Source organism: Carassius gibelio, chromosome B15 (genome assembly GCF_023724105.1).
Source record: "Carassius gibelio isolate Cgi1373 ecotype wild population from Czech Republic chromosome B15, carGib1.2-hapl.c, whole genome shotgun sequence".
Taxonomy (NCBI): Eukaryota; Metazoa; Chordata; class Actinopteri; order Cypriniformes; family Cyprinidae; genus Carassius; species Carassius gibelio.
The window spans coordinates 11,535,661-11,679,839 of NC_068410.1; the positions used below are offsets into that span (position 1 = coordinate 11,535,661).

The 144,179-nt window shown below is 37.3% G+C and overlaps 6 protein-coding genes across 33 annotated transcripts in view; 4 read left to right on the forward strand and 2 right to left on the reverse strand.

Moving 5' to 3' along the window:
• Positions 1-5,076, forward strand: part of kiaa0753 (KIAA0753 ortholog) — a 20,365-nt gene extending 15,289 nt beyond the window's left edge. For both annotated transcript variants that reach the window (XM_052576395.1, XM_052576394.1), the window contains exons 16-17: positions 737-958; positions 3,681-5,076. In XM_052576395.1, coding sequence (XP_052432355.1) covers positions 737-958; positions 3,681-3,819 — 361 coding nt within the window. In that variant the 3' untranslated portion in view covers positions 3,820-5,076. The remainder of the gene's footprint in view (positions 1-736; positions 959-3,680) is intronic.
• Positions 5,077-9,211: 4,135 nt separating this feature from the next.
• pitpnm3 (PITPNM family member 3) lies at positions 9,212-82,100 on the forward strand. The gene is made up of 20 exons (XM_052576392.1): positions 9,212-9,550; positions 20,743-20,838; positions 29,377-29,481; positions 47,366-47,436; positions 47,526-47,746; positions 57,723-57,912; positions 59,745-59,852; positions 60,855-61,033; positions 63,643-63,797; positions 63,930-64,100; positions 69,552-69,752; positions 70,365-70,513; positions 72,369-72,485; positions 75,710-75,826; positions 76,047-76,195; positions 76,425-76,574; positions 76,931-77,114; positions 78,229-78,357; positions 78,464-78,849; positions 79,708-82,100. Exons 1-19 carry the CDS (start codon positions 9,526-9,528, stop codon positions 78,779-78,781), a joined length of 2,835 nt encoding a protein of 944 aa, XP_052432352.1. The 5' UTR covers positions 9,212-9,525; the 3' UTR covers positions 78,782-78,849; positions 79,708-82,100.
• A 4,396-nt stretch (positions 82,101-86,496) lies between these two features.
• Positions 86,497-117,371, forward strand: LOC127972693 (multidrug and toxin extrusion protein 1). Of its 3 annotated transcripts, none has more exons than XM_052576397.1 (19): positions 86,497-86,555; positions 90,101-90,314; positions 90,539-90,640; positions 90,851-90,916; positions 91,151-91,299; positions 92,586-92,628; positions 92,757-92,801; positions 93,040-93,137; positions 95,635-95,732; positions 95,848-95,961; positions 96,274-96,341; positions 96,953-97,061; positions 97,160-97,235; positions 97,313-97,382; positions 98,007-98,139; positions 98,437-98,531; positions 98,839-98,913; positions 98,993-99,313; positions 117,228-117,371. In XM_052576397.1, the coding sequence occupies exons 1-18, from the start codon at positions 86,533-86,535 to the stop codon at positions 99,263-99,265; spliced, it is 1,851 nt and encodes a 616-aa protein (XP_052432357.1). In that variant the 5' UTR covers positions 86,497-86,532; the 3' UTR covers positions 99,266-99,313; positions 117,228-117,371. The 3 variants fall into 3 exon arrangements, with proteins under 3 accessions (XP_052432357.1, XP_052432358.1, XP_052432356.1); XM_052576398.1 differs by lacking the exon at positions 117,228-117,371 and adding an exon at positions 102,918-103,047; XM_052576396.1 differs by lacking the exon at positions 117,228-117,371 and having other exon boundaries at positions 98,993-99,863.
• On the forward strand, positions 102,923-124,581 carry LOC127972695 (multidrug and toxin extrusion protein 1). 19 transcript variants are annotated; one of them, XR_008157137.1, is made up of 18 exons: positions 102,924-103,188; positions 103,743-103,844; positions 103,960-104,028; positions 104,526-104,674; positions 104,789-104,831; positions 104,950-104,994; positions 105,085-105,182; positions 105,256-105,353; positions 105,906-106,019; positions 106,227-106,294; positions 106,370-106,478; positions 106,582-106,657; positions 106,846-106,915; positions 111,553-111,685; positions 111,775-111,869; positions 111,972-112,052; positions 112,447-113,708; positions 124,312-124,581. XR_008157137.1 is itself a non-coding variant. In XM_052576414.1 (17 exons), exons 1-17 carry the CDS (start codon positions 103,048-103,050, stop codon positions 123,295-123,297), a joined length of 1,782 nt encoding a protein of 593 aa, XP_052432374.1. In that variant the 5' UTR covers positions 102,923-103,047; the 3' UTR covers positions 123,298-124,581. The 19 variants fall into 19 exon arrangements, 16 of the variants coding, with proteins under 16 accessions (XP_052432374.1, XP_052432376.1, XP_052432375.1 ...); XR_008157138.1 differs by having other exon boundaries at positions 124,327-124,581; XR_008157136.1 differs by having other exon boundaries at positions 112,447-112,974; positions 123,535-124,581.
• On the reverse strand, positions 114,557-133,638 carry slc47a3 (solute carrier family 47 member 3). Of its 7 annotated transcripts, none has more exons than XM_052576421.1 (17): positions 133,195-133,633; positions 132,686-132,787; positions 132,435-132,503; positions 132,199-132,347; positions 131,979-132,021; positions 131,710-131,754; positions 131,538-131,635; positions 131,357-131,454; positions 131,147-131,260; positions 129,827-129,894; positions 129,647-129,755; positions 129,415-129,490; positions 128,995-129,064; positions 128,417-128,549; positions 115,364-115,458; positions 115,216-115,258; positions 114,557-115,132 (listed from the first exon to the last, which is right to left on the reverse strand). In XM_052576421.1, exons 1-17 carry the CDS (start codon positions 133,306-133,308, stop codon positions 114,918-114,920), a joined length of 1,641 nt encoding a protein of 546 aa, XP_052432381.1. In that variant the 5' UTR covers positions 133,309-133,633; the 3' UTR covers positions 114,557-114,917. The 7 variants fall into 7 exon arrangements, 4 of the variants coding, with proteins under 4 accessions (XP_052432381.1, XP_052432380.1, XP_052432379.1 ...); XM_052576420.1 differs by lacking the exon at positions 115,364-115,458 and adding an exon at positions 125,978-126,072 and having other exon boundaries at positions 133,195-133,632; XM_052576419.1 differs by lacking the exons at positions 115,216-115,258; positions 115,364-115,458 and adding exons at positions 125,830-125,872; positions 125,978-126,072 and having other exon boundaries at positions 133,195-133,632.
• A 3,907-nt stretch (positions 133,639-137,545) lies between these two features.
• The window catches only part of slc13a5b (solute carrier family 13 member 5b), an 8,028-nt gene continuing 1,394 nt past the window's right edge, over positions 137,546-144,179 (reverse strand). Inside the window, exons 2-12 of the mRNA XM_052576417.1 lie at positions 143,776-143,904; positions 143,539-143,675; positions 143,226-143,437; positions 142,509-142,680; positions 142,312-142,434; positions 142,020-142,232; positions 141,710-141,816; positions 141,480-141,601; positions 140,049-140,210; positions 139,526-139,663; positions 137,546-139,196 (exon numbers count right to left, since the gene is read on the reverse strand). Coding sequence (XP_052432377.1) covers positions 139,071-139,196; positions 139,526-139,663; positions 140,049-140,210; positions 141,480-141,601; positions 141,710-141,816; positions 142,020-142,232; positions 142,312-142,434; positions 142,509-142,680; positions 143,226-143,437; positions 143,539-143,675; positions 143,776-143,904 — 1,641 coding nt within the window. The 3' untranslated portion in view covers positions 137,546-139,070. The remainder of the gene's footprint in view (positions 139,197-139,525; positions 139,664-140,048; positions 140,211-141,479; positions 141,602-141,709; positions 141,817-142,019; positions 142,233-142,311; positions 142,435-142,508; positions 142,681-143,225; positions 143,438-143,538; positions 143,676-143,775; positions 143,905-144,179) is intronic.

Consider the following 144,179-nt stretch of genomic DNA (forward strand, 5'->3'; position numbering starts at 1 on the left):
GCCAGAGCGGTATTCTATTAGCCGCACAAAGAGGGTGCCTTGCGGGAATGGTAAAGGGGAAGTGATTGCACAATAGCAGCGCCGGCCCCTATAATGTTCCATTAGAGAATAAATGGCCCTTGTGCGCTGTTGGCGACCTTGCGCTTTAAGCGTCTAGACTGAACTTGTGTCTAATATTGTGTATTAAAGTCAACACCGGAATGTCATTGTGAGATGTTTCTTACTTCTGCTGCTACTGTATATATAAATGAAGAGTGTTTGTGATTTTGTGGGCCTGATTAATTCCAAACGTGGCCCAGTTGAGGTCACATGGAAATGATCTGAGGGTTTGAGATGTTTACACGAGTGTTTTGATTCCAGATTTAGCACCACTTGAAACTAATAGAAAAATTCATTTAGAATATTCATTTGTTGCGCTTGTGTTTGGACCAGCATTTAATTCCCTGAATAGTTGGTGGTCTGTAGTGTGAATAAACGTTACTAATGTTACTGCTTTAACCATGAGAATTATATATTCTGTAGACTATTGTAATTGTCTTGTTATACTAAAGACTAAATGGAACAAACTATGCTGTCTTTTCTGTAGGCATTAGCTATGCTACCTAAAAAACACATGAAAGACAAATGAAAGACCTGAAAGTAGTTTGTTTCCTTAGAGGCACAAAATTTGAAATTGTGACCTTTATAAAAGGGAGGGTAAAAACCATGAAAATTATAATGATTTTTCTGTTCACAGGGCTGCATCAGACACATCTGTTCTAGATGAGGAGTCTTCAACTCTAAATGACCCCAGTCATCCAGTCCCAGCTGGAGGGGGAAGCACACAAGGGGTTAAGCTGACTGTACCGCCCAGCATGCAGAGGAGTATCCAGAAATACAGGGAGAATCATGATGCCTTTCTGCGCCTGGTTTCACACGAGGCTCTGGGGAGCTTCAATCCTTGGGCAATAGCAGACAGGTTTGAATCTAATGATTGCTTTATTAATAAAACATCTCAATCACCATTAAAGTGTGGGTTGAATTATACCTCAAAGAGGTATGATTTGTTAACTCATTATTTGTTATTATTGAGGGTCCTCCATTAGATCATAGAAAATCCTTCTAACATATATTTATTACTAATAAGACATTGACGTATATAATTGTTACAGAAGCTGAAATGATCAAATTAAATGTTACCCTTTCTATTTGTTTCAGTTAACAAGCTAACAGCTTAGCCTAGATTAACCTTTTTAATTACATATCACACAACAAAATATATTTCAGAAACTTCAGAAAAGTTTTCTTTGTTTTATTTAGCCTTCAAATGAAACTTCACTCTCTTTTTTTCAGTTAGCTTCTGTTAACTAGCATTGCATAGTTCTTTTGATTAGCTTGAACAAAATATTAAGATAACACTTTTTTTGATCAGGTACACCGGTTCATTGGGGGAAAAAATGGCCTCTATGTACATTTGAAATGAACGCTAGTGGGAGTAAAACATTTTTAAAAACTTTACTCCTTTTCACACAAATTATGATTACAGTGGCAGATTAAAGATTATTAAATAAATGGTGTGGTTACAAGCACAATACTGTCATGACCTCATTTCTAAATTAATACATTTTTAAATTTTAAACACACAAGCAACTCCATATGCATAGTTTTTCTGATGAAGTAAACTTGCTCAGTAGCGCACCTAGTATAACATTGCTCTTTTGAGAAAGAGCATTACCCTTTTAGCACCACTCATCAGACATTTTAATTTCCAAACTGTCACGATATGTACAACAATCAACATCATAAAATGATTCATGTTCATCTATTTTAGATAAAACTGAATGCACTTTAAGTGCCACACACTGGACATTTTACTTTAAAGGTGTTGCGAAATATGCAAGAAACACTGTAATATTTTGCACAAATGAAACTGGATTGGAAAATGATATTGCATGTCTTCTTGTTCATTTCACAGCCAAAAATTGTAAATGAATCATGACACTTACCCATTCATTATCCACATCTTAAAGCAGTGACTTCAGTAAACAACTGAACTATGTGTGAACTGAAGCTGCAGTGTGCCTGGGGCCCATAGACATCTAACCTAAATTAGCTCTTACTCATTCGTCACCGATAACTACAGTTTCCTGACATATTTTCATTGTTTTGTTTATGCTCAAGACATGTTCCTGGATATATAAACCCTAAAAACTCTTCTATTTGCACCCAGAGCAACAGCAGATTAGTCATTAGCCCCAGTGCATTTCCCACAGTGACACAGCTAGTAGGAGTTGAGATTGTTTACAGCCTCGTGGCTATAATGATCCTTGCACACAATGCCATTTTAAATGTAAATATTAGCTGTTTTTTGATGGGTGCTAATGTAGAGCATGCTCTTTTGCAAATGAGCGTCTTTATTGTTCCGCTAGCGCTGCTGCACGCCCACCCTGCCATTAGCATACTTAACAGAATTTTTAAGTTGGTGCAGTGCGGTGGATATTTATCAAGTCCTGCTAGTCCACAGAGAACAGACTTTTAACAACGGAGGGAAGAGGAACACAAAAACCAGAATCTGATTCTAGAGCTGAGGTCTCATTTGTCAGACTTGATCCTTGCGCCATGGGCTGTGTGGGTGGTGAGAAGAATGGTTGCAGAAATCATTTACGGAAAGGAGAAAGTGAGGAATCAAAAGTAAAAATATATTTCTGTGTGCTGAAGCACGAAAAAAAAAAGTATGAGTTATTGCATGAATATAAAAAGAAATTGAGGATCTATTTATATATTTTTTGAGAGGTCAGTGTACCACCGCAGAAACTCTGAACGGTTATTATTCCAGAGAAATAGAGAAGATGGGAAATGTCACGGCAATTAGTGCTGCTGCTGGGAACGGGTGCAGGCACTTGTCAGTCAGCGGTGCATTGTGGGTAATAAGAGCCTTGAAGGCAGTCCAGGCCTTGAGTGAGTACAGACTGACTGGACTCTCTGGGGAGCTCTGCTCTTTACACAGAGGAACTTTAATACTTGCCTAAAAGAAAGGATTTAGATGATCTCATCACTGTCCTAAAGATATAGAAGTGATTTTTATTATTTAATGCTGAACACAACACAAGAGAACACAAAACGCTGTTATTATAGTAAATTTTTTTGTTTAAGTTTTGGAAGTTTTATGTGCTTTTGTCTGTTTTTGTATATTTCTATATACAAAAAAAAACTGAAACAGAAGTAGCACTGACATTTTGATTATACATTACGAGGTCAAAACATAAAAACAACGTTCTATATTCTCTGTTGAACTGTTTACAATAAAATCGGTAACATGCATTAGAATAGAAATAGAAAATAGGGTTTTTTCATGCTGCCTTAAGTTGAATTACTAAACCTGAAAAAAAAAAAAATTATTTCAGTTAGCTAATTATAGATTTAATTAGTTTTTCATTTATAATTCATTTTATTGAAGCTTTATTTTATTTTTCAGCATTTTCAAATATAAAAAATGATCTATGATTTTGAATAGCTTTAGTAATGATCAATTACACAAAAATATACCCAATATGTTTTTTTTGTTTGTTTCTCCTCTCCTGAATGAGGCATTTATAATAACTAAGGAATATTTCCATCGTTTTGGTGAACTATCCCTTTAATGTATGAGTATGAGCAATAAGTGCTGTGTAACTATCTCTCTTTCCTCTTGTTTCCTGCAGTCTGGCTGATGAGCTAATGGCTGAGGCTCTGGCTGATGTGGCAGCAGAGTTCCAGGATGTTTGCGAAGAGTATGCGGAAGCTGTTTTCACTTCAGAGTTCCTCCAGCCAGTCCAGTCTCCCACAACATCAATGTCATAGAGACTCCTCATAAACAACTTACAAGCAATGACACTTTGATATATGTATGGAACTGAACATTGTCAGATATTCAGGTTTATATTTTTGTATGTTTTTCCATGAATTATATTTAGATATTGGACATTACAATCACTGAATAGAACCTCCTGGTTAGAGCTCAGTTTTTACCCAGACAGGCATTTCTATTGTAATGTGAAACCTCAGTGGGCAGTCTGACTTTTAAATGCAAACAGATGCTTTTTAGCACACGGCTAACAAATGTCACATCAATGTGTCATGATCCACACAACCTTCTTTGTGCATTAGTCAATGCATTAATAGATTTTTGTGTTTGTTATTTTAGCATAAACAAAACCCTTAAAAGAACCTTTAATTTATTAATGCATTACAAATTATAAGATCTACACTGTTTTCTGTTAATATCTCACACTAGAGGTTCACACACTTGCTTCCTCCTGAAAAAGAATTAATGGTTGCATTAATTCTGTCAGCATCAGAATGCAAACTTGTTACTTTGTGGACTGATTTAATTTGCTCAATGTTTTTTTTTTCTCTATGCTAATTGTCTTTAAGTTCACTGAGCTTCCATATGTCGCCCTGTGTTACTGGACCGATGAGGTATACTTAGATTGTATAGTTTATGTGTTTGAGCCTGAGGGGGAAAAGTGGCCTCCAGATGGGTCCAGATGTTATGCTGGTATGTGCTCGGACAGGATGAACATTACAAGCATTCTTTCCATCGAAATGTACACGCATACAGCTCCCATATAACAAAGTAGGGCTACAATAATAAGAGAATATGCTGTTTAGGCCTATTTAGGAATATAAAATAAGGGTCTATGTCTTTTGAGGGCTTTTTACGGCTTTAAAAGTATCGGTTGTCCCCTTATTGCTTAATTCTAATGCAGTGAGCAGATTTTATGGTACGTTTCTTAACCTGTCAAGTTGTAGTTTAAACCCCCAGATGTGAGTCACAGGTTTCTTCCCAGAGTTCAGCAACCTACTTATTTGTGAAAAGTGCCAAAAGCAAACTAATGCACAAGTAACTGCATTTGCCAGCAAATTCTAGGCTTTGTGCCATGAACTATTACGAATACTGTGACGCTACAGGAATGTAGTCACCAATTTGGCATGAACTTGTTCTTGGTTGTGTTTTTATTGCTGGTGAAAGATATACCTGTTGAATTTGTATTGAATTTATAATCATGATTTAATTTATAAGGGAAATTAAATGTTTTAAAATGGCTCTTTCAAGCATCTCCCTGGCCTTGGCACATTTTACTCAGTGCTCTGCTTTTTTTTTTATTTTCTTTTTTTTCTTTTTTTTTAAATACAAGAAAAAGTTAAATTAATTGAATTACACATTTTTCCCTGTGTGCAGCCAGTGTAATCAGTGTTATCTATCTTTTTTTCTCCTTGTCTGAGCTGCAGGCTGTTTTTCTGCTGCTGCTTTTACCAGAAACACAATGCCATGTTTGGAGTCAGAAGTGTTTTGTCATTGGGTTTCCTGACTGCTACAAATAGGCCAAGTCCCAAAGGGAATGGAGTAATGCAACACGGGCAGTTCCCTGGAATTGTAGAACCCCAGACTTTACCTCTATCAATAGTCATTTAGAGCTACTCTAGAACAGTTATTTGGGACGCCTGATTTACAGAAATTACTAGTTTGGGTTGAGATCTGGATATAACTTGGTGCGGTTTCATTTTCTTTTTTAATACATAGCAACACAGAACACTTATACAGACAATGAGCTGTTAAACAAGTTGATTGAAAGTCACTTTTTCCTCCAATTAATGTTTGACAGCTACCACGAGACTCATATTTTATAGTCATTACAACCCAGCATTAATCAGCTGAACTGCAGTTGGATGCAATGTGATGGAGCTGGTTATTTAAAAGCCTGAGGAGGAATGACGATGTAGTGATTTATGAAAAAGCCAACATTTTGCACAGTCATCCTACTATAAGGTTACAGAGATACACTCCTACTGGCCGGGTGAAGATAATTATACTTCTGTTTTCAACTGCACAATGTATTTTGCACTTCTTCTTCCACAATGTAGATATTCAGTTTGGTGGCAGGCATGGACAGCACCTGTGGTCCCTCAGCTATTCAACTGTTTGTATCACAAAGACGATAAAAAATTATACTGTAGGCCAAATTTTGAAGCACTTTAGGGATTTTTAAGGTAACTGTCTTTCAGTGTTGTTGATTGGTTTCTTGTGGCTTCTATTTGCAACAGTTTCAACCATGATTTTATTGTGGCGACAGGATTATGTCACTCACTTTTAGATAGTAAAAATAAAAGAAGAAGAAAAAAAATACACTAACACAATTCCCGTAAGAAACCATACATATTTCAACATTATTTAACAGTAGAATGAAAAATATATTTTTATTGATAAAAATAATTAATTGAGATTTCCTAGTTTAAAAAAACTATATAAATATGTCATATATATTTGATATAGCCTATATATAAATAAACAATAATGTGCCGATCTCGCGTTTCCCGCCATAGCCTCGTTTTCATTCCAAAGTGGCGCATTGCGTGAAATAATTTTAGTTTTAGTTTTGTTGTATAAGTTGGCTTACCTAACTTTAATATTACACCTTTTTAGATAAAATTATAGAAATTAATATGATATTATTATCATATGAGCCAAGGATGGCTAAAATTTCAAAACTTAGTGTTGATTCTTCCATGTACGTGTAGCATGTCTGGACCGGTCACCCTCACACACACAGAGACCACACGACCACTCTTCGGTGAGATTTAGCACTTTCCTTTACTGTAGTGAGAAGAAATAATCAGTGGATCAAAAGGCGACCGCTTCTCCCTCTCTGGCACACAGAGTCAATTACAGGGAGAGCTCAATAATACATGTGCTCCTTAGCCTCGCACACAGGTGGACTGAGGCTATCGCACATCGCACGCGGGGAAAACCCCGGATGTGTTCCACTGATATAATTCCCTCCCCAGACAGAATCCAAAGAAAAAGTTCCCCAAATCTAATATTATGTAATTTTAACCTGCAAACAATAATAAATTAACAAAATTTTGTGGAGTTCACTAACCCATTCTTATTATGAAACTTATAGAATTTATAAAAAAAAAAATAGTCCAATATAGGAATTAAAAGAAAGCAAATTAAATTGAGTCAATTATACACACCAGTTACATTCTCCGCCCTGAACTTCACAAATTTTGACTATTACAGGGTCTAGTATAAACTGAGGTCATTAAACCACCTTTTTTTTCCAGAACATCTTGCAACAAAATGTTTCCCACTCTCAGGGAAGGTGAGTGCGGCAGGTTGATCAGGCCTACCGCAGCCACCTGCAAAAGGTGCCTTAAACACCATTCATATCAGATGAAACTTCATCACTGATCTGGAACAACAACATACTGAAATACACTGACTCAGATGTGCTGTATTTTAAAACTCAAAATGACAAAAATTCTCATCTCAAAAATGATCTTACAACCCCACTAACTGGGTTCAGAGTTTTGATAGATTGAGTCATGTTCTCGATCAGTCTGTTGACTGGTTTCACAATCCTACCTACTCTGGTCCGAACTCTCATATCCCCTGAACCAGGAGGTGGCTCAACAGCTCCAAGAGGTGAACCGCTATGGTCACTATGGCCAATTGCCTCAGAAACAGAACTGCAAGAATCGCGGCTCTGTCCTTCATCTGGACTGCTTACAGTATTTTCCACCTTGGTACAATCATTCTTTGCAGCTAATTGCTCATGTCCGGTTGACTCCGAGACTTCGTTCAATGATTCAAGGCTTTCAGATCTGCAGGACAACCTCTGCTGAGGGTCATCAGAAACTGCGGTCCTTTCAACCCAACTGGCGACTCGTTCCGACAAAGGACACAAATCAGATGCAGAACCAACAACATCCATTGATAAACTTCTACTGCTAAGGGCAGATTCACCACTGTCCTCAAATGATTCAGATTCCCCAAACTCAAGTGGAAGGAAGTTTGCTTGCAACAGCAAATTGCGGTGAACAGTTTTCTCCTGACCTGTCTTGGTGTTACGTATACGGTAAATGTGACACTGTGGGTTTAGCGCAACTACCCTATAGGGCGTGGACTCCCACCTGTCTGCCAGTTTTCTTTTCCCACGCTCACCCTTGTTGGCCAGCAGAACTTGATCACCCAGCTCAATGTTAAGACCTTTTGCCCTTTGATTATACAACTCAGCCTGATGTTGCTGACTGGCATCAATGTTTTTCTGAGCAACTGTAAGTGCTTCTTTTAGATCATCTTTTAACCTCTTTACATACTTGTCGTAACCAACAATTTCACAGTCTCTTACAACGTTGCCAAACATCACATCCACGGGCAGCTTCGGGATTCTACCAAACATCAGGTAAAATGGAGCATAACCTGTGGATTCGTGTGCGGTACAGTTGTACGCAAAGGTCAGTGTCTGGAGCAACTGGGACCACTTTTCCTTAGACCTCGCCGGGAGCGCTCTGATCATGCTGCCTAGGGTTCTATTAAACCTCTCAACAAGGCCATTTCCCATCGGGTGGTAAGCAGTTGTTCGGGACTTTTTCACACCAGCAACCCGCAGCAACCCCGGTTCGAATCCGGGTCACGGCACCAAATTTATGTAGCATGTCTGGACCGGTCACCCTCACACACACAGAGACCACACGACCACTCTTCGGTGAGATTTAGCACTTTCCTTTACTGTAGTGAGAAGAAATAATCAGTGGATCAAAAGGCGACCGCTTCTCCCTCTCTGGCACACAGAGTCAATTACAGGGAGAGCTCAATAATACATGTGCTCCTTAGCCTCGCACACAGGTGGACTGAGGCTATCGCACATCGCACGCGGGGAAAACCCCGGATGTGTTCCACTGATATAATTCCCTCCCCAGACAGAATCCAAAGAAAAAGTTCCCCAAATCTAATATTATGTAATTTTAACCTGCAAACAATAATAAATTAACAAAATTTTGTGGAGTTCACTAACCCATTCTTATTATGAAACTTATAGAATTTATAAAAAAAAAAATAGTCCAATATAGGAATTAAAAGAAAGCAAATTAAATTGAGTCAATTATACACACCAGTTACATACGCAGTCAAACAATTTTAATGTAACATTACTGGGAGTCCTTTTAATTTCTGTATTATACTGTTTTAGTTTTATATAAATACATACATTTGAAGTATAAATGTGTTTAAAAAAATTTGCCGAGCTCATTCATATTATAAATATCATTCATATTCATACATTTATCAGCATTTGTTTATAGTCGTGCATATAATGTGCTCAACATCCTTAAGGAGGCGCTGTGTGATATTATTATTTAAAGTGCATAAATGAATAAATAACTAATATATGACGACGGGTGGTCTGAAGCCTATATTAATGCGCTTGGCGTTTTCCAAGTCACTGCAGCTCGCGCAGAGCCACTGGAGGCAGTCGAACATCACACCTCGAGCTCAACAGGAGGAGAGGACAACAGCAAAGTCTGTCTGCACACATACAAACAGCCCCAAGTCCGCGCTTACTTCAACACCAGGATCTGTCTCAGCGTTCATGGATACTCCCACCTTCGCATGTTCAAACACGAAACGCGCATACAGCCTACTTGAAATCGCTTCTCCCGCGCGCAGACAAGGACGGAGAGAAGAGACGTGCGAACTGTCCAAAGTAACTGCAAAGACGCAGGATGGCTAAAGAAATCAGAGGGAAAGGTAAGAGATGTCACATCACATTCAGACAACGCACAGACATCTTCTGTCACAGCAGAAAGAGTAGACACAGTTTGCTCTCTTCACTTTCCTCGTCAATCTGTTGGAATGCGTGATGATCAAGGGCTGCGTCTCCAAACCTAGAGAGCTGCCTACCTAGACAACGTTTTTGGGGCGTCATGGGCGCATTCCAATGCTTTCGACGGTTTTAAACGCTGCCCGGTTGACTTGGTTTTGAGAGACAGCCAAAACGCTGTCTTTTTCTCCATCTTAACATGTTCTCTTTACAAACTGGTCGTAATCCTAAATGTAGAATGTTTTATGCATGCAACGTTAGGAGTTGTCAACCATATCTGACCCACACAGACTCGCAGGAAATCCAGGAATCCCTGATACTAAAATATTACGATTCATTAGTAACGGTGTATATCAACTTATGGAGTCCGACCGATTTTGTATTTTGCATATCGCTGATATGGTCCAGATTATTTTGTTTAAATGGCCAATAACTGATATCAATATTAAATTGTAATTAAAGTTTTTTTTATGACACACACACACACAGACACACACATATTTGTGTATATATGTATATAGGTGTTTCATATTCTGTTTAAGCAAAAAATTGACATAAGTAAAGTTATTTCAGCTCTGAATATACTGAATTAATCTCCAGTGGTGTTATGTTGGTGCTATTAACTGATTTATAGGTAGACCTGATATTAAAGAAGCAATTAAGTAGAAAAATCTGACTATGTCAACCAAAAAATGTCTATTCCATAAACGTCTAATTCCATAAAAAAATTCCGGTCCATAAAACCCCCCTGAAGTATCATTGTGGACCCCCCCTCCCCCAATTAGATATTTGTGTTTTTTTAATAGTGTCAGAAATTGCTGTACAAGAAATAAGCTTATAAGGAATTTTGTACATATTCTATGGTGTGATTTAATAATTCTAGCTGTAAAGCACATCTGAATGTTTGTTTCTTCAGATGGTCATAGATTATGACAGTACATTTGATTCATCTTTGAAATAATTTAATTAGATCCCAGCTAGAGTGATGTTCCATTGGTCAGCTTGTTTTCTCCACCAATATGGTTTAATTTAAGTAAACGATATAAACTGTGAACTTCAAACACTTAAAATGAGACAAAATGTGGTCTTCAAAAACCTATAAGCAAGTCATAATGCATGTTCTGCATGATAAGTCAGTGTGCATCCTTTATTATTCTGTTTCTACTTAAAGGTGAATTGGGTAGTGACGTGTGTATTGTATCAGAAATGTAGAAAGAGGCTGATGTGAGAGAGGGAGAGCTGATGGTCTCTCTTTGAGATATATATTCTGTATAGGACACTCTGATATGATTGAGCCTATGGCTGAGTGCTGAGACTGTCTGCACTGAACATCTCAGCATACATAGATATAGTTTAATCTGTTTATGGCAGCACATCCAATCCAGCATGTCCGAGCAATTATTGATCTAGAATAAAGCTTACCCTTTGCATTTCAGGATTCTGAATTATGGTTGTGAGTTAATGTGGTACTTATATTTCTATAAGTGTATTGACTATGCAATTCACATAGGCTTCTAAAATGCCATGAAGGCAGAGAGTTGTTTTGAGGACCCTAATGATTGTTTTAATGTTTTCAAATTAATTTTCCAAATAAGCTTAACGTGATTGATCTCTAAAGAAAGGAAAAAATCATATACAATTTTCTTTCTCCTGTAAAATGCAAAAGAACATATTTTGAATGTTTTTGGTTTGTTAAAGGTATGCCATAGAAACATTGAATCTATCAATGGTGTGCGTTTGGTATGCCATTGTGACGCTGTTGGTCCAAAAAAGAACAAACCCACACTTCAGCTTTAAATGTAAATCACAATTTAATTTTAAATAAGATAATGTAGATCATTGCTCAGTCTCTAGGGGTCAGGAAACCAGTGAAGAGAGCTTCAGATGTTAGCCCCCAAGTCTGTCAGTATGTTTGTAGCTTATGGTTTATGATGACGAGAAGCTCACAGCATGTGTCTTCTGGGTTTTGAATGTGTGCTCTTTGGGTAATTATGGTGTGACAGCATGCCATTTGTGGCGTATTTCATGTAAGTATAACGGTTTCCATACGTTGGACAGCAGTAACTACTACAGACTGTTAATAAGCTTCCACAGGCATTTGATTTCTTCTCAGGCATGTTTCCGAATCACCAAGAAGTTCTCCTCTCTCAGTCATGTAGGAAGTCAGCATTTGATTTTGTAGGTGGAAATGTGTAATCCTACAGACTCCTTTGGTTTGGTTACTTAATTTACCTCAAGGTTTATTAGATTCCTAGTTAGTGATTCAGTGTTGTTGAGGATGGGATGGTGGGACAATTGAGTATTATATCAGAATTACATAAACCCGCTCACTGTATTGAACAAGCAGAACATAGCCTACATCATCACTGGAGCAGAATTTGTCTTTTTACATGATCAGAACTGGCAGCCCATCAGCAAAACACAGACTAGGTTGGCTTCATTTATATGTTAAATAGCAAGGATTCCTCATGGATACCTGTTCGGTCCCCGATTATTTTAGGATTTTCATGTATTTCTCAAGATTTTTGTATTTATATTTGTTCCAATGTCAAATCAATCAGTTGATCTGCTATGTTACTGTAGATCAGAGATCACCATTAGCGCAAATTAGTCACCAGTTACCATCCAAATAATTTATTATTTTCATAGGTAGACCTAAAATATATAAATATCACACACAAAAAAGGATTTGTTATGTATATACAGGAATCATAATTTAAGAAGCAGTGAATGAAGTAGATGCCTTTAGTGTCATCTATTTCAGTTTCTCTAATCAATCAGGATCACTTATAAATGCATCAGCTAGACATAGTCATTGTTAACACTGACATGGAAAAAAAACAACTTTCTTTTTGTGTATTCACCTCACAGACTATTATTTGCATAATAGTTTCCAGAATTGCATGTTGCTTTTTGTTCATTTCCTAGCCAAAATATTGACTCCTGAATAAGCTATACTTTAACCTGCCACTTTTGATAGTTCAAACCTTTGGAGGTTGGACCTATTTCCAACAGTAATTGTATATTCTGCTATATATTTAGTAGTTTGATGCTCAATCTCTATAGACTAGGATATAGACCACTCGATAAATATAAATCCCAGATGCAGTAGCCACAGTTAATTTCTTTCACAGTCTATATTCCCTCAGCAGAAGAGCCCCAGGGTGCATCACTCCACACCAACCTGAATTCAGAGCAGTTTCAGTGAGTCAAACCATCGTGTTGTGTTGTCTGTAAGTCCAGCTCTGCATGATCTCAAAGCTTCAAAGGAGTGCAATTTCCCATTGCACGAAATGTATTCCATTTCGTGCTCAATTCATCTGCATTGCCTTTCTTAGAAAAAAGAAGGTGCTCTGAAAAAACAAGCGTGTGCAAGTGTGAACTTCTCAGTAATGTGAATAGGAATTCATATATTGGCATGCTTAGGCTGGTGCATGGTCAAGGTCTCTGTTGAATTGGTTCGAAATACACTTTTCACGTGTAACGCGGTAGATGTTTCTTCACATTATGCCTCCAGTATAGCTCTAGTAATGCAGTTACATGTTTCACATGTACATATAGAGGTCATAGTCAGTGCTGCAGTGATATATTTAATCTTAGCCATTCAGGAAGTGACCTTTTAGTGGCAGATAAGAAAGTAGTATTCTGTGTCAATTCTCAGAAACTAATTTTTACTTGGCTTTGGTTGAGAATAAAAACAGGGAATACTGATTGTGTTGTTCACCGTAGCAAAATTGAATTGCAAAGTTGGATTGTCTTTGCCAAACCAATTAACGTGCACCTCAGTCAAGGATTTTCCTGCGGATTCCTTGTGATATACATTGAAATGAGAAATCATCTCTTTTGTGTTTTCCATTTTGTGTCCAGCTTTTTTTTTTTTATGGGTTTTGATGGAAGGTGTTGCGACACTACATCTGTGTGATGGCATTTTAGACAGAAGCGCACTCTGTATCTGTGGCTGTCAGACCAAGAGACTCAGATGATCTAGTATTAGCTCTCAGCAAACAACATTGCATTTACTTCGGGTTTCACGTTTGTTTTGTTTCTTGCTTGGTTTTTGTCACTGAGAAAATGAAATTCTATTTTTATCCTCAAACCAATAATTCAGCATTTGCTGCGCCCACGCAGTAGAGTGAGAAATGACTGTTATTCCTGTTAAAAGCATCAAGGACGTTTCTGCTTGATGAAAACTCATGAATTTATGTAACTAAGCCAAGCATAGAGATCAAGCATCTTCTAGATCAGTGGCTCTCAAACTGTGAGACCACCTGGAGTGGTGTGTGACATGAAAATTTGCAATAGAATTTTATTTACATTTATCTTGAAACTCTTTATTTTATTTACTTATTTTTAGATGTTGCTCTTGTAGTTTAATTCAGATCTGCAAGGAACAGTTGAAGGTCTTATAGCACCATGCTTTATCTTAAATACAGATAAATTGTATGTTGAGTTGTTCTGCTATACTTTTCTGCACTATATTCTATAGTATTATACTACATGTATATACACAGCCCAAAAGTTTTTTTTTAAGAAGTAAAAAAAAAAAAAAACATTAATAAAATTGATTAAAAATGACACTAAAGACATTTTATAATGATACAAAATATTTTGATTGTTTTAAATTTTCTACTCACTAAATAATCCTGAAATTAGTTTTATCATGGTATCCACATTAATATTAACCAGCACAGCTCTTTTCAACATTGATGATTATAAGAAATGTCTTGAGCACCAAATCAGCATCAGTAATGGCTGTTGAGAATTCAGCTTTGCCATCACAGGAATAAATGACACTAAAATGTTAAAATAAAACAGTTAATTAAAATTATAATACTATTTCACAATCAGTTTTTACTATATTTTTGCTCAAATAAATGCAGACATGGTGATCATAAAAGACTTTTGAATGAGAATGATTATGATGGCACTATTAAAGAAATGATGACGTATAAATTAACATGGTAAAATAAGACATTAAAATGTGAAAATGTAAACAATATGCACATTTACGGTTTAATTAAGGCAGTTTATGAAGAAAATATACTTGCCTTTGTTGTGCAAAACAATGGCTCGGTCTGTATGTTTTTTTTTTTTGTTTTTTTTTAAGACTCTATAAGTTTGATACTGTAATGCACGCTGATATTCATGAGCCTCTGTAGGAGCGATAAGGTCACTGGTAAAGCAGAAAGGTGGTTTGTGTAATTGGTTTTGGGGTTATGAAATAGTTTGCATGTTCCCTTCATTAGAAGTTGTGAAACTATGGCAAGTAATGGCAGGTTCATTTGTGTGAGCCAGTCAGGATATATTTGAAGCATTCTAGAATCTGTCTTCTCAACAGGTAGACACCTTAAACCTTCCTGTTTTGTGGGAAAATCAGTTTTTTTTTTCTCTTCTGAAATGAGAAGTCCCAGTTTTCTCATGGTGTTTAACAGTGAATAAAATGATTAAAAGCTACCTGACACCTCATTACAAAAGGAACAATTCAGGGCAGATTTCAGGTTCCCTCCATAATGATTTTGTTCTAGCGAACTTGCACAATGATTTGGGTAGAGCACGGTGCTAAAAATAGCCTGCACGAGAAGCAGTGACAGACTCACTGCTACCCTGTGGTCCTGTGAGAGAAAGAGAGAATGACAGTCTTTCATGACCGTCTGTAGTACTGCAGTCTGGCTTTTGTGTCTGTTTACAGGCAGTTCAGGTCTTGATTTTTATTTATTTTTTATTTTTAATGTTATTTTGATGCATTGATTCTGTGAGATGGGAGACTGACTTATTGGCTCCCTTAACCAAGGGATGTAAATTGATTTTTTAACTACAAAATGTAAAACGTTCAACTACAGCATATAAACATTTTAACCTGATACATTTTGTTGTAATAGACAGATGGCTCTTTAAAAAACATCTGCTTTAAATAAATCTCTTCATTTAATTCATTCTCGAACAGTGTTGCTTTTGCTGGCAAATTATAATAGCATCTGTTTTTGAAGATAGGAGGCTTTAATGGATGAATATAAAAATAATATATAGGTTGTCTGACAAAGGCATGAATAGACAGACGGATAGAATATACCTTTTTATAATTATTTTATTACAGATTTTTCTAACATAGAAGGCATATACTGTAAATATAAGCATATTGTATAAAAACTAAGCAAAAAAATAATGTCTCTTTTATTATTAATAGTTAAGTAGTTTTTTTGTTTCAAAAAAGGGTGTAACCAAAGGCAATGTTGGTATTCAGGATGCTTTCATATTATATAACTTATAATAAATAATGATGGTGATGACTGCACTTCCTAATTGGATCTTTAATCCTGCCATTTCAGATGGAACCTTTACACGTGATGCAGTGCTATACAAACAGTTCTTTTCAGAGCTTTGTGTCGATGTGCTTGGTTGAACAGCTTCACCTCAGTAGAGATGAGATGGCAAAAACTGATCATAACTCGGAAGCGATACGACAGCGCTGTCTCGTTAACAGAACATCTTGATTTTTGTGTTTGCATTTCTTTGGTTATGTAAAGGCACAATTAACGTTCACCCGAGCGAGCTCTTTGTGCTCAAGCCTCATGCATTTGTAGCTTCGCTTCCTTCAGTCCTTGACAGAAGGAGGAGGTGGCTCTTGAGTAACCCAGTCAAGTGGTTCTGTTCCCTGCAGTTTACTTTCAATGCCCTCTTGATGTTGTGATCTTGCATGAGGTTTGCCCACTGTATTCTCCCCTGCTGCAATGATTTCACACTTAACTTTGCATGCCGTCTGTTGCAGTATAAGCAGTTGTACCCTCTCTGCTCCACTTGGTCTGAAAGTCTTGACCCTTTTCTAAAGCTAAGAGCACACTTAATGATTTTGGCCACGATTTTGCCATCTAAGAACAAATTTTCAGAAAGATCATGTAGTCAGCATTGTCAGTCACATCCAGTGTCCTAAGATCATTGATGTTGCACAGTCTCCTTTGGCTTTTACCCAAGATTTGACCGCAGCAATTATAAAGGACAGAAAAGATTGCACAGTATGGTTTTAGCCTGCACTGCCTGGAAATACAGCCTTTGTCAGTATTTGCTTTGTCTTGAAGCATCCGCTTTTGTTTTTGTGCTCTTTTTAGACTTTGAGTATCACAGTTCTGCTTCGTAATACTAAGTTATTTATCACACCAGAATTTTTTTTTGTGCAACTGTGGCATATGTGTTGTTTCACAGCATGTGCGGCATTGCTTTGAGCTGCCAAACGGAGGTGTTTACAAGCCGCACGTCGCATATGCTGCAAGCGCACACTTTGGTGATGCAGGGATAAGATTGAGAGTATTCCTCTGAGTGATTTAATGAAATAACTGATTGAGAACTGTTTGCTCCAACTCCAACATAAATGACCCTGTTTATTTTCTTTAAAATATATTTCAATTGAATAATTTAAAATTAAAATAATTTTTAAATTGGATTTGAACCATGATAAATATGAGTGCATGTATATAAATAATATCAAAAGTATTATTTTTCAAAAATGTCATGTATATAATTTATAGTAAAATATTTTCTAAATACATTGAAACATATATTTTGGTTATTAATTAATTATTATAACTAATTATTGATTTAAATTTGAAATCATTTGTTTTAGGTTTATGCATTCATGTATTCCATGAGAATTGAACCTGTGGCTGCAGGAACACAATGTTTATCCAGATTCATTTTGGAAATGCTTCTCATTACAGCAATAAATCACTTTTTGAATTTAATAGGGAACTTCCGTTCCGTTTTTTTTTTTTTAAATCTGTTATGCTTACTAAAGCTGCATTCAAAAATACAGTGCAATATTATATTGTTAAATGCTATTACAGTCACACACACAGCCTTAAAACCAGTGCAGTGAACCAATGGGAGCCTTCTGATGTCATAATGGCCTTTACCTCTGCAGTTTTCTCTAGAGGGGCTTTAACATTAGGCTGATGAACAAATGAGTAGAAATGGTGACGGAGCTTCTTAAGTGCATGGAGTGAGGCTGAAGAGGAAGGAATTGAAGGTTGGGAGAGAAAGTGCAAAAGGGAGGGTGAGATATATAGAGATTAAAGAAAGAGAGAAAAGCAAGATTGCTGGAGGAAAGCAGCTCCTATCTAGCAAAGATTATGTTTTTGATTAAGAGCAAGTCTCTCAGTGAGTCGTGTCATGAGTGCTCTGGAGAAAATGCCATTTTTGTACTGTGCATGCTCCTCGGAGAGGGGACCTATCAAAGCTCGATATCGACCCTATCACACTCCATGACCCAGCATTCATAACTCACAACTCTATCAAAGATTAGAGATCTATTTAGATGGGTTATGGAGAATAACAAATCTAGGTTTGAATGGTTTTTATACAGCAGTTTGATAAATAAAAATTTAATATTGAGTAAATAACATAAAAAAATTCAGTGCATAGTGAAAGATATAGTGGCTTAACCATTGTTGATTATGTCCTGTATGGGGACGAATCTTAAACAGCACCAGTTTAATAAAGATTAGAACCTCATTGTATAAGAAATATTGGGATACAGATATTGATGTTTATGGCTTGCTACCTGAATAATAGCATGTCCAATTTAATGACACAGAACATACATCTGAAGCTGAAGTAAAAATTGTCCTAAGACAATAGAGAACACAAAGTCATCTTTCCTTAAGATGTTTCAGCTGAAATTTAGTTTTTAGTCAAACCTCAATTTTGAGCATTTATAAAGGAAGACTTCCTTTCACAGCATGCATTCAATTTCATTTAATCCCCATGTAGTTGATGACGCAATTAAACCGAAAAGTTTCATAAATGTATCATTCATGAGGACCATACCAATTTCATGGCTGAAGAACATCCTCTACTCTACGCTGTTTTAGTGCAAAAGCATCACCTGCATGACTTGCCAGACAGAAGCCAGCCAAACAATGAAACTCGTAATGAAATCCATCTCGGTTTAGCTATGCACTGGCTTATAATATAACTTTGATTATATGACCACCTCTTTTACTGGTTGAAACCATTCATGGTTTTCTAATACATTCTTTCTTAGCCAAAAAATGTCAGCCTTTCCCTTTTCTCAGCCTTCATTCCAGGATTAATTATGGATGATGTGATTAGAATTTTTTGTGATTAGAGATGCTTTAGTGCAGGAACTGATGTCATATTCACCCTCCCGTCTCTGAAGACAGGCCTCACTGGTCTCCCTCATTCAAACTAATCTGCACCTCTTTATCTCCTCCTGTAAAACCATTTACCAAGCCTTAAAAGCCATTTCTCAATGTTTAGACTGCATTAATGAAACATTGCCCCCTGCCCTCCTGCATCCCTGAGGAAAAAGGATTTCATCTCCATCAAAGTATTTAAAACAAAATACTGTGTGTTTATTTGACCACTCTAAATTTGATTATGTTCACTTATGTGAAGCAATAATTGAGCTGGTAAACCTCTCTTCACTATTTATCCTGTTATGAGCACAAAGTGGAACTTTTTCTCCGTTATCTCTTTCACCTTATGCTTTTATGAGATATTACAAATCTTACATATGCAGTGGCCCCAAAAATGTGGCCACATAATCCATTTTTTTTTTATCATACCAAGTTTTTTTTTTTATTTAAAGTATAGATTATGGAGACTTTTTTTTAAACAAAACATCAAAAAAAAAACTTCACATCCTGTCTGCTCTACATTGTCCTATAGTAATAAAAGCCAGAATGCCAAGAATAAATTCTTTAAAAAAGTAGTAGTTAAGACTGTAAAGAGCAGATTTCTGTTGATGCCACTGTCAAATGCATTGTGATTATAATAGAAAACATAGTAGGCTGAGATACTCATCTCCATTGGGTGCATTAATAGTGCCAGCATTTGACCTGCTTGCTTTTTTTTGTGGAAGAGATGAAAAGCTTATTAAATCCTGCATGGTGATGTGGGGGTTTAGCAGTCAAAGGGACAGAGTGAAAACTGTGGAGCCGCACAGAACCCCAGTTATGGAAGGTTAGTGTCCTTATTGTTTCAACAAAGTGAGCAGGATCATGAGGAGTCCATGTAAAAGACCGCAGGAGAACGAGATATGACAGCTTAGGTGACACCTCTCGAGTAATGCCAACCAAATGGGCAAAATCATTTACTGTGGCACTGCTGATATTGGTTATTCATGCTTAATCTCCCGTGCTTGTGCTTTTCTTCATTTGTAAGCCACATCTGCTAAATGAATCAATATAAATGAAATTCCTTACAGTTGGATTTCTTTGTTGTGCTTGTTTCAGTGCGATTTAAGCCTTATGAAAGCAACAGTGAGCTCACTAAGCCTGGATGTGTGAATTACTGGATTTACATTAAATGATTTAATGCTTTGAGTAAAGAAGCAATTTGCTGAGCTATAAAGCGTCAAAAATCCCCATCGCTATATGTTCACTCACAATGACTCCAATCTATAATTATTAAATCATGGCCCACTTAATATGATTGGGAGAGGATAACTTTCGTTTGACTTACGCTGATTTGTAATTTGCATTATTGCCGCTATCTTTCATTAGATTAGAAAGTTATTAACTTTAGATTTAAACAGCCCAGGGCTCACAGTCACACCACCTGCCTCACTAACGCAACACACAGTCGACAAGTACTTTGTCTTCAGCAGCTGAAGTTTGTTCTACAAGGAGATTTTGTTTAAAGCTCTTGAAGATAACGGTGCTTCTCAACACTATAACAACTGCACAACCAATGAAACATCAGCACCTGACTTATATATATGTGTGTGGATGCATGTGTGTAGAATTATTATAGATTAAGTGTGTTTGTGTGTGTACATATGTTTGTCTAATTTCAAGAATTTAAGCAGCAGCTTTTAGATCAAAACCTTTGACAAGTCATCTTAAGTATGATCTTAAGTATGATCATTGTGAATTCCTGAATCTCAAATTTTACACTTTGATTTCCACATTAGCCAGTCTTAATTAAAAAAACACGCTTTCAATTCATTCCTAGCCGTTCCATTCCTTTGGACACCTTCGCGTGGTAATATTAAATAACATTGTCATCAAGCATGTCTAATCAATTAGTCACACAATGTTCAGTAATTGCATGCAGCACTAGTGACCTTTGGTTTGATCGTATCTTTTTCATGTTCTTCCCTTAGCGACCCTACGCAAGCACAGCGCTTCTCACTGGCGCATGCAGAACATCGCCCAGGAATCTGTTGACAGCTCGGATGATGAGTTTTTTGATGCCCGAGGTAAGTGTCACTTATTTCCCACCCTTTGCAATAGCTTGATGGCTTCAGCTCTTCAGCATCTGTGACCTTCTCTCTCTCTCTATTTTTATGTCCATCATATTCTGTCCATTACAGGTGCCTCTTATCATTATGGATGTATTCCTCTGAAGTAGGCTAGGCACTAAAAAAAAACTGTAAACCTGTATGAAAAATATTTTTAGGCCTCTTTCATAATGAACGCAGATGCTAAACTGTGGCTTTCTGTTATTTTGATATGGATTGTTTGTTATAATGTGACCTGACTGAACAGTGTAGTCTGTCGTCTATCATGTACCAAGCCTTGATTTAACATTCTTTTACTTTTGTATGTAATATGGTCCAAATAACAAGCATTTACAATCAACATGGTGAAAACTGGCAGCCATATGTGCTTGTCAGCTTACAAGTGTCCCTGCACCAGCGAGCCACTCGAGTCCCATACAATAAATAGCTCAAGATTTGCGTCTTCAGCAAAATCCTCTATCTGAATTGACTGGGCTTCACTTTGCCTTGCTCAGCATAGCAACTATCCATTATCTCTTTCTATAGGAAGCATTTACATTTAGCTGACGCTATTTCCCAAAGCAATTTACCATGCAACTTGAGAATAAGTTTTGTGGCCAAGCAACCCATTTTGTTTTCACTAATGTGTAGGAAAAAAAAAAAAACATCTTATGACAGCATGTTTGCATTTGAAATAATATGCATGGTTGAATCATACATTGGGAAATGTGTATTAGGAAGATAAGGTGCTGGTTTTTTGCACCAGACTATGTGCTGTTCAAACCTGTGGCAGTCGAGTCCCAAAGCAACAAGCTAACATTTGGTCAGTGAAGGTGTGGAGGTGTGACTAAAACGGGATTTACCATTAGAGGTGGAGATCACATAGTCTCCTGAGTCGCATCTGCAAATTAGTTTCTTTGATTTGCTGTTCAAAATGAAATTATTCAGCTTTATAATTTATTCACATGAGCTCTTGTCTGTCTGCCCCACATTTGTAAAAATGTAAGAGTGGGTTAAATGTAATCAGTATCCTGCATGTTTCCGCATCTAACTTTCATGAGACACAGTTCTCATTCATTCTTAATGAGCGCTACGCTTTACCACACAACACAGAAGCTCAATTAAAGTCCAGATGTTACAGCGGGATGGAATGGGGAACATGCCAGATAGTTCGCTAATGTGTTTTTGGCTGTTTTTTTTATTACATTCCATCATTAGGCTTTGCTTATATGAACTTGTCTTTTTGTTATAGGCACTACCATTCAAAATGTTGCACTTAGTTTGTTAAATTCATCAAAACTGACAGTAGCTGGGTTTTTAGTAGTTGTGAATTTAACTTATGCGCAAAATTGTAATATCGCATAAAGCATTGTTGAACAAGCACTGTCTCCATCCAACAAATCAAAGAGAATAAAATCATCTCTTCCTGATAAACTGGCACTGTAAATCACTAAGAAACATAAGAGAAGCCACTGAATATAATAATTTTCATATATAATTAAATTACTTGCGCCTTAGAGCGAGCAGACGAACCAAAGTAAATGCGGTCATTGCTTTTGGAGGTGGATGCCTGCTGTTTGGGAACGCAGTCATGTAAGACAGTCCTGGGAGGCAATTATACATAAATACTTTGATCACAGACTTTTTCCTGGCATTTGCAGAATGACCATAACAACATTTCAGATGCTGTGGAATGAGATAGTCAGGTTTTGCCATCCCATAGCGCAAAGTCGCATGAGTTTTTTGATCCGCAAGGAGGGATTTATTCAGCAAATACGTTTCCATCTCCATTATTCGCATTAACCCTTTTTCGCACAAGTCAAATTCCACCTAAATCTGTCTATAGAGGGTCAGAGAGCTCTTAGATTCTGTCAAAAAATATCTTAATTTTTTCTGAATTAGAATGAAGGTCTCACAGGTTTGGAACAACATGAGGGCGATTTCTGGGAGAACTATCTTTTTAATTTTTAAACAATCATTTAGAATAATGGAATAAAAAATGTAATAATGGCCGCTGAAAGTACAGTTTTGGCCTCAGGAATAAGATGCATAATAAAATAGAAAATGGATGGTTGTTTTGTTTGTTTGTTTGTTTGTTTGTTTGATTTAAAAGCATAAAAAAATTCTTATCAACCACCAAAATTAGAATGGCATTATAAATATGAGCTTGACTGATGTAAAGGGTTTTCACACTATAGTTAATATTTTTTTTTTTTCAGCTTAGAGAAGATTAAGCATGAAAGAAGAGACCATTTGTTGAAAAATGATTGAGAAAAGTGAGAAATCATGACGCTTAATATAGCAGCTGTCAATATAAATGTTTTGTACTAGCATTATTCTTGAATGATGACGGGAGGGTTTGTTTACTCTAGAACAGTATGGTGACACTAGTGCCCACATAGAAAATAACTGCCCAAGTACATTACCAAGAAGACCACTGAAATGACTTGCCTTAAAGGGACTTTGAAGAAATGTATTATACTGTCACAGTGCATTATAGGGAATATGCTGAGAGGATGACCAAGGCTGCAGGCACAGATGGACCAGCACTAAGTTGTTTATGACTGACTATGACAGTGACTGCCAAACTCTTCAGAGCATTCAGTGTGTTGGTGCATTTCTAAATTGATTTAAAATCCTCATTTTGTGTATCAGAAAATAAATAAATATAGTTAAACAAAAGGTGATTATTTTTGCTTTCTTCTTCTGTGTCAGTTTGAATTGAAGTTTTGAAATATTCTACCATTTAAAAGTTAGGGTCAGTTTATTTTATTTATTTATTTTAAGAAACCATTTATTTTATTCTGTAAGGACACGTTAAATTGATCTAAATTAAGTGGAAGTAAATGCATTTAAATGTTACAAAAGATTTTAATTGCAAATAAAGCTTTTCTTATATTATAAAGTCAGTAAAAAGAAAATCTTTTAGCAACTGATTTCAACTTTGTTAATAAGAAATATTTCATGAGCACCAAATCAGCATATTATTATTATTATTATTATTATTATATATATATATATATATATATATATATATATATATATTATTATTATTTTTATTTATTTATTTATTTAGTTTAATCAAATAAATGCATATCAGCGCTAATTTATTTATTTATTGTATTTAATTTTTTTTGATCAAATAAATGCAGCCCTGGTGAGAACGAGACACTCCTCTCAAAACATCTTACTGAACCCAAACATTTGAAAGGTAGTGTAGTCATATGATATAGGAAATATTGTAACAAATAAATAAATAAAAAGGTTGTATAGTCCGTCTGAAATTGAGATTATTTCTACTCCTAGTAAATGTAGTTTTCTAAAGAATTAAATTTGTCATAATTCAAAGCATTGTAGATAATTGTCTCCCTTGAGTATCATTTGTAGACTTGTTGTGACCTGTGAGAACTCTTTCAGAAATGACAAAAGAAATGCTGTACACACTTAAATGTTGTTTTCTAGTGTTTGAGGGTTTGTTTAGCAATCACTTTTGTCAGGAGAGGCACAGTCAAGTGTTTTGGCTCAGGCTTGGAGTGCAAACTTAATGGCTTTTTGTGTGAGCGACACTGTGTGTTTGTGAAATCACAGAGGTTGTGTGTGTGGATATATGTCTCTGTGGGTCTGTGTGGATACAGTCTGCTCTTCACTGACCTGTGAGATTGACCCCTGTCAGTCAGTATGCGCTACAGATGATCAGAGCGCCGAGCGGCAGGGAAATTGAGGCTCATCACGGTTCCAGCTTTGTCAGCCTGCCTTCACCTCCGTGACACATGAGCCTCTTTCACGTGTGTCAGACTCTCACTTGCCCTGTTCATGCCTCTCATATCCGCTGGGTTGGTCCCCTTCAAGTGGCATCACAGAGTCTGTCTCGTGACCAGGGCCTAAGCGCCAAATACAGGTGAAACTTGAAAATGCAAATGGATTCAGAAATGTTTTTTTCATTAATAGCCTTCAGTTTCCACTGTCCGGCCAAAAGCGGACGTGCTAGTGCGTTCCAAGGCCAGTCAAGTTTCCACAGTCACTTCCAGGGCGTTATAGTGCCTCATCTGTGCTTCCTTGGGGCCAACGGCACAGGTTTTTTGGCCTGACAAAAAGCAGGCTATCTGGGGCTAGAGGAGTGGTTATGAACAAAGCTGGAGTTTCTCCAGATCTGGAAAGCATCAGCGCCAAGGATCATTTCATAAAGCTAACAGCTATAACACAAGCATTAAAAACTTTTTTAAATAAGTTGAGCTCAAAACTCACTTTCAGTCAGCAGCGTTTTTGAAATAACTTGATTCGATTTGGATTGTAATCACCATAAAAGGTAGAAATATTTATAAGTGATGCAGAAGACTTTGCACACTGACGTTACCATAGTAGACATGGTAAATGCGACTACTTGAAGAAATCAAACGTCAGCTTCTTATTCTCTATCACAATCGTGTATTTATTTGTACATATTTTATCTGTTCAATTCAATTCAAGTTTATTTGTGTAGTGCTTTTTACAATACAAATCGTTACAAAGCAACTTTACAGAAAATTACGTCTCTACAATATTTAGTAGTAGCTAATAAGTGGTGACTGTCAGTTTGTGCACGTATGACAGGATTTTTCAGAAAAATTAATACAAGACATAGTCAGCCTGTCATTAGTCTCGTCTCGAGAGCTTAGCTCCGCGTAGCCTATGTTTTTTGTTCAGGGGCTTTTATAAAAATATAGAAATTATAATTCTTTCTAAATTAGTTTTATATAGTTTACTGTGACTACAAATAAACAGAAACAGACTCGACTGAATAGCAGGCTATGTTCGTAACGTTTTATTTCTGTGTGACTAATTTTCAATCGAGATAAATTATTTAATTATGATCAGTGTATCACTTATTATAGTAAAACATTGATGTTTTTGGATTTAAATATTTCAAAGCATGCGAACAAACGGCTGCTTTTATCATGTTTGTTTTGTGATCGCAGTAGATGCAGTGACCTATTTCTTATTAGTTTTATGATAACTTCTCTTTGTTGGTGAAATTATGGGCATGTGTGATGTTGTTCCTGAGAGGCGTGTTAAGGGCGGGTTTTAGTGAAGCGGGCCGACAGTGGAAACGCAGTGCTATTTTGGCCTAGGTGCTACAGGTCCGAGGCTATTAGCCCTACCCAGCCCGTTTAAAATACTGCCTCGCACTGGCCCGACAGTGGAAAAGCAGCTAATTTGTCCAAACCAACTTTTAGTAGGAAATTCTTCAACACTGTGCTGGAAAAGCGTTGTCATGGGGTGTTTAAGGACAAAGCTGTTTTGATTATGAATGAGTGCATTCTCAATCGTTTTTAACTGACATGTTGGCAAATGTCTAAGGAGGTTAATTCAGGTCTGTTATTGGAGCGTGTGCATTTGAGTAATGAGATTTGTCAGAGTGTGCTTAAACAGAGTCCATTTGTATAGCCTGGAATACGGTCGGACCCTCATTTAAAACTGTGTAAATTTCAGCTGGAGACAGATTGCTGTATGCATTCGCAGTCATTCATTGTGACTCTTAATGCTAATTGATTAACATTACCTACACAGGCTTTGCATTTTGAGCTGAAGCGTTTTCTGTTGCATTGATTTGCTCTCTGTAGTCGGGTAGCCCTGGGCCCTTTGTACACATGATTCATCTGCGCTGACAAATCAGCTAAGAAATTGGCTATTTATAACCTCTGTCAGATTACAAAGCACATCTTAAAATCATGTTACCTTACATTTTAATATAAAGACCCTGTTATTTGAAAATAGTATCTTAGCATCAGTATTGATTTTATGAATATCATTAGCCATTTGAGAGATGACAGCTTGTGAATTTGAATTCACATGCAACTTTCCAAGTTATAAAACTGTCACAGCCAATCGCATAAGAAAAATACGTTTCTTCTTAGTATTTGAGTTGGTGTTTGAAACCCCAGTGTTGGGAAGGTCAAGACGTTTGATTTTCATAACCAAATATAGACCTTCATTTGGAGGATTCTCCAGGAAAAGCCTGTTTTCCTGAAACTGTGTCAGAAAGACAATTCTGTCTTATGTTCTTTGCCTCTAGACAGCCACAGGCATCTATGGTCATATTCTGGTCATGGAAAAAAATATTAGTTGGACAAAATATGTGAAAAAATGAAGTCGGTGTATTTAAAAAATACTCCTTGTTTTACTACTCTTAACTTTTAATAAAGCTGACTGTAGGTTTGCATTTTGTTCAGTACAGTAAATGCGAATGGTGACATTTTCTGTTGTGTTCCACTTAAAAAGAGTCATATTGTTTGAAATAACATGATCTTGCTTTGAAAGTACACATAAATGTAATTTACAAGGAAAATATAGACTCACGACAGGCTTGTGTTGCAAATGTGGTTCATATACTGTTCGTAGGAGAGAATTGGAAATAGGATCAGCTGAAATCCACCAGTATTTGCCCATCTTTCAGCCCACACAGACTTGTCCTTTGACTCCTATCTTTTGTCTGTATTTAAGAATAAAAGAAGAGTTGAAGAATGTTAATGGATTAGCTCTGGGCCTCCATGAACTCATTACCTCATCAGGTCTTTCTAGAATTTGTGAAATTTAGTTTCAGATTCCTTTTAAAGTCTCTTATTAACCTCCAATCAAAAGGTTTCCCCACCTTAATGCACTTTGCTTGTCTTTCTTCTTTTTCTCCTTTCAATCACTGTTTCATGCACTTTTGCAAACATTTTGAGCCACTCAGGTATGTTATATACACCTTTGTAAGGCATAGGTCAGGATGTTTGTCTAGTGAGACCGACTAATTAAAGAAGTAAAACTTTTGTTTTAGTATAGGGGTAAATCAAGAGACAATTTCTTAGAAAGTGATTTATCTTGCTGGCAGTGTTTTGCACTTACTGTTAGACTGTCAGCAGAATAAATTCTAGGAGAAGTTTTTCATTCCCTAAATTCTTTCTCTTGAAAGCACTGCTGCTACAAGCATCAAGCGTGGCTTGTTTAACAAACACTCCGCCTTCAACAATACATTTCAGGGCAATTATGGTCAGACTTTCGGATCTCCAGCTGTGAGCAGTGTTCCAGTTGTTACGCAATTCAGCTCTGTTCTTTGAGGTCTTTGAGAGTTTTGTATAATAAAAGAATTTATTTGCTGAATATCTCTGTCTGTTAGTCTATTGAAGTGTTGCACACTGTTCTGTGATCATTTTTAAATTGTTGATCTGTGTACAAATTCAGATTTGGCTGTTGTTTTTCACCATGGTTCGCATCATAAATTGCATAGCGTTTTTAAGATGATGTTTCAAGTTAATACTGTGTGATTTATATTCTTACTTTCTGAAGCTAAAGCAAGTAATTATTATATTTTATTATAAATATAAACTTTTTATTATTTTAACTGTTTATCTTGATCCTTTTCTGCCTTGTTTTAATGTTTATATATATATATATATATATATATATATATATATATATATATATATAATATCTGAAGATAGATTAAAAAAAAAAGTCTAAGATGGTTTTCTAAATAAATAAATATGAATATATATTTTTTTATATATATATATAATACTTTGACAACCCTAAAAATACATTGTTACGTCTTTTCCAAAAAAATTCCATAGTAACTAGTATCCATTAATTCAATGTACATTACATGAACTTTTTTCATACTTGTGCAGATTACACTGAATACTTTAAAATAAATTCTTCTGCAATGCTCATCCACTTTCTTTCTGAAAACATGTCCCAACATTTTTTACATTGTTCTTTTTCTCCTTTTAACTCCCACTTTTTGCTGTCATTCTTTCTCAGTGAGCCTTGTGCGTTAGCGGTTTGTGTTTCATTTACTGAAATAGGTGGTTGTTTCTCCTTCAGGAACCGGCTGCTGTCGTTGCTCTTCTTTGTGCTAAGCACATTTCACACTTCAGAAGATCTATGTTCTCCCTGCTCTCTCTAAGCGCCGTTCCATTCGACACGACTCAGTAACTGCCAGTATTTGGATTATGATTTAAAACCCTTCGTCTCTCAACTCCGAGCTTCCCTCGCATTGTTTTTGTAAGCGTGCATGTGTATGTTTGTATACTCTTGTTTGAGCCAACTCAAAAACCAATTCAATTGACAGTCTAGCAAATAGCATGTAACAAACAGGGCTGATCGGCTCGAGCGGGTGGTGCAGATGAGCCCTGTCACAACCTCTTTTCCACACTGGAATATCGGCCGAACAAGATCCGACATGGCATTGGGCTTGCAGTTTGCTGTCACACGCTGCAATCCACACAGCCGAGTCCTCCATCAAGAATTCAGGGGTCTGTCTCACAAGTACTGGCGGAGTGGTTGATCGCTCGCTCTGTGCTCATTAGACGGACATCACTTTATGGCTCTAGCTGTATTTAAAGATAATTCGATGAATCTTAATAGTCTTTGATGTACTGCTGTATTCCAGCTGAAATGAGCATAGCATTATGCCGATGAGCTCAATGATTGATTATCTCATCCTCCTCATATGCTGCTCTCATTGAATGTGTGTTTGTGTGTGATTTCTTTCAGAGGTGCTGGAAGGGAAGACAGCCATGCTTCTGGGCATGAGTCAGTGGAACTCTAATGATCTCGTTGAACAGATAGAAACCCTGGGCCACATCGACCAGACGCAGGGTAAGAGCTCATAAATGGAAATGTTATGGTTCCTGTCATTAATCGTTCTTCGTATATTACAATTCATAACATCTGAGTGTACCTGAGACTGATGGTGTGAGACTAATGGGATAGTTTATATGTCATTCTAAACCTGTATGACATTTGAAAAAGAAGAGATTTTTTGGTCACTAAAACTTTTACCAACATTCTTCAAAAAAATCATCTTTGGATGTTGGTTGGAACTAGGGATGTCAAATTTCGATTATTTCCATGATCGATCGTCGTTTAAATTAACGATCAATTAATCGATTAATCGTTAACCATAATACTGCAAAATGCGTCTATTGCAGGCACGCAGTCAGCGGTATGACAGGATGTGCAAAAGCCACACAGACACACAAAACGCTTTCTCACTTGAATTAAAGAGGTTTTAGTCTGAATAAAATGCTAGTAGCAGGATTATAAAATGAATAGATGCGATTATGATCATTTGATAAAATGAAGAGAGCGCGCCATACTTTTGAGGTCATTTTACTTTGTTGACAGTTTCCAATCCCGCACGGAGAACGCTGAACGCGCATCGTTAAATGGTTTTGTGGTGCTCGTTGTTGTATTTTAAAGCACAATTGCAATGTTTTCAACTGACATTATTGTATAAAATTATCCGAAATGTGGAGCGCGTGTGACTGCGCTGCACATTAAGTGAACTACATCGGCGCTGCTGCACCAAAACACAGTTGCTCACATTAATTTGATCCTGCTGGATTCTGTCCTAGAAAATGTCAGATTTTTAAAAATCCGGCATACAGCGCATTAGATCGTGACAGTGCATGCGTGCAGACGAGGATGAGCGAGCGCGGCTTTGGCTAGATTTATTTGGAGGTTATTGCTCATGTCTCATTCGGCACAAATCGAAATGTTTCCATATTCGCAATGTATTTGAATGTTAAACTATTATTTATAATGTAAACTAGGCTTGTACTTAACACGCATTCGCATATAGACGGAAAAGATGATCCTCTTCATATGAGCAAAAACGTCCTTGGCATAACAGCAGAGTGGACCGGTATACTACGGTCTATTTAAACTGAATGCTCCAGGAATGTGTCGGTCACAGCGCCTATTAATCGCTGTTTTGAATCCAGCAATTATTTATTTAGAAATGATAAGATCTGATTATGACAAGTGTGGTATAAAAGCTTTGTTTATTAGAGGAATAATAGGTTAACTGGAAAATGTTAGATCGCGACCATGCTTTTGGACCCCATAGTCTTCATTTACGCGGCTTTGTTCTGGTTTGCCGGTTGGTCACGAATTTCCACAAATTCAGTATATTTAGGCATTGTTTCTTTTCCTAAATCTTCATAGTCTAACCCTCTAATTTCCCAGGTTTATTTTATTATCTTTCGCTTTTAATAACTGTTTTCGCATCTCTTACTGTGGTAAACATGGGAAGGGAAATTAAAGATTTCATGAATTAAGAATTCGTTCGATTTATTAATTTGTTCCCTTATTTCACTTAAATCATGGGTTATTTAGGGAACAAAATTAATGAAACATTAGGGGTGTGACGGTTAGTATATAACCGTGAGACCGGCGGTTATAGTTGAACACCGTCATTAGAACTTTATAACCGCCAAAACCGTGTCACTAAAATATTTTTTACAAACATTTTTTATCAAAAATTATTTTCATTTTTTAGATGGGATCATCAGATGCGCAATATATCGGGAGACATGGTTTTTACCACTTAATGAAGTTTTGTAAATCGTCAGACATGATATTTACCACTTCATTAAATTTTGCTTTGTAGAAAACCTTTCTTAAAAACGAATTTCGTTTTGAACAAATTTTATCTTAATTTTAATAGATGTTTCATCAACCAATTGCATGTATTTTAATAAATAAAAAGCAAATATAGCAGACAATGATAACCGTGACATGGAAGCACCAGCGCGACGCGTTCACTTGCAGTGCACTGTGAACTAGAGCGCATCTCATTGTAAATGAAACTCAGCGTAGGCATATGCCTCATACTCTAGCATTAAATATTTTTGCTGCATCCTTTCTAGAACAGACAATGGCTTTTTTTTTTTTTTTTTGCGGCTCGCATCAGCAAAGCATAGACCGCAAAACAATCAGCGGATGGCGGGCGGGTGCGGCTTTGATATTTGCTCAAAAAACTTTGGCGCGGATGATGAGTTTTGTGACAGATCTCCTTACTAAACGGAGGTCTGAAATATCTTCCCCTTTACCGATCAGAGCGTGCCCTGACACGGAGTTAACCCGCTATCTCCAAGATCAACCAATTGACTCTACGGCAGATCCACTAGCATGGTGGCGAGACAATATGAAACAAAATGAAACACGCTATCCAAACCCCCCCTCCCCCCCCCCCCCCCCCCGGACGGTTATGTTATGAACCGTCACATTTGACTCACGTCATAACCGTCATCACCAATTCTGAAACCGGCACACCCCTATGAAACATGGACAATTGCCACATTAATAATTCGTAGGAATGAATTAACAAGTTGTAGGAATGAATAGACTACCTGTCCTGTCACTGTGTCCCGCAGCCCTGCATAGCGCACGATATAAAACAGTTATCTGATGAAATGATTAGTAACTACATTTCTATTGCATTTAATGTTGAAGAACTTTTATGTTGTTTCTATTTTAATGTACTTTAAAGTTTAAATCACATTAAAAGCTTAATTTGTACATTGTGAATGAATGATGATGCTTTTATATATCGTCACCGTCACTCACAGCCGCTCGCACGTGTTGAGTGCGCATGAGCCGCACGCAGCCCAACATTGAATCGGTTAACCGACCATCGATAGCCTTAATCGATTGCATCTCTTATCGACAATTAATAGAACATCGATTAATCGTTGACATCCCTAGTTGGAACAACGTGAGAATGAGAAAATGTTTTTCATTTTTGGGTGAACTTGTATTTATGGGGCATTTAGGTTGTACTTTGTGGTTGGGAAAGATATTGTACACAGACACAGAGACCACAACAGTGCTCAAATGTGTTAAAAAATGAATATATGGAATAATGTAAATGCAGTTTTTAAAAGTATTTTAAACTTGACACACTTAAAAGTACATAATTTTTTGTAATGAGAGACATAAAAGGATTAGTTCACTTCCAGAATAAAGATTTCCTGATAATTTAGGTACCCACATCCATGTCATCCATGCAAGATGTCCATGTCTTTCTTTCTTCAGTCTAAAAGAAATGAAGGTTTTTGAGGAAAACATTCCAGGTTTTTTTCTCCATATAGTGGACTTCAACAGTGACCAACGGTGATGTAGGCAGAAGTAGTTTTGAAGTTCATCTGATTTTCTTCTCCAACTTCAAAATCATCCGACAACGTTGTTTTGACATGACTTGCCTAGGACTTTGGTAGAAGTCCACTACATGGAGAAAAATTCTGAAACGTTTTCCTTAAAAACTTGAATTTCTTTTCAACTGAGGAAAGAAATTAACATCTTGAATGATATTGGAATGAGTAAATAACCAGACATTTCTTATTATGGAAGTGAACTAGTCCTTGAAGCATTGGCCAGAGACATCCGTCTTGATACATATGAAGATAGACCAGCTAACCATCAACCTCACCCGGCCGACTCGAGCAGTCAGAATGACCCAAATGCACATCTCTCATATCCTCGAGGACAAAGGAGGCTGTAATCTGAAATGGCATTTTATAATGCATCTCATTATGTTTTACATTAACCACCCATGTCACAGAAATTGTTCAACCAGCTGCTTGCCAAACAAATCTGTAATTTTTCATTTTAGCCATGAAAACGGAGGAAACAGACGTCAGGCTTCATTAAGCAGCATCATGTCTCAGCTGTCTCCATTGATTTTTCTTACTCTTTGTTCTTATCTATTCTGTTCTTGTAATGGTAAGGGTTAGCTAGCATGAGTCATTAGTGAAGTAAACATCAGGATTCTTCACTTACTTGCTGCTTGGAACTTTTTGAAGTTGTTTTCAAGCTAAGTTTTTTTTGTACATAATGTACTTTGTGTAAACGTCCATACATTTGTGAAATTTAAAGAGGCTTTTAGCTTCAGCTAATGCTGCTGAGATCTATTCTGCTCAGTGCTTCTTTCGTTTTTGGAAGCTCTGCTACAATTTGTTCAGTGGAAGGAGGATGGTGTACATTTCTGCAAGGTTTGCTCGTGTAGTAGCTGATACATTGCAGTCAAATTTATGTAAAAAAATTTTACTCTCTCCTGTGATTTTCTGCCTGTGGCATATGCAATTAGGTATCGATTTACTTTTCCATATTGAGTGTTACTGGTGATGTAAATCCATCTGCCTAACACACAACCAGATGACAATTTCCATAACAACATGACATTCCCATATATTATTGAGCTGTTTGTTGTCCTGGGTTCCACATACTTTTGGCATTATGGCATTTTAGCTCAGACTGTGCATGCTAGTATTGCTCAAGATATTTCACCCTTCGCCTCATTTATTCAGGTGGCCTTTTCTCACATTTTTGTTTTCCTCCTGTGTGCAATATGATTGGTCTATTGGATGGCACTCAGGGGGATGGATGCTTAAGCTGATGCGACAGCGTTAAATGAGCTAAGTGAGAGGCAGGCGTTGACCCCACCAAGCCCCTATCAGCTTCGTTTTGAGTGTCTTGTGCCACAATGCTTTTTCCTGCAAGATGAAAGCGATGTTAGCTTTAGGCGGTCCCTTGATCATCATGCATAAATGCTTCTTTCAAGACCAATGCTGTGATTAATACTATGACTCATTAAACCGAAAAATTGAATATTAATTCTACATGCAATTTCTACAATCCTATAGATTCTACAATAAAACTATAGCTGGGTAAATTTTGAATATTCACTATATTTTTCACAGTTTTGTTAATAGTAATAGACTAGTTTTGGATCTTCCTTGTTTTGCACCTTGAAAACCCATACTAGGGCTGGATGATTAATCGAACAGTTATCAAAACTAAAATTCAGAACCTCTGACTGACATAATTTTCCCACGTCAGTTATTTATTTTTTTTTAAATCCTGTTTAAACTTTCCCCAGGGTTGCCAGATCCTTGAAACAAAACAACCCTTATAGCTAATCAAAACTAGATAAAAACTAGCCCAATCATGTTTTGTCCTCTGTCGGGTGTCCCCTCCACCAAAATCGTGTCAAGGGCGATCGTTTTAATTAAAAATCTGACCAAAAAACAACCCCGTGGCAGCAACCCTGACTTTCCTCTTAAAAACATAATACAGTGTGTGTAGTCACATGACTCCGTCCACTCAGCAGTATGGAAGCAACATAGAACTCGAACACCGAGGCATCTAAGCAACCAAGCGAGCCCCGGCCGCATGCTCACCGTCTTCAAACAACACGAGCGTTGTCTTGCTCTCTTTGCCTCACGCATATTAATCAGTTGACACGATGGTGTCGATGTTTAAATAATTTAATATGAGAATGTAAATGTGCTCACTCCATTTTTGTTTGTAAGAATTTTTTTTTATTAGATTTCATATCGCAATATATATCGCAGAAAAATAAAATATCGCAATGTAATTTTTTCCCAATATCGTGCAGGCCTAATGTGGGGCACTTCTTATATTGGGGGTGGCAACTTGTTTCATAACTGTGGAGCAGCCACTGAAAAGGCACGATCTCCTTTTGATTTTAAGCGTGTCTTTGGTACAGTCAACTGAAGACTACTAGTTGATCGAGGTTCCCTACAGGCATTACATTGGAACAGAAGGAGATCAGAGATCTAAGATGGAGCCAGTCCAATGATTAGGATGTATATTAGTTATATTATATTGGTAAGCATTAGTATGCTTTGATTTCAACTGTTTTAAATATTCAATAAATAATTATAATTAGTTTGTTTCCTTCAATTATTTTATAATCAAAATATGAAAAATGCATTCTTTCATTAGAAAAAAATCCCACTTATAAATATGCAAAAAGAAATGCAGAAAAAATAGCAAAATTATATTTAGCTATTACATATTTTTGTCTTTGCTACAATGACTGATTGAAATGGTTAATCTGAGTCACTTTTTTTTTTCTCTCTCTCATCAAATAAACTATTTATTTAAAAAAAAAATATAATAGTATAGTATTTTTGATGTTTTGAAAGTCTCTTATATGCACAAAGACTATTTATTTGATAGAAAATACGGTAAAAACAATAATAGTGTGTAACATTATATTTATATAATATTATGTTTCATGATCCTTTTGAAATCATTACAATATGCTGATTTTGTTCTCCAGAAACATTTATTCTTCTTCTTCTTCTTATTATTATTATTATTATTGTTGAAAATGGTTGTGCTGTTTAATATTTTGTTAAAACCATAATATATTTTTACCAGGAATCTTTGATTAATAGAAATTTCAAAAGAACAGCATTTATTTGAAATAGAAACATTTAAACAAAGGCATCAAAAGAATAAAAGATTTTGACTATCTATAACTATATCGCTAAGCCCTAATATCTTCTAAATCTTTTCTTCAAGTTGAAATTCTCTGTTTTTAAATTTAGCATTAATTATATTGAATCCTAATCTTATTTCCCCATAGGTCATTACAGTTGAGACATTTTATTGACAGGATTAAGTGATGGAGGTACACTGAAGTCTGTGGGCACTCCAGGTTTCCAGATTAATTAGCCTGTTTTAAATAGGGGGCTTTCTACCTGGTGCGCTAAAGACTGATGTTAATTAGAAAACAGTGCCGAAGCTGCTTTCACGTGCAGCTAGCGGGGGGTCCTTTTGTCCAGATTCCAGCCAGCTTGAGTTCAGCAGAGCTGTCTGGATGCTGTCTGATCCTGTCGTGATGTAAAATTCTTGATTGATTTCTGTGCAGTACGGGAACACTTGAGTGACAACTGTAGGTTCCTGCCTAAAATTTACATCCTCCAGCATCCATCCTTTAAATATTACAATTAGCTGTCAGAACATTTGGCTTATCCTTCTATGCAGGCAACATCTTGAGTCATCATAAACACACTGGCATTATGAAAACGGTCACATTCTTAGGTGTGGTCATTATGGTGAAATTTCAGTGACATTTCACATGCAAAAAGGCATTTGTACATTGTCGGTAGCAGTGAGATGTGTAAAGAACAACTCACACAGATATCAGTTTAAAAAACAAACTGTTTTTTTTTCTTAGTTAACCTTGTTTTTGGTAAAGTTGGTTATAAGTTGGTATTTATTTTAATTTCTTATTCTTTGTTTTATTTCATTTATTTTTTATGGATAAATATTTTTGCTTTGCATTTTTAACATGCTTTGCAACGCTCTAATGTCACATCTTCCATGTGTAGCACCGTTTGTTTGGCATGCAAAGTTATTGGCAGAGTAGACTGTTTAATATGTTTGGTTAGAATGATGGACATTTCTTTGAAATATACTTTCTCTGCATTAAATATAAACTAGAATTTTTTTTTGATGGTCCTTTTATATAAAGTCCATTGATGTCAAATCTTGTAAAATCAGCAGTACAGCTACTTAGATAAGCCAGAGACGTGATGATAAAAAAAAAATAATTCTCTGAAGTACCTGTAGCTTTCATTCTTTGTTTCTGAATACTGTCTGGCTTTTTATCAGTCAAACAAGCTCTTTGTGACCTGCTGTACTTGACTGACTTCTAAACTGTTTTTCTGTGTTTTTTTTTTTTTTTTTTTTTTTGAGGGATTGCTTTTATTCCAACTGTTCCTCTTGAGGTGAAAACAGTAGGTGCTTCTCAAAAATGTGACTTATTATTCATGCTACCATTTTTACCTTTCATAGCAAGATGATAATGATTCTATAAATCAATTTAATGGGAACTCATTAGGACCTTTAAAGCAGACACTCCAGTTAATTGCAGTTCCTCGCAGGTAGAAATCTCATCAATCTATGATCTAAAGGATCTGAAATGCCTTCCCTGAGGACTACCTGATTGACGAGCTAAATGACGGACTGATTGTTTAAGGAATCATATGCGTAACTGACAGCTGGAGCCACACCAGACAGATTAGGGATTTGGAGACTTTTATGAGACTCTGTGTAAATCTATAAACTTACACCTTGGGAGCCAGTTACATCCCCATGCAGCAGCTCTGGGCTGAGGTTTTGTTTTTGCTCATTTGCTATTTCTAGTAATTACTTTTCAATCATTGGCATTGCCTAATCATCTTGATTGCATGTGTATTAGCGGGTTGAGGGCAGTGATTGTTTATGTGAGCAGATGGAAGTTGGAGTCGAGGAGTAAGGGGGCCTGTTGGCAGAGGTTGGGTTTGAAGACCGAAACAGCCTGATGAATCCTCAGAGAAAAAACACCAGACAGAAGCCAGCAACCTCCTCTATCTGGGTTGCCCTCTATACCTTCCTTTTCTGTCCACTGATTGAATTCAATCAGTGTGAGTATGTTGGACTCCAGTAGGTTAGTACTTGAGATTTAAAGCTGGAGCTCTGTTTTGAAGTGATTTCTTAATTTATGCATTTTCCCATGCTTTTGAATCTCTAAGTACATACAGTGCATCTGTGCTGCCTCTGAATCAGCAACTTAGATGTGCTTACTACAGTGGTTCTTAAGCAGGGGGTTACTTCCACTTTTTTAAAAATATTTAAAATATGATAAAACAGCATTAAATTAAGTGAAATCACCTTAAAATCAAGACATTGCTTATACACCACTTTAACTTCTTGAAAAACAAACAAACAAAAAAAGCTAGTTTCACTTTAAAAGTGGAAAAGCTAATAATATTTTTTGGGTAGAATCAAAGAAGATATGTCCTTTTTTTTTTTTGTATCATTAGGCGCATTTCCGTTACAGATTTGCACAAACATTTGGCAATATTTTAAAAATGTTGATAAAAAAGTATTGCGAAATGACAGCACTTCAGTTAACCAATGTTATGCGACTAAAACAAATCTTTTGCCTCTCACGATAAGTCATGGCAATGGATTTTGGTGGGATTTATTTTTTTTTTGACGGATTTTGGAGAGCCGCTTCAAAAACGTGCGTGGCATTGGCTGGCATAAACACAAGCATTGACTAGAGTGGCCGTAATCAGCTTCAGTGGCCCAATCAGAGCCACACTGTGCCGCAGACGTGTGCAGTGTAAAGCATTAATGGTAGGGAATGCCCCTTATACTGGAGAGCGGCCACATATGAAGTGTTTCTTGGAGGTTATAGTACATTGAAGAATGATCATATGACTTTTTACATATTTTACATACAAATACGAAAAAAAATGTTTCAATTGCAGTTTTGTGAATTATTATTTCTTTTTCGCATTGCCTGAAAATGGAAATGGAAACGCGCCTATTGTAGTAGTAAAATTAGAACGTTTTCATTGGTATTCTAAATCATTTTTTTTTTGTTCAGTTTTTAGTATTTGTATTTAGTATTTAGCTGTGGCCAGTTGTGCAGCTCTTCAACATCAACCGCAATAATATAAAACAGTCATGAACCCACTTGGCCACAGATAAAACAATGTAATAAAATCTTGCTCTTGTGCTAAATATTGATCTGAACTTTGCTGACTTTTGATTCTGCCAGCATCTCAGTGTCCAGAGTGTTTGCCTAGCAGAAATATATTGAATATTTCAGTTCCTCTCACCATAACATTTTACTCAAGTTTTCAAATGTTAATGACCTAGTCAATTACGTTGTGACAAAAACAAACTCTCTGCAGTCCAGTTTCTGATAAGACCTCAAGCTTTAGCTGAATAAATTAGAACAAATGACTAATTAATGCAGAAAATAAGAGCCCTAGTCTCTGTTGACTGATTGAATCACACACGTTATCTTCTCCGCTTATCTGAGGGACCACGGCTGACAGGCTCACGTCGCTTCTAGTTCCTCACAGACATGGCTTTTCCGTGCCTCGCCAAAGCCAGACACTCGAACACACCTCATCTGTATTCTCCCCCACGCAAGCTCCTGCCAAGTCGTATTTTTAACATATGCCTCTTGTAGGCACAATCTCCCTCACACGCTAATTCCCATTTAATTACTTTTCTTTCCTTTTCTTTCTCCATTTAACCACAGAATGCCACAAGCAGGGAAAACTGAAGACACACAAAGCTAGGAACAATATGATGACTCCACAGAGAGAACGATAGATAGAAAAGGAAGGAAAAGGACCATAATTAGGTGTTGATGCAGCGTATTCGCACAGGAGGAGGTCTGAGCTCATGATTGCTGTATTAACTTGTATATATCTGCCAGGACACTGATACCAGTCTGTGACAGAGTCTGCTGTTCTGAGAACCATGTGTTTGGGGTCCAATATTAACAGTTGCCAAGCGCTAAAGCAAAGTAAAATTGGCTTTCGCAAGTATATAAAACATTATACTCGCCAGTTGGCCAACAACATTGCATGGTTTAAGATGAATAGTAAGAATTATGACCTGGCCCTTCATGATGTTGGTTATTTATGCTATTCAAATCTACCAAGAAATAAAAAAAATATATAATAATAATAATTTAGTTTTCATTAGATAATTTCCCATCTTAAGTTTATGTCTCGCATTTCCTCTTTACCCAGAACTCACATTTTCACATACTTAATATTTAATAATACTTAAAAAAATATATCAAGGTGCCTTTAATTTTATTGTATTGTATTTAATTTAATTTGTTTTATTAATAAAACCTACAGTAATTCTATTTTAGGTTAAAAACCTTCAGTAACACCATCCTTACACTGGACGATAGGTGGTAAAACTAATTCACTCCTATTATAATCAACAAAATTGTCTCCACATTAATGTGCTCAATAGATAACAGAATAGACTATAGATTTGACAGATTTTTAAATCACACTATGACTGTACCTCAGTATGAATGTTACATCAGAATCTCTAGTGGCTGACACATTTCTGTCCTGCAATGGCAGATGAATGCTGTTGATGCATCTAGCCAGAATAAATGAGCTTGTTCAGTGTTAACACTACACAACTGTTGTGATGTGCCTTCAATTTGTGGTGATATATGTGTGTGTGTGTGTGTGTGTGTGTGTGTGTGTGTTTGAGAGAGCGAGAGAGATAGAGACAGAGTTTGTGTTTTGCCTTTACTGTATATTCTCTTATTTGAGAGGGTGAGTGCTTGGGTCAGATTGCTGAATGTATTTCCACTGAACATATTGCCTCCTTGTCAAATTTGATGAGAAGCTGGAATCTGTTATTTTTAACTTTCTGCACCTGGGATTTGGTACAGCCTGGTGTGTTCCCTGGCAAGCAGATGGTCAAAAATGTCTGCTCTGCTCTTCCTGAAATCGCCCACTTTTCCCATGTGGCAGTGACACCAAACTCATTGTGATGTGTCTCACAGTAATGCATTGCAAGTGACAGCCTGTAACTGTTCCACAAATGTTCTGAAGCAATCCATTCAAATACCGCTTGGAACACCGTACATCTCTGATTTGGGGTCTGTTTGTATGTTTATGTCCAAGTCCAACATAATATACATAATATTTTTATTTATATTTTTTTAAATAAAAAATGAATAAATAAATAAAATAATGATAAATTAACATTGATATTGTAGTTTTTTTTTTTTTTAATAACATAATATAAAATCAAAACCTTAGTATTTTCAGTATTTCTAATATATCTGCTAGAATTATGGGTTCTTGTTTCCAGGCTTGTTCCAGATTTAACAGAAACTGGGAGTATTGGTCTATTCATCCTTATTATTTTCACTAAAAACAATATAGTTCAAAACCAAAAAGTAGAAAAATATTATTACACTTTTCATGGTTTGGTTTTGTAGCATTTAAGTTAGTTATATTATTTTCATATATTATAATAATCTATTTAGTTAATTCTTTTTAAAGGGGTGGTTGATTGATAACATTAGTTAGTGTGTTCAATGTAAGCAGAGATTTCATCTTTTAAAATTCTGGCAGTTTAACGCCTACAAAAATGGTTTGTATGGGACTACAACGAGTTACTTCCTGTGTTCGTTACATCACAAACCCAGATTAACCCCACCCCTGGGAACACACAACAAAGGGGGCAAGGCCATGTTCTGCTGCTTTAGAGAAGAGGAACCGAAAACTAGGAGTGCATGTAAAAATCTATTCATATATGAATTGCGATTCTGTCTTCAAGTGATTCTTATTGATACACAAGTTTCAAAATCATATGTTCTTAAGCAGCGGTTTTTAATTCTGTTCCTCGTGTCGCCCTGCTTTGCACACGCTGTGCACCCCCCCCCCCCCTCTCTCTCTCTCTGTCAGATCATCAGCTCATAGCATACACTCATTTTCTCATAGCTATAAGATGTTATATAAATATATGCGTGTGCTGTTGTCTTAATGTATTACAGTTTTAATCAGGATAAAACCGTATATTAAAACCTAACCAAAGCAGTAACATTTACAAATAACAGCGTATCTAAAAGTATGAGACAAAAACAAACAAAAAACATACCATTAAGAGCCGTGCTTGCACAGGTTCTGCGCAATAATCTTCACTAATATCCTCTGCGTCTCAATCGGGCTCAAATTGATAAGCAATTTAGATGATGCCAATGTTTACAACCATAGCACATGCTGCTGAGGTGAGGGGCGGGACATTCAGACAAGCACTGCCGGTTTAGCCAATCACAGCACACTGGACCAGCAAACCAATTGCGTATTTCTGAGGGAGTGGTTTAAAAAAAACAGGAACTCATTGAATAATTCAAATGTGGAATAAAGGAATACATTTTTTTTTTTTAAATCAAGCATTAACAGGTTAGACTGCACCCCATAAACACAATCAAGCCTAGGAGAAAATAAAACAGTCAACCAAGTCATCTTGTTGCCCCTTTGAAAGTTTGCTGAGGCCCCCTAGTGGGCCCCAGCCCCCGGTAGAGAACCACCAGTATAGTGTGAATTTAATATACTTTTGTTAACCAGATACCATAAAAAATCAAGCAAATTGCTAAAATCTGCAAAAAGAAGAAAACAATAAGTATTATATAGCTTTATGATTTAAGCACTAAATCATTATGGCCTTGAATTTTTTTTTTTTTTTTTTTTTGCATCTCATCTGCAGAAGTCAGCTTTTCTTGGAATTTACAGTTGCTGCTTACTCAACTCATTGGTCAAACTAGTTACATTCCGTGTCCATTTTTGCATTTTTGGTTCTCTATATGATCCTTGCAACAATTCATCTATATGATTCCTAGCTCTCTTCAGTTGAGTTGTACTCTTCACTTCTCTGTCCAATCTCTTCATGAGCTCATCCAATCGCCTGTGGCTGCTGTCAACCCAGGTGTATTTTTGGCAACACTTTCATGTTTACTTCCACTTTATGCATATCTGCATTCTGAACAGCCTCCTCTCTCTATCGCTTTCAATCTCAATCTATTTCACTCTTTTTTTTCTCTCTCTGTTTGTCACTCTGTTCTCTTGTTGCTCTCTCATTCTCTCTCTTTCCTTGATCTCTTTCTCCTTATTTCTCTCTCTCAGTCTTGTAATGCTGGTTCAAATACCATTTTTTGATCTTCGAAGCTTCGATAGTAATCAACACCGAATATTCAAAGCTTCAGAGGGAGGGGGCTGAACATTCTTAACATTCTGAACCTTCGCATTTTGGTGCAATAAGGATACGCGACACTTTCAGATTTAATCAACTTTTAATAAACTACAGAACCGCGCGAGGCAGAAGCGGCACGCCTCACGCTTGCAGGGCGTATATGATCGGAGAACGGACACTGCACTAGTGATACAAAACACACAGCCAGGCTTGTTAAGAGCAATACTTTTAATATAAACAAATTATTATTAGGCTGTGCTACTGTACGTTTTTTTTTTTTTTTTATGGCTGCCGTATTCACAATTATTTTCCAAGCAAGTTAAGTTCACGTTTTTATCACGTGTAAAATTGTGAATAAAATCAGCTAATTTTTTACACCAGCAATATACTACAGGCGTAATACTTGCAGAACTCTCAGTTTTCAAACTGGATGTGCTGTTGTGGTAGGCCAGTTTCAAATCTCACATCTGACACTGCCTTTGTCTTGTCCTCACGCAATTTAAAGTGCTCCCAGCTGAGATAATTTTTGTCTTGAATCATGACGTTCTCTCATGGGCGATACATAAGCTACTTTTCCACTATCGAGCCAAATATTTTTCTTTGTAAGCTGTGCATTTTATTGAATTTCATGTGACATTAAATATATGACAGAGTTTCACTGAAAAGTGACAGTGCTAATGCAGCAAACATATCTGCAGTGTGGAAGCATTTAAAACTGTCTGAGAATGATGCAAAAATCATTGCAAGCAACAACAGCGAGAGACTGCTTAGCACTGCATCTGCATCTCATATCTCTGATGAGAAGTGGAAGGGGTGGTTGTTGCTGGTTACTGTATGATGATATGATGGCCTTAAACAATTAGTAAATAAACTGTGGAATCAATGTTTTGTTTTATAAAACAAGCACAAATTGTGCAAGCTTGATAGCCTGGGTTCAAAATCCAAAGCAAGACAAAAAATCTGCGCTGAAACAATGTTACTCTGTATTCAGGCTTCGGACCAGTGTTTCATTTCATTTGTCTTTGGCTTCGGCCAAGAATTTTCAGTTTTGGTGCATTTGTGTTTGGAAAGTTTGCGGATTTAATTGAAAAATGTTGTAGATGTTTTTGTTGGTGAACACAAGGTAGCACTGCTGTATATTTTTGTAAAATACTTTTGTAAATATCATTTATTTAATTGATCATTTATGGGGCAAGTCATGGCCTAGTGGTTAGAGAGTATAACTTCTAACCCTAAGGTTGTGGGTTCAAATCTTGGGCTGGCAATACCACGACTGAGGTGCCCTTTAGCAAGGCACCGAACCCCCAACTGCTCTCCGGGCGCCGCAGCATAAATGGCTGCCCACTGCTACGGGTGTGTGTTAGTGCTGGGCGATATGGTCATTTTTCAAATCGTCATATCGTCAGCCCATGAGATCGACGATACATGATATTATCGTGCATGGGTGGAGCAAGAGAGAGACTCTTTGTTCTTGTCATAGCATAACTATTTAATGTTTTAAACCACGCAGGTGTGCGCCCCATGTTGAGCTAAACGCACCGCCACAGAAACAAGAATGAGATGCATTCTAACACAACTGTGGCATTAAACTCGGCTCGTTTAGAATATTGCACATATATAGGCTGTTCAGATTACTTTTTAAAATGCAATGAAATACCTTATATCTGCAGATGATTTACATCTGTTTGTGGATGGAATCTTATTCAACCGGGCTCAATCCTCTTTTGCCCACGTGCTCGCGTGTGTGTGTGTGAAATGCGTTGCTGAAGTGAAATAGCTGGTCAGGTTAATAGCCGAATTATAATAGGCCGCCTTATAAAAATATACATTAAGAGTAGAATGAGCCTAATATCGTCTTGACTATCGCAGATATCTCTGACTATCGTCGATACACGATTCTTACAAATGTTTACAAATGTGGGCATACAGCTTACAGATTTGTTCAGGTTTGCCTGGGAAAAATCCATCTTTTGTTAAACTGCATGATTTTGTCCTCAAAAGAGGAACAGGCTCAGTCACTGAAGGAGCAGTTCTACTCATTGGTTGATTTGTATTTTTATTTTTACTTAGTTTTGCTCCTCTGAAAGAAGAGAGTTGTTGGTTAGATGTTACGTATTGCTTGGAGTGGTCAAATCTTTGTCCATCTCCTTTCTTTCTCTGTCACATTCTTCACTGCCCTCTGTGGTTGTCTCTCTTTCTCTCTCTCTCTCTCTAATTGCTCTATCTTTCTTCCTGTCCCTTGAATCTGTATTTCTCTACAGGATGCTATAAATCTGCAGGGGTAGTGCTGGATGACTGGGCTGCTGTGGGAAATAGAGGACACGAGCTAAAGCAAGAGAGGCAGGCAACTTCAGAGCAGAGTGAATAAGAACAAACTGTCCCCATTGCATTAATAGAGAAGTGACATTCTGGACCAGAGGGTGTGAGGAATGGGAGGGGAATCAATAATCTTGTCTATAATTTTGCTCGGGACCCACCTGGTCTCAAAACAATGTAATGGTTTTGTTGTTATTGCTTTGCTTTGCCATCGCTTTCTTACCTTTTGAGACCAATTGAGGCTAAACTGTGGGCGTTCTCAGCATTCCCTGTTCTGCCACTCTAGAAAAGCATTAAACTCCTGTTTTGGAATTTCATTAACACGTAAAGTTCACCATCTATCCATCATTCTGTCAGTCTGTCTGTTAATCCATCTATGATTCTGTTGTTTCTTCTATCATTCTATTTGTCTGCCTTTGTTTGATTGTCTATCTTTTTTTTGTGTCTGTCTATCTATCTATCTATCTATCTATCTATCTATCTATCTATCTATCTTCAATTCAATTCAATTCAATTCAATTCAATTCAATTCGCTTTATCGGCATGACCAAAGAGAACGTACAACAGTGTAAGTTGGAAGAATATAGCAATTGAAATAACATTTGAACAATTAATTTTATTGTAATTGTATTACATTTTATTACTTTAATTATCCATATATGTGGCTCATTATGTAAGCTGAATTGGTTTGTGGCTTGCAGCATCTGGAGAGGCAGTCAGACAGGTGGTAGTAGTAAGAAAGTGGCAGTGAGCCTGATAATGCTTTGGCTGATTGGCAGTGTGTATACAGTGTTCAGCACAGGACAGAGCAGAGCTCAGTGCCCCGGCTGTTTTCCTCGTGGTGCGGCTGTGAATGAAAGCCTGCAGCTGGAATGAGCACAGACTCTCACTACTGGGTGTTTTTTTTTTTTTTTTTTTCAGTCAGTACAGCTTTTCAATGAACGCAATTGCTCCTTGGAGACCCAGTGATTTAGAAGTGAATGAATATGCCATTAAGAGAACTAGTCTGGTCTATCATCAGCTTAGTCTGTTTGAAGTCATTGTAGCTTGGGGTTGTTATGACATCATTCCGGTGGTTCACATATGTGCCGGTTCCCACGCTTGTCTCCGAAAGGATTGATTATGAATCAATGCTGAGTTTGTTTGTACAAACTCTTAACATGCTCTGTTTATGAATGGCGTTTTGTCATTACAGAATGATGGGATTGAAAAAACACCTGGAATTTGACAATATGTTGAATTAATAATGTGGAAAAGAAAACAAGAAAATCAACCATTGTTATTCATAAGTTTGCAGTTGTCAAATAGAAGAGATGCAGTTTATACAGTATGTGTCATATTACCATGAACAACCACTTCAGAGATAAAAATTTAATAAAAATGTTCACCTTGTGGATTGTGAGTTTCCAGCATTTACCTCCTAAAAGCAGATAGACTGATAAAAGGTATTGAGAAGGCATGGACATGAGCTCCATGCTGACTGAATGACTGGAGGCCAGCCAGAACAGGAGCGCTAGATCATGAGTGTGAGAATGAGCTGGCAGAACAGAGCGGGAAGCTACAAATAGAAAAAAAATAGAGCGCGGAATGGTGAAGGTGAGGTATAATGACATTGGCTGAAGGCCAGCGGTCTTATTTGGAGATTCAGAGACACCAAATGGCTTTTTGTTGGTTCTGTTCAATTCCTCTTGTGTGCAATTTGTTACTTGGTTTTGTTATTTTTGTATGACACCAGCCGACATCAAAATGAAGGGCTTTGTCTGATACAAATCCCAAGCTCTGTCTGTTTCTTATTGACGTGTTTTGAAATATGATGGTACCAGTATGTGGCTTTGATAATAACATTACATTTTCTGTGTCATCTCATGAAGAAAATAAATGGAAGGTAAAATCATTAATGAAAGGGGGATGAGTGGGCTTTGCAGGATCAATAATCATTTGCGGTTCTGTTTGCGGTGCATCTGTGCAAAGTGGCTATAATCACCTTCTCTCTCTCTTTTTATATAAATCCCATCTATCCATCTCATTTTCTGATGGGGCTCAGAGAATCTCTACCGTGTAAGGAGGTCAAAATGTGTCCCACAGACTAGCATTGACGGTCTAGAGGAAGCTGAGGTAAGATGATCTTTTTGAATATTCAGTGTGCTACTGCTTCCGTTTCTATGCTATTGTGCCGTGACCTTTCCATGTTCCTTGTTCCCTAGAACAAATGTCAAACGCATGTGCTGGTGTTGGTGGTTCACGGGGGAAACATACTGGACCTAGCGGGCGGAGAGCCAGGCGCGAAGAATGCAGATGTAAACACGCTGTCCTCAGTGCTGGAAAAAGTGTCTCAAGCTCATTTCCAAGCTGCAGCTCAGCATTTCGTCATCAAGCTGGTGCCATGCCCTGCCGTATGCGCTGAGGCCTTCTGCCTTGTGTCAAAGTAAGTAGCTATTACTGAAAGCCTTTTTAATGACCATGTTTTTTTGGAAATGGGCCATGGTATTCTTTGAAGTTAATACCATGCATGCTAGCACCTGATATCATTACTGTTTCCTTCCAGCAGTACTATGGCTGAATATCCTAGAATGGAATATGTTGCGCCATTGTGCATATACACTTTGAAAGAGATGCCACATAATTAGAGGCTTTGCTCTGATGTCATTGGAAAACCCTCAGGTGAAACTGGCTGAAAGCATGAAACTCGTTTTTATGGGGAAATGCTGACAGATTCAGTCACTGGGCAGTCTTGGGAGTTGGTTTTATGAGCTAGCTGAGCAACTCCATTACAACTAAAGAACATTTGAAAAACATTTTACAAATTTATGTCCTCAAATAAGAGCCCATTGGGCCCCTGGTGCACCGCTGTTCAAAAGTTTTGGGTCAGAAGATAAAATAATGTTTTCGAAAGAAGTCTCTTATGCTCACCAGGACTGTATTTTTATGATCAGAAATACAGTATGCAGTGTGTGAAATATTGTTTAATGATGGTATTTATTATTTGAATATATTTTAAAATGTAATTTATTCCTGTGATGGCAAAGTTGAATTTTCAGCAGCCGTAACTCCAGTCTGATTTGCTTTTAAAGAAACATGTCTGATTATCAGTGTTGACAACAGTTGTGCTGCTTAGAACATTTGTGAACACTGTTTTTCAGGATTCTTTGATTAATAGAAAGTTAAAAAGTACAGCTTTTTTGGAAATATAAATCTTTTTTAACATTGTACATGTTGACACATAAAATACACGTTGTACATGCACACTTTGACATTTGATCAATTTTTTTAATCCTTGTTGAATAAATGTTTGTTTTGTGCAAGAAATTAATACTAACAAAATAAAAGCTCTTTACAGACCCTACTCTTTTTAATCGTGCATTTTCACATGGAAAAGTCCAGAAGGGATCATTTTTTTTATGTTGCAGCCCTCATTTTTACAATAGAACTTCTGTATTAAAGTTGTGAGAATCCAGTGACTATAACAATTTAGAATTATTTACAGAACAAAAAGCAAAAAAGTTGAATGTAACAACATTTACAAATTTGTGTTCCCAATAAACCCACATTTGCCTTCTACTACAGAAGGCAATGAGCAGTCTATTAATTGCATTGCCTTTCACACAGCATCTCTTCATCTCATGCAGGTAGAAAAGAGTGCAGATAAGATTCAAAGCCTAAGCTTAGCGTGATGAGAGAGACATTAATGAATTTAGTCATCCCTCTATGCTGCTTTTCGTTTATAAGGGATGAAATGAATAAGCAGTAAGACGACAGCCCCAAGTAAGCATGTAACTCTAATGCTTTCTGTGAGAATCAGCCTTTATAATGAACAGACTCCCTTTAAGCTGTGAAACCGGATCCATTGCTTCGAGAGCTCAGTGGCTCTGGGTTCTTCCGAGGGATTTTTTTTCTATAGATCTTTTTTTGTGTCTTTTGTCATCACCTGGGTGAAGCAATGAAGATTGAGGAGCTCCATAGTGTCAGAAAGGGTCTTTGATCACATGATCACAATCTCTGCCCACTCCCATGGCGCACACAGTAAAAAAAAATGTCAGTCATTGGGGTACCACAGAGATTAACTTGGTAAACCCTGTTCATGAGTGACATACAAACTGCATTTCCTCTTTTGCTGTGGTTTTATGGTTCAGTGGATGTAGCTGCAGTGAGTATTATACTGACCTGAGCAAAGGACAAAGATGCAGAAACCATGAGTCGTTTTATGTCTATCTGTCTGCGTTTATCCAGTACTGAGAGAGGGGGATATAATAAAAGTGATATAATAAAGAACAACAGCCTACTGGGAGAGACCGAGTATTTGTTGCAGGTCATAATCGTGCTCCCTGGATACCGAATACACACAAACACACACCCTTACAATCACACAATGGGGTTTTCTTTCATCAACACGACTTCCTTTTGCTTCCCACAGGATTAATGAAGGCATAGGCGGTCAGTTTACTTGTTACTTAGACCAGGATCAGCAAGAGAGACTTTGATCTTCTGCTGAGATCTAGCAACGTTTTAAACCGGACTAAACAATTGGGTGTATCTACAAAACCTGTCCAAGTCACATTTCACTCCAAAATCAAAACATCAAATTAAAAGGATGTTTTCTTGAAGTAAATATTGAAGTAATATATTTAAGCAATTATATTAATTTTTAATTTTTCATCCTTCCTACAGCCTGCTTTGTGACTGCTCACGTTTTTCTTTTATCATAGCCTTTTTTAGTCATTTTAATTTCAGTTGCTGCTGCCTTAATTATGATTTTATTTAAATGAAAAGTGTTTTACTGTCTCAGTTTTCTTTATTCATTGATGTTGAGGTGAAATGTGACCTGGACATGTTTTTGTGAGAATCACCCAGTTAATGTTCACTGCTCTCTCCCTCTTGACAGACATTTCAGATGTAGACAGCTCACTGCTGTGTTTAGAGACCCTTTTATAGTGCACACATCATCTTTCAGTATAGCTGCCATGCATGTATGTTCTCATTTTATCAGTTTAAGAGCTTTGGGAATTGTCTTTGAGACCTGTGTGCCGTCCTGTCAAGCCATCACTGCTGATAATGAGTTTCCTCTTTTAATGAGATGTGCTTACAGAAGTGGCTTTACAGTGTGTGTATGAAGCAGCGACTCACACACACACACATGACACTCGCACATGCATTAGTGTATGTGGAGAGGAAGCACACAAGAGAAAACGAGGGGCGGAATGTTATGGAGCTTTGTGTTTGCCACCTCCAAACAGCATTTCCAATTAGCGAATCTGGCAAAAAAGCTTCCACATTGATTTTCTCTCACCAAAGCACGGTGTGCAAGTCAATTCAGTACGTGATTCCTGTAGTAAAACAATTTGGGGCTCTGTCACAGCTTAGAAGGGAAGAAGGTGCACACTGATTTGTCTCTCGAGGACAGTACCACCTGTGAGCTTTGGTGGTGTAAGTTTGCTGACTCTTGTGCTTTGGACCTAGACAACCTGTAACTCCTCATTAGTCTTTGGCCTGAATCTTTGACATTTGACCATTTATGCTACTTTAGTTTGCTTACTTGTGTCCTACTTCAGTATCATATATATATATATATATATATATATATATATATATATATATATATATATATATATATATATATATATATATATATATATATATATATATATTGCATATAGAGTTAAGCAACAGTTAGTTTTGGTTTTCCCGTTTCATTTTACTTGCACAAACTGTCAGTTTGAAATTTGTTCAAAGATACGGATACATATTTATTCAGGCAAAAGTAAGTCATTGTATCATTCCCTTAACTGACTGATTGGTCATGAATAAGTTCATAAACCATTCCCTCAATGGTAACACTAGAGTATAAGGACCAATTTTCATTATTAACATATTGGCTGTTTATTAGTCCTTTTGAAGCACAAATTCTGCATGACCATATTCTACTTCCCTAATCCTACCCAATGCCTAAATTTAAAAACTACCTTACTAACTATTAAAAAGAAGCAAATTAGGACTTTGAGGCAAAAGTCGTAGTTAATGGTTTGTTTATAGCGAGGATAGGACCTCAAAGTAAAGTGTGTCCCCCTTAACCAATTTTCGTCAAAAACACCGATTCATTCATGAACCAGTGAGTCATTGAATTATTTACTCAACTGATTTGTTTGAAAAAAATCTGATTAATTCATGATTTAAATGAATCATTAAAATCATTACTTAACTGATTTGTTACATGATTATGATTAATTTAGGAACCAGTCAACAACAAGTGAATGTCGCATTTTGTTTTGAGCTATTTTCATTGGTAGTGCAAAAACAGAAGAAGCATATTGTGTCACATATTTATAGTTATGGACTTTTGTTTATAGGATAAACAACTGGTTTATGAGATAATATATAAACATTGAAGAAATTTACGCCTGTTAACTTTATTACAAATTTAGAGCTGCTGTTATAAATTAATGGGATTGTTTGTGGCAGATGTTAGCTCCCTGACATCATGGAAAGGATGAGGAAATGTGTACTATTTACCAATCTTAGGTTGATTGAGTGATAGAAAGGCAAAGCTTTCAGATAAATATCTTTTATCTGAGCCCCGTTGGCCCTAATGGTCGGAAGAGAGATCTCATTAATGAGTGCTAATGTGTCAGAAACAGAAATGAGATTGATAATGAGACGCTCCTGCAAATTAGATCTTCAAACGGATGACTTCCATACGTGCAGCAGTGTTTGTGAATGTTTGGTTAATTTCAGCGTGTGTTTTTCAAGAGGTTTTTTGGCAGTCTAAAGGTGTGTTATTGATCGAAACTCCTTCCTCTTGGCCTCCTCAGCTGGAGCTAGGTTATTTTGAGACCCAACAGTCATTGCCTGAGGAGCAGGCTAGCAGGGAGTACAGGGATCTTCATTTGTTCTGAGTAGGCTTGGAAGGTTTTGTCTTTGAACTGGGGTCACTTCTGCTAGTGTGAGTCATACTAACATCATTAATGAGGGTGGTAGAATCAATATGTTAGGATTAGTATGACATTAGATTGATGGATAAGTTCTTGTGTTATTTATTTGCACTTGATATTCATAAGAGAGAATTAAGACTGTGGTGTTACATGCACTACTTTCCAAAAGCAATATTACATATTAAATATTACAGCTTGTAATGTTTTCTATTTAAATTTATTTACATGTATACCTGTGATGAGTTTTCACCAGCCATTACTTCAGTCTTCAGTATTACATGAACTTTCGGAAATCATTCTAAGATTCTGGTTTATTGCTTAAAGGGGGGGTGAAATGCTATTTCATGCATACTGAGTTTTTTACACTGTTAAAGAGTTGGATTCCCATGCTAAACATGGACAAAGTTTAAAAAATTAAGTTGTACGTTTGAAGGAGTATTTCTGTTCCAAAAATACTCCTTCCGGTTTGTCACAAGTTTCGGAAAGTTTTTTTCGAGTATGGTTCTGTGTGACGTTAGATGGAGCGGAATTTCCTTATATGGGTCCTGAGGACACTTCTCCCGGAAGAGCGCGCGCTCCCGTATAGCAGAGCACTGAGAGCACAACAGACGTTCACTGATCAGAGTGAGAGCGTCGCGAAATGTCACAAAAGGAGGAGTGTTTTTGGTTGCCAGGGCGAGACAACCCTGCACAGATTACCAAAAGAGAAACAGCATTAAGTGACCAGTGGACGGAGTTTATTTTTACAGAGCATCAACGGAGTTGTGCAAGTGTTTTTGTTTGTTCCCTGCGTTTCTAAGATGCTTGTTTTACAAACAAGGCCCAGTTTGACGCCGGATTTGTGTATCGTTTATTTCTTAAGGATGATGCAATCCCAACGAAAAAGGGTCACGATCGTGTGTTGAGAGCCCCGCTCGGAGCGAGTCGTTGTTGCTGCTGCTCTCATTCAGTTTCAGCCTTGTGATCTGATTCTGGATCATAAATAAACGGCTGAATCTGATTGTTAGCCATGGTTTATTTTGGATGATGGTTTTTTCCTCAAGTCAATGTCAGAGCCGTTAAATATGTCACAGCTTCCAAAAAAAAAAAAAATCGGTACAGACTATCTTTCTCTTATGAATATAATAAAACTAAAGACTTTTTGGAGTTATGAAGGATGCAGTACTACTCTATAGGTACTCAAGATTAACAGGATATGGGCTAGTTGCATATCTCCGCCATCTTGTATTTCCGGTCTTGCGAGTGTGTGCGTAGATATTTCCGGTTGTGCTTAAAGTCAGTGCAGAGAACCGGAGAAGTCCAAATATTACCTTCTATATGTTTACAGGATTTATAATATCACTTGATATGCAAATAAGATATACACTGCTATTATCACTATACTACAAATGTTAACTGAGCCAGTGGATTTGTTACTTGTGTATGTTTGGGTCTGGTGAATTAATTAAATACACTAATGTTCACTACTGTTCACGAAATGAAAGTTGAACTCATGGTGTGTATACACAGCTATATAATGTATTTTATCTTACCAAATATGTAAATGTACAAATTACTTATTTCTCGAAAATGTTTGCATTATTATTAATATTTAATATTATTATTATTTATATTAAATATTTACCTCGTGAGATGTGGGCTGCGATTTATCTTCAGAAGTATCCATTTCTCAATTGTACACATACATCAGTCTGTTTCATCGTTATTTTCACAACATATTTTATTATTTTACACAGTAAAAAATACATGACTAATTTTAATATCTGTTTAATCTGATAATTAATGCAAAACAATAACAATATACATGGCTACTCATAGACAGATAATGATTTATGCTGCAGATCTTTCACAAAACAAATAATCAGATAAAACCACACATGAATGCCAACAGCGATCTTTTTATTTAAGGCAAACCTACCATAATTATATTACGTTTAATTGTACAGTTAGTTATAAATTATGTTATCAAATAAAGTTAATAAAACATGCTTTATTAGAAATCTCTGTGCGTCGTTTGACAGTCAGAAACATTTATCTTACATAACAGAACAAAACGAGCTCTTCGAAAATGAAAAGTATTGCATATTTGAGAGGTTTGTGTTTGAAAGAAGAAATCCCTGTGGACCTGACCTGACGCTGATCCGCATAATCAACAGAAGAATAACGCAATCTCCGCGTTGTATCTTGATGAATTTCCACACAGAGGTAAGCAAAATATAGGGAGGATGTTTCCCCATGTTTTTGATATACCACTATCGGCTGTTAAATTTGAAAATCATTAATTATATACATCTAGCCAAGTTTCGTTGTAAGTTTCCCTTACAGTCAATGCGAGCGTCGCAAGACCGGAAATAAGTATGCACACACTCGCGTCGCTGAAGCTCACCGGCGCCATCTTGTGCACCTAGCCCATTGAGTGAAAACGAGCATTTCACCCCCCCTTTAAGAAACATTTATTATTATCAGTGTTGAAAGTTTAATATTTTTATGGAAATGTTGATACTTTTTTCAGGTATATTGATTAATGAATAGAAAAATTCAAAAAGAATTCAAAAAGTACAAAAAGAAAAACATTTATTTGAAGTAGAAGTATTATGTAACATTTTAAAATGTCTTTACTGTCACCTTTGTTAGTGTTTGCTAGTACTAACCTAACATTTTCTTGTACAAGAGCTTAGTATTCACAGCTTAAGGGAGGGAAACTAGATGAACATCTGATCAAATTTTTATGGCAAACAAGAAAGTTCAGTGTTCATTCTCTTTCTACTTGTCTCCGAATTTCCTTGCAGCTTCCTCACTAGCTTTTTTTCTGGTGAGATTTCTTCTCTACTCCCCTCAGGTAAAGAGTGCAGGCAGGTCAAAGATAAAGACATTTTTTGACAGACAACGGTTCTTAAGATGCCGTTTCTACTAAGGACATGAATAACACATCAAATCATGCTGCTTGTTGAGAAGAGGTGTGCTATTACTATTCTGTGACTTTGAATTTTCACCTAGTGAAGAAAGGCACAGACTTACCTTCTAACTGAAGTAACCACGTGGCAACCACACAGAACGCTAAATCAGTGCTAGCATCCACCTAGAACAGCCTAGCAACAATGTTGGCATGTTAAAACTGTTCAGAAAATTGCATAGCAACCACCCAACACAGAAAAAAAAAAAAAAAAAAAAAAAATACTGCTTTTGATGTTAGCCTTGTCTAGACCTAATGGTTTCTTTCTGGCAAACGTTTTATAGATTACGTCTCTTTTTGTAACTTAATTACTGATTATCATTGTTATTTTTCTTACTATAGCCATTTGATTTCACAAAAGGACAGCCATTTCTAACAGTCAGCGATGCTACACTTAAGAGATATGAGAACTAAAAAGTCTCAGAAGAGACTGTCATTACTCAAAAAAAAAAAGACAGGTTGTTAGACTTCGTATTCAGCCTGCCATATTCATATTAGTTAGGTAAAACAGCACCCCAGCAACAATGCCAGCTGCTAGCATGGGCCAAACATTAATTATAGACGGTGTAAATAAATAATGAATCCGGTGAGGGGCCATACTGTGAGGTTTGGAGGTGCTCTTTGAACCCTCTCCTGCTGTGGAGCATGTTTAATAGGGCTGGCTCCTGGTCTGCGGGCTTGTTACTGTAATGGCTATGTCCTTCTCCAGCCAGGAAAGTTCATGTAAACATGACAGGAACTATTGTTCACACTGGGTCATAGCACATTAGCCTAGCCTTGTGAGGAGTCAGGGTAAAGATTAGCGGCCAGAATGCAGTTTGGAGGAAATGTATTCATGTTTTAGAGAAGAAAAATAGCAGTAGACTATTAACAAGAAGGAAAAAACTGGTTTTTGCCTTCCCGTGAGTAAGATGTTAATGGGACCTGCTTTTGTGTTGCACAGGCAATGTCAGTGAAGACTGATTACAATGAGGTTGTGGGTTGTCATTATAATTAGAGAAGTGACTTCTCTTTGACTTCCTTCACAGGCTTCCTAGAGCTACATAGTTCCCCCAGTCAAAAGGATGATAAAAGGAGCTTGACTACATTTTCAGATCTCTAGGAGACAGATCCATTTGTTACTTGCTCACTTCCACTTGGAGGCTTCTCCTTCAACAGTCATTTATCACCAGTAGCCTGTGCCACACTTCGCCAAGCAGAAGCCTATCACACCTACACTCCTGGAGATTTCATATCTGTGGCGCCATTCAGTTTGAAATGAGAATGCCTGTTAAAGTCCAAATCAAAGTTGAATTTACATTGGTTTTGTATTGAGGCAGCAAATGGGATGTGGAATCGCAGTTGAAATTTGAATGTAAAGAAGCTGAGTTCAAATCATTTGAAATTCTAACTTCTAATGGTAACTGATGCCTTGTTTAAAAGTTCAGAAAAAATATTAACACATTGAGATTTGAATGTTTATAGTCCTCGCTGATGGATAGATGGATGGATGTTACCGACCGACAGATGGATAGACAAACTATTCATTCCCCAGAATGCCTTACCTGTGTTGTGTTTGAATGCTTTTTCCTGTCATATAAGTTTAAATTCCGGTGGGATGAGTCCATTTTGGTTCAAATTCCAGCCTATTATCAAATATTGAATTTTGCACAATTAGACCACTGAGTGATGTGTTCTCCTCAAACAGGTAAAGCTCTTGCCCCAGTCCTGGCCTGGGCTGTAAAAAGCCTGTACCCCTCCATCATCAGTACTCCCACCCCGAGCACAGCTGTCTCGCTGTCAGAGCCTTCAGGGCGCTAATCACTGTGCTTGATCGATGGCTCTGAGGTTAGCACAGCTGTTCAAGGTGACAGTGTTGGGGCAGGGCAATCTTTCAGCTTTCTCTTTATTTTATTCTGTGGACTCATGCAGTGTAGCATGATAAAGCACCTCATGCTTCTCCGCAATTCTTCTTCTCACATTGCGTCATCGTCATCTCTCTGACCTGAGCCATGCATTTAAATGATCTCTGCTGAGAACCTTTTTGCTGTGAATTGGAAAATGGTAATCGGTTTCTAGGTGGTCATTAGCTACTTCAAGCTGGTCGTAAGTTTGTCCATCAATTCTAGCTGGTCAAAGTTGGTTGTTAGCTGGTTCAAGCTGGTTATTAGTCGGTCAGAACTGGTCATCTGCTGGCCTGAGCTGGTCTTTAAATGATATGAGTTTGTCTAGCTCTTCTTGTTGGCCGAAGATGGACATTAGCTGGTTCAAGCTGGACATTAATTAGTAAAAACAGGTAATCAGCACTTCAGCAGCATTAAATGTTTTAAGCAAATCATTGGGTAAAATGAGCTAACCAGCTACCCGTTGGTTGTTCTAACTTAATGTTAAGTGTTTGGGCTAGTTTTGGAACATTGTAGCTGGTCATCCATTTAATTCATTTAATCTCTTAAAGTTCAGAAGGTAGCAAAACTAAAATGTCTTGTGTCTGTTGCTTTGGCAAAGGGTCACCAGTTTGGATACTAACATGCTCTTCACTTCCACAGTCTGAACCCTTATAGCTATGACGAGAGTTGCGTGTCCAGCAGCGTAGACCATCTACCTCTGGCTGCTTTACCACTACTCGCCATAGCTGCTCCACACTACCAAGACGCCGTCGCAACTGTGATCGCTCGGGCCAACCAGGTGTACCACGGCTTTCTGCAGTCTCCAGAAGGACAGGGGTTCACGGGGCAGGTGAGTTCAGGAGCACCCAACAATCTCAAGGTGTGCTCACATTAGCAACATTTTGATTCATGCATAAAGCTTTGCTTACACAGAAGTCCCAGTCAAACCAAGCAGCTTACTTTTGATTATCGCAGCATTAAATACTTTTTCACCCTTTATACAAAGTTGTTTGCAAATGTCAGGTTTCAGATGTAAATAAATTCTATTTATTTTCTCCATAGAGAAACTGATAACTGATCATTAAATGGGTATTTAAAGACAGGCCTGTTGTGAGCTCCAATATTAATTGATGGTATATGCTTTTGCCGAAGCCATGATTTTGCGGTAATTTAACTATTTCTTTTTTTAAGAATTATGCTTAACAGTAGAATTCCTGGTGAAAACCTACACTAGCCATAATGCTGTAAAGAAAATTCCACCAATCAGAAAGTTGAGTAAATTGCGTCAAAAAACATGGAACACCCAATCCCATGAATCACAGAAAAATAATTAATTAATCTCAAAGTCAATCTTGCTATACTCGCAACAACTGTGGAAGAATATTGGTACCACTTTACTTAAAGTCTTTATATATAATGCATTATAAAAGGTTATTAAAAAGTGTAATGCATTACAATTATTCATGATGTGTGTTGTAATACATTATATTGTATCGTCATAATTTTAACCTAATTTAAAATGCATAGTGTAACAATGAATTGATAAGTGTTATAATGTATTAACTGTGGTTACAATTACTTGTTAGATTGTACAATGGATTATAACGTTCATTACAAGGCATAATTTATGCATTAAAACTACTTTTATAATGCATTATACATAAAGGCTTTTAAGTGTTACCAGAATCATTTTATATTTCACCATTGTTCAGTTATGTTAAATATATAATTCACAGTGTTTTTAATGGGATTTTAGTTCTCTGCCCTTATTGAAGCTGTTGGTTTGGATCATGGCTTATTGTGCTTTACCAAAGATGTTGAGAAATAAAGATGAATGGAAAATACCAACGGCATGGGAAAAGTAGGCAGGACCGTTGCCCTCTGTTGAACATATACATGACTTTCTTTTCAGAACTTTGCAGTGGAATGATAAATGTGGCTGCGAGTTTAGTTTCTGTTCTGAAAAAAACTTTTTTTTCATAACAAATGAGATTCAGCCTCACAGGCAGATGAGGGTGGTCCCAGCTCAGTATTAGGAAGGCAAACTGTTCAGAGCAACAGTGGAAAGGGTGTGTGGGTCTCTGGCAGAGAAAGTGACTCATCAGTGATGAGTCATTCAAAACAGACGAAAAGGAGGCAGTCTTTCCACTCGTCTTACTCCATAATCTCACATGATTAATCCAATAACACACTCCTGTCAATTTAGAAGGCACAATGATTTCCTGAAGTGGGGACCACAGTTTATGAGCTACGTGTCAAGTGTTGACTCTCTAGGGAGTCGGACCATTCAAATAGTGCTTAAATAACATATTAGCCTTCTGATTTGGGGATAAAATTGGGGTGCTTTTTGACAAAGCATAGCCTTGTAGTTCATTTACAGCATGCCACAGGCTTGTCAGTTGTTGACACAGATAATTAGCCCTGTGGATTTGTTTGTTAGTGGAATGTCTATACATTAATTGAGCTCACCATAGAGGTGTTCCTCAACAGTAAACAGGAAAGCATAGAGTTGCAGCTGTGTTGTTTCTGTACGTTTAATTAAATGTGTTACTGACTGTTAGGCTGCCCTGTAGATTGAGCTGTCATTATGCAATCCTGAGATTTGCCTGACGGTGTTGATTGCATGGGAAAACGCTGCACTGATTCTGGCTGAATTAGTTTGTGTGTGTGTGTTTTATACAGGTGTGTTTGTTGGGTGACTGTGTGGGAGGTGTGCTGTGTTTCGATGCTCTCTGTTTCAGCAACAGCCCGCAACACAGCAGCCGACATAACAGCACAGAGAGCTTAAAGGTACGTACAGAAACACTGAAACACACATGATTAGGGATACACTGTTGACAATTAAAACAGATGCCATATATTAAACACGATATATTCAAAATAAAAACTAGAATCCGTAATTTTTGTAAAGCTACAAGTCAATTTGGGTTCACAACTTTATAAAGTGCAAAATGAAAATAGATGTAAAAGGTGCATATAATGAAATTAGCGATATCAGCTGATACGGATATATTAAAAATATATTACATTTAACAGTGATATTACATTATTCATGCTTGTAATAAATGATTATGGCAAAGAAATATATGTACCAATTCACAATAAGATTTCCATTTTTTAACATAAGTTACTACATTAGTTATCAATGAAAAATACTTCTAAAGCAATAAATATACTAATACACGAGTAAAGTTAAAGTATCTTGAGCTTATGTGAACCAGAGACCTAAGTTGCATTAATTTTGTTCTTGCAACATTAGTAGCAATTTTGCACTTTGACAGTCAGCTTGACATAATGAAGGCTAACTATATAACTATATTTTATTATTGAGTGAATCGGAAATGACACTTTTAGCAATTGAAATGACTTGGAAAAAGTCTCCCAATCAACCACAATTCACCCTACTCTTTGAATTCATGTCTGCATTACAATATGTTCACAGGTTTTTAAACCCCAAATATCTTACTTATACATAACTCCATTATATTTTACTTATAACTTCTTTAGAATTCTTAATTAACAGCTATTCAGTTATTTGTAATTATCGTTTGAACCCTCTGAGACAAAGTTGGTAAAGAAACATCACTGAGAGCTCATTTAAGCCTTCTGAGCTATGAAAGAGCAACTTCTGGGCAAATTCCTTTGGGTTTTCCTATCACATTATTGTGATCTTCAGGGAGCACAGAACAGCTGTCACATCAGTCACACCATCCAGACACTGTACTTTAGTGCTCATTTATATTATTTGCACATTTATATAAACGATGACTTTGTTCAACTGGCTTTCCACAGACTCAGGATAACCCTGAGGTCAGTCCGAGTCTGAGCTCCAGCAAACGTCTTAGCAGGAGCAACATTGACTTATCTGCCCCCAGTGAGACCCGCAACAGGAAAACTCCACTCAGCCGCAAACAGAGCGACTCGTATGATGGAGAGTCCTCTGGCAGCCAGCACCACCCGTTCCTCAGCAGGTACTGCATGCTTGAAAGAGCACACACCAGAATTTTAACCTGCTTCTAGAAGGGTTTCTATTACAATATTTTCTCCTTGCAGAAACAATTTCTGAAGAGTGTCAATGTTGCTCTTGTTTTTTGAGTAGACTGACATGTTATCATTGGTGTGGTAAAAAATGTTTTTGAACAATGGCAGGGAAAATTGTCATTAGTTTTGTAATTAGTTTTAGAAAATTGGCATATTTTACTTGTTTTCGGTGCATATAAGCATTCTTGGTGATTTTTAGGATTATCTGTGCTTCTATTTAATATGCTTCTTTTTTTGTAATAAGTAATCAGAACAAGATGACCCAAATGTGTCCCTCTGGACTAGCCATCTGTATATGTGTCACATTTTTCCTTCAATCCTGTTTATCAATATTGGCTGCTTGATGGTATGTTGCGTCTGCCTGCAGTGCTATTAATAGTCACAGCTGCAGTCAGTGTGCGAATACTGTATGAGAGATTGAAGCAGAAGTTGCTCAATGCCACAGCAGCAAAAGACCAAATATCTGACTGTTCATCTTCTAAATGATCCTATTTAGGGTATTGATGTGGCTAGAGAGATTTCTCTGCAATATTGTTGCCGTGAGTCTCCAGCAAAGCTCTTTTATTAAAAAAGTTCCTGAATATTGCTGTATACAACAATAGCATTCAGTTACAGCTAGCAATTTGTCATGGTGCATAAAATTATAAATTAAATAAAGTGGGGCTAAGCTGTGTCATGTCAAGGGGTAAATTGAGTCACTGGGGAATACAAAAACTGTTTCAAATATGATGTGAGCACAAATGAGAATAAATAAAATGCACTATCCCATGTTCGAAGGTCTTGAATCCCATAAGCCAGTCAGGAAAATATAATATAATCTGGATATTTGAAAGTACTGAAACGTGCTTGGAAAATCTTTATTATTTATCATTTTGAATATAAATGTATTGAGTGAAAGCATTTTTACATGTAAATTTTTACTATTAAAGTGTAATATTTGAAATTATTTAATATAAAATATAATGTATAACATTATAACTGTAATGTTTATTGTAATATACTGTAACAGTATAATGTAATACAAATTTTTAGTGTTTATTTTTACTTAGTATTTCCTAGTTGCAATGTTTGCTATCACAAAAATGCTTTTAGAAATTCAGCCTAATATTTTGTCAAAATGCATGTTTTATATATTGGTAATTCATCAACAAGCCCCCTTTTTTTGTATATTTAAATGTGTGTGCAATATATTTTCTGTTACATAAATCTTATTTTATTTGCAATATAGAAAATACATATTGTTATGCAAAATGTAAAAAATGTAAATAAACTTTTTCTTTTTCTTTTTATATACGGTAAGTAGATTTTTTCCTGTAAAAATGCTGGCTTAAGGGCACCATGATGCTGGTTTCCTATTGATGATTGATCTGGGGACCTTTTCATTACCAGCCCTTACAATGCAAGTTATCTTGTCATAGGTTTTCATATCTTGCACCTTTGTGCAGTCACTAAAGGGTCGCTGAGAGGAGTACTGGACAAAAGCACTTTTTCTCATAAAGGACTGATAGCACTGAATCTGAGGGAGTCTCATCACCTAGTTCATCCATACCTCTCAGCTCTACTACAGTACATTTCACTCCCAATCATCTGTCCCCAGGGTCCTGTAAACCCCATCCTTTTCACACTTTTCACACACAGTCTGAAGTGAGATAGCCAGGAGTTTTTCTGTCATCGCTCTTAGCATGATGGTAATAATGATAAACTGTGTGCGAAAACAGGGCAGAGATTTGAAACGCAGTTAGAAGAGTTGTTGACAGTCCAACAGAAAGATTTGTGCTGTAAACCGTTGGGGTTGAATATGATTTTATATCAAGGTATATGCACATTTTCTGATATCTGTGAGGACAGCTGTGTCTGGGTATTCTGGAAGGAATAGCTCACCAAAAATGAAAATTTGGCCATCCAGGATTCTGTAGAAAGCATTATTGTGAATATAGGGCTTGTATTTTAACCAGAAGCAACAGTTTAAATGTAAAAAAAAATGCACATCTTGATGGGTTTGTTGTTTCTTACAAACATGCTGCTTTTTGCTTCACAAGACAGAACTTGATGAACTGTATTTGTTTGGATCACTTGCGGATTATTGTAATGTTTTTATCAGCTGTTTGGACTCTTATTAATTATTCTGATTAAGAAACACATGTATCTGTGTCTTGAATGGAATGAGGGAAATTCACAAAGTATTTACATTTACATTTAATCATTTATCAGACGCTTTTATCCAAAGCGACTTACAAATGAGAACAATAGAAGCAGTCAGGTCAACAAGAGAACAACAACAGAATACAAGTGCCATGACAAGTCTCAGTCTAGTATAGAACGCATAGCCAGGTGTATATACTTTTTTTTTTTTTTTTTCTTCTTCTTTTTTTTTTTTATTAAATGAAAAAGACAAGAAAAGGAAAAGTACTGGTGTTAGTAGGTTTTGTGTGGACTGTTGCTTTAAATAACTAACTCCCAAAATACCAAAGGCAACAACTACATGGCCTACTGTAAGTTTATAAGTAGATGTCTTTTGTTTGTGTGTGTGTGTATTCAGTCTGATACAGGATGGAACAGACCTGAGACCGAACAGCAGCACCAGTTTGTTGAATCCAGGTCGCTTTGACTTTGAGGTGTCGGATTGTTTTCTTCTGGGTTGTCCTCTTGGATTGGTGCTTGCAATGAGACGCACTGTGCTTCCAGCTGTCCAGGGTTGGTGTGGAAATTCTCTAATTAATATTTAGGGCACATTCTCCACTGAATACATTCCTGTTATGTTTTCTTCCTCCTCTATCATATTCACGATTAATTTTGACAGCTTTTTCTTTTCTCTTTATCCTGCAGTGTCTCAGCTCCGGCCTGCATGTTCACAGATCTTCAACCTGTTTTACCCCTCTGACCCGTCGGCCTCTAGACTCGAGCCGTTGCTGCACTCCCAGTTCCACAAACTGCCTCCGTTCCCTGTGCCCCGCTACCAGCGTTATCCTCTGGGAGACGGTCGTTCCAACCTTATCGGTGAGTGAGATATCCCGTCGAGAATCAATTATACTTTACGTTGCTAAACCACATGCACAAATAAAGTGCAGTATTCACTCATTTGTTTCTTTTGTTATGATTCATAATTGCTTTATCACAGTAATGCGCTTATCTTGGGTTGCCAAATTGTCTCTGTGTGCTATTTTGAGGAATTATTCTGGTTTGGCTGTTAACAAGGTGTTCTGGGGAAGAAACTACACTGGATGTTTCTCAACCTCCTCCTTTCCCAGTCAGACAACTGCTAACCTGAGCAATACTGTGCCCCCCTTTTGTCCCCCTTACATTCTTTTACTCCCTGTCAGATTCCCTGGAGTTTTACCAAGTTCTGCAGGCTGGTGTCTCGCTCTGTAATGAGGTCCTGATTTATTTAGAGCATATTTTATCCTGCTTTGCAGACATATTTAACTTGCTTGTCATCCATTTTAGGCTTGTTCTATATTCTAGGCTAGGCTTACAACTAGGACAAATATTATTGAGCTAATGTATCCTTAAGAAACATTTCAATGACAGAAATAACGAATCTGGTTCACTAAAGTGTTTTACTATTTCTTAATATTTTGAATTAGCTTTTAGTTTTAGTTTAAGATTTAGTTATTTGTTTGTGTCTTTCTAGTTTGCTTATATTGATTTTTCAGCTTTAATTTGAGTAATTTGAGTATTTTAAAGCAATTTCAGTCGGTAAGTGCTTGTATTCAAGTTTCCATCTAGTACACAAACACACACACAAAATATTTTTCAATGTCATTTCATCTAACAGACTTTTTAGAAGATTAGAAGATGAAAATTTATTCAAAAACGAACTGAAATAATGATTAGTTAATACATTTGAACATGCTTAAGAATGATAATCTCAAGGAACACTTTAAATATGATGTGTAAATGAGCTGTTTTTAAGATCATTTGACAGGAAAGCTAATACATAAAGTATTAACTGTGAAACCTTTACAACCCTTATCAACACAATGCAACAGAGACAGGCATCAGCCATTGAGAGGAAACAGTCTGTGTCTCACAGGAAATCTGAAACTGACTTTTAATTATATCAAGTCTCACTCTGCTGATCATAGGCGAAGAATGTCACAATATTTGTTAGATACCGAGGCGTGGATGTGACTAATTTAATGCATGCGCACACACACCGCACACACATGCTCTGTTTTTAATGCAGTACTTAATAATTGCCATCCTAATGGAGTATCTCTGGAGCAGCCTCCCATGTGTAGGGTTCTTCCATTATGAATCATTACTGATTTACTCAGCGGGCCTTTAATGTGAGAAATGTATCTGATATCCATCTGTTTTCGTGTTTATGCTGTTCCTGTGCACTTGGATTGATTCATTTCATTTGGCAGATGACTGGAAATCCGGAGCCATTCATTTCAAGTAGCTGGAAACTGGGGACCGCGATCCCAAATCCATATGTGTAGCGACATCATAGAGTTCCCTTTCTCATTACGCTGAAGAGCAGCCTGATTCTTTCCACTGAACTCTGTTTTTCTTTCATCTCCGCATTGCCTTCAGCCCCTCATGCCCAGAGCTCATATACCACCTCGCCCTCGTCTCAAAGGTCCCTCGTGTTATTCTACAGCGTAGTTGTAAATGCTGTGCCTTAGTCTTCAATCTTCTCAGAGTTGCCCAGTCGTTTTATAAGTCATGCTAAGCTAGTATTTTGAGCAAGACCTTTTGCTCAGTTGATCTAGCCTTTTGTGTTTCAGAGCGTTGTCCTTTTTTGTTCTTAAAGTTGAATGCCGCTACGTCTCTTACCTCTAGTCATGTCTCCAGACTAAAACTTGCTTCTAAAGTGTTTCAAATATTGCACATACACTCAGTATGTAAAGTTTATTGAAAGCACGGTCTTGCTCTGACTGTTCTGTGTACAGCACATGGGGCATTGAATATGCTCTTTAGTTCATTAAGTGTATATCTATTTATTTTGCCACTGATTAATTCGCAATCACTAAAATCTTTTGTGATGAAAAAAGATGTAAAAGCATGTCTACGTACCATTTGAAATAAAGTATTGCCGTAATAATGATTAATAGCATCTAAAATAAACGTTTTTGTTTACATGATATATGTGTGCATACTGTGTATATTTATCATGTAAATATAAATACACACACCACTCTCTCTGTTGCTCAAGTATCACTTCTTAAGTATTATTGAATGGGTGATTCATGGACTTAGGAAGTGGCTGTTTGATTGTATGTTTTCAGTTATCCTCCTTGATGTATTTTCATTGCATCTGTGCTTTCTAGCTGTACACAAGTCAAGTGTTTGTTCATTTGTCAAACTAATCTCTCACTCAAATGTTTTTGTCAGTGTCATGATCACACCAGAATGTTTGCTACCATTTGTATGCATGCTTCGTCTTGGTAAGAATGAGTGGGATTGTTGTAAAAAGCCCATTGCTCACGTTAATAGATGGCTTTGGTAACACTAATGAACTCTGTATGGAAAGTGTGATCAGTCTCCCAGCCTGTTCCTCATGTCTGCATAAAGAGCAGTCGTCTTTCCTGTGTTCATCCGGGTTTAGTGTAATGGCGCTGTTGGATTCCAGACCACGCTTTCTGAAGAAAGAGCTCCTGTGAATTTGTATTCTGTACCTGGCTCCAGGGCCTTTAGTGACATGAGAAATTAAGCAGCGTCCTGTGCCCAGCAAAAACTCCTCGGAAAAGGTCAAGCTGAGAGACCGTGGGGGCTAACTCTGCAAAACTGTACCCAGATAGGAGAGTTTGGCTCTCTGGAGCATTTTGCAGCTTGCTGCTACAGTTGGAGCGGGCATAAGCAGATTCAGAACACGCTTTAGCCAAGCTCTCAGAGATGTCAGCATGACTGGAAAGCAATAAATTCGCAGAGGCTTGTTCTGATGACCAGCACTGATAGGGCTTCCCTTGCTTAGAATTCACACCTAGCTTCGGTATCATGCTCTCTGTCCACCAGCCCTCCACCCTGCTCATCTCCAAGCTATTAATTTACCCTTTTTCAGACCCCTATTACAAGGGTCATACCAATCATTATAACTTGCCTGATCCCCTGTTTGGGAGGGTGGGGTAAAATGTGTCAGTTCATGAATGACAAACTGGGCATAATTATTATTACAAAAACATAGAGAATTGTTTCAAATTTTTAAATATTCTGAATATTAATTATTTAATTGGCATAAACTTTATATATTCATTTGTTTCTGTTTTTTTTTTTTTTTTTTACTATTTTCTCTCTAGCTATCTGTTTGTTTATCTATCTATGTATCTATCTATCTTTATATATATATATATATATATATATATATATATATATATATATATATATATATGTGTATGTGTGTGTGTGTGTGTGTGTGTGTGTGTGTGTGTGTGTGTGTGTGTGTGTGTGTGTGTGTGTAATGTTTATTTTGCTTTATATAGATTTTTATTTGTATTATTATTATTATTATTATTATTATTAGTATTTAATTTTAACATCCATGTTTAAAAATTGATGCTACAGTGTTTTAGGAAGCGTGATGGACATTCATTCATTCAAGTTTAGTTTTAAAGCTTTCTATTCACCTTTTTTTTATTATTATTAAGAATGAGCATGGCCATTTGTGCATTTTATGGGTCTGGCTCATAGACCGTATAAAACATGGAGGTAGTTTCCATGACGTCAACTGTAGGGGTCTGAAGAGCCTTTTTGAAGCCCAAACTGGGTGGAGCCAGTCGTCGCCATCTTGGCGGTCTGTCACTCATTGATAAACAAAAGAGAGCAAAGACATGGGACGTGGGTGGAGCTAATAGTGACCATAGTGACAGCAGCAGAAATCCACCTGTCACTCAAGCGGCCACGCCCTTAATTATGCAGCAATTTAAGGCTTAATATAATTTAAACGGATGAGTTTAAAAAATCATCCCCCTCACAGTTGTCATGAAGGGCAAAATGATATTGCAGACTGGTATATCTTACCATATTATTTTAATGTATTATCTTGATTATGATCGAACTGGTTTGTAGTGCAAACAGTTTTACTGTCTACTGCACTTTGTTGTTCTTATCGTTATTTCCCTGCTGTGGCTAATGAACCAGAAGTCTTGCACATTCATAGAAAATGGCTTACTTCAGAATTGAAAAATAATTAAGATATATGACTGTATTTGTGACAACTAAGCATTTAAACCATGCCATACTTGTGAAAAGATGCTGATATGATCTGTCACAGACATCAGCCATCCCCGTATCCCACTTTTCAGTGACTGTCATCATGATTGAAACCCTGGCCATTTGCGAGCCCATGGCAGTGGCAAATAAGAGAAGCCAATTGCTGGAATGACAGAGGAGGGTGATCTTCACCACCTGTAGTGGTCAGTGGCTCACAGCTGCCAATGTGACACACACATACATTCTGGCTCACACGTGCATGTGGTTGTGCCTATAATGTGGGCCAGCCTAATGGGTTGTTTTCTGCACCGGCTGCTGGACTAATGAAAATAGATTCAATTTACCCCTGTCAGAAATAACAGGCCATGTGTGCACGAGGCAGCAGGCATATAAAAGGACAGATTAGCCAAGGTGGACACTTACAGAATTTCTGCCTGGATGTCATTCAGTGTTCTCAAAGAGGGAGGAAAGGAGAGCGCTTGATCCCTGTCAGGAAGCATTTAGGGCCATTGCACAAACATAGTTTGACGTTGTGGTGAGTTATATTGAGAGTGAAAGGGAGGCTTTTGTTGTTTTGGTTGTGGAGTGGCTGAGGGTTTTATCAATTCAATTTAAACAGACTCCTCTGGGGTCATGGTGGGGTGTTGTCTAGAATCATGCCAGTTCTCTTTCTTTCTGTCTTTCTCACATACAAACACGTATTGCATATTCATTTATATCCAAAAGCTTTTCATGAGGTCAAAGGAAATCTATAAAATGAGGAAAATTATCACATATCAGTTATTACTGTTTTAATACACACACACACACACACACACACACACACACACACACACACACACATATATATATATATATCACACACACACACACACACACACACATGAACAGTTATATACACACAAACACACACACACATATTTTTAATATTCACATATATAATTATCATTTAAGTTTTTGAGATCAAATGAAAAATAAAATCTAGAGAATGATTGTATTATTGGAGGTTTGCATTTCCTAGATATTTTCCAAATGAATTATTGAAACCAATACTAAAAATACTTAAAAGCCATGGATGTGTTAACCTCAAAAATAGGTCAAGAAATATTGGTATTAAACGACTCATTCTATTGACAACCCTAGTTTCATGTAATCATTTCACTTGTTCTAAGTTATTGATTTTTATCGGTACCAGAGGGAGATATTGTGCCAAAATCAATATTCTGATATTGATCCAACACTAATTTACATATCTCTCTTTCACCACCCTGATCTGTTTTTTTTTTCCTGCAGTCGATGAGATCCACAGCTACCCTGACGTTTTCCTGCCCGGTAGCAAGGTTCCGGTGGGTGCTCCGCACTCCTCCTCTCCACAGACGGAGCATAGCGCAGGTGGGCGGGTGGGCGGCGAGGTCCGCAGGTCCAGTTTGACCAGCATGGACAGCCAGTTATCGGGCTGCTGGGAGAGCAGGCTGAGCAGCACCGTCACCAACAGTGAGTGGGCAGCGGGTGGGCGAGCTCCGGGCACAATATTAAACGCTCTTACTGACTTTATCTAAAGTTTTTTTGATCTTTTGTCAGACTCCGTACTGCACAAACCTCATAATTAGACATGCTTTTTGCTCTCAAGCCAAGCAATGCAGCGTTAGCGGCTGTCTGTGCTGCCAAAAGGCCGGCTGCAGTGTATTTAACTCTTTTCAAGTAGATCATATCTCAGCTACAGAGCAAGGACATAATGGCAGTTATTAGTCTAAAACATGGCGGGTTTATTGGCACTGAATTATTCTTACAAGATCTGTCTGTCTCTAATGAGATGTATGTAATGATACAGTGTGCCATAATGTATAGCATTATTCTCTATTATATATGGACATAAAAACGGTCTTAAATGTGGGGAAACGCATTAAAAAGCCCTGGTTTATGAATGTTAATTAGGTGACAGTGTCCTCTCAATTAAAACTTATGTGTGTTGCCAGGTATCTGCTTTTTCACTACTGTGATTCTTTAATCTTTAAAGAAATCTTACTGATTTCAAACAATTGTAAAACAATTGTTTAGAGTTTATATAAACCATATACCAGTAGTTTGTTTTTGTGTATGTGATAGTTTCCAGCAACTGGTGGGGTACTAAGCGGTTGGATTATGCTCTGTACTGTCCGGACGTCCTGACAGCATTCCCTACAGTGGCTCTCCCTCATCTGTTCCACGCTTCGTACTGGGAATCCACTGATGTGGTCGCCTTACTTCTGCGACAGGTACACTTATAGCCATTTATTGAACACTGGGAGCAAAGCTCAAAATTGTTTTCCATTTTGCTGTGAGACAGTGACACCTCAGATCTTCCCGAGCTGTGTAGAGGGCCATCCTGAACTTCATAGGAGTTTGCCATAGCCATTGTTTCTTTTTTTTGTTTTATTGTGCATCTTTCAGGTCAAAACTTTCAGACTCCCTGACTATGCTCTCCCCATGCCAGAGAAATCAAATTAGTACTACGTGACAAGACTGCATGCCTTGCCTTTTACCACAGAAAGATTTTAGATAGCCTGTTCTCACAACCTCTGTCTGTACTCTATCAAAAGAATCCCTTTCTCTCTGTCTTTTGTGTTGGTAATTTCGATTCAGCCAAAGGACTCTACTTTATTCTAAATGCCTTTTTTATTCATATCAGCTGTACCTCTGGCTGAGAGACAAATGTGGCACATCCTTCACTTACAGAGACTTTTGAAGATCAGATCACAGATGTAGTTCTCAATGCAGATGTACACGGCCTTCACTTTAGAGTGTCAAATGCAAATGGCACCTCTTATTAAATTCATCCTTAGGAAGCGGCCTCGGCACAGGTGGAAAGGAAGTAGTCAATTTAGGCAAATCATAGACCAATCTATCTTTTTGAATGCAGTTCCTTCATAATTGTTTCTGTCTGCGTGAAGGAGAGAAATAGAGCTGACAAGAGTTTCAGCTGCAGTGTTTGATTTTGGTGTCACACGCCAGATAGTGTTGTTATCTATGTGCAAATTTTTTCCTTTGGGTTTCATGTTTTATGTATTTGGTTTAATATGTTTGCACTCTCCTTATTTCATTTTGCATTCCTCAGGGCTTACTAAATGGAAAGCTATCATTGAAGATGCCTTTATGACATGATTAAGTCATTACATATCACTTATACATTTCAAAATGTCACATGAAATGGTGAAGCCTTGACAAAGTGTGTACAATCATTCAGAGAAATAAATATGGGTTGTTCAGTATGAAAAAACTAGGATTTTTTGACATGTGACAATGTTATTTTACTATTTATAGCATTTATTCATATTTTGAATGACCTTTTGTGTTTATGTTGCACTTTTCATTTTAATTATGGTAATTATCTCATTGGTCCAGCCACTTCATCCACATGACTCTGTTTTATGGCTGTGACTGTAATATCAATTTGAATTGAAAAATGATCACTTGGGTCTTATGATTCAATGTCACTTGAGTTCGGTTAATGCCTCCACTGACAGTATGCAGTAAACACCTTTGTCGAAGTCAAGGTTTGACATGATTTTTCAAAGATTTAGATCCTCAAGTGCAGCTATCACAAATCCTCAAATCTTAATAGCAACACAAAAGACTAATAAAAACGATCCTCTTGCTCCAGCTCAAATGTTACAGCAACAAAGATGTTTTATCTACACCTGAATCCACTGAGTTGTTTTTTTTTTACCGACGTCATAAAGATTGCTTTTGATTGTAGGTGTATTTCTCACTGTAGCTAGTTACATTAAAGCAGGAAACAGATAAAATGACAAATTTTGTATTTCATCTGAAGAGTTAATACCTGCATTCTGATTCAATCTGACCTGTGCAGTAGCAGCATTTAAAGAATGTTGTGTTGTTTATCCTTGGGGGAAATAGCTTTTCTTATTATTTACGCTTGGATGGAAAATGATTACAACTTGACTATTCATCCCTTAAGAAAATAGGACAATACTGCTTATTCATAGTTGGATTTAACACCACATACTACACATTTCCACACTTCGCAATTCCACTTTACTCTCCCTTAGAGGTTGCACAGCCTCATGATAACAATGATTGGTAACTAATGTCTATGTGATTGATTGACAGGTGATGCAATGTGACCATGTGAAAACCCAAGAGATGGACAACTCTGACTCCGCCCCCTTCTCACCTTCAAGTTCGAGAGAGAAGTGGCTACGCAGACGCACACACGTCAAGCTTAGGGTAAGGACAAACATGGCAGAGCTGACAAAACAAAACATACTCAAACACACACTGAAAAACTTTCCAACATCAGTAAGCTTTGTGTTTTTAGCCAGGTAGTTCAACTTGCTCTTCATTATAAGTGTCTGTTGTGATTTAGAGTACATCTCTGTGCATGAAATTTGCTGAGTAATGTTCTCCATCAGTTAGATGTCAGTGTGATAGAGGTATCTCTCTGCAGCAGTGTCAGATATTTATTAAGAGCTAATATATGCCTCTTGGAATGTGTGTTTTTTTTTTTTTTGTTTTTTTGTGGTTAATATGTGTGCTTATTGTTTTTCTAAACATATAAAACAGCACTGCATGATATATCAGAACTATATTTGTTATCAGCTGAGTTTTTATATATATATATCAGTCAATGTTGAATACTTAAATTCATAATTTAATAAAAGTAGCTGTAGATGTTTCCTTCTGTATTGTGATACATCCGAGTAAAACAGATTATCGAGAAAAATTAATAAATAAAAGTAGGCCGTGTACTTTGCTCGATTGTAAGAAACGTGTGGATTTAAAACTGACTAAATGGTTGGAAAAGTCCAGCATTTGTCACCAGAGAGAAGTCTGACGTTTCACTGGATAATCCAGAATTTTAATATCAATTTAAAATTGAATCCCTAATAATAATAGTAATTAAAATAATTATCTTATCTCTATGTTAGACTGTTAAGTATACTGTCTGTGGTCATTGTAGATTTTTTTTTTTAATAGCTGTTTCGATTAGGATATTTAAATATCCAAGGAATTTTGTCCCTTTTGAATGGCATCCCCCCCTGGCCAAATTCTGGCTCTGGTCTACAGATTCAGACAGACACACACACACACACACACATCACTCCAGTGAAAATGTGGACTGCTGCAGAGTCATTGTAGAAGAACTAAAAATATCCCCCTCTGCCAGGGCTTTGAGTTTCTCAAATGCGGCACAATAGCTCAGTGTGTGTGGGCAGAAATCTGCACCTTACGAAAATAAGCATCACGGCCGGCCTTGATTTACTGCTCGGAGGCACATCAACACAATTACCTAACAGTGCTGCTGAAAACTACTGCCTATGCAGGTTTACAGGGTATTTTAGCACTCGCTTTCAAAAGAACCCACCATAACAACCATAACAAAGACCAATTCTTCCCAGTCCTCCACTGAGGTTAAGTATAGCTCAGTGAAACACTTCTGTGTTATCACCGCTACCTTTTCTTTTCACAGGGAATGGTTTTTTAATCACTCAAGGCCTTGATCTGAAATCGTGGTTATTTCTGCCGCCCACTGAGCCCTTCTGAATGCGCTGATGGCCTCAATAGTATTTGATCAGAGCACTTGCTAGCCTTTCAAGTCAAAGGTGTTTCTATCTAGTCATGTTGTTTTCGAAAGACTCCGCTGATTCCTTTGTGAGATCCTGAATGCTTCTATTTATGTGTATATGCTGCATCATTCTGGCTCGGTAAGCGAGCTGCAAGGCATAAAGTAGGCACCCAATCTGGATCCAATTCACAAGCATACATCCTTTCCTACACAACAACAACATGCTCCTTTGTCGGATTAGCCTTGTGTCTGAAGACCCACTCAGGTGTGTAACCAGAACATTTGGTGGAGTGTTGCTTGTTGGCTGTTTGTGTGTATTTGATGCGTGTTGGTTTGGAAGCCCATCATATGGCAAACATGTATGGGCTCATGCCAAGATGAATTATTGACTGACTTAATCAATATGCAAATGGCTGCAAGCTGGGAAATGTTTAACCGCTTCATTAAATGACAAATCAGTGCAATCAGTCTCATTAGCTTTTGTGGGCTAATGATTTACAGGGCTGTACAGCTCTCTATGTGGGCTCATGCCATACCAACGTGATAGCATAATATTAACAGTCACAGTACTTAGATTCTCATTCAATAGTAACCATGGCAAGGAGTTATTTTAAGTGACGTGCACACTAACGTGAGTTTTAACATTTACATGACACTCAAAGTTCAGGTGAGATTTTTTTTGGGGGGGGGCTTGCTAATTCTAACATTGCTTTGACTATTTCTCATGCTTAGGTTTTTTTCTGATGTATAATAAAACGGCCTCACAACGTCTCATCTGATCGCTGTTGTTCTGCTGAAGTTCTGTCATCATTTGGACATTTACCACACTCATTTGACTGGTTCGAGTCTAACTGGAGTGCGTATCTGAAAAGTTTCCAATTTGATGTGGTTGTAAAGACGTTCTCAGTCTAAATAAACACAATGCTCTCGGCGTTGATAGCCTTGTGGGGAGTGTGCCGCCCCACTCCCCCTCTCGCTCTCCCACCTCGCTTCCTTTCAGCTTTGATCTGTCCAAAAAAATGGCAAAAATAAACACAATTCTTGTCAAGAAAAGATATACAGAAGCAGCAGTTGTGAGTGGGGTGGCCAACCCTAGCTCCGCCTCTGCGTTAATTGCGTAAAAAAAAAAAGTGCATATTTTGGTAGCACTAATTACAATTCGATTTTTTTTCCCCAAATCATACAGTCCTATAAATAACCATCTAGCAACCACATGGCAACATGCTAACAACCACTCACAAAGCTTTAGCAGTAGCACATAAAGCCGTGGGCACGCACCACTCAAACTTAGTTCAGAAATGTGAAAATCTAGTACTGTTTACAGTTTTTAAGGCCCCAGTTCATTTAAGCCTCAATATCCTGTTGGATTTCATAATTATAGTAGCTGGTATGTGAGAGGGATGTTTTAAGTCAGGCTTATTGGAAGAAGCTTTTGTGAATTCAGACGCTGTCTCAAAGCCTTGCCTTTGCTCTATAAAGCAGCAGAGTAAAAGCTTCCTCTCTGTGCCTCTCCTCTCTGCTTCCTCTGCTGGCGTGAAGGTGACTGTGGCCAGTTATTTTCAGGATTTGCATATCTCTGTGTTTTGCTTGCTTTAATTTCCCATTTAAGCACAGCTGCCTCAGCAGGGGCTGTAGGATTTATCTTCACGGAGCTCTGTGTAGAACAGCTTTATCACTGAAATGAAATTTTATTGAAGAAGGGAAGGATTAGAGCGTGACACCCTCTTTTGGAAGTACTTTGTACTGCATACTTATTAAACTGCCCCTTTCACTTTTTCCATCTGTCAGAAATGCTGCATGGCAGTATTATCAGTGTCATTTACGCTTATCATTTGCTTTATTTATTTGTCATAACAGACTCTTTTGCGGCTTTTTCTGTCTACAGAATGTCACCGCCAACCACAGAGTCAATGATGTCATCGCAACCGAGGACGGCCACCAGACCCTGGTTGGTCGCTTCATGTACGGTCCGCTGGATATGGTGACCCTGACTGGGGAAAAGGTGAGAGAGTGGCATTGTAAATATCTCTACTGTCACTTTTGTTCAGTTTGTTTATTAATATTTAATGCGTCAAATAAAGGAGTGCAATAAATAGCAAAACAGTGCTTAAGCTGTCTACTGACATTTTGTTTTTTTTGACAACAATAGTGTGCCTCAATAATCTCTCTCCATCTCACTCGCTTCCTCCCACTGTCTGTTTCTTTGTCGTTTTGTCTCTCAGGTCGATGTGTACGTGATGACCAAGCCGCAGTCGGGTCGCTGGGAGCACTTAGACACCGAGGTGACCAACAGCAGTGGCAGAGTGACCTACACCATCCCCAAAAGCAAAAAGCTGGCCGTGGGGGTCTACCCCATCAAAATGGTTGTCAAGTAAGTCATTGGGACCCTGAGGATTACTTGTAATGTATCCAAAATGGCCATGCTCTCAAGGTTGTCTCAGCGGGGATAATTTGCAAGCGTTCAATTGGCACTCATAAAACTCTCACCCTGAGGGCTGAAGGAGAACGACTCCTCACTGTTAAATTGATCTCGGGCTGCATGCCGCATCTTGAGCTTTATCAAGAGCTGGATCTTTGTTCATGTCACTCTTTCCTCACAGGGGTGACCAGACAAGCGCGGAGGCTTTCCTGACGGTCTTGCCGCGGGGGATGGAGTGTGTCGTCTTCAGCATTGACGGTTCATTTGCCGCTAGCGTCTCTATTATGGGCAGCGACCCTAAAGTACGGCCCGGAGCTGTGGATGTGGTCAGGTAACAAATTCACAGGGTGGCTTTTCGTGTAAATGCGTGTGAGAGAGAATCGATGCTTTCATTTCATGCTACGGCCATATTGAAAAGAACCGGCCTGCCGGTGAGGCACAATTGGATTTCATTTAATAGAGAGATAGCAAAGTGCTGATACCAGATATCAGATGGGGTTTGGGATTTACAAATGGACAATCTTGGGTTGTTTCCCAGACTGTCCTTGGGCAAATTTACTGCTTTGTCAAATGCAATCTGTTACTAGACGAACAGGCGTCATGACTATCCAGGAATCGGTCCCCAACTGTTTTTCACCAAGCATTATGGGATTGCTCCGAGGATAAATGATTGTATTTTGCATGCAGACACTGGCAGGATCTGGGCTACCTGATCATTTACATCACTGGCCGTCCAGACATGCAGAAGCAGAGGGTTGTGTCCTGGTTGTCTCAACACAACTTCCCTCAAGGGATGATCTTCTTCTCGGAGGGTTTGGTGCATGACCCTCTTCGCCAGAAAACCATCTTCCTCAGGAACTTGGTGCAAGAGGTTAGTCTTTTGCTACCATGTCCACATATTTGGTATATGTGGTTCTGAAGTACCTTTTGAACTCTGTAACTGTAAAATATGAATATGCCTGTGTTGAAGTTTCGGGAAGTGTTTCTATAAAAGGGTTCACTAGACTTTCAGAAATATGCTCTGGTTAAGCTCGGGCACTGTATGAGTCATAGCTTCTTATGTGCACATTTTAAAACAAACAGGATGCTATCAGGATGGAAATAAAAAGCTGTATTCAAGCAATGCTCAACGAGGGATTAAGATTTGGCCTACAATATCCATTTGTTTAATTAACCATCTTTCAAATGTTCAGACATTTATATAGGTTTTGAAATCTGATCAAGAACAAGAGTAAGATAAACAAATACCACAAAACATCAAAGATTTCTTCAAATCCATTGCAAATACTTGCTGGTGCTTTTGCTGTTGGTTTCCCACCAAAAATGATGTCACTTGCTTGAGGGTGACATCATTAAGGATCTGGCTTTTGTTAGATTTCGTAAGAATTTGTAACATGATGGAAAAAAGAAATGTAAGAAATATTTCACTGTTTTCACAAAAATATTAAACACTGCACCTTTTTTTTTTTTTTTTGATAGCAAAAAGTAATATTTCTTGAGCACCAAATCCGCATATTAGAATGATTTCTGTGATCCTGAAAACTGGATTAATTCAGCTTTGCCTTTACAGGAATAAATTAGATTTTAAAATACACTCTAATAGAAAATAGTTATTTCAAATTGTAATAATATTTCATGATATTATTGTTTTTACTGTATTTTTATCAACAACAACAAAAAAATGCAGCTCTGGTAAGCATAAGAGTCTCCCTTTAAAAACATAAACTGACTGACCGCAAACTTTTGAATGGCAAAGTGTACATTTCAAAAACTGTATTTGATGGAGACATGAAAATATACCACATAGTAGGAATGAAGAGTAAGAATCATTTTTCTTTATTCCTTTATTTCTGCTCCTCTTGGTCAATCTCTCTCAGGCTTGCTTCCTCTGTCTCTCGCATGAGTAGTCACACAGGAACTGAGGTGTTTTTGTAGTGAATCCTCAGGGCATCTAATCACACTTTGCCCTTTTCTTATGTTGGCAGTGTCACATTAAAATCAACTGTGCCTACGGCTCCATGAAGGACATTTCCGTCTACAACATGCTGGGCCTCAACCCCCACCAGATATATATAGTAGGACGGCCCTCTAAGAAGTACCAGAATCAGTGCCAGGTTAACTTTGATTGTTCCTTGTCTTTCATTCCATTTCCACCATAACTGGTCACAATTAATCTAGTTTTCTCTAAAATCTTTTTTTATGTCTTCTGATCTACCACAGTTCCTGAGCGAGGGCTATGCAGTACATCTCTCCTCCCTGCAATTCAGTCACAGAGCCCGGCCCAAGAAGAGCTCTGTGCGAATGGTTCTTCGAAAGGGCTCATTTGGTCTGTCAGCCAAACCAGACTTCCTGTGTAAGCGGACACACCTTCGCCGCACCATGTCAGTGCAGCAGCCTGAGCCACCCATGACACCCAACCCTAAACCAGAGAGAGCTCAGAGCCAGCCTGAGTCAGACAAGGACCACGGGGGTGGAGGGGGTCCAGGCCATGCCATGTGGGCTCGGGGGTCCATGCACCGTGGCGACACCACTCCCTGACCCAAGAGAAACACAGGAGGGATGGAAAAAGGACAGATGGTTATGATCTCTCGGTGGACAGAGCCCAGGTAAGCTTTAGTTTTAAGCCTGTTTGAACAAATCACATTTTGCATGCTTTTTAATTTTTTTTTATGTAAACATGCTCTATCCAAATACCTGTAATACCGTGTTGAACAGCCCCTTAGGCTTTTTTGTTTTGTCTCTAATGCATAACAAACAGATTTTGTGTGTGGATAGGGCATGACCATGTTTTAAATTTTAGTTAAATTAAAATTTCAAATGAGCGCACATCTAATATTCTCACCGCGGTACCATTGTGCTGTAAAATATTCCTAAATTCAATCTCAGCATCGCTGAATTTGTAACCCTAAATTTGTATTCAGAACCTAGCAAGACCTCAACCCCCACAATATCTGTTTGCAACCCTCCTTGATGATTTAGCAGCTTTATACCAGCAAATGGAGAAAAAGTGATTAGGGACCAGTGGCTCGACATCCTTCCGAACCTTGCCATTAAATTAGAGGCTACACCTCCTCTAGCTCTGGTTCATTCATAATCAGGACTGTAGAAAAGGCTGAAAAATTATTGATAGAACTTGGGCCTCCCACCGCCTCATCTCCCATCACGCCGTGCAAATCTGAATGCAAATGTGCAACTGAGAGGCTCCTCTGCTGGGCCCGGTGATCCGCAAATAAGAGTGCCCAGACATGCCCCGACTCAAGCGCTCTTCCATTTTGCCAAATAATGTTTGCCTGATGAGATAGATGCCGGCCGCGGCCTGTGTGTGTCTCCTTGGGGAAACCATTTGTAATTTTCTCTGATGATTTTCATAATGAAATAGGTATTTATATAGGCGCTCATTGAAGCGTGACTGCTGTGTGAAGCGCTCTTCGATTCACAATCTCTTTCCTCCTTCAACCCCACAGCATCTTTACTCCTTCTGCTGATACTACACCATAAAATAAGACAAACCCCACCAGAGCTGATTAAAACTTCTCAGTGACGTGCCATCCGCATGGATCTGACACAACAACGCACAAACTCTGAGACCCGATGCTTTGTTTTCGGCAGCAGGAGAAGAGGAAATTCAGTTTCTAAATTCAGTTTTATCTGTTCGTGATGCTTTGGAGAACTTTTGGATTTATTTAGCCCTGTACGAAGGCTTCCTCGCATCACCCATCAGGAACAAAGAGGATATTTGATAAGAGAAAACATCAAATTTCCTAACGCCTAAGCAATACGGAGGAAGAGGGAGGGTGAGTATCCCACTGCTTGGACAGGTGGCAGCGCTGACTCCTGCAATAATCCCTCTGTTTTAATATTGCAGGCATTTGTCTGCTCTCTGAGCGTCTGTCTTTGGCCTGCTTGTGGCCAGACGGACTTGCAAAACTGTACGTTAACCTTTTGTGCAAGTGTGGCGACCTGGCCTGAACTCTTGTCGCCCCTGTCTCTGTTCAGCCAGAACAGAGTCTGACATCATTGGCCACTGCTCCTGGACTCCGCCCACTCCTCTGCCAGGTCACGCCGAGACTCGCAGCTCTGGTACACTGCAGAAGCATATTTACAACCATCGGTGGTTCTTTCTGTGATTGTCTCTCACTAGTGTTGTAAATATATAATACAGTAAGTGGCACTGAAGCGGAATGAGTATGTGCAGTGCTCACTCTGCAGTGAAGCATTTTCTTAATTGGTATTTTTGTCTCTTTTCCAGTACAAATATTTCAACATCCTTAAACCATGTTTTACATGAAGCGTAAGATTATTTTCAGACAGTAAATCTGGGGAATAAATAAATAAGTGGAAACACTGATGCAACTGATGAATGCAATTTTCACTAACACAAATGATTTCTGTGTTAAATAAAACAAAGTGCTTTTGAACTTTCTATTCATCTAATCCTAAAAAAAAGACATATTATGGTTTTCACAAAATGTTAATCAGTTCATTTGTATTCCACACTGATAGTAATAAGAAATGTTTCTTGAGCGGCAAATCAGCGTATTAGAATGATTTCTGAAGGATCATATGACACTGAAGACTGAAGTAATGGGTAATGGCTGCTGAAAATTCCCCTCTTAAAATCCAGCCATAACAGGCATAAGTTACATTTTAAAATATATTAAAATATAAAACAAATTGTACTGTATTTTTGATCAAATAAATGGATACATGATGAGCATAAGAGACTTCTTTCATAAACATTATAAAAACTTACTGACCCCGAACTTTGGACCATTAGTGTAAAAAATAAATATACATTCTCTTATTACTATATTTTGCTTCTCAAGTAAATTTATCTTTTTAAGAATGCTCAAATATTTGGAGTGAAACCCCAGATTTAAAAATCTTTTATAGCACACCTTGAATGGCCAAATAAATAACCATTTTATATTTGTATTGTAAAGTGACTGTGGTTGTCAGGAGGTCTTCGTGTCACATTATTGGTTTTATCGGTACAACAACTTGCGCAAACACAACACCTTGATATTGTTTACATGTAAATCCATCTCACTGGGTACGATGGTCTTGTTGAAGAACATACTGTACTATATTAGTATTTTAAACTATACTTGAGGACAACCTCGGTGTTACAATAAATTAATATAAATTTACAAAAGACACCATCAGGCCACTATAATGCTGTTGTCACCACGAGGGTGTCCATACTCAATAGTTCTTGTAATGTCACATTTTCCTATCGTAGTTACTGATTTTGGTATTTTGTATGAGGCTGTCTATTGAAAATTGCAGTTGCACTGCGAAAGCATTTATTTAATTTTATTTTGTTGTATATTTAACTTAAAATCTTTATATAACACTAGAGACCGCGTGAAAGTGGGTAGGCATGAGTGTTTTGGTCTGTATCTACTGTATGTGTGCGCATGTCTGTTACATGTGTGCAAGTCTCGTGTGAGTGTTAGTTTGGAGATTTGTTTTGTATTTAGTGTAAATATTTTTAATTCCGAGATCGTGCTAGTGGCCTTTTGATCCTCTGATAGTTATAAACTAAGCCTGTAATTTGTGGAGATTTTATAGGCAAACTTTTAAATTCTTTCATGTGTGATCATCGCTGAATTGTCAATATATATGAACGTGTTTTCAGCCTTATCAAGATGTATATTTATTTGTCTGATATCTATATTCTCAGATGGTGTGTGAAAAAAGTATATTTGTATTTTAAAACATGTAAAGTCCATATATTCTTGAGATCATGTATTATTGTGGTATTTGGTCCAGTCGCTCTCTTTCCGTGGACGTGCTTCTGTTGGGCCTATACCGAGCTGTATACTCATTCTTCAATAAATCATTATAAATCCTGCTTGATATATCTGTGTAAACTTTAGCTCTGTCAGTACTGTGAAGACATTTGAAGTTGTGACCTTTTCTCGGACTAGCCAGAAAGGTGAGTACAGCTCTATCAATTCACACACACAACATCAGAGGAAGCAGATTTCACACTAAATCACTCTGTCAAGAGTTGCAGTGATCTAAATGGGCTATTCCTGTTCTTTAATATGTATCCAAATCCAAAGCTAATGAAACTATCTGATCACTTTTATGCTGGTATGAACTAAAACACACCAGTCGCTTTTGTCTTTCTCATTCAATTTGTTTGTGTAGTTTAAACCGAGCACAAATAACATCAGTCCTTGAAAGCGACAAATGTGCAGACAACTGGTTTCCAATGAAATTAACTTTTTCTTTCCACCTCAAGGGACAGAGCCGTCTGTGGTCTCTTAAAGTCAGCAGGTGAACAAATGCTCTCAGTGGCTGTCACCATTAATGAATGTAACCCTCTCATTCTTTGGGATGCTATGGAAATGGCCCTTTAATCACAAATCACACACTTTAGCTGATTGATACCCCAGGCATGTGCTGGAGAGGTTGGCATTTGCAAATTGTGTGACCGTATCGCTGGGATTATTGATGGATGCCAGCATTGTTGCATATTTTTGATTGAATGCGTCTTCGTTTTGGATTTGCATGGTAATTACAGCTTGAAAATATTGCAGATAATTGCTTGTTTTATCCATAAAATGAGAATTCAAATGAATCATTTTCTTTCTAGAGTGCAAAGCAAAATTCATGTTTATTTTGGTATCATTGGATTGCTTTGAAAAGAAAATGTCCTTTTTGCTGTTCTGTGTTACTGTGGATTAAGTGATTAAACTATTTGCATTTTCATCTGCTCAGATTTGAACCCAATTTTTCCTTTTATAGAAAAGCCACGGATGTTTTTCAAAGCCAGTGACTATATCTGAAACATCACAAAACCTATTTCAATCTGATATTACACTGTAGCTTTAAAAATTAATAATTACACATTAGTGCCTTTCTTTTCATTATTAAGATTGGTCCCAGCACGACATCATCTATTAGTTACTATTAGCTAATCAAACTCTCAACACATTATAGATATTATTCCAGTCAAGAGGGCCCAGCAGACCAGCGGTTTCGTTACAGCGTTCTTTAAGTGTGTAGATTTGTGTGAATCTGGGGCTTTTGAGACTGTTGAGTGACTTCCTGGAGGATTTTTGGAATGAGTACAAGAGATGTTTTGACCTGACAAGCAAGACTCCGGGATATAGAGCTTACCCTGAAAGCAGACCTTCTGCAAAATGAACACAAATACACACTGGTGTTCTCTTGCACAAACTATTAGATGCAGCAGCCCGTCTATCATAATCCATATCCTGCCACAGAACATTCTTCAGCTGCAGGGTCAAGTCCATGAGCCCCTAGGGACTAGTTTCCCATGCAGTCACTGTTGATCATGGGAAAGTCATGTAGTATCCAGCAGCGTCTCAAGCAAGCTCTTGTTAAAGGCACTGTTCAAATGTTCTGAATCATCATTGTTGTGATAGCTGAAGATATTCAGGATGTTAAAATATTCATAGTGTTTTCAATTGCAATAAGAATTTATATAATTTGCATATCCTTCAATTCTTAAACCAGCCTTTCTGTTGTTTTTGCTTGTTTTGATTTAGCCTGTTCCATTTTTGGTTTATTGTGTTTTTTTTATTTTTATTTTATTTTTACTGTAGTACTGTTTTTTTATATATATAAAATAATCTTATTTGTATATTTATTTACTTATTTTATTTGTACTGTGCTTTGTAGCAGATTTTTTTGTTGTTTTTTTTCCTTGTCTTTTTCTAATTTTATACTTGTTTGAGGAATTTTAATCCTGTGTTGTTGTTTTTTTCTGTTAGTTTGTATTTTGTACTGTGCTTTTGATTTTTGTTTTGCACTGTGGTTTTGTGGAATTTATTTATTTGTACTGACAGTTGTTATTTTTGTTGCATTGTGTTTTGTTTGACTGTTTTGTTTATTTATTTATTTATTTTCATTTAGATGTGACTTATTTTGCTTTGTTTGTTAATTTCTTCTCTACGTTTCGAATGTTTTTTTTCTTCATTCTCACAGGCACCTCATTGGACTCTGCCTTCAACCTAAGCATGAATATAACTTGAATGTCATATCTTTTGTGGTTTTAGATGACATGACTTCATCCAGCCTTACAGTAATGTGTAACCTATTCTATTAGATGCTGAAATAGTTGTGGTGAATCATTCAGATGATTCAGCCATGCTTTTTGAGACAGCTCATAATTTGACATAAATTCCAACCAGAAAAATAGCTATTAAATCGTCTATTCCATCTATGATGCCTGGAAACCAGTGATGAAATATGTTCGTGGAAACTACTATTTACATATTTTATTTTAGGATTCATGAGCTACGATCCTGGAATTGTGGCGCATCTGTTATATGTACTTTCATGACTTGAGGGGAAAACAACTCATACATTTGATGTATATTGCGAGGAGCTAATTTTGTGAAGAATAATCTGAACTGGTAACTAATGTTTTTTGTTTTGTTTTGTTTTTTTCATCAAGGAAATAATGGCCATAGACCAAGGGCCTGAAAAGCAGTTTGACCTATTCTCTTGCTGTCACTCTAGTGTATACAAAGACACTTTGGAGAAGAAAGTGGCAGATGAAATAAATTCTATTAAAGATTTTTGTGCCACAGTTGAAAGCCTCAGGGAATTTAATGTGACACGTGACCGCTCTGGTTCAAAGCGTAACCATCCACCAGCCTGACACTGAGGGTTAGCATGTACAGAACAGCCTCAATCACTGTTACCGCTTTCATTCTCTAGAGAGGATGTGCACTATGTACTAGCCTTTCTGACTGCATAACAATCAATATATTGCAGTGTTAACCACAAAGCAACAGGGCTGTTTTTACGTCATTCAAACCAATTATCTTTAAAATGGTCTAGACAGGACAATAAGAGGTTCCCATCACCTCCACACAGGGCTTACAGTATTTGTCCTTCTTCATTAGATGGAGACTGTGGATTCTGTCTTAAATGGCAGGTGAAAGCGACCTGGTGATCTTCTAAGGTCAGATTCTTTCCTCCCATTTGTTCCCTCTCCAGGAAGCTAGTTCGTTTGTGTTCAGTTGAGGTAACCATAAAAGAAATACAACAAAAGGTTGAAAAGTTTACGCAAACACTGTCTGCTTAGTTCTTTCTCTCACTCCATACTTTTTGAGAGTGTGATTGCATAATTTCATTAAACCATCTGCCAAACAAGAAACCACTTCTGGTAACAACATATGCCAAAGCTGTATATAGCTGGTTAGGAAACAATTTAAAGGCATTACTGATTTGAAATGGAAGCATTTTTGGGTGCACATAGCTATTTTTTGCTGTAAGAATAATGCTGAGTTTATTATGTCTGTTTTATCCTTGCAATAGGGATAATAATCTGACATTTTTTTCCTAGACACGTCCTGACTGGGATGGCTGAAGTGCCTTAAAATGTTAGGGCTGGAGCTTTATTTCCCTATTGTTTAAATATTTGCTGAAGATAATGACTGTTCAGCCAGTGGCATTGTTCATTACCAGTCGTCACTTGTAAGGTGATGTGGGATGGGTTCTTCAGTGAATGGTCGTAAACTGTGAGATATAAACTCAAAATTGCGGAGAAGGAAACGAGAGACAAAAAGTTGCAGTTACCTTTTACTGTTTTTTTTTTCTTTCTTACTTTTCGTTTTTCAATCCGTGGCAGAAACTGGCTTTCACGGATTAGTAGAGAGCACACCAATAAAGCCAAAACATGGTTATTTTATGTTAGGCCTAATTTAAAAATCCCAGCAAGGACATGACGTGTGGTCATCCTATTAAAATTATAAAAATAATTTTTCATGAATATGTTCAATTTCACTATGAATAAATAGAGTCTTTAAAGTAAGCTTAATTTGAAGTGTGATGTTTTTTTTTTTGTTTTTTTTTTATGTTCTTATTTTACTTCCATTCAGGTTCTTCCACACATCAATTTCAAAACAGAAAGTGTCAAGCTCCGAAAAGCTAAGTGCTAACATTCATAAAAGCTAACGTTACCCATTAAAAATTAATTAAGAAAATATGTAACCATATGTAATTCTATAATCTAAATATAGATTACACTTTGGTATGCATTTAGCAATATTTACCTTGCAAAATGTCAACGTTAACAATTTATTTGCAAAAATAGAAAGGCACTAACATCAGACCAAAATATAAGAGACAAATAACAATTGTGTGATAATACTAACGTTAACTCAACTGTAATCAATCCGACTGGCTAAACGCAAAGCACGCATTCAGAGCGCGTGATCACAGTGACGCCCAGATCCACAAAACTGAGCCTCCCACCTCTGTAATAAACACAGAGATGTTAATCCCCTCAGAATTGGTACATGAAAATCGGAGACGTCAGGTGGTAAGAATCGAAACTCAAACGTAGTTTAGAAAACTAGTGCTAAAGAGTTTGTGCAGGATAAATAATGCTTTTATTTTGCTACCTGTTAGGCTATAGAAAGGATATAGGATATAGAACGCACAGGAGAGGGTGAAAGGCCCTTCAGATTTGGGTGATTTTCTTTCCAGACTGCCAAAGCTAAACGAAGAGGACAATATATTATACCTGACAGAAATAGCCAACAGTGGGCTGAGAGTGTTTGGAGACCCCACTTCTGTTTATAGCACGAAAACCGGAGCGGGAATAAACAAACAGCAGACCCATAAATCACACACGACAGCGGGATTTGACGCATCTGTAGGCGGACAACAAGCCGTATTGATTTGGACTGTACCAGCAAACTAAATAACAGTGCCAAAGAGTCAACATAATAGGCAGAATTTCATTAGCTGTATCATTTGCTGTCACCCTCCCTGTTCTCTAAAGCAATTTCTTTGAGCTGATTGGTGATATCGGGATGTCTATGTATGTGGAGGGAATACTGAGAGAGAGACTGTCATTGGAACGCTATTTAAGAACAGCGCGCTACTATATCTACACGGAATCGTCTTGTTAGCCGTCTTCGAACTTATTGTTTTTGGAAAAACAAGACGACGCAATTTCCATCATATCAGCCAAATCATGCGTTTCAGTTAGCTTATAGATCAAGACGTGTTGCATAGTAATCATACGGTTGCCATGGAGACCCTGTTCCTCTGCGCCTCATCCTGGGTAATTAGTGTATGATAACACCTTGATACACTAAATCTCGGTGCGGAAAATTAAATCTACAGAATTAAGCGTATGTAAATGTCGTATTACAAACAATTAGAGAAGTTAACAAAAGAACGAGCCCGATTTAGCCTGCTGCTTTAACTTTGGAGTCATTCTACGAATGTACAGACTTCCAAGTGATGTTTTTACAGACACACAATGCGTTTCATTCAATTCAGTCACGTGTACTGCAGAGTGGTGTTGAAGTAAATCATCAGGGTTTCAGGCGTGAATACAAGCAAATAGGGATATGCCGGAATAAAATTTTCGTGTTGTGATTAATTGCTTATGCTTTTATCATGATATATGGTATTATCATGGTATTGACATTTCGGTCATAATACAGTAGCTATAACAGGTTTAATAACTTCTTTCTTATAACAAATATAACTGAATATTTAAATACAATAAAGCAATATAGAAAAAAATATATTAATTAATCTTTGTTAAAAAAATACAAGTCTTAGTTCATGTTAGCTCATTAAATAACACAGTTGAAACTTTCGATTTTAACAATGTGTTATTAAATATTGGAATACCTTAAAGTGTGAACGAACAATAAAGAATCAAAACACTTTCAGACAATATCTATGGTATGTAGTGCAGATTAAAATGTAAAACAAGTTTGAAAATGAATAGCCTATTAAGTCTAAATATTTAATTATTTGGCACAGTGATGAACACCATAGCGAATCCACAAATCTTAATGGCTATTTAAATCTATTGTTTTAGATAGTAGCGCAGCTGCTTTATTTATGGGGTTTCCAGGGTAAGGGCTGCATTTTCTGTAGTTTAGCGCCATCTGCTGTCAAAGAGTGAATGTGCTTTCATTCAGCACGTCTCTCAGTGCTCCCCCATGTGCTTCTCATGCATACTTGTTTACATTAGAGCGCACACAGGTCTTTCAAGAAGCATATAGTGGTGTTGTGCAGTTTGACCATTTGATGGGAAAAGTATATTTAAATTATATCCCATATTCTGAAAAATTTGTAATTTATAATTTATCACAATATTTAGAAGTGCCCACAACAACAATATCGTGCATATTCATTTCCGTGATATATCGCATTACCGAATTCCGGCACAAGTCTACAAGCAAATCAATATCAAACATTCCCCTAAGTTATCTGTCATTTAATATCACTAGATTTCTTTGTCAGGAATCATTCTGTCATGGTTGGCCTTTGTTTAAAGCATGCACTTTATAAAAGGATGCAGTACATTTCTAGAAGAACAAGGCAACCGTATAGTTAGCCTTTATATATATTATGAAGTTATGAAGAACGTGGGAAGTTTTCCAGTAGGCCAATTATTAAAGCTCTGTTGCCCCCTCTTGTGTCCAGTTCATGGTGTGTATTCGAACCATTGTCCAAGTTCTAGTTCATGTGGAAGAATAACAGGGATGAGAATCTGGAACAATTCCAGTTCCTTAAGATTCTATTAATGAATTGTTTAGCACTTTTAAATAATATAAAGGAAAAAGAAGTGTTCCTTTGTTAGATGATGAGAGAATTTTAATTATAGAACTTTTACTCCCACTAGTAACTTAAAGTAAATACTGTAGCATACTACTTTACCATACTATAGTAAAGTGTATTATACTGTATATATTATAGTATTTACAACACTTTTTAATGAATGCTACAGCATACTGTACTATTTACAACTGATAAACTGTAATAAATACTGTAGTATACTTTAGTTTTTACTACAGTAAACTGAAGTGTATTGTAGAATACTATAAAATATAAACTTAGTACATTATTAGGTAAAGTAATTTGTTTAAATAACTATAGTTGTTATATTACAACAAATTAATGTATGTACTTTACTATAGAATTGTTCAGAAACACTATAGTATTAACTATGAATTACTATTGTATTTTTTCATGTCGTTTGTCTTTTTGCAGCATTTTAAATCTGTCAAAACACAACAAACGACGAGGTAACCTAAATGTATGTCATTATAAAATTTGACTGACAGACCTCATTCTCAATAATTCGGTGTCTAAAGATAAAAGTTGTTGTGTGAACAACTAGTCAGTAACAACGCTAAAATTATTATCATTAGCGAGTTATAATCTGTATGTTTGATTCATTAAAAAGACCAGACTCATTAGAGTCGTTCGTTCACTGTTGATTCAGTGGTAATATTGTGGCGCCAGTCTCACAACAATGACGTATGTCCTAATTCCGTAAATAAGAATTCAGAATCATTAGATGGACATTCAAGAAAAATTAAATATATTCGAGATTTGACATGGAAATTAAGGCCTAGTAGACTACCCCAAGTTGGCTTTGTTAGTATTTGATCAAATGTGAGCTGTGCTTTAAAATGGCACATTAAAAAAAAATAATAATAATATTTTTGGAGTATGTTTTACAAGAAAACAGTTTTTTTATTTATTGTTACTTGACATTTCCTTGCAATTATTTGTGAAATTTACTAGGAATTTCTGAGTGTGTTCTAAAATTGTTTCAAAAATTTATTTTTTCCAATTTATATATATTGTGTCAGTCAGTTTCATTTAATGAAAATCCTGACTGTTCTGGCACATGCTGAACATATTTCTCAAATTCCCATCTTGAAACCATTCTCTAAAATTAAATATATACAATATATAATACATATACACATACAATGTCTGTTGTATTTATCTCATCTAGATGCAGATTTCAACCCTTGCACTCATGTGCTTTATCTAATCAGTCAGCTTTTAAGATAGTGAAACTTTGCCACATTGCCCTGTTAGTGTACACAGCTGCAGCAGCGGGACCGTCCCTGCCCCTTCTCTGGCCTCACTGCAGATCAGGTTTAAGGAGATCATGGAGGTTTCAAGTCCCAGGACTGAAGCTTCAGCAATTGACCCTAGTTCCAAGCTTTTCTGCTGCAGATCTGTGAGGCGTTGCATCCCTCTGGTATATAGACAGGAGCTCTACCACATCCTGTGCCTGACTGGACCCATGGTAATTTTTCTCTCACTTACACTCATGTATGAATGTAAAATATTCATCTATTCATATTAACATAAAGGAAACCTTGGAAGTTTTAAATCAGTTTCACCTCATGTGGCAAAGAATGAATCTGCAAGACAGAAAAGCAAAGAAATGTCATTATTTCCTCCACATACTGTAACCCAGTGCTCTCATATACTTGTCATCCACTGAGAATTCTCAGGTTGTCATTCCAGGTTGCATCGCACATTCTGAATCATCTTCTGCCATTTGTCATAACAATATTTTGCGGTCGCCTGGGAAACAGTGTGCTGGCTGGTTATGGAATGGCCTCAGCTGTGAGTTTATGTTTTGCTCTGCTTATTGTTTCTCTGGAATGTTACGTACTTGTCTGTGGTAAAACAGAAAAATGTATATGAAGTGCAAACGTTGGCACAGCACTGTAAAAGTTCAGCCGTGTCACACGCTTTTGGTTTTAAAGCTTGTGTATTGAAGTAGTTCGGAGCATGGCTGAGAGGAAGCTGATGCTTGTTATTCTGATTCATCAGACGATTAACATAACTGCAGCTACAGGTGGAGGTCTTGCACTGGCGGCTGACACCCTTATCTCTCAGGTACGAAAATATGTATGGATATGCAGTGGTGTCCAACAGGATGAGACCAGACCAGAGAGGTGGGATGTAAACCTATATTGAATTAGGCGGAAAAAAGCAAAAATGGACCTCCTGGATCTTTTGCAATGAAACACGAAATACATAACATTCTGCTAAAATTCTAAATATGGTACCATATGATACATTCAGGAATACAGAAGAAATATTTGAATTATGATCTAATGTTCTTGTCAGACCTTCGGTGGGAAGAATCTGCGCCGGGTTGGCATCATCTTGCAGAGGAGTGTCCTGATCCTCCTAATCTTCTGTTTGCCCTGTTGGGGTGTACTCATCAACACCCAGCCCCTTCTCCTGCTGCTGGGTCAAGATCCAGAGGTGGCCAGGTGATTCACTGCAAAAATAAATGATATTATTAAAATAAATTAAATGATTGAATTAAATAAAATATTTTTGTCTTCTTGTTCATTAGACTATCTTATTATATATAATATTTTACATTTATACATTTTTTGTTCATATTAAAAAGATATTAAATATATTTCATTTTATTTGTCTTACCCAATAAGAATTTTTTTTTTTTTTTTTTTTTTTTAAAGGAAACTTTTAATGAACATTCTCTGAGTATTTCCTCTCAGGCCATCCAAGATGTAGATGAGTTTCTTACTTCATCTGAACAGATTTGGACTGGAGAAATTTAGCATTGCATTATTCCCCAATGGATCCTCTGCAGTGAATGGGTGCCGTCATGATGAGAGCCAAACTGTTGACAAAAACATCACAATCGTCCACAAGTAATCCACATGACTCAATAAATGAATATCAAATCAAATCAATAAATGAATGTATTGTGAAGTGAAAAGCTGTGTATTTGAATAAAATAAAAAATAAAAAAATTATAATTAAGGTGTTGTGACTTTAAACTTTCACTTCTGGCCAAAATACCAATCCATAATTCATAATAATGCTGGATTACAAACATGCAGCTTTCACTTCACAAGGTATTAATTGGTGGGACTGTAGTCATGTGGATTACTTCTGGATTATTGAGATGTTTTTATCAGATGTTTGAACTACAAATTCCAGCAAATTTTCATTTTGGGGGGATTAACGTCTAACAAAATATACTGAGGTTTATGCTAAAAACAAGAAAAACAGATATTTTTCAGTGGGAAAAAGTTTCAAGATATATTCTCTAAAACATTTTGCTTCAAGAAAATGTATATTGTTTCAAAGACATTTATGTTTTAATATTGATTTATCTGCCAACAGTAGGTGGTGAATGACTCATTGTTTACTGTTAAGAATGAATAAATGATTTTGACAAGAATCAAAAAAGCTATATTTATTCATGTCAGTGTAAAGTTATAGATCCCCAAAGTTTTGTACAAATAAAGATAGTGTCTGAGAATGACAGTCCTCCTTATCTCTTTTCTAGCAAATATATTTGGCAATAAAAACCATTTCTAAATAAATATTGACGATGTTGTTAAATGAGGCATTTTAATGTGCTCAGGCACACGCTCTAATACTTCATTTAGATGCAGGCCAAGATGAAAATGACACTGCACAGCAGATTTATTCTGCTGTATGAACACTCACAGCTCTCTTTTTAAAATCATTCATGTTGCCTTGTCCTCTATATCACAGTCACAAATGTGCTTCTTTTCAGGATAGCTCAACTCTACGTGGTTTGTTACCTGCCAGCAGTTCCAGTGAGTCATAAAAAATAGCATAATTTTCCTCTTGCCAGCACAGTCACATAATTTACATGACATAGCTTGAAATATGATACATATATACACAACCAGCAGAGTTTCTCATTCTCTCTCTTTTCAAACAGGCTTTGTTTTTGCATCAGCTGCAAGTAGCCTATCTCCAGAACCAGGTATGCAATCTTTTTTTTTTTTGGCAGATAAGTGTAGATAAGCACCTTAGCTGAGCTCTTCAAAAAGCATTGTTGCATGCAAGATCTTAAAACCTGCAGAGCTGTGTAACTATCCCAGTCAGCTTCCAACTGTTACGGTATGATCTTTAGTAACTTCATATGTGTCACTCAATGTAATGTCACAGCAGTGACTATAGATCCAAAGAATGGTTTAACAGTGGTTGTTTTGTTTCTGAAGGGAGTGATTCTGCCTCAGATGTATGCAGCCATTGCAGCCAACATTGCAAATGTGGTGACAAACTACATCCTTCTGAACTGGTTGAACCTTGGGTTATAGTAAGTTTGAAGGGTTGTAATCTCTGTCAATCATTTATACACAGTTGTGGTGCATTGGTTATTTACGCAATAGTTCCAGTTCTCGAAACAGAGTGAACATAAAGGTGCTAGTCATATCATTAGAATATCATCAAAAAGTATATTTAAATTTATTAAATTTATTTCACTAATTCCATTCAAAAAGTTAAGCTTGTATATTATATTCATTCATTATACATAGAATGATATATCTCAAATGTTTATTTCTTTTAATTTTGATGATTATAACTGACAACTAAGGAAAATACCAAATTTAGTATCTCAGAAAATTAGAATTTTACTTAAGACCAATACAAAGAAAGGATTTTTAGAAATCATGAAACTAACATGAAAAGTATGAGCATGTACAACACTCAATACTTAGTTGGGGCTCCTTTTGCCTGAATTACTGCAGCAATGCGGCGTGGCATGGAGTCGATCAGTCTGTGGCACTGCTCAGGTGTTATGAGAGCCCAGGTTGCTCTGATAGTGGCCTTCAGCTCTTCTGCATTGTTGGGTCTGGCGTATCGCATCTTCCTCTTCACAATAACCCATAGATTTTCTATGAGGTTAAGGTCAGGCGAGTTTGCTGGCCAATTAAGAACAGGGATACCATGGTCCTTAAACCAGGTACTGGTAGCTTTGGCAATGTGTGCAGGTGCCAAGTCCTGTTGAAAAATGAAATCTGCATCTCCATAAAGTTGGTCAGCAGCAGGAAGCATGAAGTGCTCTAAAACTTCCTTGTATACGGCTGTGTTGACCTTGGACCTCAGAAAACACAGTGGGGACCAACACCAGCAGATGACATGGCACCGCTAACAATCACTGACTGCGGAAACTTTACACTGGACCTCAAGCAACGTGTATTGTGTGCCTCTTCTCTCTTCTTCCAGACTCTGGGACCCTGATTTCCAAAGGAAATGCTAAATTTACTTTCATCAGAGAACATAACTTTGGACCACTCAGCAGCAGTCCAGTCCTTTTTTTGTCTTTAGCCCAGGCGAGGGCTTCTGACGCTGTCTGTTGTTAAAGAGTGGCTTGACACAAGGAATGCAACAGCTGAAACCCATGTCTTGCATATGTCTGTGCATTGTGGTTCTTGAAGCACTGACTCCAGCTACAGTCCACTCTTTGTGAATCTCCCCCACATTTTTGAATGGGTTCTGTTTCACAATCCTCTCCAGGGTGCGGTTATCCCTATTGCTTGTACACTTTTTTCTACCGTATCTTTTCCTTCCCTTCGCCTCTCTATTAATGTGCTTGGTCACAGAGCTCTGTGAACAGACAGCCTCTTTTGCAATGACCTTTTGTATCTTGCCCTCCTTGTGCAATGTGTCAATGGTCGTCCTATGGACAACTGTCAAGTCAGCAGTCATCCCCATGATTATGTAGCCTACAGAACTATACTGAGAGACCATTTAAAAGCCTTTGCAGGTGTTTTGAGTTAATAAACTGATTAGAGTGTGGCACCAGGTGTCTTCAATATTGAACCTTTTCACAATATTCAAATTTTTTGAGATACTGAATTTGGTATTTTCCTTAGTTGTCAGTTATAATCATCAAAATTAAAAGGAATAAACATTTAAAATATGCCAATCTGTGTGTAATGAATAAATATAATATACAAGTTTAACTTTTTGAATGGAATTAGTGCAATAAATCAACTTTTTGATGATATTGTTGATGATATAATTATATACCTAGCACCTGTATTTAGTCATGCAGTAATGTGACTACTTGAGCAGTCAAACTGTTTCTCGATTTATTCGAAGACTCTGGTTCATTTAGGAGTAAATCAAGTCACTGTCTTTCTGAGCTTTCTATTGCATCATCACTTAACCAATTTATTCAATACACTGATTCAGTAAACAGGCTCTAATACATTTTACATTTATTCATTTAGCTGAAGCTTTTATCCAAAGCGACTTACAATTGCTATATATGTCATAGGTCACACTCCTCTGGAGCAAATAGGGGTTAAGTTTCTTGTTCAGGGACACATTGGTGTCTCACAGTGGATTCGAACCCGGGTCTCTCACACCAAAGGCATGTGACTTATCCACTGTGCCAACATAATTATGATTTTTTTTTTTTGGTCAAAATTCTGAATTTAATCATGTATTCAAATCAAAAAAATCAACATTGTGTCATAATTAAGGCATTTAAAGTTATTATTTTGACTTTTCATGACTTAACACAGCATGATTTTTTTCTTATGTGGCTGAAAGAGGCTTCCATATGATTCTGGTATATCATTGTATATGATATGGCTCTGTTTGGAACTATTTTTGTTTGTAGAATAAAAATACTCATGTGGAGCTTTTCTCCTTCAGTAATTAGGTTTAGTGATAGGGTAAGGACTTAGATATGTAGAGGTGGAGCTGGACTAGGACAAGCTCCACCCATGTTATCCATACAAGGACATGCAACTACTCTACCATTTTTACAGTCGTGTATTTTTCTGGCTTTTGTATTTTAGTGGATCTGCTGCTGCCAATACCATATGTCAGATCTATATTTGTGTTTTCCTCTATTTATATATTCGCTGGAAGAAACTGCATGTTGAAACATGGGGAGGTGAGCTAACTAGCTAGTTAAACTTAGAGATAAACCAGTCAACCTTACTATATTGTTTAAATAAATGCATAAAATACCACTCTATGTTTGTGAGGTCTTTCTCTGCTCTCCACAGGCTGGTCATGTGACTCACTGCAGGAGTGGGATGGATATATGAAACTGGCCATCCCCAGTTCCTTGATGCTCTGCTTTGACTGGTGGATTTATGAGATTGGAGGATTCTTAGCAGGTGCTTTCTAAAGACTAAACTCGAAAACAAACCTTTGTGTTAATACACAGAAACCACTGCCTGTAAAATGAAATTGGATTATGCATTTTATTAGGCCTAGACATGAGGAATGGCCTCCAATTAAAATGTTTGTTTGGATGTAGTGCTTAATGTGGTTTAAGGTTATTAATTTCAGCCACAAATGATTTTTCATGCATGATTGCTTTAGGAAAATAGAAAATGCTTGTGTAAAAGCTTAAGCACAGAGAGAAACCACTTTAGTGTAACATTATAATGCTTTCAAATGCATTCCCTTATGTCTGTCTCTTTCAGGCATGTTAGGAGAGATGAATCTGGCAGCTCTACATGCAGTCAATATGCTGGCTCTTACAAGCTACGTGGTAATTTTTAGTCTTAGTATTTACCCAATTATAAATTTCCCCAAGGAAAATGAACAGATGCTTCCATTTTCTCTACTTTGTCCCTTGTCAAACAATGATTTACTTGATACATTATCAGAAAAACAAAGTATATGAAATTTATTAGAGAACTCATAAATTACGAATAACTAGGTTTACACATATCCATTCAAAGGTTTGAGATCAACAAGATTTGTTTTTAATTAATTGATTCATATATGGATGCAGTAAATGGATCAAAAGACATTTTTAAAGTTCCAAAATATTTATGTTTAAATAAATGCTTTTCTTTTGAACGTTCTAAACATAACTGTTTCCACTGATAATAACATGTCTCTTGAGAATCAAATCAGTCAGCATATTAGAATGGTTTCTGAAGGATCATGTGACACTGAAGAATGGAGTAATGGCTGCTGAAAATTCGGCATTGTCAACACAGGAATAAATTACATTTTGTAAAAATATATTAACATAGAAAAGCGATTTAAAATTATAATCATATTTTAATGTTTTTCTGATGAGAAAAAAAGGTGTCCTTGGTGAGCATAAGAGATGTCTCTAAATGACCCCAATGTATTTTCCTGGGATGCCAGTTTCCTTTAGGGTTTAATGGTGCGGCGTGTGTACGTGTGGGTAATGCACTTGGAGCAGGAGATACGGCCGGAGCCATCCTCACCAGCAAGGTGTCCCTCACCTGCGCAGGTTTACAAACAGTCATATTCCGTATAGACACAGTCATCTTTCATTGTCTGCTCATGTCTGACACGTCCTTTTTCTTTTCCTTTATCTTTTGGATGCAGCTGCCTTCGCTGTTTTGCAAGGTCTTGTGCTTGCATCAACAAAAACTGTGATTGGTTTCTTATTTACATCAGACAGGTAGTTATCTGTGTTTGTCTTGCAGTAATGATGTTCTTTAAACAGTACTGTACTGGTGATAGTGTCTTATTCTGTAGGCATATTGTGGCGCTCGTCTCCAAACTCTTAAACGTCTATTGTGTGCACCAGTTGTTTGATGGTCTTGTTGTGAGTACTTTACATTGCTAGAACTTTTTTTTTTGTGTGTGTTTTAAGTGTTTTATTTTTATGCATGGTTTTAGAGTAAAAGAAAAAAAAGAAATCTGTAATTTTTTGTTACGTTGAAAAAAGTGTTGGCTATATCATGATTTAAAAAAGTTATTAATAATACGAGATTAAAAGAAAATACTATTTCAATCTTTCTTCCTAAAGCTTATAATGTTTAATTCACTGTTTTACTTGCCATTTTATGCATTTGTAACAATTGACAGCTAAAATTAATTTAAAGGAAAATTTATTGTTTTTTGCAATAAATACATACATTAAATAAAACATATATAATGAGTAATGAAGAATGTATTTTGAATTAAGTTTATTTCTCACCCCATTGGAGAATTGTTTTTCTGTTTTTGAAACATAATTGTAACAATAATATAGTTGCCAATGAGGTAAGAAAATATTTCATGGAAAAAATCATATGCACATTTAACCTGCTTTAGTAAATTAAAGAAAAAAAATTATTTTGGCAGTGTAATCATTTAAGCTAATAGTTTTTGAATGCACAGTCAGATAAATGTTCTGTAAATGCAAAAATGCAAATGTCTAAATGTATTCTTTTGTTCTGTCCTCAAGTGTGTCAGCATGGGTATTCTGTTGGGTTCAGGGAAGCAGAAGATTGCAGCTTTAGTAAATTTCCTTGGGTATTACTGCATTGGACTTCCACTTGGCGCTTCACTCATGTTTGCTGCGAAATTAGACCTTATTGGTTTGTTTTCCTTCATTTTTTCATGCTAGGATCTTATTAACAATTCAAATAAATTGTCACTCATTGTACTCGTTGATATTCTTTGACCTTGTCATCTTCTGTGGTCACCATGTTAGCATCTGGTTTCTAAATCATAATTTTATTGGGTTGAAGCACGTAGAGAACATCAGTGGACTCAGAACAGGTCCCTGCAGAATTGCATTAATGCATCTTGAGCACTCAGAACAGCATTCATTAAAACATCTCTGTAATGAGATAACAGCTGTCCTACAGCAATGTCCTCTCTTGCTTTCACAGGCTTTATGCTGGGACTTCTCGTTTCTGTTTGTGTGCAGTCCAGTATTTTCATTGCAGTCATTCTTAAACTCAACTGGGAGCAAGTGACTAAAGAGGTATATTTCAGTATTTCAGGTGTGCTTTGTATTTTTGAATTACAATTCACAGTCTATTTTACATCATAATGTGTTGAAAACAAATATTCAGTGAGGGAAAAAATATAGGATGAGACTAGATTATGACATCAGGATTTGATCAGATTATGAAAAGTGGCTACATACATATATTTTTTTAAAGCTGTTTGTTAACATTTTCCTTCCAGAAATGCAACTGTAGTTTTTTGTTAAAATCTTTATGCTTTTAATTCTTTTCTGTTCTCATCAATTATATGGTATGATGTATGGTACATCCATAACATTTCAGGCTGTGGAAAGAGCTGGAAAGCGTAAAATCCCTGCAATGTCCACTCCGGATAGTCTCACAGCAAGGCACAGAGAGGTATGTCTGATGACCTTTACTGCATCTTAACACAAAACATCTCTGGAAACTTGAGCTTGATGTCTTTTGTTGCTCTCAGAATGGGGATGAGTACATGAGCATGAACTCAAATGATCAGAACGAGGAGACAGACGTGGAGGAAAAGCCCCCAGTTCTGCTCTCTACCGCTCAGCTGATCCTCAGGAGGGGTCTGACCACCCTCGCTGCTCTTCTCATCCTAGCTGCTGGGATAGCTGTCCATCTCACTGTGCCTTTACCTGAGGTGTCTTACGCTGTCAAAGCAAATACTACTTTGGACTTAAATGTTACTACGCCTTCATCTCTCATCCATTCAACTACAGTCTCAATGTGAAAACCAGAGGCTAGAGCTGCAGCTGTTCAAACATGCAGTTTTTCCCAGGTATTTTCTGTTTAGCCATTTTCTAGAACGTTATAGTTTCCAAAACACGTTTAATCATTTCTGAAGCATTAGATATAAACAGAAATGCAACTATATTTGATTTTAAGAATATTTTGTTTTGTTGGAAAACAAGACAAAACACTGATTAAGAACGTAATATTTTAAAAACTTCTATTTGAAAACCTATTTTCAAAAACATCATAGCTTTGCATAATATGCAACAAATACAACTGCATAGTTTTCAATCATGAGCAGTCTCTGAATCATATTTCATATAATCAGGCATTCCTTATTTGATTTGTTTTGATTAAAAAAACTGATTAAAGGTTAAAATGTTAACACACATGGTCTGATATTGATTCATCCTTGGCACACATCCTTAATATTTTAAACATAATTAGAAAAGAATAAAAGGAGACGTATTTGTGTATGCACAATATTTATTTACAAACTGTAGAAAAGTTACATGTATAAAATAACATACTTGTATAATTTGTTACTCATCACACATTTGTAATATTAAAATTCATGAGTCCAGTTATAGGATCTCTTTTTCTCTTTTTTTCTTATTCTTCTTTATTCAAATCTTGCCAGAACTTTCAGCTTTGTGAACATCACATTGGTTCAAAGGTTGGTGTGAGGCACTGAGGAAGGGAAAAACATGTTAATGTTTGCCTTTCTGCTTAAATCACATCCACTGTATATGATGGTCCAACACATTGTGGGTCTAATGTACATAAGTTTAGGTATTAGTCACTCCTGTAATTGATTCCTGGAACCCGATTGATGATTCAATGATTTGTTTTTATATGTTCTTGGCTGTGAGATGTACTATATTAAGAAACAAACCAAATCTACAATTACAGTGACATTACCAGCAAACTACAATCGAAAGCCAGTTGTAATGATAAACAAACCTTAGCTTTTAAATGTTAAAGTCATATTTTCTCTAGCTTAAAAGAGCAGCTGGATGAATCATTTCATTTGGGTTAATGGAGGGGGATGTGGAAAAGAGGAAAGATAACATGTGAATGGCATGCAGGTACAAATATTGGTGATTGTAATCTGAAGGTCATTGAAAGTGTAAAGGCCAAAGGTCATGTGGAGTATAAAAAAACTGAGAAAGAGATGATTTAGTTGCGTAAGTTTTATGCAAAGTGTTTAAATGAGCTTTTACACTGTTGTTTAATGTTTTTAAAGAAAGACATCTCTTATGCTCACCAAGGCAATCAAAAATACAGTAGAAACGGCAATATTGCGAAAATGATTAGTTTAAAATGTTTTATTTTTTAATATATTTTGAAATGTAATTTATTCCTATGATGGAAATGCTTTATTCAGAAGGATTACTCCAGTCTTCAGTGTCACATGATCCTTCAGAAATCATTCTAATATCCTGATTTTCTGCTCAAGAAACTTTTCTTATCATCAATTTTGAAAGCAGCTTTATTATTGCTTAATATGCTTAATTTTACTGAGTGTGCACTGCTTAATATTTTTGTATAAGCCATAATACATTTATTTCAGGATTGTTTGATGAAATAAGAAGTTCATAAGATCAACATTTATTTCAAATATGTTTTTGTAACAATGTAAAATGTCACTTTTAACCATTTTAATGCATCCAATACTGAATAAAAGTACAAATGGCTTTATGTATTAATATATATATACACACACACGCACACACACACATATACACACACATATATATATATATACAGTGGGGATCGAAAGTTTGGGCACCCCTTGCAGAATCTGTGAAAATATGAGTAATTTTCAAAAAATAAGAGAGATCATACTAAATGCATGTTATTTTTTATTTAATACTGTCCTGAGTAAGATATTGTGCATAAAATATATTAACATTTAGTCTACAAGACAAAAGAAATGCTGTAATTATTAAAATAACCCTACTCAAAAGTTTGGAAACCCTTGGTTCTTAGTACTGTGTGCTGTTACCTGATGATCCTTGACTGTCTTTCTGTTTTGTGATGGTTGTGCATGAGTCCCTTGTTTGTTCTGAACAGTTAAACTGAACAGCGTTCTTCAGAAAAATCTTTAAGCTCCTGCAGATTCTTCAGTTTTCCAGTATCTTTGCATATTTGAACCCTTTCCAGCAGGGACTTTATGATTTTGAGATGCATCTTATCACACTGAGGACATCTGAGGGACTCAAACACAACTATTTAAAAAGATTCAAACATTCACTGATGCTCCAGAAGGAAACAAGATGTATTAAGAGCTGGGGGGTGAAAACTTTTGAACACAATGAAGATGGCCAAATTTGTCTTATTTTGTTGAAATATAATTTTTTTCCATTTAGTTCTGCCCTTCGTAAGCAACAGAAGATACTTGTATGTTTCCCGGTACACAAATTAAGTACAATTTACCTTGATCTTCAAATTCCAAAAGTTTTCAGTACTAAATAAAAAATAACATGCATTTAATATGATCTCTCTTATTTTTTGAAAATTACTCATATTTTCACAGATTCTGCAAGGGGTGCCCAAACTTTCGATCCCCACTGTATATGTAAGAATTATAATAGCAATTTTTTGAGCTATATAGTATTTTCATTAAAAAATGTAATACTTTAACAACTGTATTTACAACCCATAAATATAATGATTATATTTAATATAGCCAGTATTGAGTTTAATATTTATAGTTTAGCGTATTTAACAGCAGACTTCTACCTCTAACTATGTAACCCATGCCTGAGTTACAGCTGCCTCTAGCTCCACCACAACAACGTTACTTTGAAAAAAGCTTTACATATTACTTATTATTACTTAAATTAATGACTTATTGTGTCACAGCTTGGTGAATCTTTACTAGTGGAGTGTTCTCTGGAATACACATGAAAACTAAACAGAAAATAAAAGTCAGTTATTAACCTGTTAAATGTCACCCCGTCCCGTATACGGGATGCCTACGTTGACTATACTATATTACAATCAAATCTAATCTAATCTTGACAAACTATATATCGTCATCATCAGAAGTTATATATCACTTGAAAACATAAAATCTCAAAATTCATCCTTCAAAACCCATTTTAAAATCAGACATTGCATTACCATGTTTGATGTACCATTTACATGGTAATGCAATGTCTGATTTTAAAATGGGTTTTGAAGGATGAATTTTGAGATTTTATGTTTTCAAGTGATATATAACTTCTGATGATTTCTAAAAAGTGATAGAGAAAAAGGCAACGAGGAAGTCTTTTTTTTAAACAAAGGTCAAAGCTCCTTTTGTAATGTAGATTTCTGAGGGTGCACTCTTGTCATAAATTCATCTATTACTTTTGCTACATAATGTTTAACAAAAAATATTGGTAAAATATATATTTGGGAGTCTTAGACCTTTCCAACGATATATAGTTTGTCAAGATTAGATAAGATTTGATTGTAATATAGTATAGTCAACGTAGGCGTCCCGTATACGGGACGGGGTGACATTTAACAGGTTAATTATCTTGTAATAAGATTTCAAAAATAACTGATTGATCTTGTGAAAAAAATCTATTGTCAGGATTGCAAACATCCTCCTCCCATCCTGTGGATTAAATCAAAGCTTCTCGTTGTCTTCACCTCAGTTAATCAGTAAGCCCTCAAAGGTGCTGAATGCAGACCTGAAGAAAGAACAGCAGTAGAAGGGTCCCTTACAGTCTCTGAAGCAAAGCCAGGCCTCTTACAGCGTCTTCAAGGATCACTACTGAGAAGATCATGGACGTCTCGAGTCCCAGAACTGATGCCATGTCAGTGGAGCCCAGTGCCAAGCTGTTTTGCTGTGGTTTTGTGAGGCGTTGCATCCCTCTGGTGTTTAGAGAAGAGCTATACCACATCCTGCGCATGACTGGACCCCTGGTGAGGAGTCTGTCACATACACATCATGATGATGTGCTATGCTTTTTTTGTATGTATAGTAGAGAGCTGGCAGAGAAATGCAGCCGCTTACACAAAAATGATCCATTACTGAATAGACCATGATCTGTTTTGGGTACAGTTTGTATTATTTGCATATGACTGTATTATATTATATTTGTATCATATCTTCATGCATGTCCATTTGAATATAAATTAATCCTGGATGAGTTGATTCTTGATTGTTAAATGCATCCATAATAATGTATATGTCTTGTGTCTGGCATAAAATAAATACTGTATAAAGAAAGATGCCTATCATGAATAAAATGAATGTCATGGATATTTCCAAAAGAAGATCAGTTGAAGAAATTGGTTTTATTTCACTTCACAGATGTGCTTTATTTTATTTTTATTTATTTATTTATTTATTTATTTATTTTATTTTATCTTTTTTTTTTGGGGGGGGGGGGGGGGATTTTCACAGCCATTATCCATGTGAGTCCAGAACTTTCTTCTTCACCTTGTGCTAAATCCTTTTTTGTTTGTATTCTTAGCTTGTGTGCCGGTTCCTGAATTTTCTCCTTTTCTTTGTGGTGACGATGTTTTGTGGCCGCCTGGGGAACACTGTGCTGGCGGGTTATGCCATGGCCTCAGCTGTGAGTCGGTTCGATTCAAAATTTCTGCAGGCCAATATGTGTCATGGACCACATTATTAAGATGTCCAATGTAGTTATAGAGCATTAAGCAAAATGTGTTCGATTTGTTTTTCAGACAATAAATGTAACGGCTGCAGCGACGGGGTTGGGACTTGCTTTGGCATGCGACACTTTGGTATCACAGGTGTGTTTCATACACGAATATCACTCCAACTGCTTAGTAAAATAATAAACCAAAAGCCTGAAATGAAAAAAAGGAATGAAAGGACTGCCATGAATCACACAATGATTTGACAGTAATGAAAATTATACTGAGGGATTAAACATGTTTAATGGCTTGTATTGTTGTTTAACAACATACCGGCTGTTCAGCTGACAAAATGTCTTTCCGAAACCTTTCAGTGGACAAAAACTCCATGAATAGTTGTGAACATTTTTATCTATTTGTTTTATTAAGTGCTTGCTTCTAGCCTTAATAGATAACTTGTCTTGTTAATGTTAAAATACTTCAGACACATTAGAATGCAAATTATTCTCAATTGTTATATTCAAGCATATTGTATGATGTCTTGCATACCTTTTAAAAAAGGTATTGTCCCAGTGGAAGTTTTGTACCTTGCTTTCTGACAGTGAATGCTAAAATAACGAATAGCTTACGACCGTCTTTCATCTTCCCCTCAGACATTCGGGAGTAAGAACCTTCTCCATGTAGGCGTCATCCTGCAGAGAGGCATCCTAATTCTGACGCTCTTCAGTTTGCCATGCTGGGCTTTGCTTGTGAACACCCAGCCTCTCCTTCTCTATCTGGGGCAGGACCCCGAGGTGGCCAGGTGACCGGCACACCCTTTCTGAACATACTTGAATCGATTTTGACTGTTGAATGCTTAAACTGATCATAGATGCACTAGAGTACACTATAGAGATGGACACTTTCTCTCTCTCAGGATTGCACAGCTGTATGTGGTTGCATATGTGCCAGCAATTCCGGTAAGGTCCACTAATGGATAATTATGTATTGCATTTCCAGGCACACATGAACTCATATCAAATAATTATTTGTATACATTGCTGTTCATCCTCATTCTGTCCCATGTCTATGTCACAGGCCATGTTTCTGTATCAGCTGCAACTGTCATATCTTCAGAACCAGGTACATGAAATGATTTTTTAAGGAAACTAACAACTTAATAACCGGATTCAGTTGTATGTTGATGGTGTCATGCTCATGAACCCTCTGTAGGGAGTGATCAAGCCTCAGATGTATGCATCTGCAGTTGCCAATGTTGCTAATGTGATAGTGAACTACTTTCTGCTGTACTGGTGGGATTTTGGAGTCTAGTGAGTATGAATGTTTTCCATATTATTATGTCTTTGATCTTCAGTATTTACATATCGTTCTGTTAACTTTTAGTGGGTCTGCCGCTGCAAACAGCTTTGCTCAGGTTTTTAACTGTTTTGCCCTGTTTTGGTTCATCCGCTGGCAGAGGCTCCATGAAAACACTTGGGGAGGTGAGTTTTGTGGATGTTACCTTGAAACTGTGGTTTGCTAAGCTACTGTACTTGATTTGCATAATTTTAAACTACCTAGTCAGGCTACTTTTTGTTACTTTAGTCTTGTTCTGGAACAAAATAACGCTTTGAATGCAGTTTAAGGCTGAACCATTTTCCTACAGTATTCGGATTTAAGCATATGACATCGTTTGGAATTATTCAATTCACTTAATTGAATTAGACTTTTCATGGCCATCTACTAGGAGTCGACACTGGAGTAATTATTGCTTATATATAATCTTCTGCACATGGCAGAGAAAATACGAGGCTATTAACTAAATTGAATAAGACTTTCCAAGACAATAAACTGAATCAAACTAAGGCTTCACACTAAAATGAATCTCTCATAGGAAGGTTTTGAAGAGCGTTTTTGTCTGTTCAGCTTGTTGAGCTTGTTACTGGACAACCTGCACAATTTAAAGAACATAACCTTTCGTATAGCTGAAAGGTTAGTATACTGGCGCTACATTTACTTATTACTTTCTTACTGTTTTCCTTTTCCTCTGAAAGGGTGGTCTTTAGAAGCATGGCAGGATTGGGGGTCCTACATGAAGCTGGCCATTCCCAGCACACTGATGACCTGTTTTGAATGGTGGATCTATGAAGTTGGAGGCTTCTTGGCAGGTACAGTGCATGGTTATAATAGTGAACTAAAACCATAAAAATACAAAAAATAAAAACAAATGTAAAATATAGTATATCAATAGTGATAAAATAACTGGCATATTCACAGAACAGACAATGAATATGTTTGTATACTTAACTAGTTTTACTTTAGTTTTTTTTTTCATTGACTCTTTCCTTCATGAATAACTCTCCTCTTCCCATCAGGAATGCTGAGTGAGGTGGACCTGGCTGCTCAACACGTGGTTATCATGCTGGCGTACATCAACTACATGGTGTGTTTGGATGATCTTTGCCTTTTCCTTTTCATGACGGTGCTGTTTTTGTTCACCCCCTTTCTTATATGCCAGATCCCATTAGGAATGCAAGGTGCAGCGTGTATTCGTGTGGGAAACGCGCTTGGTGCTGGGGAAACAGCTGCTGCCATCCTCACCAGCAAGGTGTCTCTCATCAGTGCAGGTAAAACATTTGATATCAATCATTCGCAAGCCTGTCATAACACTTAGACAGTTATATGCAGCACCGGTTGATGTCATGTAAACACATTCATTTTGTTCCTAAGCTGTTTTAGCAATCTTTCAAGGTTTTGTTCTGGGCTCGACAAAAACAGTCATTGGCTACATATTCACTTCCGATGAGTAAGCCACTTATCTCATTATTTCAAGCACCAAAAAAAAAAAAACTAAATTTTTGTTGGCATATGTACACATTAACAAATCTGTAAACACTCCATTCTTCAAATTTAAAATTTAGATTAAATAGAAACAATGTCAACAACAGCTGCGTTTCAGTTTTCAGCTGGTTTTGTGATGTCTGTCATATTTAGGGCTATAGCGGAGCTTGTGTCTCACCTACTGAACATCTACTGCCCTCTTCAGTTCTTTAATGGAATACTGGTGAGTTCTTTAACTGAATTTTTACCAGTGACAGTATATAAAGGGAGGAGAATGGACCACCTGTATTGAAGTGTATTGAAATGAATGGGAGAATCTGTAATGCAGAATTATAGTGGTGTAGGAATAAAAGTCCTTCCTTTAATTTTAAAGTTAAAACTTTTTAGCATGAATTGAACTAAAGAAGCCCAACTTATAATGCCTTTGTTGCAGTGTTATTTTAGTATCGAGATAGTATCACAGTTTTTAAATTTTAAGTTAGATTTTATATTTTTAATTGTTTTATATTTAGTGTTTAAAATGTATAAATAATATATTTTAATTATAGATTCAATAAAAAAAAAATCATGTTTTTGTTAATTTTTACTTTTTTGTTATTGTTTTAGATTTATTTTTTTGTCGTGTTTTTTAAAAATGTATGTATATTTTTATACATTTCTATTCATTAGTACTTAATTATTTCAAGTTGAACAACAAAAAAAGACTGAATTAACTGAAATTAAATGTTTTCATGTATTTGTGCCTGTGTGCTATTACTGTATTAAAATGAATATTCAAGTGAAGTCACCTTTATTTATAATATGGCATGTTTTACAATACAGATTGTTCCAAAGCAGCTTTACAGTGTTAAACAGGAAGGACAATAGTTAACAAAGTTAAAGTCAATTCACTGTTGATTCAGTGATGTCATCATCCAGCTCAGTTCAGTTCCTCTTCAGGAACTCGAGCTGCGTCAAAAGCGCTTTGGGGAACGCGCCCAGCGTGCGCGACTCTGAATATCGTGTGAAATCAGACCAATGGAAGAGCGTGACGTCACCGGCGGAGTGACGTAAGCGACCAGGAAGCTATAAAAGCACGTGCCACGCAGCTGGCGTCAGCTTCGCGTCTCTCAGCAAGCGCTCTGTGTGTGATTGTCAAACTGTTTGTCTGTGAGTCTTATTTACTGTTGTCTGTCCAGTTTAAGAGCTCCTAGACAATGCCCAAAAGCAAGGCGAAAGTTAAGCATTCTGGCGATTCCAAATCGCGTTTTAGGCTGTGTGTTCCTCCCTGCCCGAGATATATAACGGGTGGGGATACACACAACCTTTGCGTGGTTTGCCTGGGTTCGAAGCACGCCGAGTCGGCTCTCGAGGGGGCCGACTGCCCGCACTGTTTGCGGATGTCGGTGCGTATGCTTCGTTCCCGGAAGGCCCTCTTCGAGGAGGGGGCCTTCGCCAGCGTTCCCCGCGGTGCTGGTCCCGCTTCTGCTGAGGCAGAACGGCGGCTGCACTCGTGGGGTTCGCAAGTGGATCTGGTGGAGGGAATGGAGACGGGCCAGTCCCTATCTCCTTCCACTTCTGCCAGATCCGGCACCCAATCCCTAGAGTCGGAAGCACGCTCAGCGGTTCCTTCCACTCAGGGAGAGGGGTCGACGCTTCGCCTCTCTTCCTCCGAGGAGGAAGTTGATGTGGAGTCGCTCGACAGGGATTCGCCACCCCACTCGCCGCAGTATGAGGAGCTCTTGGAGGTGGTTACTCGCGCGGTGGCCAAGCTAAACATCGATTGGCCCACCGAGAAAGCAGCTGAACCGCAGAGAAGCAAGCTTGATGAACGCTTCCTGCGCGCGAGTCAGCCACCTCCCAGCCGGGGCCTGCCATTCTTTCCCGACCTGCACGATGAGATCTCCAGGTCGTGGAAACGCCCATTCTCAGCCCGCCTCTACATCCCCTCGTCAGACTACTATGGGAACGTAGTGGGGATGGGAGAGCGCGGTTATAGAGCGATGCCCCGGGTGGAACAGACGCTCGCGAGCTATCTGTCCCCCGGTGCGGCGTCGTCTCTAAAGGCCTCGGCATTGCCCTCAAAGCCACTAAGAACAACTTCGGCTTTGGTGGGCAAAGGGTATGCGGCAGCAGGTCAGGCTGGTGCGTGTCTGCACACCATGGCGGTGTTACAGGTGTACCAAGCCGATCTGCTCAAGGAGCTAGATGAGGGAGAGGAGATCAAGTCCCATGATATCTCTGAGCTAAGAAGGACCGCTGATCTCTCCCTCCGCGCCACCAAGGAGACCGCTCGAGCGATTGGGCGGTCCATGGCAGCTATGGTGGCCGCGGAGAGGCACTTATGGTTGACCCTGTCTGATATGAAAGAGCGGGACAGGGTCTGCCTCATGGACGCCCCGATCCAGCCGACTGGCCTGTTCGGCGACGCAGTCAATTCTGTCGTCGACAGGTTTCAGGAGGCCCGCAAGCAAGCGGCGGCGTTCCATAAGTTCCTCCCTCGTCGCTCCCTCGGGGCATCTGGGCGGGAGATGCCCCAGCCGCTCCCTAGCTCCTCGTACCGCGAGGCTCAGAAGCAGAGCGTCGCCTCTCGTGCTCCTCCGCGTCGGGAACGAGAGTCTCGACGACGCTCTCGGCCGAGGACTTCCCAGCCCAAACAAGATCTCAGGGCGGTTATTGAAGCTAAGAAGTCCTCGGCCAAGAAACCCTGACGCCAACAACCCAGGGTTTCAGAGGGCAGCCTCTGCTGGGGTAGAGCGGTACACACCGCAGTACACGGTGCCCGTCTCCCCTCAGCGCCCTCTGGGGGCCGGTCTGCTAACCCTGCCAGTGATCCAGGGCGCAGCAGGTCCCAGCGAGCATCGCTCTCAGTATCTTCCGCCCGTGCGCGTAGCGGGGCTGAGACGCTCGCCGCCCCTGCGGGGGCCTCTTACACCAGATATCAGTCTCGCGAGACTGATTCCCTTAGTAGATTATTTAGCAGCGTGGAAACTACTGCCAAATGTATCTCGATGGGTCCTGCACACAGTAGAAAAAGGCTACCGCATTCAGTTCGGCTCCGTGCCGCCAGTATTCAACGGGGTCGTTCAGACAGTAGTCGGCCTCAGGCAGGGTCTGGTTATGGAACAGGAGGTGAAAACCCTATTAGAGAAGGAGGCCATCGAGGTGGTCCCTCCTCAAGACAGGGAGTCCGGATTTTACAGCCGGTATTTCATAGTTCCCAAGAAGGATGGGGGGCTGCGTCCGATTATAGACTTGAGGGTCTTAAATCGTTCAGTTATGAGACTAAAATTCAGAATGCTCACAATCAAGCAAGTTCTAGCACAGATCAGGTCCCAGGACTGGTTTGTCACGATAGATCTCAAAGACGCATATTTTCATATATCCATCCTTCCACATCACAGGAAGTTTCTGAGGTTCGCTTTCGGGGGCGAAGCTTACCAATATCGAGTACTTCCCTTCGGCCTTGCACTCTCACCCCGCACGTTCACATTCTCTCTAGTTCATCCAGCTCCTCTGGGACTGGGCGCTATGGTACAGACCTGGCCGAGGCTTCGTCTGTACGCATTTCCCCCTATTGCTCTGCTCCCGGGAGTTCTGGCGAGAGTACGCCGGGACGGGGTCCGTCTGTTGTTAGTAGCCCCGTTCTGGCCGGGCCGAGTATGGTTCTCAGATCTAGTCTCGCTCCTCGACGGCTCTCCGTGGGAGATACCGATCAGGACAGACCTCCTCTCGCAGGCGCAGGGTACGATAATTCACCCTCGCCCGGAGTTGTGGAAGCTGTGGGTGTGGCCCCTGAGGGGGCACAACTTTTAGCAGCCGGTCTCTCAACCGAGGTTGTTGAGACCCTTCTCCAATCCAGAGCTCCCTCAACGAGGAAACTGTACGCCCTGAGGTGGAAACTCTTCACCTCATGGTGCAGAGACCGCCAGCTAGACCCAGCAAACTGCCCGATTGGTACAGTTCTGGAGTTTCTACAGGCTAGGCTCTCTGCAGGGTTGACCCACTCCACGCTGAAGGTTTACGTGGCGGCTATTGTGGCCTACCACGCCCTTCTCGATGGCCAGTCTTTGGGAAGACACCCCTTAGTTACACGTTTCCTCCGCGGTGCGCTGAGGCTGAAAGTCGAGGCTATCAACGCTTCCTTTGAGTCCTCTGGTCGTCCCCCGCTGTCGGGAGCCAAGGCTCACTCTACCCGGGGTATGGCGGCCTCCAAGGCCTTCTTAGCAGGTGTATCCATGCTGGACATCTGCAACGCTGCGGGATGGTCCACGCCCTCCACGTTTGTCAGATTCTATGGCCTAGACATGCCAGTCACTCCAGGCGCTTCAGTCCTCCTGACCTAAGCTGTGCTCTTCGGATACACACTAGGCAGGGGTTTGGTAGTCTGGCGGCGTTGGTACTCGTTCCCCAAAGCGCTTTTGACGCAGCTCGAGTTCCTGAAGAGGAACGTCTCTAGGTTACGTATGTAACCCTAGTTCCTCGAGGGAACGAGACGCTGCGTCTCGGAGCCATACCCCCCGGCACCCCTGCCGGCGCTTGCTGGTACTCGAAGCTGACGCCAGCTGCGTGGCACGTGCTTTTATAGCTTCCTGGTCGCTTACGTCACTCCGCCGGTGACGTCACGCTCTTCCATTGGTCTGATTTCACACGATATTCAGAGTCGGGCACGCTGGGCGCGTTCCCCAAAGCGCTTTTGACGCAGCGTCTCGTTCCCTCGAGGAACTAGGGTTACATACGTAACCTAGAGACGTTCTCTTCAAACAGTCAAGCAGACAATATTGGCAGAAATTAAGTTTATATTATATATCATCTTTGTTGGTTTGTACGTGTGTGTTTGTGTACATTACAAGTTCCTGTCCTACAGTTTTTTTCTTTCAGTGTGTTGGCATGGGCATTCTTCTTGGCACAGGGCAGCAGAAGATAGCCGCTATTGCTAACCTCTTTGGCTACTACTGCATTGGACTCCCATCAAGCATTGTTCTGATGTTCACCGCTAAATTACAAGTTGCTGGTTCGTCTAAATGTGTCATAATGACTCTTGTCACAATTACTGGTGTTTGATTAGAGTGAACCTTTTAATATCTACAATTATTTATTCAGGCTTTTGGCTGGGCCTCCTCATTGCAGTATTTTTGCTAGCAATTTTTTTCACTGTGGCTATTTTTAAATTAAACTGGAAGAAAATGACAGAAGAGGTAGGTATATCAGGTCTATTAAAACGGCACCTTTCTTCTAATTATACTCCTCAAGATCATGTGCTGAGTTGATGACTAAAAGAGCTTCTTTCTCTTTTAAAGGCAATTGAGCGTACAGGAAAGAGTTCAAATGAAGCGGCAAATAGAGCAATGACTCCGAACAATCGCGACAGCTTCTACCAGGTGGTGCTCAATGCAGAGCTATTTTTTTCTGTCTTTGTTGTTTTATTTTAAATAATCAACAAAAACTAGAAGTTTAATGCATTAAACAATAAAATAAAATAAAACAATAATAATAATTACAACATGCTAAGAAATTAATGCATTCAATGATCTCTGCTGATTTGTAGATTCATACATACAACTTTTAAAGGGATGGTTCACCAAAAATAAAAAAAAATTATTTGCTTATCCTCATGTTGTTCCTATGATAACTATCTATAAGTTTATTAGCATTTTACAGAAGAGATTAAGACTTTATGAAGAATTTTCAACAGTTGTGTCCATATAACGAAAGTTGGGGTCAAAACATAATTGTACCTCATTTATATTGTGTTGACAGAAAAAATGCTTCTAGTTTCAGAATGGGAATGGATACGTGGTTGTGAGCTCTCAAGACCAGGATGAGGGGCTCAACCATACTTTGGTGCACGATGGGCCAGACGTGACTCAAGTGGAGGAAAAGCCCTCAGTTCTGCTCTCTACCTCTCAGCTGATCCTCAGGAGGGGTCTGACCACCCTCGCTGCTCTTCTCATCCTAGCTGCTGGGATAGCTGTCCATCTCACTGTGCCTTTACCTGAGGTGTCTTATGGTGCAGGTGCAAATTTTACTTTGGACTCAAACTTTACCACAGTCACTCCCATCTAGTCCGTGAGTATCGTTTGAAACCTGGGCCTCAGATAGATTCACCGTGAATATCTCTATGCTGTGAACATGAGAGGTAATGAAGAAATTGTATTGAATTAGAAAAGCAGAAGCATCTTCAAATTGATCTCAGGCTGTATATTGTGACCTAGACATGTTTATATTTTATTCTGTGTGCACTTGCTTTGTCCACAGCATTAGGCCATGTAGTAAGAAAATCGAGCAGCTTAGCAGGAAAAGGTCTGTTCCCCAGTAACACAGTCATATAATCTCTTCCGTTGACATTTCTAGTCAGGCAGCTGGAGAAATGCTGAGAAATATAATGGAAACTCGAAGCAAATGTTGTCAATTGCATGCGGGACCTTCCTAAGGAATCCTGCCTGCCTATATTGAGGGGTTGCTCAAACAGAACATGTTTTTGTGTTTAAAAGTGTGAGTTGTAGGCTAGTCGAATAAAAAACAAAAAAATAGCATGGTCTAGAGACATGCTTTTTAAAAGTTGAACTTCGCTTAATTTAAGCACCACACTTTTGGAATTACATATCATGTGCAAGGTCCTGTGAAAGAAACAAGGGGCTGTTCACTCAGAATACACTTATGAAATCCACTGTGCTGCTTTTTACAGTTGTTTTCTGTGTAAAAAATGCAATAGATGGGCATGTTTCAACATAGCATTCTAAAAACACAGTGTTTAAGTTAAAAGAAATTCAACTTCATATTTAGATCATCCTTTTTCCAATCATATTTTGTCCGTCCGAAATACTAACGCTCCATCCTAAGCCTACTAATATATCTTCACATGTCGATATGCCTCTCCACAGCTCTGCTGTCACATTTTTTTTTGCTAGCTTGTTATACTGTATGTAAATGTTCAATCCACCTATAGGCCATTAAAATTAACTAATCATGTGATTTTTCCTGGTTAAACAGTCTGACGTGATTGTGACTCTGGGCTGTTTTCAGATAAGTGTCAGGTGTGGAAGGTTCAGCTAGTTCAGCTGCTGGGAGCAAAGAGTAATATTAAAGGGGTTGTGTCATTTGAACTGGTAAAGTCAGTGACATCATTTGAATTGAACAAGACATATAAAAAACACACATGCCCTGTGCTGAGCAGTTAGATATTATTATTGTAAAAAGTTACATTTAATTCATACTTTCAAATAGCTGCAAAAGATTGCACATAGCTGACTTAGAGCAGCTTATCACAAATGAAATCCCTGGGTCAATAAATAATTTTCCAATTACATAGAGTGTCTGGGATTATTTTTCTATATCAGCTATATTCAAAGCCAGGTATATAAAGAAAACACATGCTAGATCCTTGCATGTTGGTCCAGTGTGAAATCATAATTGCAATGTGGCACGGTCTCAGTCTACACGAAACTAATGTTTTCTTCCATATTGCAACATATGTCTGAGTTTAATGTTTTTGAACCAAAAGAAAAAAAAAATGTTGGGTGGGACTTGATTTTCTCCATTGGGAACTGATTGGATCATTATTGTTTGCTGAGGCTGAGATCTTAATGACTGGTTTTATGTTTAAATTAATTTTATGAGTACACATGAATTACATGCATAACAAATCATTTATAATAAAAACTGCATTATTTTATTAATAAGGATACTGAATTTTAATTTCACGGTGGCTTTCTCTATCTACTTTTTTGCACCAGCATGCAAAAAGTAGATTTTACTGCATTTCAACTTTCAGTCCATGAAATAGCATTCACTTAAAAAGGTTCCTGAAATGTTTGTCATTTGTGTTTGTGGCAAAATGTTAGCTTAATATAAATTCATGAGATGATAAAGACGTGAGAGCATGTGGGACTGAGAGCATAGCCTTATATGCTGGATTTATTGCAGGACTCGGGATTGTACAAGTCGTTTTTGTTTGAGTAAACAACATATTAAAAAATAAATAAATACAAAAGGAGTAAGTACAAAATGACATGGCCAATGTCATGTAAACAAAACAGTGAGTGGATATTTAATGCCTGGACAATGACTGACATCCCAGAAAGTTGCTCTGCTTTGTGCCTGACATGCCTCTTCTGTCCTGTAGATACAGTACAAAACACACTGGTTGCTTTTGGGTAGCACCCAGACACGCAATAGCTGGACTCTTTATCTGCTTTAAGACACTCTAACATTTCCCCAGTACCAATCCTTCAGCTGTTCTAACATCATCTCTTTAGAAAGAACCTAACGGAGAGTCCAGCAGCTAGGAGCGCAAGCATAGTTGCCAGAGCCAGACCGCGGCGCAGCACTAACACACTCAATGGCAGCTGCACCCTCACTGTAGCAACTAGTGTTGCAGTCTCCTCAATTACTACCCCATCCATGTCTGTGGTATTATTCGCATCACAGCCTTCAATATATCCGCCATCCTCATGCGCACCTGTCAAGAAAATGACCCTTATTAGCACGCCTCATTAAATAAAATGAGACTTCTTGAGTTGTTAGTCACAACTAACATATTACCATCATCCGCCCCTCTCGTCAGTACACCAGCCCTGATCTGTGCCTGGGACGTGAAGAGTTCATCAGTAGATCAGTCAAAAGTTTCACTTAAGTGCACTGTAAAAGGACTAAATCTACTTTTAATGGAAGGAAATTCTATATTCCTCACCTCTTCAGAGGCTTTCTTCCAGTTAAGTTTGAGAAGAAGGGCGATGAGGAACACTGACTGAAGAAAGACGGAAATTAACAGACCAGTCCACAGACCTTGAGAAGATTAGAGGAATGGATTACCGTATTTTCCAGACTATAAATCACACTTTTTTTCATAGTTTGGCTGGTCCTGCGACTTATAGTCAGGTGCGACTTATTTATCAAAATTAATTTGACATGAACCAAGAGAAAACATTACCGTCTACAGCCGCGAGAGGGCGCTCTATTGTGCATGAGTCCCTTGTTTGTTCTGAACAGTTAAACTGAAAATTGAAAAAAAAAACTGAAAAATCTTTAAGCTCCTGCAGATTCTTCAGTTTTCCAGTATCTTTGCATATTTGAACCCTTTCCAGCAGTGACTTTATGATTTTGAGATGCATCTTATCACACTGAGGACATTTGAGGGACTCAAACACAACTATTTAAAAAGATTCAAACATTCACTGATGCTCCAGAAGGAAACAAGATGCATTAAGAGCTTTTGAACATGATGAAGATGGCCAAATTTGTCTTATTTTGTTGAAATATAATTTTTTTCCATTTAGTTCTGCCCTTCGTAAGCAACAGAAGATACTTGTATGTTTCCCGGTACACAAATTAAGTACAATTTACCTTGATCTTCAAATTCCAAAAGTTTTCAGTACTAAATAAAAAATAACATGCATTTAATATGATCTCTCTTATTTTTTGAAAATTACTCATATTTTCACAGATTCTGCAAGGGGTGCCCAAACTTTCGATCCCCACTGTATATGTAAGAATTATAATAGCAATTTTTTGAGCTATATAGTATTTTCATTAAAAAATGTAATACTTTAACAACTGTATTTACAACCCATAAATATAATGATTATATTTAATATAGCCAGTATTGAGTTTAATATTTATAGTTTAGCGTATTTAACAGCAGACTTCTACCTCAAACTATGTAACCCATGCCTGAGTTACAGCTGCCTCTAGCTCCACCACAACAACGTTACTTTGAAAAAAGCTTTACATATTACTTATTATTACTTAAATTAATGACTTATTGTGTCACAGCTTGGTGAATCTTTACTAGTGGAGTGTTCTCTGGAATACACGTGAAAACTAAACAGAAAATAAAAGTCAGTTATTAACCTGTTAAATGTCACCCCGTCCCGTATACGGGATGCCTACGTTGACTATACTATATTACAATCAAATCTAATCTAATCTTGACAAACTATATATCGTCATCATCAGAAGTTATATATCACTTGAAAACATAAAATCTCAAAATTCATCCTTCAAAACCCATTTTAAAATCAGACATTGCATTACCATGTTTGATGTTCCATTTACATGGTAATGCAATGTCTGATTTTAAAATGGGTTTTGAAGGATGAATTTTGAGATTTTATGTTTTCAAGTGATATATAACTTCTGATGATTTCTAAAATGTGATAGAGAAAAAGGCAACGAGGAAGTCTTTTTTTTAAACAAAGGTCAAAGCTCCTTTTGTAATGTAGATTTCTGAGGGTGCACTCTTGTCATAAATTCATCTATTACTTTTGCTACATAATGTTTAACAAAAAATATTGGTAAAATATATATTTGGGAGTCTTAGACCTTTCCAACGATATATAGTTTGTCAAGATTAGATAAGATTTGATTGTAATATAGTATAGTCAATGTAGGCGTCCCGTATACGGGACGGGGTGACATTTAACAGGTTAATCATCTTGTAATAAGATTTCAAAAATAACTGATTGATCTTGTGAAAAAAATCTATTGTCAGGATTGCAAACATCCTCCTCCCATCCTGTGGATTAAATCAAAGCTTCTCGTTGTCTTCACCTCAGTTAATCAGTAAGCCCTCAAAGGTGCTGAATGCAGACCTGAAGAAAGAACAGCAGTAGAAGGGTCCCTTACAGTCTATGAAGCAAAGCCAGGCCTCTTACAGCGTCTTCAAGGATCACTACTGAGAAGATCATGGACGTCTCGAGTCCCAGAACTGATGCCATGTCAGTGGAGCCCAGTGCCAAGCTGTTTTGCTGTGGTTTTGTGAGGCGTTGCATCCCTCTGGTGTTTAGAGAAGAGCTATACCACATCCTGCGCATGACTGGACCCCTGGTGAGGAGTCTGTCACATACACATCATGATGATGTGCTATGCTTGTTTTGGATGTATAGTAGAGAGCTGGCAGAGAAATGCAGCCGCTTATACAAAAATGATCCATTACTGAATAGACCATGATCTGTTTTGGGTACAGTTTGTATTATTTGCATATGACTGTATTATATTATATTTGTATCATATCTTCATGCATGTCCATTTGAATATAAATTAATCCTGGATGAGTTGATTCTTGATTGTTAAATGCATCCATAATAATGTATATGTCTTGTGTCTGGCATAAAATAAATACTGTATAAAGAAAGATGCCTATCATGAATAAAATGAATGTCATGGATATTTCCAAAAGAAGATCAGTTGAAGAAATTGGTTTTATTTCACTTCACAGATGTGCTTTATTTAATTTAATTTAATTTAATTTAATTTAATTTAATTTAATTTAATTTAATTTAATTTTATTTTATTTTTTTTTGGGGGGGGGGGGGTATTTTCACAGCCATTATCCATGTGAGTCCAGAACTTTCTTCTTCACCTTGTGCTAAATCCTTCTTTGTTTGTATTCTTAGCTTGTGTGCCGGTTCCTGAATTTTCTCCTTTTCTTTGTGGTGACGATGTTTTGTGGCCGCCTGGGGAACACTGTGCTGGCGGGTTATGCCATGGCCTCAGCTGTGAGTCTGTTCGATTCAAAATTTCTGCAGGCCAATATGTGTCATGGACCACATTATTAAGATGTCCAATGTAGTTATAGAGCATTAAGCAAAATGTGTTCGATTTGTTTTTCAGACAATAAATGTAACGGCTGCAGCGACGGGGTTGGGACTTGCTTTGGCATGCGACACTTTGGTATCACAGGTGTGTTTCATACACGAATATCACTCCAACTGCTTAGTAAAATAATAAACCAAAAGCCTGAAATGAAAAAAAGGAATGAAAGGACTGCCATGAATCACACAATGATTTGACAGTAATGAAAATTATACTGAGGGATTAAACATGTTTAATGGCTTGTATTGTTGTTTAACAACATACCGGCTGTTCAGCTGACAAAATGTCTTTCCGAAACCTTTCAGTGGACAAAAACTCCATGAATAGTTGTGAACATTTTTATCTATTTGTTTTATTAAGTGCTTGCTTCTAGCCTTAATAGATAACTTGTCTTGTTAATGTTAAAATACTTCAAACACATTAGAATGCAAATTATTCTCAATTGTTATATTCAAGCATATTGTATGATGTCTTGCATACCTTTTAAAAAAGGTATTGTCCCAGTGGAAGTTTTGTACCTTGCTTTCTGACAGTGAATGCTAAAATAACGCATAGCTTACGACCGTCTTTCATCTTCCCCTCAGACATTCGGGAGTAAGAACCTTCTCCATGTAGGCGTCATCCTGCAGAGAGGCATCCTAATTCTGACGCTCTTCAGTTTGCCATGCTGGGCTTTGCTTGTGAACACCCAGCCTCTCCTTCTCTATCTGGGGCAGGACCCCGAGGTGGCCAGGTGACCGGCACACCCTTTCTGAACATACTTGAATCGATTTTGACTGTTGAATGCTTAAACTGATCATAGATGCACTAGAGTACACTATAGAGATGGACACTTTCTCTCTCTCAGGATTGCACAGCTGTATGTGGTTGCATATGTGCCAGCAATTCCGGTAAGGTCCACTAATGGATAATTATGTATTGCATTACCAGGCACACATGAACTCATATCAAATAATTATTTGTATACATTGCTGTTCATCCTCATTCTGTCCCATGTCTATGTCACAGGCCATGTTTCTGTATCAGCTGCAACTGTCATATCTTCAGAACCAGGTACATGAAATGATTTTTTAAGGAAACTAACAACTTAATAACCGGATTCAGTTGTATGTTGATGGTGTCATGCTCATGAACCCTCTGTAGGGAGTGATCAAGCCTCAGATGTATGCATCTGCAGTTGCCAATGTTGCTAATGTGATAGTGAACTACTTTCTGCTGTACTGGTGGGATTTTGGAGTCTAGTGAGTATGAACGTTTTCCATATTATTATGTCTTTGATCTTCAGTATTTACATATCGTTCTGTTAACTTTTAGTGGGTCTGCTGCTGCAAACAGCTTTGCTCAGGTTTTTAACTGTTTTGCCCTGTTTTGGTTCATCTGCTGGCAGAGGCTCCATGAAAACACTTGGGGAGGTGAGTTTTGTGGATGTTACCTTGAAACTGTGGTTTGCAAAGCTACTGTACTTGATTGCCTAATTTTAAACTACCTAGTCAAGCTACTTTTTGTTACTTTAGTCTTGTTCTGGAACAAAATAACGCTTTGAATGCAGTTTAAGGCTGAACCATTTTCCTACAGTATTCAGATTTAAGCATATGACATCGTTTGGAATTATTAAGTTCACTAAATTGAATTAGACTTTTCATGGCCATCTACTAAGAGTCGACACTGGAGTAATTATTGCGTATATATAATCTTCTGCACATGGCAGAGAAAATACGAGGCTATTAACTAAATTGAATAAGACTTTCCAAGACAATAAACTGAATCAAACTAAGGCTTCACACTAAAATGAATCTCTCATAGGAAGGTTTTGAAGAGCGTGTTTGTCTGTTCAGCTTGTTGAGCTTGTTACTGGACAACCTGCACAATTTAAAGAACATAACCTTTCATATAGCTGAAAGGTTAGTATACTGGCGCTACATTTACTTATTACTTTCTTACTGTTTTCCTTTTCCTCTGAAAGGGTGGTCTTTAGAAGCATGGCAGGATTGGGGGTCCTACATGAAGCTGGCCATTCCCAGCACACTGATGACCTGTTTTGAATGGTGGATCTATGAAGTTGGAGGCTTCTTGGCAGGTACAGTGCATGGTTATAATAGTGAACTAAAACCATAAAAATAAAAAAAATAAAAACAAATGTAAAATATAGTATATCAATAGTGATAAAATAACTGGCATATTCACAGAACAGACAATGAATATGTTTATGTTTGTATACTTAACTAGTTTTACTTTAGTTTTTTTTTTCATTGACTCGTTCCTTCATGAATAACTCTCCTCTTCCCATCAGGAATGCTGAGTGAGGTGGACCTGGCTGCTCAACACGTGGTTATCATGCTGGCGTACATCAACTACATGGTGTGTTTGGATGATCTTTGCCTTTTCCTTTTCATGACGGTGCTGTTTTTGTTCACCCCCTTTCTTATATGCCAGATCCCATTAGGAATGCAAGGTGCAGCGTGTATTCGTGTGGGAAACGCGCTTGGTGCTGGGGAAACAGCTGCTGCCATCCTCACCAGCAAGGTGTCTCTCATCAGTGCAGGTAAAACATTTGATATCAATCATTCGCAAGCCTGTCATAACACTTAGACAGTTATATGCAGCACCGGTTGATGTCATGTAAACACATTCATTTTGTTCCTAAGCTGTTTTAGCAATCTTTCAAGGTTTTGTTCTGGGCTCGACAAAAACAGTCATTGGCTACATATTCACTTCCGATGAGTAAGCCACTTATCTCATTATTTCAAGCACCAAAAAAAAAAAAAACTAAATTTTTGTTGGCATATTTACACATTAACAAATCTGTAAACACTCCATTCTTCAAATTAAAAATTGAGATTAAATAGAAACAATGTCAAAAACAGCTGCGTTTCAGTTTTCAGCAGGTTTTGTGATGTTTGTCATATTTAGGGCTATAGCGGAGCTTGTGTCTCACCTACTGAACATCTACTGCCCTCTTCAGTTCTTTAATGGAATACTGGTGAGTTCTTTAACTGAATTTTTACCAGTGACAGTATATAAAGGAAGGAGAATGGACCACCTGTATTGAAGTGTATTGAAATGAATGGGAGAATGAATGCAGAAGTATAGGAGTGTAGGAATAAAAATCCTTCTTTTTAGTTAAAAGTTACAACTTTTATCATGAATTGAACTAAAAAAGCCCAACTTATAATGCCTTGGTTGCAGTTTTAAAATTTTAAGTTATATTTTATATTTTTAATTATTTTATATTTAGTTTTTAAAATGTATAAATACAATTTTATTTTAGTTATTTTATATGTATTTTAATTATATTTTCAATAAAAGAAATCATGTTTTTGTTCATTTTTAGTTTACTTAAATCGTTTTAATAATTTTTTTGTTTTGTCATGTATTTTTAATGGCTGTATATTTCTATAAATTTCTATTCATTAGTTCTTAGTTATTTCAAGCTGAAAAAAAAAACAAAAAAAGACTGAAATAACTGAAATTAAATGTAAGTATGTATATGTGCCTGTGTGCTATTACTGTATTAAAATGAATATTCAAGTCTTTTTATTATAGTCATATTATAACCTTTATTTATAATATGGTACTTTTTTTACAATACAGATTGTTCCAAAGCAGCTTTACAGTGTTAAACAGGAAAATTGTGTGTTGATAACGCAGAAGGACAATATTTAACAAAGTTAAAGTCAGTTCATTGTTGATTCAGCGATGTCATCATCCAGCTCAGTTCAGTTCTCCTCAAACAGTCAAGCAGACAATATTGGCAGAAATTAAGTTTATATTATATAATATATCATCTTCGTTAGTTTGTACGTGTGTGTTTGTGTACATTACAAGTTCCTGTCCTACAGTTTTTTTCTTTCAGTGTGTTGGCATGGGCATTCTTCTTGGCACAGGGCAGCAGAAGATAGCCGCTATTGCTAACCTCTTTGGCTACTACTGCATTGGACTCCCATCAAGCATTGTTCTGATGTTCACCGCTAAATTACAAGTTGCTGGTTCGTCTAAATGTGTCATAATGACTCTTGTCACAATTACTGGTGTTTGATTAGAGTGAACCTTTTAATATCTACAATTATTTATTCAGGCTTTTGGCTGGGCCTCCTCATTGCAGTATTTTTGCTAGCAATTTTTTTCACTGTGGCTATTTTTAAATTAAACTGGAAGAAAATGACAGAAGAGGTAGGCATTTCAGGTCTATTAAAACGGCACCTTTCTTCTAATTATACTCCTCATGATCATGTGCTGAGTTGATGACTAAAAGAGCTTCTTTCTCTTTTAAAGGCAATTGAGCGTACAGGAAAGAGTTCAAATGGAGCGGCAAATAGAGCAATGACTCCGAACAATCGCAACAGCTTCTACCAGGTGATGCTCAATGCAGAGGTCTTTTTTTCTGTCTTTGTTGTTTTTTTTTCAATTATCAACAAGAACTAGAAGTTTAATGCATTAAACAATAAAATACAATTAAAATAATAATAATAATTACAGCATGCTAAAAAAAGTAATGCATTCAATGATCTCTGCTGATTTGTACATTCATAGATACACTTTTAAAGGGATGGTTCACCAAAAATAAAAATTGTTATTTGCTCATCCTCATTGTTCCTATGATAACTATCTATAAGTTTATTAGCATTTTACAGAAGAGATTAAGACATTATGAAGAATTTTCAACAGTTGTGTCCATATAATGAAAGCTGGGGTCAAAAACATAATTGTACCTCATTGTGTTGACAGAGAAAATGCTTCTAGTTTCAGAATGGGAATGGATACGTGGTTGTGAGCTCTCAAGACCAGGATGAGGGGCTCAACCATACTTTGGTGCACGATGGGCCAGACGTGACTCAAGTGGAGGAAAAGCCCTCAGTTCTGCTCTCTACCTCTCAGCTGATCCTCAGGAGGGGTCTGACCACCCTCGCTGCTCTTCTCATCCTAGCTGCTGGGATAGCTGTCCATCTCACTGTGCCTTTACCTGAGGTGTCTTATGGTGCAGGTGCAAATTTTACTTTGGACTCAAACTTGACCACAGTCACTCCCATCTAGTCCGTGAGTATCGTTTGAAACCTGGACCTCAGATAGATTCACCGTGAATATCTCTATGCTGTGAACATGAGAGGTAATGAAGAAATTGTATTGAATTAGAAAAGTAGAAGCATTTTCACATTGATCTCAGGCTGTATATTGTGACCTAGACATGTTTATATTTTATTCTGTGTGCACTTGTTTTGTCCACAGCATTAGGCCATGTAGTAAGAATATCGAGAAGCTTAGCAGGAAAAGGTCTGTTCCCCAGTAACACAGTCATATAATCTCTTCCGTTGACATTTCTAGTCAGGCAGCTGGAGAAATGCTGCCAAAAAGAAGACATTCTTCAAAGCCGCTGTCATATATTGAGAAATCTGTATTATGGAGACTCGAAGCAAATGTTGTCAATTGCATGCGGGACCTTCCTAAGGAATCCTGCCTGCCTATATTAAGGGGCTGTTCAAACGGAACATGTTTTTGTGTTTAAAAGTGTGAGTTGTAGGCTAGTCGAATAAAAAACAAAAAATAGCATGGTCTAGAGACATGCTTTTTAAAAGTTGAACTTCGCTTAATTTAAGCACCACACTTTTGGAATTACATATCATGTGCAAGGTCCTGTGAAAGAAACAAGGGGCTGTTCACTCAGAATACACTTATGAAATCCACTGTGCTGCTTTTTACAGTTGTTTTCTGTGTAAAAAATGCAATAGATGGGCATGTTTCAACATAGCATTCTAAAAACACAGTGTTTAAGTTAAAAGAAATTCAACTTCATATTTAGATCATCCTTTTTCCAATCATATTTTGTCCGTCCGAAATACTAACGCTCCATCCTAAGCCTACTAATATATATTCACATGTCGATATGCCTCTCCACAGCTCTGCTGTCACATTTTTTGTTGCTAGCTTGTTATACTGTATGTAAATGTTCAATCCACCTATAGGCCATTAAGATTAACTAATCATGTGATTTTTCCTGGTTAAACAGTCTGACGTGATTGTGACTCTGGGCTGTTTTCAGATAAGTGTCAGGTGTGGAAGGTTCAGCTAGTTCAGCTGCTGGGAGCAAAGAGTAATATTAGAGGGGTTGTTTCATTTGAACTGGTAAAGTCAGTGACATCATTTAAATTGAACAAGACATATAAAAAACACACATGCCCTGTGCTGAGCAGTTAGATATTATTATTGTAAAAAGTTACATTTAATTCATACTTCCAAATAGCTGCAAAAGATTGCACATAGCTGACTTAGAGCAACTTATCACAAATGAAATCCCTGGGTCAATAAATAATTTTCCCATTACATAGAGTGTCTGGGATTATTTTTCTATATCAGCTATATTCAAAGCCAGGTATATAAAGAAAACACATGCTAGATCCTTGCATGTTGGTCCAGTGTGAAATCATAATTGCAATGTGGCACGGTCTCAGTCTACACGAAACTAATGTTTTCTTCCATATTGCAACATATGTCTGAGTTTAATGTTTTTGAACCAAAAGAAAAAAAAAATGTTGGGTGGGACTTGATTTTCTCCAATGGGAACTGATTGGATCATTATTGTTTGCTGAGGCTGAGATCTTAATGACTGGTTTTATGTTTAAATTAATTTTATGAGTACACATGAATTATATGCATAACAAATCATTTATAATAAAAACTGCATTATTTTATTAATAAGGATACTGAATTTTAATTCAGTATCCTTATTACACTGGCTTTCTCTATCTACTTTTTTGCACCAGCATGCAAAAACTAGATTTTACTGCATTACAACTTTCAGCCCATGAAATAGCATTCACTTAAAAAGGTTCCTGAAATGTTTGTCATTTGTGTTTGTGGCAAAATGTTAGCTTAATATAAATTCATGAGATGATAAAGACGTGAGAGCATGTGGGACTGAGAGCATAGCCTTATATGCTGGATTTATTGCAGGACTCGGGATTGTACAAGTCGTTTTTGTTTGAGTAAACAACATATTAAAAAATAAATAAATACAAAAGGAGTAAGTACAAAATGACATGGCCAATGTCATGTAAACAAAACAGTGAGTGGATATTTAATGCCTGGACAATGACTGACATCCCAGAAAGTTGCTCTGCTTTGTGCCTGACATGCCTCTTCTGTCCTGTAGATACAGTACAAAACACACTGGTTGCTTTTGGGTAGCACCCAGACACGCAATAGCTGGACTCTTTATCTGCTTTAAGACACTCTAACATTTCCCCAGTACCAATCCTTCAGCTGTTCTAACATCATCTCTTTAGAAAGAACCTAACGGAGAGTCCAGCAGCTAGGAGCGCAAGCATAGTTGCCAGAGCCAGACCGCGGCGCAGCACTAACACACTCAATGGCAGCTGCACCCTCACTGTAGCAACTAGTGTTTCAGTCTCCGCAATTACTACCCCATCCATGTCTGTGGTATTATTCGCATCACAGCCTTCAATATATCCGCCATCCTCATGCGCACCTGTCAAGAAAATGACCCTTATTAGCACGCCTCATTAAATAAAATGAGACTTCTTGAGTTGTTAGTCACAACTAACATATTACCATCATCCGCCCCTCTCGTCAGTACACCAGCCCTGATCTGTGCCTGGGAATTGAAGAGTTCATCAGTAGATCAGTCAAAAGTTTCACTTAAGTGCACTGTAAAAGGACTAAATCTACTTTTAATGGAAGGAAATTCTATATTCCTCACCTCTTCAGAGGCTTTCTTCCAGTTAAGTTTGAGAAGAAGGGCGATGAGGAACACTGACTGAAGAAAGACGGAAATTAACAGACCAGTCCACAGACCTTGAGAAGATTAGAGGAATGGATTACCGTATTTTCCAGACAATAAATCACACTTTTTTTCATAGTTTGGCAGGTCCTGCGACTTATAGTCAGGTGCGACTTATTTATCAAAATTAATTTGACATGAACCAAGAGAAAACATTACCGTCTACAGCCGCGAGAGGGCGCTCTATGCTGCTCAGTGCTCCTGTAGTCTACACAGATCAGCATAGAGCGCCCTCTCGCGGCTGTAGACGGTAATGTTTTCTCTTGGTTCTTGGTTCTAAATAAATGCGACTTATAGTCCAGTGTAGTGATCGACCGATGTATCTGTTTACCGATATTTTTCCCGATATTTAAGCATTTTTCCATAATCGGGTATCGGTTTTGTAATATCGGATTCGCCGATTTACGGCGCCATCTTGTGGCCGTTTTGAGATTTCCGCTATTGCAGCCCGGGCGTCTGAGGAGATCAGTCAACAACAACTCAGTGCACAGGTAAATATATGTTCTACTTGGTTTGCTTTAATTAATCAACTTTATTTAACATAACAGACATGCACAAATGAGATCTGAGACATAAATTCCTGATATAGTTAATTTATGCAGCTTGTTTCTAAACAATTGAGACGAACTCATTGAGTCACGTAGTATAATTCATCATGTCCTGCCCCAATAAAGACGTATCTTTACACAAATTAAATAAAACAGACATGAATGAGTGCATGTTGAAAATAAAAGCGTTGAATTTAATTCTCTATCTGTTGTATTTGCTCACCATTAGTCTAGAAGAGAAAGTTTGTTCATATTGCTTAGCAACTGACGGATGATCTGGAGGCTTAAGGACGGCCACTGAATGAAACTTTTGACAAGATTATCTTGTTTAAACACCCTAGATTATATTATCATTTACTACATAACAATTATTTCGCTAATACACATATAAATATAGCCTACCGCTTTGTGGAAATTAATTATTTATTATCTCCATGCGCGATCGCGGTTGATTAAGTTATAGTCAAACAGCACTTTGTCAGTTGGCATTTCATGATTTAACGTTAGATTAAATTTAGATCATAAAATGCCGACTGACAAGTGCTGTTTAACTTTATATAGTCTCGGGGAAAAAAGTTCGTTCATATTGCTCAGCACCTGACTGGGTTAATGATCAGGAAGCCTCAAGCAATGCCACTGAATGAAACTTTTGACAAGATTATCTTGTTTAAACACCCTAGATTATATTATCATTTACTACATAACAATTATTTCGCTAATACACATATAGGCTACATATACCGCTTTGTGGAAATTAATTATTTATTATCTCCATACGCGATCGCGGTTGATTAAATTATAGTTAAACAGCACTTTGTCAGTTGGCATTTCATGATCTAACGTTAGATTGAATCTAGATCATAAAATGCCAACTGACAAGTGCTGTTTAACTTTATATAGAAAAAAAGTAAAAAAGTTCGTTCATATTGCTCAGCACCTGACTGGGTTGATGATTAGGAAGCCTCAAGCACGGCCAATGCATAACATTTTTGAAGGAAGCAGGCTTACAGGGCAAAACTATTTATTTGTGTATAAATATAATGTTTTTTTTTGTATGCAAGGAGGGTGTGATTGTTATAAATAAAATGTTTTTTTTCAGCTCATTTGTGTTGTAATAATTGTCAGAAACAGATGTATAACAGTAAATAAATATCGGTTCTGCATATCGGTTATCGGGTACATAAACATACAAATAATCGGATCGGTATCGGTTATAAAATATCGGTCGATCACTAGTCCAGTGCGACTTATATGTTTTTTCCTCGTCATGACGTATTTTTGGACTGATGCGACTTATACTCAGGTATGACTTATAGTCCGAAAAATACGGTACATAGAATGCAAGACAGAGTGAAACATGAACAAAATACATATATAATAAATAATAATAAATGTCATTATAAAATATATCAAATTATATTTTGATCTGTATTTGTATTTTAATTTAAATTAGAAATATTTTCAAATATAATGTACTATTATTAGTGTTTTTCTTTTAAATGTAATAAATATATGAAGTCATATAAACATATTTTAAATTCTATTTCTAATGTACATTTAATATAAATTATAAATATTAAATACATATTATTTTTGTTATAAACACACAATTTATTAGTATTAAGATGAAAAGTTCTGAATTCATTAATTACCTATAATATATAAGCATACTACTAATAAAGATAAATTATATTTAACAGTAAAAAAAAAAAAAACTAAACAATATTTAACAATATTTAAATATATATTTATTTTCATTTATTATATATATATATATATATATATATATATATATATATATATGCCTCACCAAAAATTCCCCATTTCGCAGCAAACATCAGGGATATTCCAATAGGAAAGCCAACAGCATAATATCCAACAAGGTTGCAGACTGCCCCAATCTTCTGCTTGCCCAGAGCTTTCACTATACTGCCACTTGCTGCCTGGTTGGTTTGAAGGAAGAAATAGTCATTAATATTTTCTTCCTGGATGACCATATGCAGTGTCTCTATGGAAGCCCGTTTCCGCAACTAAATAAAAAAAAAATAAGAAGGTAACTGTGACTTTATATCTCGCAATTCTGACTTTCTTTTATGCTCAGAACTGTGAGTTCATATCTCCCAATTCTGAGAAAAAAAATTCAGAATTGAGAATTTGTATTACACAATTATGAGAAAAAAATAAGTTGCAATGACCTTGTTTTATTTCTTATTTAGTGGCGGAAATGGGCTTCCATAAGTTTCAGATGTGTTTGAGTATAAGGAATAACATTCAGTATAATAAAGGTTTGAACTCAACTTTTCTGATCAGTGTGTTGGTGTTGTCAGTTTTGTTATTAACACTAATGAGGGCTGTGAGTGCTCTAACACTACTCTGCTAATGACTTACCGCTGTGGCGTCAAGAAGATGGAACGGAGCGAATAAAACCATTACCGTGGCAACCCTCATTGTGATGTCTCTGTGAGAGGAAGAAAACATTTGCCTCAATATTAGTCTTGTTTTTCGCAAAATGCTGTTTTCAAAAGTATCAGTTTGACATATTTTATTACTTTGAGGCTTTGAATTTTGTGGCTTTAAATGATTTTATTCCTTTTTCAAAGCAGGTTAATATTATGTTAATTATAGATGCAAATATAATGTTTGCATCGGTACTAATGTTAAACTAAAGATTTTGAAATGCATTAAATACATAAAGTACATATTTAAAGTATTACATGAGCAGAGTTCATTCTAGAGTTGCCGCTTTAGTACTAGTGATGTTAGGAGAAATAATTATGCAAATGTTTTTAAATATGGAAGAACACTCACTTGTCATTTGTGAAGATATAACCAATTACATTCCTTGAGGAACCAACGACAGTTGCCAAAACCACTGCAACAGAGACTGAAAATAAAATGCAATCAAATATTTTCCACATTAATCAGTAGAATATTAGCATGGTATAAAAATAATTTACAGTACTAGCTAGTGATGTATACAGGCATAAAGTAATGATTTGTGTAAGTGGAATCTAAAATCTTTGTTCTTTCTTAGTATTACCTGCACAAATCATAGAGAGTTTGGCAGAGAGCTTGGCTTGGGCAACATCTCCTGCTCCCATGGCATTGCCCACCCTCACATTGCCAGCTACACTGAACCCTATAGGGAACTGAACACAAGCCACTGACTAAGTGTTCATGCACCTTGAAATAAAACACTTTCCCACTAATAAATATTTACCATATATGCAATATTCGCTAGTCCATACACAACTGACTGTGCTCCGAGCTCCACCTCACTTATCAGACCTAAAATAAAAAATAAAAATAATAATAAAAGATTAGGAACAGGGTTCATTTTGAGTCAAATCTGAATTTAAATGGATGCAGAATTCAAAAAGTAGAATTAAATTTAACTCATACATCAAAAATATGCAAAAAATGCTGCTGCAGTATAATGTCCATAAATCAGTGCTTTCTGGATGTGGGATTTCTAAATTAAAAAAAAAACCAATACACTTCAAAGCACTAGAAATTATAGTAAAAATTTAAAAAGCCTTTATTCATATGACTTTACAAAAAAAAAAAAAAAACACACACACAAGTTTACTAACGAATTGTAGTTAACAAGTCTTCATTAGGGTGTCACATATAATTTCAAGCTCTTTGGAGTGATTCCTTTTTTGATAAATTTAGATCACATTCATTCATAAATTAGTTTACTGTAAGAGTAGTTTTAAAAATACATCTTGTTATATCAATTTTATGTAGTTGCTGTCAAATGATTAATTGCGATTAATCACATCCAAAATAAAAGTTTTTGTTTACATAATACATCTGTGTATACTGTGTGTATTTATTACGTATATACAAATGCAAACACATGCATTTATATATTTTAGAAAAATATTATACGTTTATATATTAAGTATATTTTTTATATAATATAAAATATAAGAATATGAATATATCAATGTATAAATGTAAATATTTTCTTAATATATATTGTATGTGTGTGTCTTTATATATACATAATAAATACACACAGTACACACACATATTATGTAAACAAAAACTTATTTTATGTTATCATACACATACTGTAAGCAGTCAGACACATTTTAATATACTAATAATCAAAGAAAATAAAAATAAAGCCAAAATTATTATTTGCATTTTAGTTTTTTGTTGTGATAGGACAGATCCGAACTGACAGGAAGTGAACAACGGTGCTGTATGTCGACGCACTGCCCACAAGGCTATCGAAGCTGACGTACAGTTACATATTTTAAAAGCATTTTATTTCTAAAAAGTCATTTTTATAGTAGGTTTATCATATACTTTATATAAGAACACTTATTAATATTAAAGTTTATTAACATATTAAAGTCATAATTGCTAAAAAATGATAATGTATTTACTTCTTTCTGTCATTCCAATTCCACATCCTGTAAGTTGCGGTCTATTCAACTCCAATATCAACTCGAATAATACCAAACAAATGACTAGACATATTCTTAAAAATGTTGTATAACAGTTTGACAAGTGTGCATTCTCCAACCTGACAGCAGTCCTCCAATCTCATAAGTCCACCACTCTGCACACATCATGAGCATACTTGGAATGGCCAGATGGATGAATGAGTCCCACTCCTGCAAACAGTCCATCGACCAACCTATACAGCAATAAAGAAATGCTTTAATGTATCTGTCAACTGGATCAGCTTGGAGAGAGGACCTACTGTATAATAACAGATTTCTCACCAGCTTACCAGGCCAAGTATCCTTATGAAGGCCCATGCATCGGATGTAGATAAACAATATGATCGCCAAACTGTACTGTGAGATTGTATTAGCAGCTGCTGATCCACTGCAGATGAATTGCACATGGTGGGTAAGTTCCCGAGTTACTTTCTGTACTTTAGTTTAACAGCAAATATCATGGAAACTCACGGAACACCCAGGTCCAGGACAAAGAGGAAGATATAGTTGATTAAAGCATTTAGGAGATTTGCCACTACGCCAGTAATGACCAGCGGCCAAATAATTCCCTGTAATGAGAGATTTCATTAAATTTCACATTCATGCTTTCACAGAGCATTACGTTTTAATGTCTTTCTCATACCTGATTCTGTAGATATTTTGCTTCAATAATGAACACGAAAGCAGCCTGAGACAAACATAACAGTGTTATTTTTCTACACTGAGAGCACCTAAACACTTTAAATCAAGAAAAAAAATCTAATTTTAGTCACAAAATCTACGAAATAACAACCATTAGACCAAAAAGGAGAGCCTTTCTTTTAAGCGTTTAGTAGATTTGAGACATGACAAAATAAGAGTGTGTATAACATTGAAGTGGGGATCACTTTTCTAGATAATGGAAGTACATACCGGAAGACCAGGCAAAAATATGTTCACATACAGCTGAGATACTCTGAAACAGAATAACAGTTATTGTTTTAGCCTTTTGATTCTTTAATAACTATTTCCTGTTGAGCACATGAATATGTTCCATAAAGCTATTATTGAAGGATGTTATTGCATGCATTCTCCTTTTATTTCAGAGTCAGCATGTGCCAATATGCTAATTACAATCTTGAATAGTGCTCACCTGGCAACCTCTGGGCTTTGCCCTACAAGCAGTAATATTGACTCTGTATTGATAAGAAATGCACAGCATGGCAAACATGCGAGCAGCAGAATTAAAATGGCTTTCTGAGTTATAAGACCAACTAGATGCAAGTTACCAGCTCCAAAAGCCTGCAAAAGACAGAAAAACAATGTATTAAAAAAATTAAAAGGTTCTATTTGTGTATGTGTTGAATGTACATGAAAATTAATTTATACCTGAGAAATCAGTGTGTCACATGCTGCGGACAAGCCATAACCAATACCAATACCCATAACACTGATGACCTGTAGGTGAAAAACACAATGAACCCTCATTAATCGCTTAAATATATATATATATATATATATATATATATATATATATATATATATATATATATATATACATGTATATATATATATATATATATATATATATATACATGTATATATATAAAGAGGAGATACAGTAGATATATAAAACTCACAGCTGTGGCAAGAGTCACACCATCAAGCTCTACTTTTCCCAGGTGCCCACAGAACACAGTGCTTACAAAAATAATCAAATAGTCGAAAAGATAGGACAAAAACTATAAGAAGAAACAACAGAGACATGGGTGACATGGTCAGTGAATAGCAAAGCATGCCATTTCTGTGATGCTGGCTCAGTTAAAGCTCAAAATATTGTTTTGTATAGGCTAAAGATTTTTTTTTTTTTTTTTTTTTTTTAAGATTTCAGGAAGTTTCTAATGATCTTGAACATCTTGCTTAGCTGCTTCAGATCTATATTAGGGAACTAAACTCTTGATTGATGGATGGGACACCTCTGACATAACTAAACAGCGCTCAAAAAGACACACTTCACATTTATGGACGCTAAATTGATGGACTGTACAAAATTAAATACTGGTTAAAAATAAAAATTTTCGTAGAACAATTCTAAACATTAAGTTGAACGATTAAACCATAAAATAAAACAAGGACGTACTGTACTTACCACAGGCAGAGCTAGTGAGCATAAGTTTACAATTTCTCTTGAAATGTGTACAGGTAAAAAACGAAAACAGTTCAGGCACCCTTGACATCTGGATGTGTTTTCTGGTTCGTTCATCCTGACAAATGGTTTGATATATCAGATACAGAGCTATAACTGAAGCAGAACCTGGAACACGTGCCTTTAGAAAGCTGTTCTTATCTCTGTAGTTCTGATTCGACCGTTTATGGTGGTCACAATAAATGAGTCACAGTTCAAATCCAATCCAGCTGACGTCGAATGGGTGGATCGATCGTGAAATATTAATACTGACTGTTGATACTGTTGTATGGCGAAAGGCGAGAGGATCGATCCTCACATATATTAATAATTAATATATGTTTCTTAAACTAGTGGTTTCAGTATTTGTTTATCACCCAGATTAATCTCTATCGTAAGGTTTTAGTGAAAAGTAGAAAAACAAGTTTGTTTGATAGGAACCCCTTCTTCTGCTCAAATCAACACGCGCAGAAATACTGAAACACAGAGCAGATCACACACAACAAAGTAAGGGGTAGAACACAAGGGTTTGTGGCAGGGCTCACATCGTGTAGGTGTCTCAGTGTGCACCCCAGTTTAAATGAATATGTTGTTATAATAGCTTTCAATATAAAAAAGCAAGTCCTCAAAGCATTTGCTTGTTGTATCTTTCGATATCCAGTAAAGTATTAAATCCCATGGTTTATTGAACACTATCCTCATGATGGTGCAAAAATGACATTTGATATTTTTAATCGGTTGCTATGTTCAGCCAAACACTGCTGCTCATGGACACACACACTGCTGCTGCTGCAGTTCCTAATGTCGCCAACTGGTGGCGTTGTTTGTTCTAAAATTCTAAGAGTTTGAATACTTGGATTTTTGTTCCGGTAAAGATTTCACTGCGGTTGATTTAAGTATTTTCTATTTTAGCACATACCTTGACTACATGTAAGTATTGACTACAAAAAAGGATATTGGGCATTTCCACTACTGCTCAGAAAAAAAGAAAAAGAAAAAGTTTTGATCTTACCAATGGATGTTGTTACAATGGAACCTGCCATTAAAAAGCTTTTTATAATATTTAGAGCTTATTTTAGTTTTATTACAGCCTGCTATAGATACTTGTACCTTTTCCTTCAAAATCTTATAGATGCTATACATTGGCCCTTGTGGAAACTCCCGTTGTGACCCAGTCTCCACCACATATACTTCTTTGTGACACTAATACTGGCTAGATGTAAATGAATTATCTTTTTATCCAACATATTATTATCCCGAAAGAGTTAACCATAAAGGGAGAATAAAAGTTAACCATATTCACTTAGTTCAACAAAAGGTCTTTTACAAGAATAACTTCCAAGCAAAAATGAACATTTTTTTTCTTACTATATTTTTGGGCTCTCATATGTTTACAGTCAAATTGGAGGCTGAGGTATATGCGCTTTTGGTTCAGATGGATAATGAGTGGGTGTTGAAGTTGCCGAAAAGCAGAAAACGGCACTGTAATTATATCTGTTCTAAGATCATAGTGATCACAGTGTCACTGCACACCCAACCGCTTGTTAGATGCTTACTTGTTAGGCCTATAACAATTTAATTTCTTAAATAGAAAACAGGCATTCTGTGGTGAATGGCAGACCTTTTTGGGGACCTTTTTTCTGTAATTCAATTTTATCGCTTTGTTTCATGACAGAGATTATAATTTATGTGTGACTGTGTATTTTTAAGAACGATTTCTTTGTTTGGTGCATTTGGCATCATGCACGTGATCTAAACCTAACCAAAATTGCAACATTCCTCTGTAGTTATTGCAACAGTTGTAAGAAATTATAATGAGGTTTTAACCTGGTCATACCTCAGCAATTGAGGATTATTATGCGCTATGGGGTTGCTGTGTGGCCGCTTACTGGAGACTGTAAATACATGGTTGTGAAGTCTAGTCTTTTGTCTCCACAAGATCGTGAACTATCATTAATCCAGTGCTTCTGACCTTGCCAGGTTTATGAAATCATCAGGTGGATTTGCAGTGGTGCAGCGCTGTCTCCCCTTAGGATTTAGCTTGACCTTAAAGATTTTCATTGAGAGTCACAGTCACAACAAGTACAACATTGACTTTTAAAGTCTTCACCAAGAGCTTACTGATTTCACCGCTTTCTACCCTTTTTGTGTGGAACCCCCTGCTTTCTTTTGACATTAATTGTAAGTGTACATCATGTTCCTGCTCGAGTCCAGGGCTTTCCCACACTTTATTTTCAAGGAAAGGAGACTCAGCCCAGCTAACAACTTTTGGTACCCAGAACATTTTGGTTATAAAATAAAACCGTAAAAATAACCATAGAGAATGTTCTGTATTTGTTCTCTTTAGGTTGTCACAAAACAAAACTCCCTTATGTGGTCTCTACTGTATGTACACAGAATATTGAAGTTGCATATTTAACAACTGTAAACTCTGTTAAATGACAAAAACATAGAGAGATTACTATAGTTTGATTGCAAAAAAATATAAATGAAAAACCAATCTAGAAATTCCTAGATTGTTATTATTAAGTTTCTAAAATATCCAAGCGGGAACCGTATGCCCAAGTTTTCTGGAAGGAAAACTATGAATAAAAAAATATATTGAATTGTCAGTCTTGAAGTTTTATTTCCTGTACTGATCCGTCATGCGGAAAAATGCTTTTATTGTGCTCCAGGCAAGTTGAAACACTAAGGATTTGATACTGCACTTTTGGGAAAATCCGTTTGCTTTGTTTTTCCATTACAGACTGGCATTTTAATTTTATTTTTAAGTGACAATGGGCATTTCTGGCTCTGCTCGCATGAGCGAGAGTCAGCTGAGCTATTTTATAGGACTCAGTGTTTATAGTACACTGTCATTGCTTCTGTGCCATGTTGTTTCCCCAAATAGTTTTTGCTTCACATTTAATTTGTACTGGCGGAATCACTTTGAACATAATGAAACTTCTTGAGCTTAATGAAAGTTGTAGTTTTAGTTTACTTGATGTACAAAGTTGAAGTTATTTTAAAACAACAGCTGTCAGTTTTTCTGCATCTTCATATACCAGCATGATACAGGTCCTTCTAAAAAAATTAGCATATTGTGATAAAAGTTCATTATTTTCCATAATGTAATGATAAAAAATAAACTTTCATATATGTTAGATTCATTGCACACCAACTGAAATATTTCAGGTTTTATTGTTTTAATACTGATGATTTTGGCATACAGCTCATGAAAATCCAAAATTCCTATCTAAAAAAATTAGCATATTTCATCCAACCAATAAAGGAAAAGTGTTTTTAATACAAAGAAAGTCAACCTTCAAATAATTATGTTCAGTTATGCACTCAATACTTGGTCGAGAATCCTTTTGCAGAAATGACTGCTTCAATGCGGCGTGGCATGGAGGCAATCAGCCTGTGGCACTGCTGAGGTGTTGTGGAGGCTCAGGAAGCTTCGATAGTGGCCTTAAGCTCATCCAGAGTGTTGGGTCTTGCGTCTCTCAACTTTCTCTTCACAATATCCCACAGATTCTCTATGGGGTTCAGGTCAGGAGAGGTGGCAGGCCAATTGAGAACAGTAATACCATGGTCAGTAAACCATTTACCAGTGGTTTTGGCACTGTGAGCAGGTGCCAGGTCGTGCTGAAAAACGAAATCTTCATCTCTATAAAGCTTTTCAGCAGAGGGAGGCATGAAGTGCTCCAAAATCTCCTGATAGCTAGCTGCATTGACCCTGCCCTTGAGAAAACACAGTGGACCAACACCAGCAGCTGGCATGGCACCCCAGACCATCACTGACTGTGGGTCCTTGACACTGGACTTCAGGGAATTTGGCATTTCCTTCTCCCCAGTCTTCCTCCAGACTCTGGCACCTTGATTTCCGAATGACATACAAAATTTGCTTTCATCCAAAAAAAGTACTTTGGACCACTGAGCAACAGTCCAGTGCTGCTTCTCTGTAGCCCAGGTCAGGCGCTTCTGCCGCTGTTTCTGGTTCAAAAGTGGCTTGATCTGGGGAATGCGGCACCTGTAGCCCACGCCTGTGCACGGTGGCTCTGGATGTTTCTACTCCAGACTCAGTCCACAATCTTCCTCAGGGTCCGGTCACCTCTTCTCGTTGTGCAGTGTTTTTTGCCACACTTTTTCCTTCCCACAGACTTCCCACTGAGGTGACTTGATACAGCACTCTGGGAACGCAGTATTTCATCCACATTAATAAACATAATGCAGGGAAAGGTTTTCTACAGTTTTATTCAATTTGATCTCTTTAACATAATAGAAGAGCAGTTTCAGGACATATTCCGATCACATGCCCTATACTGTACTATACTGTAAGTGCTTTATTTTTCATAAACAGCATTATTATTTTTTTTATTTGTATAATTTCTCCAAAATTGCAAAATAATGTTTCAGTAAGCATTGTAGTATTTAGTCAAATAAAATGTGATACAGTGTATCAGTGAACTCGCACACCACACTGGTAATGTGCATTAAACTCTGAGAGACCATCCCTGCCTGTGCGTTAATGTCATACACTTTCCAATTGTGCATTATTTTCATTTTAGAAATATTTCTAAAGAAAGTCATTTTGATGCTATAGGTACAGACTGGAACTATAAAACGTAGATGTACACATAGTATTAAAGTTGCATATTTTAACTCTGTTTAGAGAGAATACAATAGTTTGATGGCCCAAAACAAAACACACTCACATAAAACAAAAGAAAATCAGTTGTTGCATTAATACAAGGAAAAATTTACATTTTAAAATTGCACTTCTCCAGTGATGTAATAATGCATTATTCATGCAGTTTGTGGCGTTTAACACTATAAATTATATATTTATAATTTATACATGTTCAAATGTTTCAGCATACCTGTTATGAACTAGGACTATTTCATGTGTCAAAACCATGAGGTATTTGCAGAATTGAATCTAGGAAATTGCCCGTGATGTGTCTTACTAGTTTAATGCCCTGAGATTTAAGGCAGTTGTTGGTGAGGCTTTCACATCTCATTCAGGTTTATCCCAGAGAATTTCAAATGATTAATTATAATTGGAACGAACATCCACAATATGTTTTTTTCTTCTGGGTCATCGTTTAGTCTACTGTTATCAGATAATCATGCCATCTAAAGCAATGTTTGTGAATATATGAAATGTTTGAAACATTTGATTGTTTCGATGATTGAAACATCTGACATGCATATTTGGTTGATAAAGTTGGGTTGCAAAATGTTATGACCATGTACACTAGTGTTCAAAAGTTTGGGGTAAGTAAAATTCACCCTTTTCTATTCATCAAAGAATCAAACAAACATGGTTTCAACAGACATATTAAGCAGCACAGCTGTTTTCAACAATGATAATAATAAGAAATCAGCATATTAGAATGATTTCTGAAGGACTGTGTGACACTGAAGACTGGAGTAATGGCTGCTAGAAAATCCAGCTTTGCCATTACAGTAATAAATTACATTTTAATATATATTAAAATATAAAATGGTCATTTTGTTGCAAAAACTATTTCACAATATTATTAACATTAATTAGAAAACTATTTCATAATATTATTCTTACTGTATTTTTTTATCAGATTTTAATGCATTTTTGATGAGCATAAGAGATTTCAAAAACATTAAAAAATTGTAAGAGCCCCAAACATTTGAACATACTGTAGTATATCCTGGTGCTTAGTTACTGTAGGTCTGAAAGAGGTTATGAGTGTGCAAAATAGTCCTGCAAGGCATGACAGATTCCATTTTCTCTCTGCTGCAGCTTTGATCCACGACATTTATGAGAATGATGCGAAGAAATTAAGCAGCTTGCTGGTATCCATTTGGCCTAGTGTCTGTCATATTACTGTTTGGTTGGCCCATGCAGGGAAAGAGTCTAGGTTGAACATGGCCCTGCCCCAGGTGTTGATGGATAAGGTGATGCAGAAGATCCCTATGATATTCATCATCATGCCAGTTTTTGCCTGAGAAAAAAAAAAGTTAAAGATTGAGTGAGTTTATTGGTCACTGGAGCAGCTGCGAAGGGAAATCTTTTAGATGTGGTAAAATGACTTGTGGTTTGTCTATATGTGGGGCCATAATTGTTTTAACAATGCTACGTCACTAACATAACTGCTTATAAATGATTGATGTCTGGCAGCTGATCTTGTAAACTGGTTCTTCTGTATTATGATGAGTTTTTAAACACACTTTGAATATAGAAATAGGCTGAAATTTCCACTTGGGCTGGGAACACCAGGGAACCCTTTTTTTCTGTCTGGAATAAAATTGGTTGCCAGATTCTGAAACTCACCATGTCTGAAACCTTGAGGTATCCGTAGGAAAAGACTATAGCGTTTGGTGGAGTTGCCACAGGTAACATGAATGCAAAGGAGGCACTGAGCGTGCATGGCACCATGATGTAAAGAGGGTTGATTCCAACCGATTGAGACTGCGAAACAGAAACAGAAATGTCTGATGTACTTATAAAGCAGAAAACAAGATTTAATTGTGGACAGCGCTGACTCATATGTCTCTGATCTAACTGCATGTTTTCTAAGCTCATCACAAAGTGTCTGTAATTGGGCTGTAATTCTTAAAGATTATAACAAACTGTGAGTCATGTCTGCACGGAGGCTGACGTTTCAGTGAAGCTTTGCACAGCTGGTGAGCAATACTCTTCACAGCTGATGCTATTTCAAGAATTTAAGCACCTGCCTAAAAATGATGCATACAGATATGATTATCATATTTAATTCTAGATTTTTTTCTCATCTTCTGAGCATCTATTATTTGGTAAATATTAGACCTTTACAGGTTTTCTATACCAGTCTTACCATAGAAGCAAGGACAGGAAGAAATAAGGTAGCTGTGGCAACATTGCTGGTACACTCGGTGAAAATGGCAATCAAGAGGCACAGGATGATGACAATGGCCCAGGGAGGGATACTATGCAGAGGAGTCAACTGGTTTCCCATCCATCTGGACAGACCTGACTCCTGAGATACAAAAGAAAAATATGAAGTCAGATTCATCTTACAAATGGAGTAAATAAAGAAAATGACTAATTAGCTAAAATCAATACGTTTTAGCTAATTAGTCATGTTTTTATTATTATTATTATTATCTCCCTTTTCTTTTGACAGTTTATCGTAGTTTTTCCCTGACTGTCCCTTTATATTAATCAGATGCATTTTAATCACGATCCAAACAAACATGCATATTGCTTGAGCAGTTTTTGATGTAAATTAGATTGTATATATTGTTTTTAATTTATAGCAAAAGCAGAATGGTCTAACATTTTGTGAAATGCGACATAAAACATCTGAACGGAACAAAACAAAAACAGCAGACGGACTGAATGAAAATGCAAATTAGTGACGTAGCCAAGTATGGTGACCCATACTCAGAATTCGTGCTCTGCATTTAATCCATCCAAAGTGCACACACACAGCAGTGAACACACACAGACCGTGAAGAGCCATTTTTTATGCTGGGGTGTCCGGGGAGCAGTTGGGGGTTCATGCCTTGCTCAAGGGCACCTCAGTCATGGTATTGCTGGCCCGAGACTCGAACCCACAACCTTAGAGTTAGGAATCAAACTCTATAACCATTAGGCCACAACTTCCCCATAATTCACCAGAATTTAAATGATGATAAAAAAAGCAGTGATACCACATTTCCTTCACCACTTTAAACAAAGCAGCGCTGCGCTTTTAAATATGCATCATACGGAGATAAGATAAAAAGAAAATATCATCTAAAATTTTCCAAAGATAAGTCAGTTCCCCTCAAAGATACATTAATTTAAACCCCTCACCCTCTGCGTTTGGAATTTTCTTCCTATATTTTGTGCATCATGAACAGTGAGCTTGATCTGCCTGATAAAGAATTTTCTCATCTTTGCATCCATCTCCAGCTTCTGTGGCTTCTCTGGCTTTTGTTAATGGCCGTATAGTCAGACAGTACAGCCCTTTTCTCTGCTAAATTTCACTAATGTGACTGATTTCTAAGCATATTGCCATTATTGTAAATGTAGTGTTAAATAGATGCACTATTATAAACACACCGTAATTTTATTTATCCTGTAATTGAAGTATGTTTGAATAAATCTTCTCTCAAAAATTTCTGAAAACTGTTTGCACACTTCAGAAGCCATTTTCACAAAAAAAGCCACAGCCACAATTTAAATGATTATCTTCACAGCAGTTTAAAGAAACACAATAACTATGACATTGAGACATTCCTTTTTCATCGAGTGTTCTCACCTCGCTACCTTTGGCCAATGCAAATCCTCCACCTAGGAGCAAAACTATGTTCCAGGGTAACTTCTTTTGAGCTACTTTCCAGGAGAGCAGGGCTGGACTGGGCGCACAATAGGGTTGAGGATCTGTAAATTAATATACAAAGTACAGCGAGTCAATCCAAACAAGAACAATAGATCAAAACTCTCAGAGTCTTCTTTGTAGAGCGTTTCATTGTGTAAAATCCTTCTCACCAGTTTCAGAGCCAGTTGATGACCAGAAGCAAAGCCGGGGTGGTTTAGATGGCAGAATGAAGAGCAACAGGGCAATGAAGACTGCAACTGTAGCATCTGTCACATATCTAAATGAACGGAATATTAAACACCAAAAAAAGTCATCTTATTATTCCAGTATTTTTGGAATAATACCTGCATACATACTCTAGTTAAATATGAATATACATATTTTTATTTAATAATTTACTTTATTAACATGTTTAGTGACTTTAATAAATTGCACTTTTGCAATAAATTCATTGATCTAAGCCTGTAGTGTAAATCATACTCTGCTTCAATGTTAAAGGTGTGTGTTGCCCAGCCTGTTACAAATCCAGGATCTCGAGTAAACCACAGTGCTATGAGCAAACTGAAGAGAGCCAGAACGCTGAGTTCGCCAAAACACATCGGTCCCAGCTGAAGATGCTGCTCCCGGATCACGTTATAGGCGGCTATGTCCTTCTCTGACTTTACCGCTCCACATCCCCATGTCTTCCTAATGCTGGAGACATGATTGAAGCACTTCATTAAAGAAGTGGAAAAAGAAAATATGAAATGTAACAAATCAATTATCTACATACTTGAATCCTATGAAAATGAACTGAAGATACAGCCAAGCTATCGTCAGCATGATGATCATGTTGGGGAAGGCAAACCCAAACCATGAGGCAAAGTTGATGACATCACCATTATCAGGAAATAATCTGAGGGTAATAAATAAAATGGTTCAGTTTCTTGAAACAAAATATTAGAAGTGAAGTTTTTATTCAGTACTCACTGGTTCATCTGACCCTTCAGTACTAGGTTCGGTCCAGTGCCAGTGAGTGTGGCAGTTCCCCCAACACTTGCCGCATAACACACACACAGAGTCATTCCTTTAGCCATGAACCGCTTCTCGGCTGATTCCTTTTGTTTGGCCTCTGGTGAGACATCCAGCATGCGTAGCACCACTAAGAAATAGGGAATGCACATAAAGAATTATGATACTTGATCCAAAAAATAAACTTGCGTCTTGATATGAAAACTGTACTGTTCAAATATTTGGAGTTCATGAGAAGGTGAGAAAAAAAGCCCCTGGGGGATAATAGTTTAAAAAACATGATACATTACTCTCATAACCTACAGTTCAAAGGTTTGAGGTCAGTAAGTTATTTGGATGTTTTTAAAATAAGTCACCTAGAAGTTTTTTTTGCTGATTTGGTGCTCAAGAAACAGTTCCTTTAATGTTGAAAATGTGCTGATTTTAGTGGATACCATAATGCAATTTTTGTTGTTGTTTTCAGAATTTTTTGATGAATAGAATTTGTTTGTTTAAAATAAAAAAAACAATAAGAGAATTAACTATAATCAGTAATCACTATTGTGAGTTATTGTGAGCTTTAATTTATTTCTTTAGTTTTTTTTTAATTCTCACTGACCCCAAACTTGAACAGTAGTATATGTACTTCTAAAATACCTCTTATTGCATGGACCTCATAACAATTCTTTGCCTTACCTTCTGAGTCTCTGTCTTTTGCTGTCTGTTTGTATTCCGCCTCAGGGGCCTGGGGCCGTTCCTCACCACAGGTCGTCTGTGACGACTCTGTCTCCTGTTTGTTCAGCTGTTCCAGCACAGCCTGCACTATGGGGACCATCATGGCCGTAGTAGCCGTGTTACTGATCCACATGGAGAGGAAAGCTGTCACCCCCATGAAGCCCAGCATCAGGCTGCATTAATACAAAGGAAGCAATCAGAATGTGAGCATAAAAAGCAAAGATAGGATTTCACAACATATCAATGATGGTACCCATAACAGGGTTTAACTTACAGTGCTGGGCGCACCCCAACAATGAGAAGCACTCGAAGGGCAATGCGTTTGTGCAGGTTCCAGTGCTCAACTGCCACAGCGACCATTAGTCCACCCACAAACAGCATGTTAGTGTCCTTCAGGTATTGCATACACACCTAGAGAAACAAAATGGAGCCTTAGCTTTTTGATGTGTGCTTTTTTCATCTCTAATGAATTTTATGCCTTTCTTAACTGGAAACACTGAAACCAACTTACCATTTTGGACTGCATGATGCCAAGCATGGGGAAGAGGACAGCAGGTAGCAGTGAAGTGACAGCTAAAGGAAGAGCCTCAGTACACCAGTAAACTGCCATCAGTATGATCACATAGGCACAGCTGGCCTCCTGGAAGATGGAAACGTGCTCTTTTTAAAACCACATGCTAGTATGATTCTAGACATTTTGTTATGGGTATCTGTGTTTTGCATATGCTTTAGTTGGACTTTGAGTTTTCACTGTTTCCAGATCCATTTATTTTCTCTATTTTCTCATGGTTTTGTTAGTGTTTGCACCTGCTGTTCCTTTGGTTTATTGGTTAGTTTCAGTGTATTTATCCCCAGTGTTTTCTTCTGTTCGTTGTCAGTTCTCAGTGTGTTTAACCTGATTGTTCTGTTCAGTTC

What these genes read in the sequence shown, in the direction of transcription:
- pitpnm3 (XM_052576392.1), top strand. Translation starts at nt 9,526, where the DNA reads ATGGCTAAAGAAATCAGAGGGAAAG. An exon ending in ACGGTCTAGAGGAAGCTGAG is followed by an intron (nt 47,437 to 47,525) that starts GTAAGATGATCT and finishes CTTGTTCCCTAG; the next exon opens with AACAAATGTCAAACGCATGT. An exon ending in TCGCCTTACTTCTGCGACAG is followed by an intron (nt 70,514 to 72,368) that starts GTACACTTATAG and finishes ATTGATTGACAG; the next exon opens with GTGATGCAATGTGACCATGT.
- LOC127972693 (XM_052576397.1), top strand. Translation starts at nt 86,533, where the DNA reads ATGAAAATCGGAGACGTCAGGTG. An exon ending in CTGACACCCTTATCTCTCAG is followed by an intron (nt 90,917 to 91,150) that starts GTACGAAAATAT and finishes TGTTCTTGTCAG; the next exon opens with ACCTTCGGTGGGAAGAATCT. An exon ending in TCACAGCAAGGCACAGAGAG is followed by an intron (nt 98,914 to 98,992) that starts GTATGTCTGATG and finishes TGTTGCTCTCAG; the next exon opens with AATGGGGATGAGTACATGAG.
- LOC127972695 (XM_052576414.1), top strand. Translation starts at nt 103,048, where the DNA reads ATGGACGTCTCGAGTCCCAGAACTGATGCCATGTCAGTGGAGCCCAGT. An exon ending in CAGGACCCCGAGGTGGCCAG is followed by an intron (nt 104,675 to 104,788) that starts GTGACCGGCACA and finishes TCTCTCTCTCAG; the next exon opens with GATTGCACAGCTGTATGTGG. An exon ending in TGTCATATCTTCAGAACCAG is followed by an intron (nt 104,995 to 119,409) that starts GTACATGAAATG and finishes AACCCTCTGTAG; the next exon opens with GGAGTGATCAAGCCTCAGAT.
- slc47a3 (XM_052576421.1), bottom strand. Translation starts at nt 133,308, where the DNA reads ATGAACGAACCAGAAAACACATCCAGATGTCAAGGGTGCCTGAACTGT. An exon ending in GTCCTGGACCTGGGTGTTCC is followed by an intron (nt 131,455 to 131,537) that starts GTGAGTTTCCAT and finishes ATTCATCTGCAG; the next exon opens with TGGATCAGCAGCTGCTAATA. An exon ending in TATATCTTCACAAATGACAA is followed by an intron (nt 129,065 to 129,414) that starts GTGAGTGTTCTT and finishes TTCCTCTCACAG; the next exon opens with AGACATCACAATGAGGGTTG.